The 144179-nt window shown below is 39.6% G+C and overlaps 1 long non-coding RNA gene across 1 annotated transcript; it reads right to left on the bottom strand.

Moving 5' to 3' along the window:
• Positions 1–45448: 45448 nt before the first annotated feature.
• Positions 45449–140823, bottom strand: LOC134297884 (uncharacterized). Its single transcript, XR_010004788.1, has 3 exons — positions 140770–140823; positions 93046–93121; positions 45449–45799 (listed from the first exon to the last, which is right to left on the bottom strand). It is a non-coding gene; the product is annotated as an uncharacterized LOC134297884 (long non-coding RNA).
• Positions 140824–144179: the final 3356 nt, after the last annotated feature.

Below are 144179 nucleotides of genomic sequence, written 5' to 3'. Positions count from 1 at the left end.
TATTCTCAAAGTGGGAGAAATTGAAAGATGGTAGTGGAATTAAATAAGTATATTAACATTGCCACACATGTACACCTCACAAAGAAAGAATATCAGAACCAACCCCAGTAACTTCACAGATGGGCTGATGTGTGTTTTTTAGGCTGTATGGCCATGTTCCAGTAATATTCTCTCCTAATGCTTCACTTGCATCTGTGACTGGCATCTTCAGAGGTTCTGTTGGCAGTGAGGCAAGTGGAGTGTATATATATCTGTGGAATGTCCAGGATGGGAGAGAGAGCTCGTGTCTGTTTAAAGCAAGTGTGAATGTTGCAATTAGCAAGCTTGAATTAGCATTTGAGTAGCCATGAAGTTTGCAATGTCAATCAGTAAGGGTATCTGCATTAGAGGTAGCCTGGTCTTTGTTGCCTGGACACATCCTTTGTTTGGGAGGTGTTAACTAGCCCTTGACTGCTTGTTGTCTGGAGTTCTTCTGTTTCTGAGTGGCGTTCAACTGGAACATGGCCATATAGCCCAAAAAACTCATAGCAACCCAGTAATTCACACAGAAATCTTAATTTTTTCCACCACATTTTTCAAAAGAAATTCTGAAGAGCAAACTTCAGATCTTAAGAATATAAAAAGGCCTTTGTATCAAACCAAAGGTTCAACTTACCCAACGTTATGTACCACCTTGATCATCCAGAAGCATCCTTACACTGCTGCACCCCAACTGCTAGTAAATTAGATGTACACCAATTTTATTCCAGGTGAAATTTTGTAACAAGCTAAGCTTATGCAGAAGAATTCCTTTTATTGTTCTCATTCAACCTTTATTGCATTTCCTTGAAATATTTTGAAGTATTTTCAGAAAAACATTTTTTCACTTTCAATAATATTTAAGTGGAAACTTTAATTTTTACCACAGTCTCAGAATAGCAAATGTGGTTACAATATAATTAGCCAATCTATTTTATATTCGTTCTTTTACATAAAAGATGCAGTCAAGATGTGTAGCATAACTTGAAAATAGAAATTATAATATCCTTTAGGCGTACTGCTGTATTTTGGAATGAAGATATGGATTTGGAATAGTTAAATTATTTCCACTTCACGGTTTGGTTTAGCTCGCCATCAGCTCAGTTCAAAATCATCCATCTTTAATTGTTAAAGTCACTAGTTTCTTTCCTCTGCCTCTTTTTTAAAAATCACTTTGTGAAAGAAGAGGTAATAGTGAAGTGAGTACACTATACAATCAGTTCTCAAATTTCAAGTGCTCTCAATGGTATCATATAAATTTCCCTGCATTTGTGGAAAGCTTCACTGCGCTGCCCAGAATACTGGAATTAATTTTCCCCAGGATTTTTTGGCCAGCAATAACCCTATCAAGCCCAGAATATCTTGCGATTGCAATGGCTTTTGAGTATACTGTCTGTAAACTTCAACAGCATATCTGGAAAAATTAGGAATGCAAAAATAGGGCATCTGCTCTTGGAGTTCCTCCCCTCCCAAAATAAGTGAGAAGAATGGTTAAAAATGGGAAAGAATGTTAGGACTTGGATTGGTTATTTCACGCTGTCAAAGGAAAGTCTGGAATTCTTCCACAACTGCTTGCTAAAATGTGCTGAAAGTGTAGAATCATTTTGATACAAAATGGACAGCAGCTTTCATCCATCTTCAATATCCTTCGCAACTTTGACCTTTTCAGTATTCAGTATTTGACCGATAGCCATCCTTTTGATTTCTCTGATTAGAATAGCCTTGTTAAAATGGAACACATGAAGGCTAGTCCAACCAATTAAATTAGAGAATACTAAAAAGGTCATAGAAAAGAAGGGATATGAAATCTACACTGTAATGATGGCTATCTGCTCCAACACCCCTACAAAAACGGAATGCCTAACAATATGGAAACTTTTTTAATGTAACATAAATGGTGCTGTAAATGGAATGCCATATAAACAGTATATTCTTAGATCCAATATTTTAATCAGGTAAGAAATAGCATATGCCTAATTCAGTCCCATTAAAATCATAGTACATAATTATACAATTCCTCTCTAGAAGATGCAGCATGGAAGGTATTAGCAAATGTCACTCAAAGACACCCTGACATTTTACCTCAATATCTTGAGTCACGTCAGAAAAAGATGTTAATAAAGTTTTGGCAATTCATTAGATTGTCATTATAAGATGTGGTCTTCCTGTAATTAGATATCAACAGGGGACCCTCAAGAACACACCACTAAACTTCATATTTCAAGGATATTCTCAGCAGGATATGCTTTTAATTCAACCGATATAGTGCATTTATATGTGTAACATCATTCCATCCTTGCATTATTATCCTAGACTATGATATAGGATAATGTGCATTCTATATTCAGCTTGTCATTCAAAAAGATGCACTGCTTCCCAGACAACAATTCTATGGATGTAATTCTTTGGAGAACCAATGATTGCAGATGTTGATACAAGATGAAGCTCTTCATGTCCACATTGCAGGCAGGGATGAGTATCTTGTAATTCTACCTGAAATTTTATATATGTGTACAATATTCAGTTTTCAAACTCTCATGGTTATTCCAAGGCTCAATATGAATGCTTCTACTAAAAAGCCATACTAGATTTAGATGGCACTTACTTCCACAAATTATCTAATAATGCACATGTCATGGGACTTTTTAAGCATGACATAGCTCATAGTCTCAACATGTCATAATCCTACCCTTCTGATAATCAAAGCAAATATTTTATTTGGAGTTTCAGGAGGCCCCCTGGAAACCCCCCCTTTTTTGTTACATTTTCAAATAAGAAAATGTACTTTATAAATAACAAATAATGGAAACAAATATAAATTTACATTCACATGGAACGATAAAAAAGAAAGATTAACTTTAAAATGGTAGAAGCACAAAGTTGTGGCAAAGAAGCACATCTGAGGCAACAAATTATATGTTGGCCAGTGTAACAGCAGGGCAAAACCTGCACATTCACATGGAAATGGAGCAATAAAAAGGGAAGATCAACTTTGAAATGGTAAAAGCACAAAGTTGTGGCAAGGTAGCACAAAGCACAAAGTGAAGAGACAGAAGCATCATTTTCTTCATACTGTACTTATTCCAGCCTCCCTCCCTCTCTTGCTCTCTCTCCCCCTCTCTCTTCATGAAGCCAAACATACCAGGAAAAAAACTAACCAAAGTTCCTCAAAGCGGACAAGAGCAAAGTGGACAGCAATCTCCCAAAGTGGACAAGAACACAAGGCACAGAGGCTGCTCCCTTGAAGCCCTAAAACCCTGTATTCTTGTGCTAATGCCTCCTCTGACACTAGCTCTTAACTCAAAATACTGCCTTTATGTCAAAGCAAAACTCGGGCTGAATGAAATCTCTTAACTCAAAATGTTCTTAAATAGAAGTTTCACTGTATTTATATTAAGGTCATGCTGTTTTAATTTACTTTTCATATGTTTTTAACTGTGGTGAGACACACTGAGTGCCACATTTGGGAAACAAACACGATATAAATAAATATAACAACAGCAACAACAAAAATAACAACAACAAAGTTATGCCACATTTGGACTCTTATTTATCATGAAATACATGGATATTTTTTTTTTGAAAAGGAAGCTTGTAGATTATTATATATACTGAATGGGGAAAAGAATATCAGTACAGAGTACCTAAATGATATTTCTTTAAGCATTCTAGCAACATTGAAGAAGGATTTGGCACACAATTTTTCACTAAGGCCATGTATATACATTAGGCTTGAGCGATCCATGAAAAAATTGATTCTAAACTCATTTCAAAAGTAGGGGGCGCCAGCGTTTCGTTTCTGATGTCATTTCCGAATTTTGCCCCCCAAAAAATTCGAAATTAACGAAAATTTGTTAGTTTCAAAAGTAATTCGTTAATGGCGGACGCGCATGCGCAGTGGCCAAAAAAAACAGCACGAGGGGAGATTTTACAGGACTCTCCTGCCCTCATTTTTTGAGTGATCTTCTTCAAACTTGGTACAGTGGTAGAACACATTTAACACTGATAGCTCACCAAAATTTGGAATGTTTCCCTTATCCTCTGATCTTTGGAGAATTTTCATAGCTTTTATAATAAACCATTTTTTAATAATTGCAGAAATCTGTTCCTGGTTTGAAAGTCTTATTTCCTGTTAAATTGAGTTGTCTTTACTGTGAAAGTCATTGTTCTACTTCAGAAACTTTGTTTTTGTGGCTGAAACTTTGTTAAATTGGTGTGTGTGTGATATATACTGTATATATATATATATATATATATATATATATATATATATATAGTCCCTGCATATGTGTGTGTGTGTGTGTGTGTGTGTGTGTGTGTGTATATATAGGTAAAGGTAAAGGTATCCCTTGACGTTAAGTTCAGTCATGTCTGACTCTGGGGGTTGGTGCTCATCTCCATTTCTAAGCCCAAGAGCCAGTGTTGTCCATAGACACCTCCAAGGTCATGTGGCCGGCATGACTACATGGAGTGCCATTACCTTCCCACCAGAGCGGTACCTATTGATCTACTCACATTGGCATGTTTTCAAGCTGCTAGGTTGGCAGAAGCTGGAGCTAACAGCGGGCACTCACTCTGCTCCCGGGATTTGAACCTGGGACCTTTCGGTCTGCAAGTTCAGCAGCTCAGTGCTTTAACACACTTCGCCATCGGGGCTCATGTATATATAATATACATACACATACACACAATGTGGAGAATATGTGGAAAGGTAGATAGATAAGTTGGGAGCCACAGCGAAGGCACCTTCCTGGGAGCTAGGGCTAATAATAATAATAATAATAATAATAATAATAAGAATAAGAATAAGAATAAGAATAATAATAATAAATCCCTTACAATATCCAAGATGGCTCACTGCTACAGAATCTTGGGAGCTTTAGTTTGGTATGGTACCATTATTGGCAGAGAAAGCTAAGCTGTAGGAGTTGAAATCCAATCATTTATCCTCCCTATAGAATCAATTTTATATGCATTTTTAGCTACAGAAAAGCTAAAATCAGGACAGTAAAAGAACAACACCTAGAAAATGGGAATTCCAGACAGGAAACAATCAGGGCCAGCTAATACCTCCCAACAAAGGATTCCCCCAGGTAGGAAGCAGCCAGGCTTTGAAGCTGCAAGGCTATTCAATGCTAATCAAGGTGACCAATTGCAACATTCACACTTGCCTCCCACAGACAAGAGTTCTTTCTCCCACCCTGGACCTTCCACAGATATAAACCCCACTTGCCTAGCTTCGCACAGACGTCAAAACCTCTGAGTATGTCTGCCACAGATGTGGGTGAAACGTCAGGAGAGAATGCTTCTGGCACATGGCCATAGAGCCCGGAAAACTCATAGCAACCCAGCCAGTAGGCTGTTGCTGAACAACCTATGAACTTTTAGCATTAAAGGAAAAAATGCCCAAGATTTTATCACTTAATACTGTTGGCATGTCTGGAGAAGAAGAATAGAATGCTTCTATACCAGGCAAGGGCAAACTTTGCCCATGTCTGGAGTTAGGAATTGTAGGAGTTGAAATCCAAAACAATTTGACAGAAAACTGGGAGTTGTAGTTTGGCATGGTACTGGCTCTCTTCTGCAGGGAAGGCTAGGGACTTTGTAAAACTACAGCTCACATGACATGGCACTGAATCTGTTGCAATTGAGCTGGTGCCAGAATCCTTTCCGGGAGATCTCCTCAGTGGAGATATCTCTTAAAGGGATATCCTCTGGCTCTAAGGATTCCGTTTAGGAAGGCAAGCCTGGTTTTGGTATTCCCCTATAGCCTGGCTGAAGAAGCAAAACCAAACGGCGGCTCCAAGGCAGGGCGAGGCAGGGCGAGGAGAAGGCCAAGCGCAGGCAGGCATGTCTCTTCTCTCTTCTCTTCGCTCCCTCCCTGCTTCGCGGAAGGCTTCTACTGAGCCGGTGTGGTCCCCGCGGGGGGGGGGGGGGGGCATCTCAATGGCATTTTTAAAATGCTAGCAGATCGATGGCCATGCCTCTCCCTCCCTCCATCTTCCGCTCTGATTGGCTGAGAGGCATGCCAACATGGCTTCTCCTCTCAGAGGGGCTACAGCTACATCCGAAGACATCAGAAACAAACGAAAAAAAGGTACTTTTATTATTCAAATTCGTAATATTTGTAAGGCAGTGAGCAGATGGTTCAATATCAATTCAAAAGTAATTATGAAATGAATTTTAAATGAATTTAACGAACTAACGAAAAATTTGCTCAAGCCTACTATACATACTCGTAAATGCAGGGCCATGCCAGAGCAGAAATGCTTGGGATTAGCCCTGGAAGTGACTATTCACACTCTTCTGAACACGCTGCAATGGCACATTGTAGTCTACATGGTCCATCTTAGCCAAATACCATGTCAGCCTCACTAAACTGTTACCTCACCATTCATGTCACCGTGATTAGATTCAGGATTGTTTTCTGGACTGAGCCAATGCAAAATGTTCACATTAAATTGTTATTGTTGTTGTTCCTATCATTATTATTATTTACTTTTTTATACTCCACCTTTCTCCCCATGGGGACTCGAGGTGGCTAACAATTGCATTAAAAGCAATGGAACTCAAAAGTGATGAACTTTGGATGGATTGTGACCATAATACTTAAATTCACAACTATTTCATGAATTAATATTTCAAGCATGTCTCAACAATACCTAACCAGATTTGGTGTTAACACCATATAAAACTTTGACATTTACTCCTTGAAAAGGTTTGTTTCCCCCTCCCTTCTCCCTACATGATTCACACAGTCCTCAAAATAGTAAAGTACTTATATTTTAGCTACATTATACATGCCTACAGCTGACAGGCAGAGCAGCAGCTATTTTAGACCAAGAATATATTGGCAATATTAGAAACAGATAAGAAGAGGCCAGCTGAGTGACAAGTGCTGTCAGCAAGTGACACGTCTTTCCTATGGACAGAAAATGAATAATAAAAAGCTAAAACCTTTGGATACTATGGAGCATGGCCAACCATAATCCTAACCTCCACAAAAGCTGGAAACAACTTATTTCCTTGCAGTGTTATTCAGAAACAAAACCTGTATGAAATAATTATTTCAAGGTAGCTGCTACTTGGAGAAATGCGAGACCAGTGTACTACACTTGTTCAATTTGGTCAGGTGTCAATAGTTTTGTATGTGCTACAAAATATAAATATAGCCATCTGAAATGAGCAATTAAACTGCTGTGGATCTTGAAAGGCAGGTATTTTCCTGATGGCACTTGTCACCAGTTGCAAACAAGCAACACATAATTACACTGTTAAATTGGTATGAACTACAGTCTGCACATTGTGTAAAGAGGCAAGAATGATTTACTGCTGCCACTGAAAACTTTGCAAAACACATGGGAGGGGGAACAGGGACCAATATAGGATTCTAATGCATTTTAACTGTTTCTGTTGATGCCGTTCAAATATTCAGCATACCGTACATAAACAGTTACGAGATAATGATATATTTTGAAATATATTATAAGACAATATTCCAAACAAGCTGGCAAAATGAAAATTTGTATCATTCATCTTCAGGGAGTAACTAGCAAATCCAAAAATACACATCATATTGAGGGGGAACAGGCTTGTTTTCTGCTACTCCAGAGACAAAGACACAAAGAAATGGATTCAAATTACAGGAAAAGATATTCCACTGAAACATCAAAGAACTCCCTGATGGAAAGAACTATTGAACAGTGGACTATGTTGCCTCAGTTTATGTTGGAGTCTCCTTCTCTGGCTGAATGGCCATCTGTTGGGAGTGCTTTGATTGTGTATTTCTGCGTAGCAGAGAGTTGGACTGGGTAGACCTTGTGGCCTCTTATGCCCCTGTTCTCTGCAATACAAGATCAGGACACAGTGAGTATGAAAAGGCTCAACTGGTATATAACCATTCTTTATTTGGAAGTGCATCAAGATGACCTTGAAGTGTATTCTAAAGTGAACCATAAGTGAATAGACTTTGTCTGATAAATCCTATAGCTTGTTGAAGCTAGATATTTTAAAATATCCATAACTAAAGCATCTTTGGTGTATTATGCTGTTTATAATGTACAATTTTCTGGGGAAAATTCATGTGTATATCATTGGAAACAAAAATGTTTGAGATCTTTTTCTTTCACTGAGAATTGGTTTGCCAAAGGTCACACATTTTTCCATGTTCAGCATGGGGATAGTAAGAATCCTTAAAATATTCAAACTGAAACAAGCAATTTCCTCCATCCAGGTCCTAAATTAAACAATATTAGTCCTGATTTGTATTTTTTTTTATTTTCCCCCAAGAGGTTCCCTATCTTTAACACTTACAAAACAAGTGTTATATTTTTCCATGCTGTAACAGTGACCCTGTCCACATTTGGCCAGGACAGAGGGACAAGCATTTCATTTCACTTTAATTTTGAAGGAATAAAATTTGAAATATGTTTTCCTATTTGGAAGAGATAAAACTTTAGGCAGAAATTGAATTATAAAATTTAAATGACTCAATGTTATCCCACTGTAATTACATTCAGAGTGTCTATTTAGCTTCATTTCCAGTGTAAGAATGAATTAAAATACGTGAAAATTGGTACCACATTTGTAACTGAGAATTTCTACCTGGATTAGAGATAGAAATAAAGGTAGTGGGTACATTCTTAAAAACTAGCTGACAACCTATTCATGGCATACAACTGCACAATGATGGTGTATTGCTGTCTTTTTTTGGTCATGGCAGAGGGTGGAATTCAGCACTACTCTTGTGCAATGATTGTACCACCAAAACATCACCCTGCTCTTGTGTCTCCCATATAGCCATTTAGTGGACAGTGAAGAACAAGGCACAACAAGGGAACATCTAGCTATGTACAGGATGATTTCATTACTGGGATTTCTGGAGGAACACCAGCAGTCCTGATGGATGAGAGTCAGTGTGGTATAGTGGTTTGGGCACCACAATTTTGAAGACGGAGATTCAAATGCCTAAGCTACCATGGAAATCTCCTGGGTGCTCTGATTGTTTTATTCTTGCATGGCAGCAAATTGGAAAAGATGGCCCTGTGGTCTCTTCCAACCCTATGATTCTATGACCTTGTCACCTCTTAGCCCCAGAAAATCCTTTGATAGGTTTGCCTTAGGGTCACCATAAGTTGGAAGTGATTTGAAAGCACACAACAATAACAAATATTTATTATTTATTTACAGTATTTATATTCCGCCCTTCTCACCCCGAAGGGGACTCAGGGCGGATTACAATGAACACATATATGGCAAACATTCAATGCCAACAGACAAACAACATATATAGACAGACACAGAGGCATTTAACATTTTTTCCAGCTTCACAATTCCGGCCACAGGGGGAGCTGTTGCTTCACTGTCCAGTAGTGGCTGTACTTCCTCATTCCTTTCCTCGTGTTTTGCTGGCAGTTTTATGGTGTTGTAAATTAGCCTCCCGCATAAAGCGTCCCTAAATTTCCCTAATTGACAGATGCAACTGTCTTTCGGGGCTGCATAGGTCAACAGCAAGCTGGGGCTATTAATGGTCGGAGGCTTAACCCGACCCGGGCTTCGAACTCATGACCTCTCGGTCAGTAGTGATTTATAGCAGCTGGTTACTAGCCAGCTGTGCCACAGCCCGGCCCTAGGAACATTGTCTGTATCACCCATTCCTCCCAAAAGAGAAGAGTGAATCCTGAGAGAGGAAATGTGGCATAATGCTACCTAAGCAAACATTTTCCTCATCATCATCATCACTATCATTTTTAAGTGTTTTTAACTGATACTATGTGTCATATTTTAATTTGCTGTTACTCCCTGCCTCGATCCATAAGAAGATGTGGTTAAGCACTAAATATTATCAGTAGCAGAAATAGCATTGTTATCATCACCATCGTCATCACCAACATCCCAGATGTCTTTTCAACTATTTTACCATTTTTAAAATAAGTCTTAATCATGACATTTCCTTGCACCCAGTTGTGGTTAATTTTCTAAAAAGGACAAACATTTTAAAGGACAAAGTATTTTCAGTTTGACATTCTGAGCATGTGCTATGCTGAATGAACAAAAAGGGGGGGAGAGTTAACATAATTAAAATGGTTATAAACATGCCTACTATTTCTGTTTACCAAGCCAAAATTTAATTATCAGAAACATACTGTAGTGTATGTTGTCTTTGCAAATATACGAGCCCAGCATTGTAAATTGCTTGTTTCCAAGCTGTGTATGCATAGTTATATGCCCATCTGTAAACATTTTATTTAATTGATTTTTCAAGTCTTTAGACTCTGCTTCTGAGACTTCTAAAATGTAGTTAATTAAAATCTGCAGACTTAGAAACAATTACCTTGTGCCCTCTTCTTAATATTTTTTCCAGTAGCAAGGTATTTTCGAGTGGCATTGTGACAATTAAGGCAATTATAAGTAAGTGCAGAGTAATGGGGATCTGAGGTACAAAGGTTACTGTTTATCTTAGAGAAAGTGTTTAATAATGTACAAATTAGCTTAGACTGGAATGAAGGGCATTTAGGCCAAAGATGGCTGCGAGGCACCAGCAAAACTGAATAGAATACAGAATGTGAAAATAGGTTGTGACCCTTGAAATAAACAGGAGTGTTTTTAAATATTACCAACCCACAATCCAGAAAGATCAAGATAAAGCTCAAGTATAAAAATTCCAAACCTGGATATTTCAGAGTGGATGGTTTCACTAATAATGATGCCAAATACAATGTAAAATGAAGCTTTAAAATATCTACTTTGCCAATGCATGCTAGTCTGTTCTGGCTTTCCCAAATGAACCCTGGAAATAGTAATTTCTGTTATACTTTCTCCCAGACTGGTGGCCCATCCACATTGCCGAATTCTAGTAGTTCAACTACCATGATTCTATCCTGTAGAATCCTGGGATTAGTAGTTTGTCATGGTACCAGAACTCTATAACTGAGGGCCCTTCCAGACAGGGCAGAAACCTGGGGAGAAGCAGGTTATTTTAATCCACTTCCTTCCAGGTTTCTGTCCTTACCTCCAAATCAAACCCCAGGTTTTTCCTTAAGGAGTGGCTAGATGCCATCCTGGGTTGACCAAGGCTTGACCAGAGATAGCATTCAGCAACCCCAGCCCCTCATTTCCCCCCTCCAAAAAAAGACTTACTGGAGGTGCCTGCCAGCATTGTAGGAATTGGGAGGGGGAGGATGTATTTCCCTCTCCCCTCACCTCTTAAAACATCATTTCTGTGTCAGGAGTGCTCTGCCAGCAGGGTCCTCTGATAAGTTTTTTTGGGGGAATAGGAGGTTACAGGGGAGGGGTATGCACTCTCCCACTCCTTCAGTCTCCTAAGTCAGTCCCCACAGGCACAGAACTTGCAAAGATCCGGACATTAACTTAAGGTCCAGGTCTTTCCAGGTGTCAAATTAATGCAAAGTAAACTGGGAAATCCCAATTTACTCTGCATTAATCTGGGTTTACCTATCAAGGGTTATCGGGCAACTATCTCACAAAACTACAAATTCTAGACTCCCATAGCATTGAACCATGATAGTTAATGGGGTTCAAGCTGCTAGAATTTTGCAGCATGGCTACAGCATGGGAGCCAAGATGATTTTAAAAAAAAAACATAAGGAAATCAATAATCTAAATATCTTTCCTTATAAAAAGCATTCAGAAATGGCAATCCCCTGACCTGGATTAAAATAGGAACTCTTGAAAATGACCACCATATTTTATTCCCTTCCACCTGCCCAAACATTACTCTTAAAGTAACAGTCATGATTTATTTAAATTTGCCATCTGCCCCAAAACATTTATCTAAAACAGATATAGTGGGTCTATCTACTGCAATTTGGATCCCAGAGTCCCCATGAATATCAAAATCTGTGAATACTTATTATATACAATGTGCAGTAAATTGATATGTTTTCATAGTCCCCTGGTTACTGTGCCTGTTCCTTTCTTTGAGCACCTAAACAATATTTCTGAATGTTCCGCTAAATTTTTACGTTGGGTAATAATAGCAATTTGGGAACTGAAGGGAAAATTCATTTGGTAGGACAGAATTCTCATTTGGGGGACCATGCTCTAATTTCAACCCACCCTCATTGTTATACCCCTGGAATAGACCCCTATCTACACCATATGGGAAGGTTGTAACTGGAAAGATAGTGTTGGGATAGTGAGGGTAAGACTAATATTCAACATGGGGTTCCTTTCTATTTTCAAGTTGTATAGGAGCAGATTGAATGCCTGGATGTATCCTTTCTTCTAACATTGTGCTTCCAGTCTAGTGCCTTGGATCTGTGAATGTGTAGTTTGAATTGCTTGATGGAATGCATGGTATGAAAACTAAAAGGAAAAGATAAAGAAAGTTTCAAGAAGTGACAATTTCTTTTCAGCAGCACCCAGGACACAATAGAGACAGATCAGTAGCTGGGATACCACTTATACAGGGGATGATACAAAGGAAAGAGACACTTTCTTTAAGGAGAAAAAAAAATCAATATTTTTCTGTGCATGAAACTAGTCAGGAGGCATCTGACTATAAAAGAATAATAAAATAAGGAACTGTACATCACCTGATCAATAAAGTACTGAAACAGAAAAGAAAAGGGAGAAAAGAGAAAGAAAGCCAAGGTGAAAATATGAAGCTAGGCCAAAAAGAAAAGCCTAACCCAAAACCATTGATAGCCAGGCAGGGAACCTTTTTATTATTATTATTTAATAATTGTATTCTTAGTGCAAGAAAAAAGCAGGCAAGGCGGCTAACATTTTAAAAATTTTAAAAGTTAATTCATTCTGTCCATACATGAGTCTCATGTTGCCAAAACACTATAACGTACACATGAAAGCAAGGCATGGTTTAAAGCAGAGTTTTCAAAAATGTGTGTTGTGGCATGTTAGTATGTCAGCAGCAGTGGTTGTGTGTGTTGTGCGAACATAACAAGAAATCTCTGAGTCTATGTGAAATAAGTAATAAATCACATAGTTTTAAATATAAATGAAAAGTTTTCATGAGATAAGCTTTGTCCCCATACATTTTGTTATTACATTTTCTGTCTGCGTCTGTATCTCTTATAAGGGGTTGGTTTAACCTCCAGTTTGCTAGGAAAACTAAACTACTGTGTCACAAAATGATGCATCTCTAAAACATACCTAACCAACATGAAATGCCTGGAAATTCTGTCTTAAATGAACATCAAGACTAGAAGACATGCAATCTTATCTTTCTTAAGCCAGCAATTCATTAGTGGGTGAATGGGAGGACAGCCCAATAAGCATTGATCTTGCTCAAGGACATTGTCTTCCTCTGAGTTTGAAGAAGTGCTACTTGCTGAATGTCACCCAATGAGTTTTGATGGAATTTGAACCATTTGCTCTCAGAGGAATTTGAGCTATTTGCTATTAGAGTCTTAGGCTAACAACCACACCAACTCATCAGCACTTCTCACTGCCATATTTGTTGAAGGCCCCACTGGTATTATTCATCTAAAGAGACTATGGGTTGCTTTTATTATTCTAAGCTACAAACACTACTTAGTTGGCAACTACAGACCTTGGTTGGCACTAAATAAAAGGGTTAGCTAATTGGAGCTTGGAGTGTTACAATATAATGGACTCTAATTCGTTCCTACAGTGTTTATTTATTTATTTGTTGTATTTTTATCCCACTTTGTCTTAGAGCAGCTTCCAAACTGACAATAATTCATTGCTGCATAAATACAAACCAAATACATAGTGGAAGTCATTTGTTGGTATTATCTGTTCACAGCTTCTTGTTCTGTTACCTATTATATTTTTCATTAGTTTTGGTCATAAAATTTCAAAATTGTATCTTAAAGGTCATCTAATAATGCCTGTAAACACTTTAAAGTGTTTGGGTCTGGAGAACAAGCCCTATGAAGAGAGGCTTAAAGAGCTGGGCATGTTTAGCCTGCAGAAGAGAAGGCTGAGAGGAGACATGATAGCCATGTACAAATACGTGAGGGGAAGTCATAGGGAGGAGGGAGCAAGCTTATTTTCTGCTGCTCTGCAGACTAGGACGCGGAACAATGGCTTCAAACTACAGGAAAGGAGATTCCACCTGAACCTCAGGAAGAACTTCCTCGCTGTGAGGGCTGTTTGGCAGTGGAACTCTCTCTCCCAGACTGTGGTGGAGGCTCCTTCTTTGGAAGCTTTTAAACAGAGGCTGGATGGCCATCTGTCGGGGGTGCTTTGAATGCAATTTCCTGCTTCTTAGCGGGGGGTTGGACTAGATGGCCCATGAGGTCTCTTCCAACTCTACTATTCTATGATTCTATGATAAAGGTAACTATAAAAGTAACTATTTTTTCTTCATTTCTGAATAAAAATATTGTAAGAAAAGTAACTTTGAAGAAGAAAGTCAAGAATATTATTGCTGTATTTACTCCAATCCAATGTGCCATCAAATCTAATGTGCACCTCCATTTTTAAAACCCTGAAACAAAACAAAAAATGTATTCGTGGCTGAATGTGATGCGCACCAGCAAAAAAGTGCACTTTTTGTAATTTGGCCAAAAAAAGATGCCCATTACAGTTGCTGCTGCTTAGAATTCCTTTTTTTAAATAACAAAAGTATTAGAACTGTAAAGATTCTCACAATGGAAAAGAAAAACCTGGGGCACATCTATGATGTAGAATGAATCCATTTTAACTGCCCTGGCTCAATGCTATGGGGTCATAAAGGCTGTAGTTTACAACTTGAGTTTTCTCTGCCTAAGAATGCTGATGACTCACCAAACTACAAATCCCAGAGTCGCACATAGCACTGAGCCATGGCAATTAAATTAGAGATGACGTCCTTCAAGTAGGAGCTTGAGGTGCTCTTGAAGCAGCTTCCCCAATTGTTTTGGTTCAACATTAAGATTACAGTATTACCAAAATCTAATGTACACTTTAATTTTGGCAAGGTAATTTAGCCAAAAATGCTGGGCATTAGAATCAAGTGAATAGAACAGAACAAAATACTATTGTTCATGTTTTTACATTTCTTTGGGAGTCTAACTTTGTTATAGTCATTCCCAAGAAAAGGTGGTATGTTGTAGGTAACTACAGTAAATTACTTGTAACCCATGGCTTCCAAACTCTGGGAGATGCCTTTTCATGCCTGCCTTTTGAAACCAAGATGAACTGTAAAATCTAATGTATTCATAGAAGCCTTAGATAAATGAAGACTACAGAGTACGCTGTTATCAAGATAACCCCATGAGCTAAAAATTCATTTATATCTGCATTTGACTAGAGAGAACAAGAAGACATTCATCCCAAAATAGAATCTCATAAAGACAGCTGTGAAGCAAAGGGAGAGTTAGGACTGGGTCAGTAGGTGCAGAGAGAAAAATAGATTTGGAAGCCGTCAGCATAAATATAGCATTGAAGCCTCCAAGCAAGAAGAATAGTGCCCTAAAGAGAAATAGAAATACAAAAAAATACTGCTCAGGCCCAAATGATCCCTGTGCCATTTTCTGGTCAAAATGGGACACAAGAGAAGCATAAAAGGAAATATTGCACAGTTCAAATTACAATCTGGTGTAACACCAGGTAAAATATGATAACAATATTTCACAAAAGGGGAGCTTCTTTTGTTCAGCAGCATTCAGCAAACTAAATTTTAAAAATATATGCAATTGGTGTTTTTGTAATGAATTTTATCATTTCTAATACTTTTTTTGAATTTTATATTTTTAAATGGGCAAGAAAAAACCCAGAAATACCATCCAATGTTCTGAAAGAGCACAATTTATGATACAATTATGGTACAGATAGAAATACATCAATCTGTTGATTTCATTTTCTATAATACTGACATTTTCATCTAGAAATTTGCTCACACCAAATGTGTTTTAAAAAAAGAAAGAAAGAAAGAAACTCTATTCTTGGACAATTTCAACAGAAATGAAAGTTTAAATATTGGATCACAATTCTGGGTTTATTGGTTGATAAATAGCACGTTCCCAACACTGTGAGGGTGCTGTCATTGGGTTTGCTCGTGGGAGGTAGTAGTCGCCCATGTGCACACAAATGAAAAAGAAGTTTCCTTCAATTCAAAACATCTACTTTAGCTATGACTAATATTAGAGTTACTATTTTACCTGACTTTATCAAGAGGCACTGAAGTCTAAATATTCACACAGCAACAAATCTTGCCAGGAAAACCCCCTTAGTTGGAAATGACTCAAATATATTCTACTACAACAACAACAAACAATAAGGCAATGCATTAATTGAAGAATGATAAACTCTCCCTATCTATCAAATCTGTCTTAAATTCTTTTTTTTTTCACAGGTTTTAATGTTTTCACATAATAGTTTCACTTCCATACTATTACATTTCTTTTTAAAGTCAAATATTTATACATGATGCTTCTAAAAAACTGCAAACCACAGTCTTAATTGCATGTTCTACTGGTAGTATGAGATGGTAGATGAATATGGAAAAATATATTATGGTTTCTATTCCTGCATGGGTGTACATTTGGTTGTGCAACTTTGTCATTTAACACAAGATTAATGTTTAACTCATGATTTATGCTTCATGACCCTAATGTATGATGTGGACATAGCATTAGTGAATTGTTAGCAGGGAGGGGGTGAAAATAGTACTAGAAGAGTAACTACATAAAATAAAAACTTGCCAGCTAACTACAGAACTAATATAAAAGGTGAGTGCTGTCAGTGTCTGCCTTTGCTATTGAAAGCCTGGTTGCAAGTTGGTGTGCTTAATGGAAGGTTGCCGAATCTCTGTGATAAAAAACTTCATAAAGTTTCGGTTACAAATTCCACTTGAGTGGCAACTGAATACTGGAAGATCTTGAAACAGTGGAGATAACTCTCCTAAACGACAACAACAAACCAATCATCCAGGAATCAATATCTCAGGTTCTTGAAGCACCTGCAGTTAAAAGAAACCTTTCATAACCACTGCAAACTCCATTTCAGTTGTCATCAATATCATAAGGCCCAAGAGTATTTCCAACAAAGCTTCCCATAAAGCTGCAGTCAGTCCCTCCCTTAACCTTTTTTAGTTATTTCTGAAGAAGAATTGGGGAGGATGTGGATCTTCAAAAGGATATTTTTCTCTCACCACTTTCAATCACTTGAGGATTTTTCTCTTATATCCAATGCCATCCCTAGTGTTAAAAGGTTCATTTGATTCCACAATTGGCAAAGAGAAAAATAGCCTTAACAATTTTTCTTGTGGTTCTCTCTGTGTTGTTGTGGTTGTTGTTGTTGTTGTTGTTGTTATATTTATTTTGATTTCACTCCTGCTTTTCCCTTCATTCAAGACTCAAAGCAGGTGACAAAAAATAACAAAAATATATCACTTCCACCAGATGTGTGTTCCTTATAGCCATCCCTCATTAGCAATCTGGTTGCAGTTTTTTGGACCAGTTGAATTTTCCATGCATTCTTCAAAGACAGTCTCACATAGACTATATACAATGATGTGTTTAACAACATTAATCACATCATTGCAGAATTCTGAACCACAGGGCTGTCATTTCTCATGCCTAAATCTCCAAACAGAATTGAAATAGTAATTTTCCTTACTGCCTTGTGAGATAATTCTGTGGTATCTTTGAATTTGCATAACTTCAGGAACAAGCAAAAAGGCCTAAATTTGAACTAGGAACATTGATGAAGTTTTCCAAGCTTAGATTTAAAAAAATCTAGGTTACAGCTACATGGCAGAATTAATGCCTTTTGATGCCACTTTTACTGCAATGGCTTAACTGCATGGAAACATGGGAGTTGTAGGTTTACAAGGTCTTTAGTCTTTGCAGAAGAGTCCTGGTACCTCACTAAACCTCCACTGGAAGCCTTAAATGGTGAAGCCTAGAGCAAGGCGGGGAATTTGGGCTCCCGCATCAATAGAGACAGTTTGGGCCAATGGGAAGAAGCTGCCTTGAAGCCTCTTTCCCATGTCCTGTGACAAGAGGCAGCAGAACTCCATATAAGCATGGCTGTTCCTTGTGCCTGCCAGTTTCCTTTAGTGCGAAGCTGGTAGCAGGATCAGCTGTTGCCTGAGGTAGCAGGGTTACTTGAGGAACATTTAGCCTGATTTGGATTTCCCTCCCTTTTAATCTTTTGGCTATGTTTACCTTCTTCCCTACTCTGAGACCTTTTCTTTCCCCATGTCCTTTTAATTTTGTTCCACTACCTGAAATAATGCGGATGGAGTGGCAGGTTAATAAGGTAGGAGGGGGCCCTTTCTCTCCCTCCACTTGTCATCTGCTGAACTTGGTGTGTTTTTTTTTTAGTTGGCTGAGGTTTCTTTGCCAACTTCACCTCATTTGGCTGTTCAAGTGGGGCAGGTCAGGTCTGTTTGCGAGCCTCTGTAGGCCTCATTTAGACCTTGTTGAAAAGTAGCAGACCACTTGTTCAAACTTTAAGCCTTTGCCCCAATATTCTTGGACGCCTCCATTTGGTTTCAGGCCTCATGTTCAGATTTTTGGTCCATGCCAGTGTTTTGAAGGTATCCATTTGCTTTTAGACATCATGATCAGGGTTTAAGCCTTTTCCAGTATATGACCGTCCGGTCAAGCAAGCCATCAAGTGGGCTGGGATTTTTACTGTATAAAAATAGTTACACATTTCAAATTGTTTATGCTTGTACATTTTGGCATCCTTTGCTGTACATTGCATCCTTTCTGCAGACCCTAAATAAAGCCTCTGTCATTTTTCTTTACCCTGGTGGGTCTCTTTCTATTCTGAAAACATTGGTGGTTAGTGTAGCTCACCAGGCAGGACCCTCCCTAATTGAGCGGTCCATCACTTTTAAATTTCAACTTCAGTGGTAACTGGGTTATACCTGGCCCTCTGACATGACTCATGCTTAGTTTGCTGCCTAGGGGTGCAATTTAAATATGTCAATAACTGGCCCTTTGTTTAAATAGCAATAATTGGCTTTACACAGTGTAAAGATAACCATGACTTTTAAAAAAATGTTGCTATACATCAGCAGTCTCCTTAATGCTCATCTAAACATTCTTTTCATACAGCCTAAATTATACAGGCTATACTGCCCTTTTACCTCGCCTTTAGTGACATATAAATTGGAATCCAATCAGGTTTATCTCACATAGTATAAGGCTAATCATGAGCTAAAATCTTGCCAGCCTTGAGCAGGATACATTTAATTGAACTCTATGAGAAGAATGGGTTAATTTTTTATGATTTGAAGAGGGGATTTGAATCCATGATTGGCTTGGTGGAGGGAAGTGACTAGGTGAATGGCTGTCACTTTCTGTGGCATGTTAAAATCTTAAAGTAGATTTGGTAAGCACCATGACACCCCCTTTGTGGAGGAAGGGTGAGTTTCTGGAACAACTTCTCTGGTTTCTGGGACTTGAGTTGCTGGGTCTAGAATTGGGATTTCTCACTCATGAAAGGTTATGTGGTTTGGGAGGGAGGACCCCCAAGACAGTCTTCCGTTACATGGCCCGGGTGAGTAACCATGATTACTCTCAGGGTTTGGTACTGGCTCAAGGGTGGTCTATGGAGGTAGTCCCAGGGTTGGCACATTGCCTTGACTGTACCCATCAGGTGTATTTAACCCCTTCTTATCCACAGGTTTAAGCAATTAAATAATTAAATAAATAGGGGGGAAACTGCCCCTTTATACTATACTAGCTGTGCCCGGCCACGCGTTGCTGTGACGAAGTATGGTGGTATGGGAAATAAAGTACTGTATCGTGATATTTTGGTGCTAAATTCATAAATACAGTAATTACTACATAGCATTACTGCGTATTGAACTACTTTTTCTGCCAAATTTGTTGTCTAACATGATGTTTTGGTGCTTCATTTGTAAAATCATAACCTAATTTGATGTTTAATAGGCTTTTTCTTAATGCTTCCTTATTATCCAACATATTCGCTTATCCAACGTTCTGCCGGCCCGTTTATGTTGGATAAGTGAGACTCTACTGTATTGTCCTCAATACAGTGGTAGTTAAGATACATTGGTGGTAGTTAAGATAAAGGGTCCCCTGGGCTGAGTGGGTTGCTAGGAGACCAAGTGAGCGGAGCATAGCCTTCTAACTGGCAGCAATTGGATAAAAACAATTATTCCTCTCCCTCTAATTAGGACTTTATTTTTCTTTTTGTTGTATCAACCTAGAGGCATGGATGAGGGGTTGTGCTGTCAATTTTCGAGGTTGTGGGGTGTTTACTTTTGTTGTTTTGTCCACTGCCGTGATGCCATCACTCTTTTATATATATAGATTGTTTGTTTGGTCTCTTTATTTCTTGATGGGGGGCAGCTACAACTTTCAGAATTCCCAAGTATTTAACCATGGCAGTTAAAGTGATGTCAAAGTGCATTAATTCTTCAGTGTAGATGCACTGGAATAATGATAAAAGCCTGTGCTAATGGAAGCAGGATTTCTCAAACTCTGCTCCTCCTCGTGTTTTATACTTCAGCTCCCAGAAATCCCAGCCACTTTACCAGCTGTTAAGAATTGTGGGAGCTGAAGTCCAAAACATCTGGAGGAGCAGAGTTTGAGAAACACTAATCTATAGAATCAGGATGCTATTTATGGCACAAAGCCACTATCCCATTGTAGTCAGACAATCATTGATAGTGGAAACATCCTAAGATGAACACCCTTGTCATCATACCTCACTGTGTTCACAGAACTCTATCAGTTTAGTGGTCTGTAGTCCCAGTCATTCTTACATAGTCTCACATCACCACCCTTCCACACTTCACTTGCTCTGTAATTTTAAAAATATAAAAAGTAAATTTTCAATTTCATCTGAGGTTATCTAAGGAAGAATCCTGTCCCCTGATATCATTTCAGTGCTGGCATGTCAGCACAGAAGAAGAACAGGCTCTTTGCACCAGGTAAGTAATGGGAATATGACACAATCTCTGGCAATTGATGGGTTTTCCCATTAATAATGTGGGACAGTTTTATCACAGTAAGAAAGCAGACTGGCAATGGGATGCACACAGCATCATGCAATAGGGACCATCACTAAATTCCTGCTTCAATGCAAGTTTACCACCTTCATGTGAAAAGTCTTTAGTCATGTTCAGCCTATGCTTAATATTGATTTCTTTAACTTCAAGGGAGCAGCTGCATTCCAAATAATATTTATACACATAACATTTAATGTATTCCTTTTCAATGATGACATACCCATGTGCTAATTCCCTGGAATTAAAAGAATGTTCTCTTAAGAAGTATCCATCTGGAAATGATTTTCCACTGTCAGATATGTGACTAAAGACAAGCTATGGCACACAATTTTTAGGCAGTGCCAACAGGAGCTCTAAATGAAGAGTCTATGTTCCCATGCCTGAAGGCTTCCTTCAGGGCTTCAATTGAGTGCTCATCTAACAAGGGAAGAATGTCATTGTCACAGTAATGATGAAGTGATTAGTGAAGGCCTATAGAGAAAAGCATGAGGCGGCGACTGCCGAAAAGTTCACAGCCTTGACCAACTAAAGTAGGTACTATATTCCTGTTACAGATGCATTAAAGTGAAAAATAATATAACCTTCATCAGTGAAAATAATCAAACTGTGTGTCCACTAAAAAGTTAAAATGACAACCAGACTCTGTTCAACAATCAGGCAAAATAGACACTAGGGTATATAGCTTTTTTATCATTCTGTGACAATTTCAACCATTCTTGTCACTTTTAAAATACACTGAAACATTCTGTTTTAATGTGTTGCTACAGATATGATGTTAAATTGCAGTTTGGGTCAAATAAAAGAGAGGTATCAAGTTGTCATCAAGGTTGTGGACTCCATAGGGAGCAGCACCTCATAAATCCCACTTGTAATTAATGGGTGTTTGGGGGGGGGGGGGGTTGGGGGGGGAGAGACTTTGAGTCTGTCATTATAATTCACAGCTGTGTGAACAAAGAACCTCTGAAGCAGTCCTGGGTTTAAGCAGTAGCTAAGGAAGTCCAGAACCGAGTGCCCAAAGATGGCAAGCGCACATGGGATTTCTCACAATTAAATCTCCAGTACATACAGATTCTATCCCATTGATAATGAAAATGTTCTGTGTCCAGATAAGGTTTAAGTATGTACAGAATCTGACCTGTTGAGGTAGTAAGTATGTTCAAGAAGTTTAGGTTGGCACAAGTTCCATTCCAAGTTGCTGTAAAGAATTCCTTTGATGGTGCACTTCTTTTCCCAGCAGCTGTTTGACTCAAAATCATTAGTTCCAGTTTTGATATTGTTGGTCCTTTCTCTACAATTTTACATTCCTCCTTGGACCTCATCAGACAAAGGGTTCCACCCATTTCTACCCACTTTAAATACATCTTAAAGATTGAGTCCTACGGAGCCCATCAAATGACACAGGAGTGCTTCTGCCCATTGCCCATGGGACTCCGTGTTTTTAAAAAAGTGTTTTACAAAGTGTGCCTTGTTTACTTTAGTGTAAGGGGCTTGAGCGCAAAGGATTCCCAGGGTAAAAGTGGTGTCTCAAGAACAGTGCCTTGTTTCTCCTCTAGTGTATGCGGATTGAGGGCAAGTGATCCCAGGGAAAGTAATGTCTCAAAAAGGATGCCTGTTTTTTTTAAAAAAGTGTGCTGGTACCCTTGAAATTGGAGGAGACATCGCCTGCCTGTGTGATGGGAATTAAGTGGATAGTTGAGCTAGACGAGAGAGGAGATGTTCCTGTGTGATGGGGTTGAATAAATTCTCCCTCTTCTTTAAAGAGAAAACCACATGAAATGCCACCCAAAGAAGATGATTCCACTTGTCTCCTGTTCCCCCACTTTGTGGGATGAAGTCTATATTCTCAGTTCTTTTCCTTCTGATTCCATCTCATCTTGGCATTACTGTACTTACCTTTAAAAAGTGCAGTTCCTTGCCTTTGCCCATCCCATCCTACATTCCTAAAAAAAAAAAACTCTATTTGAGTTGGTATAGCAGCTCTCTGTACTGTGTCCATGAATGCCACCAATAATTGTTGCTGCTGTAGCCAGCATCTCCTCCACATATGCAGCTGCAGTGTGATGCATGATAGCAAGGCAAACTGTGTCTCCATTCTATACAATTCTACAGGAAACCATGGCCTAAATCCTACAATTAGTGTGGAAGCCATTGCCTCATTACTCAACATTTGATTGTTTCTTCACCCAATTTGCTTGTGAATCTAGGATGTGACCTCAGACATCAAAAGACCATGTCATTTCAGCTGCAATACTGAATCCATAGTTTTAATCCTGTTTTGGAAAGTGCTCACCACCTTCAACATTTCACTGATGAAAATCAGGACCCACATAGCTAAGTAACATCACAGCTTTTCAAGATGTCAGAAATTATGAATGGAAAAGAACAGCAATGCTAGTCAAGGTTTCAACAGTTTGCTTTTGCCTAGAGCCAAAATCTCCCTCCCCCACTGAATTAATGAAATTCAAACTACATTTTGCATTTTGCTCTCAGTTTACAGACATTTAAGTAAACCCAGAACTAAAGGGGAAAATGAAAGGGGAAGAAATTAGGACATTTTAAATGCAGTCAATAAAGGGATGTCATGATTAATCGGAATGGTCCTTACCAAATTAGGATAGTATGAATGCTTGCAGCCTATATTGTGTCAGACACACACCATGGCAAACTAGTTAGTATGCAAGAAGATACAATTAATTCATCTTTTAAGACAAGCTTCACTAGTTGCCTCTGTACTCAGAATGAGCAAGGCTCCATGCAAGCCATATAGCTAACTGTTAGGGATCCACTTAAACTTTCTGTTTTCACTTCGTACTATAGGCTGTAAACACAAACTGGGATGAGGAGGGCTTAGGCAAATGTTGGTCATAAGTACCTCTCTGTGTTCAGGTTTATAGGTAACAAGTCAAACACTTTTGCACTAAAACACTTTAAATATTATAAACAGCAATCAATACCTAACTTTCACTTATATAAAAATGGATTCAAAATTTCTGACTTCCATACATCACAATACCAATATAGGATTACATGCTGAATACTTGCTGTAATGTGGCAAAATTAGATATATCTCCAAGGCAAGATGTAAGTCATTTTTCAAATGTGTCTCTCTCTGCTATCTTCTTTAAACTCAATTGATATGGAAATAAATAACTCCTATTAAATACTGAGCTTTCGTATTGGTAGCTTGAAAGCAAATCTAGCAAGTCATAAAAATTTCATCTTTTTGAATGTTGGCATTAGATCAAGCATTAACTGTCCTATTCAGAAGCAATAGATCAAGGAATGTGTTTATCATGTAAAAAAGGTGCACCAAGTACATTTAAATGACATTCATGCTGTTTTTTGAATTGGACAGTCTCCCTGTAGAATAATTTGATATGAAATGAACTTGAAATATTGAGAAGGAAGTAAATACAAATCTTAGCACAGTACACACAAAAAGAATAGGTGCTACAATTCTTCAAAACAGTTTAAGTCCCATTAGCCAATCCACAATGTCAGGGGCAAAAAGGGAAATTTCTTTAAAAAGTAAATATTACTATCAATATTTGTTTTGTGAAAGAATGCTAGAATTTGTATCCACATGCATGTAGCATTATATTCAAAATCCATTACAGATTGTCAGTCTAAGAAGTTTTAATTACAATGTGGAAATTGGAAAATGCCCTCTGCATGAATCTACCCAAGGGAGTTGGTTGTAGTGCCCACAAAAAGTGAAGCTTGGTACAAAGATCTCACAATAGCAGCTACTACCGGGCATTGTGCTACCCTCAGTAAAGCCAGCTCACGGAAATGGCTAAGTCATTTTAAACATACTTTTCAAACTGCCCAATATCTAAAGACAGAAATGCCCAGTCACCTCGGGGGGGGGGGGGGTATTTATCAGAACTAGACTTGAACAGCTGGACACAATGGTCAGACATGGAAGGTTTAACCAAGTCCCATATAATGAACGATTTTGTATCTGTGAAGCAGCCGAGGTAGAAGATATCACACATGTATTGTTTAGCTGTAACTTGTATGAGAAAAAAAGAAACCAATACCTCGGACCATATATTACACAAAAGACACACTGGGATCCTTATATAAAAGCCACGTTTTTATTGGCTGGCCAGAATGCTAAAATAACATACGGGGGATCAGGCTATAGTGAGCAGCTTCGTAGCTGGAAGTACTGCTCTTTTGAATCACCCAGCCCTTGTTTTGCTGGTACAAGGAATACAACATTCAGGTTCATTCCTACACATCAGAGAGTAACCCATATTTCCATGTTCAGGCAAGCTATAACATAATAAAAGGAAATGCCCTGTCAGGGTTCCCATTTGAGGCTCTGGGCGCCTTAAAGCTCTGTTTCATACTTGATTAGATTGTAGTTTAAAAATAAGTTCAAGATTCCAATTTATTCCAATACAAACTCATGAGTGCTACGCAAACAGCAGTTAAAGAGAGAATGGTTAGAAACAAGAGTGCTGTGGTAATATGATAATCTTGAGAAAAGAACAAGTCAGCATGAGAGCAATCTAGAAGAATAAAAATGTGATTGTGGACAGGACTGCTTGGCCTTTCTAGTATACCATAGAGGAAAACTAAGATAAAAAATAAATTTGAATATAAAAACTATCTGCAGGGAGTAAAAGAACTAGAATAGCTAAGTTGTCAAAAGGTCAAATCCTACAATGCAAACCTAAAAGAAAACATTCAGCAGCAAATTCTAATGCCCACGTGTGCAAAAATAGCTCATAGCTATTATTGCTATTGAGAAGGGAAGTAGTTTAGGGGGTCTCATAATAATTTCAAAGGCAATTATGTAAGTATAATGGACATATAATGGACACCAATAGAGAAAAGAGAAAAAAGACCCTTGAGTATAGTAAATCACAAGAAGATTCTGAGTCATCGGTATATGATGTTGGTTCAAAGAAGACCAAAAAAACACAACAACAACCCCATTTATAAATTCCTAACAGGAATGCTACAAAATAAAGCTTCAAATATTACTATTTTCAGTGCAGGTTATATATATCCAAAGAATAAGCAAAAAGGAAGAGCAATCCCAATGCCTATGGGATCAAAGAAATTATTAATTATAGTATGAAAACATCTGTGTAAGGGTGCTTCCAGACTAGGTTTAAACCCACGACAAAGTGATTGAGCAGGTAGGCTGGACCCAAACCATTTAGGGATTTAAAGGTGATAACTAGCACCTTGAATTGCGACCTGAAACTTATCAGCAGCCAGTGGAGCTGTTTTAATAGGGGGTTGCGCACTCCCTATAATTCACTCCAATTAACAATCTGGCTGCCAACCACTGTACTAATTGAAGTTTCCAGGCCATCTTCAAAGACATCCCCACATAGAGTGCATTTCAGTAATCCAATCTGGAGATAACTAAGGCATGGACCACCATGGCCAAGTCAGACTTCTCGAGGTATGGTCACAGCTAGCGCACAGGCTTTAACTGTGCAAAGGCCCTTCCAGCCACCACCAACACCTGATCTTCAAGTGTCCGCACTGAGTCCAGGAGGACCCCCAAACTGTGGACCTGTGTCCTCAGGGGGAGTGTAACCCCATCAAGCACAGATTGCCACCCAATACAGATTGCTACCCAATACTCCAATCGGCCATACGATTGACCAGGAGGACCTCTATCTTGTCTAGATTTAGTTTCAGTTTGTTAGCCCTCATCCAGTCAATCACAGTGGCCAGGCACTGGTCCAGGATCCTAATTCCTTGGAATTGGGAGGAAAGGAGTAGCAGAGTTGAGTGTAATTTCCCAGCTTCACCTTCCTTCCAGGAAGGAAAAGAATCACTGCAAAGCAGTGCCCCCAATACCCATTCCAGAGAGCCGTCCCAGAAGAATACCATGATCAATTGTATTGAAAGCTGCTGAGATGTCCAGGAGAACCACCATGAACACACTCCTGCTGTCAAGCTCTCTGCAACGGTCGTCCACAAAAGGCGACCAAAGCCATCTCCATACCGTGACCAGGCCTGAAACCAGGCAGCAGTGGATCAAGATAATCAGTCTCAACCAGGAATCCCTGGAGCTGAGAGGCGACCACCCGCTCTAGAACCTTGCCCAAACAAGGGAGATTAGAGATTGGCCGGTAATTATTCAATACCGAAGGATCCAGGAACACCTTTTTCAGGATCGGTTTACTATTGCCTGTTTTAGGTTAGATTGAAAATGTCCCTGATCCAGCGAGGCATTTATAATTCTTGCCAGCTAATTCATCAGTCCCCCACTATCAAGTTTTATTAGCCAAGAAGGACAAGGATCGAGAGCATGCATAGTCACCCTCACCACTCCAAGGATCCTGTCGACGTCACCAGGTTGAACAATTTGAAATGAATCCATTAAAACCGGACAAGCAGGTGCCTCAGTTACCTCCCCTGGTACTGCTCTAAAACTGGCATCTAAGTCACTCCAAAACAATGATTTTTGGAAGCAGATTGACATCCCATAGGCAATAATTACAAGCAGCTAGCTCCCCATGAAAGGCTTGAAAGACAGGGAGCAGAGTTTATTGGAGGTTTGGTGGTGAATACCTTATAAAAGTCAGAAGTGGTCAGTCACTTGACCTAAATGCCTCATATTGAATGACACAACCTCCAAACATATCATGTTCTGTACAACTGGTCTGGTAAACATTTTCTAGATGTTTAGTAGTAATGGAGAAAGTAGTTCAGCACACCTGAAAGAATGACAGACACTGAAATCATTGATCTTCTGTCATCATCTGTATTTTGAAACGCTCTTGATAGAGAACTAGAAATGAACAAGAGTGAGGGAAGAAACAGAAAGAAAGTGTAAAAATTGCAGAGCGTTACAAGGCATGACCCACAAATATCTATCTAGTTAATGCAGGAGAGAATCGATACCTTTAGTTTTAGTACTGAAATGAATGGCTTGGTTGTTTACAGAAAAGCAGTAGTAAGAGGTAATTTAACCTTTAGAAGCCAACATGATATGGTGAATGGAATATTGTTCTCTGGCGCCCAGTCTGGAATGTTTGATGAATCATGAAGTCCATTTGCTTACGTATGGCTGGGTATTTTCTGTATGGCCCTTCTTTGAAGCAGATTAACGTGTCCACTTCAGGTAGCAGATGCTGGTGGTAGTAAAGATAACACATTGGCAGAATCTCTTGAGTTCACTGACCAAAGTCCCATCTTGAAAGACTATGTGTGCTATACAAGATATTATGTGCATCTAGGCTTGTTGGCAACCATTGGGCATTATAGAAAATGCCCAAAGATCTATATTGAAATAAGATTTTACTGCATCTCAGTCAGTTTCTGTACACAATAGGGGAGCCTTATGTGGTTGTTCTTCATAGTCATAAAAACATATTCCCCTATCATATCAATGCTAAATCTTGCAACCTGAAACCTTACCAGAAAGAAGATTCAGTTGCCAGTCTATCTTCCCTTCTCTTCCTCAACCCCTCCCTCAATCAAATACATTTCCATTGAAAAAAGGCTTCCCTGCACATGCATTACTAGGCAATGTAAATGGTGAATAAGAGGGGTTGAGGGAGAGAAGGGAAGATAGGCTGGCAACTGAATGTCATGCAAGATGATGGTTTTGCACCTTATTTGCTTTTTCTGAGAATGAGCCCTGAATTCATTGATAGACATAGGGAGAAAAAATGTCAGAAAGTGGCCATAAGGTCTAAATGGGGTAGAGCAATGTTTGCTTGATTTGGAAAATGAGGCTACCAAGCTATCTTCCACCTTGTACTGTGTCATTAAATAAGCTGCCAAGTTCAATCTGCTATCAAACTACTGTTGTGAACCTTAAATAGTTTTTAAAAATCTCCTTCAAATTTCTATACAAGTATATCTAAGATTGCAACTTTCATTTCTATCCACAGCCAGAATGAACTATAAGTGCATATTACTCAATTATTTAATATCCATATATTTTGAAAGGAATATTGTTGCCCCATCATATTTTCCCTGACAATTTTCCAACCTTTTCCTGACATTGCAATGTTTATCCTTCAATGCTCTGAATAGACTCCTGGCTTCTCCCTCTATGATTCATTGGTGCTTGATTTTGTATTATCAGTGAGTCTACCATTTGTGTGATTTTGACCCACTTAATAGTTCTGATCATAAATTTTCAACCTAAAGCTCATATCTCCTACAGTGTTTCACAAACTTTTTCTTCCTTCAGTTGCAGTAGCATATCTGAAATGTTTGGGTCATATTATGTAAGGATCAGAAAGTTTAGATTAAAAACAGGATTGACTAGCCAACTGTTTTCAGACTCTTGGTTCTATGATACAGATACTAAATATCAGCAAGTTTCAGTGGAGAGCAGGCAATAAATGTCAAATAACAAAGGTTCATGAACTTGCATGTAAGTTAGCTCAGACCTGGAGACTGTTACATGTGACCATCATTAAGATGATAAACAGGAAATCACACATGGAATTCAATTTACCTTTTGGGTCACTGCATCTTAAAAAATGACATTGTGGAGACAGAGATGGTTGTCGTTGTCTTACATAATACTAGTACCCTGAGATATCCAATGCACCTGAATGAAGAGAGTTTCCAAGCACACCAAAAGAAATATTTCTCCATTAACCAGGAAATTTGCTATCACTTAATGAGATTATAGTGATTAACATTATTGGCTTTAAAAGGAGATTAAATAAATTCATGAATTTAGAGCAACAGTAGGAACCATTTTGTTCTCCAAACACTAGTGGGCTGCAATTCCCAGATACTCTAGCCCCACTGGAACTGGTGGGACATACCTATAGTTGCAATTAAGTAAGATCTAGAAGGCTCTTTTATTCTTCTAGTAGTTGTGTGAGTTTCGTGACATTTCCTGCTTATGGTGACCCAATGGCATATCTATTGTGTGGCTTTCTTGGCAAGAATTGTTCCCTGGGCAGGTGTTCTTGCTTTCTTCTGAAAATAACTCCAGAATAGAACTATAAGGAACATTCACATTTTGACATCCTTGGTGACAAAGAATATATAGGCAGCCCCCAAGTTACAAACAAGTTAGGTCTGTAAGTTTATTCTGTAGGTAAATCAGAACACGTACATTTTTTAAGTGTAACTCCAGCCATGTGTGTGTGTATGGATGTATATGTGTGTGTGTGTGTGTGTGTATATATTCAATATCTTTATCTATATCTATTTATATCTATATCTATAATGAAAATGAATGTTTGTATGTATGCAGGAGTGTGGCGGGCGGTGCGGTGGGCAGTGCGGCGCTGTATTTTTCTCACTGGGGCTCCGCCTTCCAGAGAGCCCACAAATGATGGACCTGGACCCAACTTGGCACACAGAACTCCCAGGAGCAACAGAACATACTGAAAGGGTTTGTGGGGTGATTGACCCACCTGGGTGGGAGTTGTAGTTCACCATGCACTCAGAGAGCACTCTGAACCCAACCAGTCATGGATCTGTACCAAACTTGCCACAAAGTACCCTGATGATCAACAGAACATACTTGAGGGGGGGGGGGGGGTTGGGGGGGAGCTGAGCCACCTGAGTGTTCACCCTGCATTCAGAGAGCCCCTGAACCCCACCAATGACGGACATGGATCAAACTTGGCACACAGACCCAACATGACTAACTTTGAATACTGGCAAGTTTTGGTGGTGATTGACCTTGGAATCTGGAAGTTATATATCACATGCATCCAGATAGCACTGAACCCAAATGAAGACGAATCTGGACTAAACATGGCACACAGACCCAACGTGGCCAACTCTGAATATTGGTGGGGTTTGGGGTGATTGAACCATGATTTTTGGGAATTGTAGTTCATCCACATCCTTATGCATTTTCTAATGGGAACATTCATAAAAAACAAAAAGAGAATTTGACTTTTTCCTTAAAAATAGTGTTACAAATTACCAAACAGATATTACCTAATATCCACAAACAAATAATGCCTTTTTCAAATAACCCAGACATTGTCGGGTACCCAAGCTAGTATATAACAAAAGTGAATGTTTGTATATATGTGACAGTGCAATGGTGTATTTTTCTGGTAGGGACTCTGACTTCCACCAACCCCTGCAATCCCCATGAATGATAAAATTGAACCAACCTTTGCACACCTTTGGAATTGACCTTGATTTTCAGGAATTGTAGTTCACCTGCATCCTAGGGAACTGTGACTCCCACTGATAATGGACTGGGACCAACCTTGGCACAGGGAACTCTCATGACCAACTGAGCATACTGGAGGTGTTTGGGGGAGGGGGAATTGACCTTGCTTTATGGGAGTTGTTGCTGTGTGAATATTTAGACTCTCCAGTGCCTCCTGATAAAAACAGGTAAAAGGGTAACTCTAATGTTAGTCACAGCTAAAGTAGATGTTTTGAATTGAATGGAACTTCTTTTTCATTTGTGTGGGCATGGGTGAATACTACCACCTGTCAGCAAACCTAATGATGACACATATACAGTGTTGGGATAAAGAAAGGCCAAAACTTGTTTATTGATTACAAATGAGAAACAGGGTTGGCTACCATGCATGGGGCCTGGATCAGGGATCAGGCTGCCTGCTGTTGACTGATACCACTTAACCATGGTGGAAGTGCTTCTGATACCGATTTGCACAATATCGGGACACCATTACTGACGCACCCTTGGTAAACCACCAGACACTCCCCCTCTTCCATGGTGGGGGAGAATAAGCAAGCCAGATCCAGGACCCAAGCCACACACACACACCTGCAAGATGTGACAAAGGAACAAAGCTCTAATAAAACCATTGAATGGTTAAACACATGTGAAGGGTGGGTGGAATGGGACATCTGAAGGCACGCTGCCAGCGAATGGCTTTAGACAGCCTTAAATAGGCTGATGGCTGATCAAGCGGTGGCCAGCCTCAGCAAATCAGGGGGCAGGGTGGGGCCTGCAGTCAATTGGTCAGCCAGCCATGCAATGGGAAATGTTCCCACTGTGCAGGGGGCATCTGGGAAGGAGAAGCCCCCTGTAGGCATAATGGCAAAGTGGGAGGACACCTACTGCCACAACATCTTCACCTGGTAAGTTGGACAAAGCATTACTTATGTAAGCACCATTGACTTAACCTCAGTCGGTAGTCCCAACTAGATGCTTTGAAATGATAGATTTTTTTTAATGTTGTCTCATTTAATTCCAGATCAGTTTACTCTGTTTGGGATTAATATTGGATGCAGTCCAAAGTAGGGAGCTAAAGTACAAGTGTAACCAATAGAATTAGGTACAACATCAACTTTGGTTTAAAAGACCAACAAAATGATGCAAAGCAAACAGTTCATTTTTTTGTGAACAAAATCTGATGTATGCCATATGAATTTTTTTCCAGTCAATCAGCTTTTTCTTTACACAAGTTAAAAAAACAAATGCCTTTTTATTGAATTCTATTATAAAATATATCAACTATTCTTGATGTCGTATATTAAAAATCGTGTGACAATGAAATATAATATAATATATTGTTATATATAATTTAATACAAGACAACTCAGTATTAATATAGTTATACAATATTTTACTGTCTTCTACAGACATAATTTAATCTAAAATATATTTTTCCAATTCCTTTAGAATGTTTAATTCAACGAAAAATACTTTATTTTTCTGTCTCCAGTCTCTATCTCTTTTTCAGAAATGCCACATAAGGGACTCTATCAAAGTCATTTCCAACTATAGTAGACTCACCAAAACAAGAGAGAATTGTTACTTACCATTTATATAAGCTTCATTGATTTATAGAATTAGAAAAATTGGAGGTAGAGGGTGTGATTGCATTATCCATAGTTTTCTGGCTATAGATTTAACTTCTTCCCAGTTCTTTTTAGAACTACAATTGGAACAGGTGTACTAATTGTTTGAAGTACTGATTGTTTGCAGTACTTGATCCCTTCCCTCAAGATGAACCTTGACTCCCCCTTTCTTTATGCTGATTGATGTCCTTGTTTCTGACTTATGGCAAACCCAAAGCAAATCTATCATGGGGATTTCTTGGCAAGATTTGTTCAGAGGGGGCTTGCATTTGTCTTTCTCTGAAGTTGAAAGACTGTGGCTTGCCCAAGGTCACCCAGTGGAGATCCAAACTCTTGTCTCCAAAGTCATAGTCCAACATCCAAATCCACACCTGCTGTAAGGACAAGATATGTATCACTTGAATTACAGCAAGAAAGTTTAAGATAAAACCTAAAGGAGGAATTAACACTCTGATGAAGTGGGCAAAAGTTCATGAAGACTTTTGGAGAGACTTTAATAGAATCTATAGACATATATACATACTGTAGTGTTGCGGTTTATTTTTGCTTGCCAAGTTTTACTTGAAAAGCAAAGGTCTCTGATGGTGGAAGAAGATACATACATACTGCTCAAGGCTTGCCATTATCAGTTGGAACTATTCAAGCTCTACAATGCCAACTCCTTAACACAAGATGCTAAGCAAGACTTATCACATCACTTCATTGGATCAAGAGATTAAAAGTCAAGCATCTGAAATGATTGCTTCACTAAAATTGAATTAGCATTTGAGTCTCACAGGGCTGGAGATGATCTCTGGGATTAGGGGATGACATATGGAGACTTAAAACTCTAGGTGGCTGGTTCAAATCCAAACTCAATTCATCATGACTGTACAAAGCAACTATTCCTTGATGACGTTTAAGCAGCTTATGTGAAAAATAATTGGTCGTCTCATGCAGCTCCTAGTGGCCAAGTGCCTGGAAGCAGGAAACTAAGAGCGCAACTGGCAGGGATTTTATCTCTACTGGTATGCCTGGCTCAGCGTAAGGAGAAAATAGGTCACTGAGTTACAAAAAACAAAAACAGCTTTGTGCCCCAAACATGGCATGGAATCCAAAATGCTTTCAGGGAGATGTATTATGTGAATTGAAGACTCACATAATAGGCCTCCCTGGAAGGGTTTTGCCTTCCACACTATGTCTGAACATGAAACTGATTTTGGGACATGAAGCTGCTACAGAAACCTAGTTCATTTTTTTTTTAAAAAAAGGATAAAAAAGACTTGGGTCAAAAATACAGGTTTCCAGTAAGAAACAATTGTGAAGGTGAGAAAAAAAATATGTGACCCATACTGATTATCATAAAGATTTTCACATGGTCACAGAAAATTTGACATCTGCATGAAATCATCAATAGAAGTTATGTGGAAATGTGTGTGTGGTGTCAATGATATTATGGCACCAGACACAATTTCTCTAGCTCCATAATTTTCCAGAAAGACAGCAGAGTCCCTAAACAGGTGCCTATGACCAGTGATGGAACAGAAGTCAGTGGTGCTTGTGGTCAACAGGAAAGCTAATGTTAAGTAGTTGTGACCAGTCTATATAAGATGCATTTCTATTTGAGGAACAGCTTCACATAGCAGTTGTGCTGTTTAAGTCAGCCTTTTACTATGGTGGCAATTATGATTAAGAATGTTTGGAACTATTAATTGGAAGTTGTTTGGAAGCTAGTATGGACATAGCATGTTAACATATCAGGCTTGACAGTCCAGTTCAAAGCGTTGGTCTAAATGGCTTCACAAGAAGCCATTTAAAAGGTCTTCTTTGCAATGTTGATGTCTACTCAGTACCAGAAGAGAAAGACAGACCAGGAACTTCTTGGTGCTCACCTAAACCTGCAAAACATTCATCACAGCTGGGCTGTCAGAGGGAGCAGACGCGTCCAAGGGAGCTCCACAGTAGTGGGATCTCTAAGCAGACTTGGATGCCTCTCCTTCTGTTTATTTTCTTTATTTTCTTTCTAACAGGTCGGCCTTGACTGAACATACCCTCTCGCCATAAATTAGCAAGTTGATAAGCTTTGCTGTTAACATGAGGAGAAAGAAATGCCCGAGAGAAGCAGAAAACACTGCTTCCCCCTCAGCTCCTACAGCAAAACTAAAGAGGATTGCTGACTTCTGTTCAAACCGTTTTTCTGTTCTTGCAGATAGAGAAATAGGGGAAAATGGGGGTTGGAAGTCCCCAGTTTTAAGACTTTGCATCTAACTGCAACTAGACGCAGAGCCTTTTCAGTAGTGGCGCCATCTCTCTGGAACACCTTGCCACCTGAAGTTCGTGCCTTGCGGGACTTGTTGGCCTTCCACAGGGCATGTAAGACACACCTGTTTCGACAGGCTTTTGAGTTCTGTTGTTGATGTTTTAAAAGGTGCTTTTAGGATGTTTTTAAGATGTTTTTTAAGATGTTTTTTAAAGATGTTTTTAAGATGTTTTTTAAATTGTTGATTTTAGCCGGTTCTTGTAAGCCGCTCTGAGTCCTAGTGGAGTGGCGGCATATAAGTTTGAAAAATAAATAAATAAATAAATAAATAAAAACATACACACACACACACACACACCACCTGCATTCACTTTGAATGGAAGGCTAGCCATTTCCATGACACACAGTAACTTTTACTGAATTTCACATTTGTTGTTGTGATTTACATTAAAGTTACTTTGAACTATTTTGATTCAAAATTGGAGGATATTTTATAATTGTTGTTTTGGCATCTAATGATTGCCAATGATAATGAGAATGATAAGGCCCCCTTAGGGGATTAAAAGGGATACAAATGTATGAAATAAATAAATAAATAATATTTTGGATTTTGCTGGATAGTTTGGAGTTTCCTGGGGCTTTTGGGCAGCTTGGACAATAGGATTAGGTCCAATCTGACCTGATCCACTGCCCAGACTTCCATTTCCTTCCAATACCTTCCATTCTTATTTCCTTCCATTCATCAGTACATGTCTGTATTGCTACCATTGCTGTTCCTAGCCAGCCATGGAGCTCCATGTGAGCTTTTGCCTGAAACAGACAACTCTGTTGACATCAGAATGAGATACCTGTGCAACCAGCAAAGAGGGAATGATCCCTCCCTGTTTTTCTGGGTCATGGAAGTTCCACATTCTGATGTCAACAGGAGTATCCTCACAACCAAAAAGAGAGAGTGAAGATTGCTCTCTTTCTCTCCCCCCCCCCCCCCCACTCCTTCTTACTGGTCACATCCCATTCTTTTATCAGCAGAGGCAGCCCCGACAACCAGGAGCTTTTGTGCACCTCTGTAGGAACATAGGAGCAGCAATGGTGACACAGAGGAGGCTGTCCCAACAGAGTGGACAGTGGCTTAAGATTTAGCACGAGTGTGCCTGGTCCAGGGCTCCTGCAGGACATATTTCCACTAGGCTAATGTCTAGGGTAGGGTAGATGAGCCCTTGCTTTTTGTAGTCAGACTCTGGAACTCCTTATCTTGGACTCTAAAGATTAAATGAAGCCTCTGGCTCCTTTCCTGCTGTTGTCTCAGTTAAATTATATTATCCTTCTGGACTTGTGGTTGCAGATCAATTTAAAAATAGATTGTAAAAATACAGGTCCTCAAGGCAGTTATTTTTCTCTTGTTTTGTTAACTGCTAATTTTTGATATTGTTTTAATTATTAAATTGCAAATCTGATGATGGCAATGATGACAATGATAATGTATTTAATTGGCAAAACCTTGGGTGTCCTGAACTCTGGAACAGAAAGGCATGATAAATACTTGGACAAATATTTGTGCAAATATAAGTCAATACAAATTAGAAGGTGATTACAAATTATATATACACAATTGCAAATCAGCTTTGGGAGGGCACTAATCCTTACTAAAGCTGGTCTTATTTCATTTCATTGAAGGTGTTCACCTGATCAGACAATTTTAAAAAACTAAATGGAAGAAGAGTAAGTGAAATTGTTTCCATGCAGAAGTGTACTATAGCAGCTGGATTTCCTTTTGTTTGCTTTTATTCTCTTCTCTCCTTTCCTCCTTAAAGACTTTTAAAGTTCTGGTTACAACTGTCATTCTTACTCCCCAAAGGCAGTCTTGGAAGGGGAAAAAGGGTACTATTGCTGGCCACAGCTCTATTGCTACAATCAATATACTGCCAAAGCCATCAATTATAATGAACACTGGGGGTGGGAGAGTTATTTTTCATCCATAGGGGAATATCACTCTCTTTTGGGTGTTGAAAACAAAGACTTTCAAGTAGAGAAAGACTTTCAAGTTTTCAAGTAGAGAAAATTGCAGCCAATGTATTATAGAAGTTAGTTCACCTGCTTGAATTGGGGGATGTCATCAACATTCAAATGGCTCCAATCTCCAAAGAAGCAGAAATAGATACAAAAAGCATAATTTTCCTGCAAGGGATCTTGGGATTAGATGTATCCAGTGAAAATCTAAAGACTAAAAAGCCAAATAAAGTGCTTTTGTTTATCTATTGCATTCCAGTATTTTTGCTGATTATATTGGTTGGCATCTTGTTTAGCATTTACAAGGTTGGAAGATGGATTCATAATATTGCAATTGCTAGGTAATTCATCTTTATGCTTGAGAAATATTGAATATGATTCCCCAAATCCTAGATTTGCATATTGGCAGTACCTCAACTGAAGTAATTCCAAAGTGCTGGAGATCAGGGTGCAGGGAGAAAATGTCTTCACTGTTCTCTTAGATCCATAATGTCTTGGAATTGTGAAGAATATTGTTAAATTGAGCAATAGTAAAAAGTAGGGTTCTTTTCTAAGCATGCACATTAGAGAAATTTGTAGTTAAAAGTTTAAGATAGTAGAATGTTAGGATGGACAGATTAGGTCCATTTCTGGTCAGAAATTTGATGTAATTTTCCTGTGGGTTGTCCTAACTTATAAGTGACCAACATGCTTGAGCACTGCCATGTTAATTTGCTGTTTCTGTCTGTCACCTACCGGGACTGCTTGTGAGTTTTTGTACAAAATGTAAATAAAGAAGAAAAAGCCATTATTTGCTGAACTGATAAACAGAGACTGGGCTGATTAATTACTGTGTGCTCCTAAACAAAGGTTTACTGAATCACAGAGCAAAGGGGGGAACTTGGAGAGAGATTTATGGATGCCTCCATTTCTTACCAAAATATCAACAGGGGCAAGCTATCTTGGCAGGAAACCAATTGGTGCCTCTAGCTGCCTGTTCTCAAGGCACCTCACAACCAGGAGAGAATGGAAATCTGATGATCAGGAGAGGTATTGGAGCCAAAATATTTGAGAAAACGTTGAAGGAGCTGAGAAAGTTCACCTTTGTGAAAACTGGGTAGTGATATGAACACTTTTTAAATATCTCAAGGGCTGTCACAGAAAAAAATAAAGGTATTCTCTACTGCCTCAGAAGGTAGGACCAGGTGTAATGATTTGAAGTCGCATAATAATAAATTTCAATTGCATCAGAAGGAATGTCTTGGTAATAAGCACAGTTTAGAAATAGAACCAATTGCCTAGAGAGGTGGCGTGGTCTCCCTTTTTGGACATCGTCAAAAGTAGGTTGCCCAGCTACTTGTTGGATACAGTTTAATTGGAGATCCTGCCCTGAGCACAAGGTGGACTCAATGGCCCATGCGACCACTTCCAACTTTATGATTCCACACAATGGCTGGAATTTTGGTAGGAAGTTATTAATACATAAACACAATAGTTAAAATGTCACACAGTGACTTCCAGCCACTATTGCTTGCAAAGGAGTTGACTATAATGTCCTCCTTCCCTTCCAGGACCAATCCTTGTTGAGGCAGGCAGAAACAGGACCTTAAGAAATAACAGCTCAATTTATCAGTAGCTGGCTAATGTTACAACAAATTATGAAAAAAAGAGGAGAAACTGGTATATCATTTCACTGACCTTGCAATATCTCTCTGTGTAAGCAGTGAGACTGCAGGTCAAATTCTTGCCTGATTTTCAGAGTTTAAAGCTGTCTGTCATCAAACAGAAGTCTAATACAATATTTTCCATGCCTGAAGTTCTAGATCAGTCCATATCCCCTTTGAACCACAGATCTGATTCAGATCTGATCCCCATCAGTATGAATCTATTCATTTTGGTTCACAATTTAGAATTTGGCTGTATCAGTTCCATGCCTTTAATATATAAGATTTGTGCATGAATATTTTGGTGGAGAAAATCCATGGAATCTGTCACTAGAAGTGTCTCTGTTAAAACATTAACACGAATGCTTAACTTTTGAAGATGTTAGCATGTCATTACTTGTCTCATAAATTGTTCATCTGGATATTTGCAGAAGGTACATTTGAAAGCTGCTGCAGAGCAACTATCAGGATTCATGAATAAGATATAACCTATTTTATATTTTATAAGCTATAAGCATGCTTTCTATAGCAATGAGGAAAAGAGAAGATTGGATTCTGCAATTGTTCACAGAACATTCTTGCTTGTATAAGGTCAGTTCTACACATGATACTTAGAAAACTTGAAACATTGTGTTGCTGTAGTAAACGAGCTCTAGGAGACCTATTGAATTATCCATTTAAAATTATGAGGAAGGCAAAGCAATTTTTGAAATATCAATATTTTAATCCTGTGTTATTACTGAACAGTGTCCATCGCCAAAACACATACAACTGGAAACACCATAACTCACAGCAATGTCTTTTTCGCACCAAGTCCTCTGAGTGCTTAAATGAAAGGTTTATCTTTGTGGGAATTTGAGTTCTGAGAATTAGTCTTGTCATTTTCTTTCTCAAGTTTGTAGCTCTAAATTAATCACTCATAAAAAGGGAGCTAAAGCAGCTGTGCGCAATATGACTCAGAAAGAGCTATAATACTTTCTTCTCATCTTTGCTCTTTTTATTGTCCCTTCTTGAGTAAGTGGTCTCTGCACCACATCTGACCTTTCATCACTATCCTTGCAGTTTTCTGTTCTTCTATCGGTTACAATCCCTTATATTGGCTGCAATTTAACATCTCTCCATGGACTATATGACAAGCATATCTCCTTCTATCTCCATCACATGCACAGATAGCCTGTCAACTGCTGGAGCATGTCCCATAGGAATTTACTGATTGGGAAAGGGCAAAAATAAGAACAAAAAAATCCCAGCTAACGTTCAGCAGCTGGGAATGCAAAGAAAACATTATCATTGGGATCTTCTGAAGATCTTTCAAAAATTTAGATTCTTTCTGCTTCTTCTTTCGACAAGATACTGTCCCTCCTTCCACAATGACCTTTAAAAATACACAAGTGTAATGGGAGCTTACACTTGCCTATATCAGCAAATGTATTTTCAACTAATGTGTTACTGTTTGTGACTATATGTTTCTTTATATCCATCTGCCTAGTACATTCACACAAATACTATCATTGTACTGTAAGGTAACATGTATGAGTTTAGGGTACCAGTAACCGCTGGGAGAGGAAAAACTAGATTTTTTCTTATAATGGTTAGATTTTATAGACCCCGTGGACCTCTTCACACTAGACATAGTACTGTTACTGTGCATAAAACTTGCTTTCTTCAAATGTGCTAAGAAATTGATTGGTAATTTGTAGCCCAAAGGGAGTATATCATCATACATTGAAATACTGAGGTGACCTCCTTGCTTAGACCATGGAGCACTGGTGATTGGTGGACTACAATTCCCATAACTTCTCACCAATGGCTTTTCTGGCTTTCTAGAATTACTGCCCAACAACATCTAGCATCTAGTTAGCCACAGATTTCCCACTCTGTGCTAAAATTTCATTGGAACTCATTTTCCAAGAGGATGAGCTGTTATCAGCCTGCTATACCTGTTCCACAAACAAGCACTTATCTAAAATGAGCATAAACCACAGTAAGTAAGCTTGGATTATTTGATATAAGAAATCGAGTGCTCTTATAGGATGTTACAGGAGATACAAAGATGATAGTAAAACTTTTCCAGATATTTGGTGTTATTAAGAAGGTAAATTAAATTGAGATAGTGACCAGTACTTCATCAGATGGCCCTGCTCCAATGGACAGACAGTAAATCCAACTTGCTTCTCAGGTCACAGTTTGGACATCACCGACCTTGAATTTCCCCTGATTTTTTTTCCAGAAGTGAAATTCCAGTTTCCTTAAAAAAAAACGGGTCGTCCTAAAGGTCTTTCCATACATCACAAGAATGTGTGATAATGTGCAAATACTGATTGTTTTATGCTCATGAATTAGTCAATCATTCTAGTACAACCTCTTTACCTTGAAAGTAAGTGTTCTTTTATCTATATAAAGGTATAAATTTTATGCTCACTTTTATCTCCCTTTTTAAAGCTAATCTATATGATTTTGATGCCTCATAGTCATAAACTTATTAATTTTTCAAGAAGATATTAAACAGCCCAGCTTGTTGCTTGCTCATTTTTCACCTCTCACAAATATAAGCCATAGGAATGTAAGTCACTTAAGTAGAAAATTCCCAGCTGTCCCATAGCTAAAGACACTGAGTAACTAATGAGTTTAATAACAGAGTATTTATGTAGGTCCAGAAAGTAAGGTGAAAGCCATTTTCATCCTATAAAGTCTTTCACTCTTTTCATGCTGAATTTTGGACTGACGTTACACAAATCAATTTTCTCTACCAGACTTCCTCTTGACCCTTCTGCCCATATGCCTAGTGTTCACTTGAAATCTGCTCCAAGGGACCTTCAAACTCTTGAAGATAGGCTTTCAAAGTAAAGATTAAATCTCCTTCACTATCCAATGCCATGTTGCAGAGTGCAACTTATTAGCTGCAACATGCAGTTAATATGAATGGAGTTTAATAAAGAAGTAAAGGGGAGGAAAAGGTCCTGTGTCCCAAACCCTACCTTTTGTTTTTCCCTTCTCCTGTAACTATAGTAGCACCGTAACAATCCTTCAAACAACCAATCAATTACTCAAATAAATGTAAAACACATAAAACATAAAGCACCTAAAATGGTACTACACCATACTTTTGCTTCTGTCCTGATGTGTACATGATAGTGTGCTCTGTAACAATATAACTACTTTTAACATTGACAGTAACTTCATTTGAATGAAGACCGCTAAATTGACAAGGAAACTGAAATCACTGTTTAATGGGAATAAAGAGTTGGCTTTTGGGGGTGAGTGGAGTCTGTTGGATGACCCGATTAACAAACATCTGGCTTTGAAGAGATGAGGACAATAGCCATTGAAGATGCTTAGACACAAATAGTACCTGACTTTTACTTATTGTCTTCAGTTCCTCTTTTCTTAAAGAAAGAGAATTTACCCATTCTTAACAGACTCTCGTGTGTGCGCTGAACCACTTCATTAGTGCTAACCTTTTCCCAATTTGCTTTAAAGGCATACTTGAAAGCTAGAAAAACTTCAGATGATATTTAAACAAGATAAATTGAGCTCTTTCCAAGTTTTATGATACATACCAAGGATGGAAACCATAAACATGAGACTGAATATTTTAATTGTCATGCCTAAAAATTGAACAATTGGTAGTCGTGCTTTTGTGTTTTGGGACAGCAGCTTGACTTACAACTGATTATTATTATTATTAATTATTATTAATTTGGTGAATCAAATGAAGCTTATGCTAGAAGCACAGAAGCAAGCCAGATAAAGTTTTTCTTGACAGTTAACAACTGTAATGATTGACAAGAGTGTCCCTTGTTGAGATGGCATACTGAATTGACTGTGGTTGCCAGTGGTATCACATTAACTGAACTGGGTTCTGAAGGAGATGAATTTGTTTTCTTTTGATTTGATCTGATGTCCAGTACAGAAGAATGCATCTGTCAGGGCATTCCCAATCATTTTATCTCCATAACTTCAGTTGCATGGAGTTCTGTATGTCATGGTGGTCTCAGAAATGTAGAAATGGGACGCAACAAATTTAGACAACTCAGAAAGAAAGGACAGATTGAACATGAACATAATCTCTGACTGTTCTCAGGTTATGGGAAATTTCCAGTTGGCTTCCTTTCTGATGTTTTTCCAATGGCAAATGAAGGTCTTTTTTCTTTAAAGAAACATTTGGCTTATATTGTAATAAGCATATATAACTTTAAATTTTGCATGTAGGTTTTTTAATTTTATTATGCCTTTTAGTATACTTAATGCTGTTTTTAAATCGCATTTTGTAAAACAGAAATTTAGTTTGGTCAAAAGGGGTTGCAAATGGAATTTGCAAGATATTAATGTAAACAATAAAAAGATAAAGTTCAGTTCATAGGAAGAATCCTCTAGCAATAGAGCTTAGATGTATCGTAAAGGAATACAGGAACAGGGCAACACTGAGCATCTTTGCATCCTCCCAATCTGGATTTGGGCCTGAAAGTTGAAATAACTATGTGGGTACGTTCGTTGCATGTAAGTTCTAAAGAAGATATTTTGATATTATTACTGTTGAGATTATTTGTCTATTAAGAAATTACTCTTAGCCTTCGATTTCCATGGTTTGTGGAACATGAGCTAAAATGGGATAAATCTGGTCCTAAACAAGCAGATGTTTAATCATACATAGACATGGGTGGGGGAGTTTAATGTGGTGCAGACTATGCAGCCACTTTTTTATTTTGTGTATTCTTCAACATAGAGAAGAATTAGATTTGATATATCTAATAGAAGATTTTTTACTTTAACATCAGCTAATGATTAGGTTCCCTACTGGAGCTAACTTTTTGCAAAGTCTTCATCACGCAACAATATCCTGCTGTGACACTTATGATCAGGTTTTCAAAAAGTGTGGCCTCAGCTGGATGTGCTGCCCTATTTTTAAGAACTGGTTACTTATTCTGATGCATTAATTGGAGTTGAGGTATTCGAAATATTTGCATACACACAGTGTGTGTGAGAGAGAGATTCCAAAAGCCCTCCTGATCCAAGTGTGAATAACAAGACTTTGAATTATTTCAGAATTGTGACTTATATAAGGATAGATATGACAATGTTTTCTGCTTTCTTTTGGGGCAAATAATAGTTCAGTTTTAATTAATTATCCTGTTATAACCTGGGATGGTGATGGCTACTGGTATGCTGTATTATTGTTTGCAAATGTTTTCTTCCCTGAAGCTGTGTAGTTGCTATTGTGCATTGCATTCAGACAGCATAAATTCTTCTTTTAATATCACACTGTTATCAATTTATTGTAAAACAGAGGATATGAAGCCAATAAGAATTCCTGGCAGAGCCTAACTGGTTAGATCAGAGTTTCCCAAACTCTGCTCCTCCAGATGTTTTGGACTTCAGCCCCCCCCCCCCCAAAAAAAAATTCCTAACAGCTGGTAAACCAGCTGGGATTTCTGGGAGCTGGTCCATAACAACTGGAAGAATAGAGTTTGAGAAACACTGGGTTAGATGAATGGGCTGCTTGTACAGTTCCATACTTCCTCATATTCATTAATTCTTTCAAAGAAAATCTTCGAAATCCCCCTCCTCCTCCTCCTTGGATCCAGATTATACTACATACATACTGCACAGATACTGTTTAAAAAAACACATAGCATCAGTTAAAAGAACCATCAATCCAAGCATTAAAGCTCATCATTTAAATATCATCTGGGTAAACATTTTGGAAGAGATCAGTCAGTAATTCTGATTTGAACTCAGGTAAAGTATTCAGCTAATGAATCTCTTCCAGCAACTCATTCTACAATCTAAGGGCCCTTCAGCAGTGGAATTCTCTGTCTCTGTCTCAGAGTGTGCTGGAGGCTCCTTCTTTGGAGGCTTTTAAGCAGAGGCTGGATGTTCATCTGTTGGGAGTGCTTTCAATGAAATTTTGCTGCTTCTTGTCAGAGGGTTGGACTGGATGGCCCATGAGGTCTCTTCCAACTCTATGATTCTATAGATATATCCTAAAATGTGGAAGAAACCAGGATAAAGGGAGTGGGGTGGATAAATGACATTTCACAAAAATGTGAGCTGATTCAGATAAACAGCTGAAAAACACATGTTAAAAAGGTGCACTTAAAAGCCAATTCCATCCAAGAAATGCACATATTCTCATGATTCTATATCCCTGCAGTCAAGGACAACATGTGCTTTAGTTTGTATACCCTGGTGTGTACTCCTCCAGAACATGTGTGCATTTTAAAATCCTGAAACAGCTAATCTGGGTTGTAAACAATTTGAGCCACTGACACACAGGTGGCTAAATAGAAGCACAAATGGAAAGCAATTACAATGAGAACTTTCTGGAACCATTCATTTGTTCTGATCTTTATGAAATTAAACAGGGCTTGAATTTACAGTAGGGAGAGGAGAGATAATAAGATATCTGCTTTTGTGTATATATATCCACATGAGCACAAATGAACCATCCCTATGAAGCATCTCAGAGATTAAGCTTGTCCAGAGATTAAGCTTGTCCTGTTCTCAGTCCCACCTCCTTTGCAGATACGACTGCTGGGAAAAAGAGATAGGGACTCCCTCCCCAGTGACATTAGATCAGCCCTCTCCCCCCTAGCCTTTAGAAGAAAGGCAAAAACTTGGCTGTGGGATCACGCTTTTAGTGAATAGGACAGTGCAATGACATGATTTAATTGAATTATTTCAAAGATGAAAGGCATTTTGTCCTTGTGTGAGAGAAAGCCTGGAATAAAAAAATTATATATATACACACACACCTGATATATTATTCTGCATCTCTACTGTAGATTTTGTTGGGTTTCCTTTTTGAACTTTTTCAAAATGGAAAATTACTGCACACATTTAGGTATTTTAGGGAACATTCAGCTTCCAAGGAAGGAGTTTCTACCACACTGCTGAATAGCTCTTACAGTCAGGGGATCCTGATTGTCACACCCCTAGGCTGCATAGACACCTTGAAGACCACTCTGGAGCCCAGAATATAAGCAATCAAGCTGTTTATTGGAGATTATAAGTAAACACAAGCAAATAAAGTTCAAAGTCAATAGAGTGGAAAAACACAAAGCAAAAACTTACCTGTCCTTAAACAAAAGTCCAAGAAAGTCACTCAAGGCCATGAATCAAAGTCTTGCATGGGGCCAAAGTCTGGCTCCAGCTCAGGCTGAGCTACAACACTGATCTTTGTGTGAAACAGCGAAAGAATTCTAACTTCTGCAAAAAATAATAATAAATAAAAGACATGAGACATGTTGAACTCACACCTATATATCTTGCTCCTAAGATGCCAGCCCATTCAACTGAACTCATTCATAAAATGCCACCCCATTCATCTTAAATGTAATATAATACTTTTTTGTTTCTTCTTATATTGCAACACACTAAGATAACCTATCCTTTGCAATTTAATGTTGTACTAATTCAAACTAATCTCAGCACAAAGTAGTTGGTATTTCTTGTGCATGCACGTTCTGCATGATGAAACATCCACTATATTTCTGCATGCTCAAATGGTGATTGCTATAAATAGAGTAGATGTGACAATTGATCAGAATGATTGTTTTGTAATCTGTAGGTTGAATATTATACAATATTACTCACACTGATTGAAATCATTCAGTAGGTTGCATAGCATAAATGCAGAATTAAATGTTAATTGTGTTGCACAACCCTTGTGTTGAAAGGCAATGCTATACTAGAGCATGTAAAATGGAGTCAGAATCTGAATGCATCTAACAGCATTGCATGTGAACAGAATCAGTCTTAAACATGCTACTGGATTTCTTGTCTCCCACCTTCCTTTTAACTAACATAGTAATTTCTTTGAAAGCAAGCTTCATTTGTTAAACTCCAGTTTTGTGATCTTACACTTAATATCAATGTGATGCATACTATGAAAATGTTTGATTGCTTCTGTAAAGAAATATTGCACATGCATGAGATGCTGACAAGATTATGACCAATATCTTCAATATGCTCTTTAGCGATATCCATGTGCAACCCACTCCAATACTTCTGAAAGGCATACTAATGGATGACATAGATAACAAGAGACCACAGGGACCATCCAGTCCAACCTCATGCCATGCAGAAATACACAATTAATGGCCTTCCTGTTTAAAGAGAATATTCTCTTCCAGAGAATAGACTCCACCATATTCCAAGGCAACATGTTCCACTGTTGAACAGATCTTAACATTAAATTGTTCAGGTGGAATTTCCTTCTTGAATTGTGGTGCCCAGAAGTGGATAGTGTATTCCACATGAATCATACTATTACTTTCCTCGATCTAGATACGATGCTCCTATTATTCCAACCTAGAATCCATTACTTGAGTGATACATGAATTTACAGTGGCAAACTCCATTTTGGATTTGTCCCAACTATTCATTTGGGCTAGATTATTGATTCCTCTTTCTGTTTTTTACCTGAAAGCTACAATTTGTCCAAAGTGTTGTTCGTTACTTTGGCTCTTATATAGAAGTGAGGGACAAATATACAAAGCAAGTGTATTAAAACTTATGTGGAGACGTTGCAACAGAGTTTAGTATTTGATTTTTGCTTCCTTGGTAAACATTACCCCTGTGTGATGAATGAACAAAAATGTTTTAATACTAATTACAAAAGTAGGGGGTGCAGAGAATAGTTTCTAAAGTGTTTCTAAAATATCGTAAGTGTCCATTTCATTACTATAACGAAGTTAACAAATTCTTTGTTACTTTTCATTAAGTAACCCACCTTTATTCTGCCAGGCAGTAAAAGCACAGTCAAACCACCCCAACAGATGCCCATCTAGCCTTTGAAATAATTATAACAACAACAACAACAACAACAACAGGAAACCTACTAGGTAAACTTTGGAGTTACCGCCTCTCAACTTTGCCTACCTCACAGGGTTGATTCAACTCCCAACAATCCCATTCTTATTTCAAAATTCCTTTAGAGCAGTGTTTCTCAACCTGGGGTCCCCATATGTTTTTGGCCTTCAACTCCCAGAAATCCTAGCAGCTGGTAATCTGGCTGGGATTTCTGGGAGTTGTAGGCCAAAAACATCTGGGGACCCCAGGTTGAGAACCACTGCTTTAGAGAATGAACACAGAGGAAGAGCAGGAGACAGCACAAGGCGGCACGCAGAATTCTGGGAAATGAAGTTTGGGAAGGCGAGGACTCCTGTGGAAGAGAATTCAAAAGGCTCTGCCCTAAAGTGCACTTCCCAGAATTCTGCTTGCTTTCCACATTAAAGTGCTTGGGTTTTCCCTCTGTAAGTTGGAGAAGTTCATTTTAAAATGGAGGGGATGCATTGCCTCCAGATCAGTCATGCCAGAGAATTCAAAAGACCCTGCCCAAAACTGCATTTCCCAGAAATTTGCTCACTTCCTGTGTTAAAGCCTCATGTCAGTGTGGTCTCTGCCTGTTTCTTCTTTCTTCCTTGGCCAGGCACCCCCCTTCCCTCCTCCATCCCTCTGGGAAATGAAGTTTGGGAAGGTGAGGACCCCTGGGGCAGAGAATTTAAAAGACCCTGCCCTAAATTGCATTTCCCAGAAACTGCTTGCTTCTCACATTAAAGCCTCAATGTGAGTGTGGTCTCTGCCTCTCTCTCTGGGCCAGCCATGTGCAGAGGGACTTCTACCTTGCCTGGCAATTTAGCCAGGCATTCCTCATTCCCTTACCGCCCACTTTGGGGGAAAAGCAGAGCTTCTTCCTCCACTCCAGCCTCACCATCCTCCTCAGGGCTCTTTTGGAGAACTAAACCCAGCCCTTCTGGGGGAGAAGCAGCACCCACAATGGGGACCTGGAGCAATTTATAAGAGTTACAAATTAATCTGAAAGTCATGAGTCTGTTTTGAATCTTAAGTTATTTGCATGGGCACTCCACCCGTTTCATAATATCAAGTCGTATGTACAATTCTAAATGAAAAATGAATTACAAATGAAGTTTTGCACATCCCTAGTAAACATAAAGCTACAAGGAACTATTTCGTGGTAATTTTATGAGCTTTAGATTTAAGCAGTAAAACTAATTTACGTAAAGGACCATTATGCTCTGTTATGCCATTTTAAATATTTATGCAGCTAAAGGTTTCCCTTTCTGCCTCACTAAACAGCATTTCCTATCTTTAGTGCCATCCAGCCATCTCTCCTGGCTGCCGGCCTATTTTATTACAATTATTTTGTATTTATGTTACCTGAGGTGTTGTCATAAAGCTTGTCCAGTTAAACAGTAAAAGCCTTCAAATTGTTTTATGTGAACAAGAGTGAATTTTATATGTGCAAAGTGGAATGTGTGGTTGGGATTGCCATCTTATTCTGCAGTTGTTTAAATAGCTTGGTTTGTCTAACCACAAACTTTGAGCAAAAATGTTTCTGGTGTTTGAAATGACTAGGGGTGTCAAATGGCATACATTTAGGTGAGGTTCTATTTAGCCTATATAGGACATATTGATGCACACACTTATTTTGGGGGTAAATTCAGCATATTAGAAAAGTATTCCCACAGGGGCTCCCCCAGCCACCACTGGAGGCCACTCAAACTGTGCCCCTTGTCATCCTCCTCTCCTCCTCTCTTCCAGAACTTCCTGTCACTGTAGATGATGTAAACACAAGCCATGGATAACAGGTAGATCCCATGTAGTGGTCAGAGACTGCTATTAAATATGAAGGCTGGGTAGGATGGCAGCACCCTGTGTCTTTAGGCTTCTCAAGCTCTGGAAACATGGGGTGGCAGTGGGACAGTTTGGGATCCAGCCTGACTGTCCCCACTAGCCCTAAATTAGAGGGAAGTGTCACGACCCAGGCGGCAGAGGCACCAATAACCATACACAGAGGCCAGAATCTAACTAATATCTTTATTGAAGGAATATATAAAGTTAATAAAAACAAGTATAGAAAATAGTCCAGAATTAGACCCTTCAGGAAAGGTCAGAATTAGTCCAAAAAAGCAATGTCCAATAAGAAATATTAAGGTCCAAAGTTGTAATCCAATAACCGAAACACTCACTTTGCCAAGCAAAGTGAGGGGAGATGACAAGGTCCTTAGTCCATAAAACTTGAGCGTGGCTAGGAAATAACTTGATACTTGAAACAAGGCTTGAACGTGGAACAAGGTAACTAAGAACAAGAACAAGAACAAGGTCCGTGGAATAACTTGGTAAAATCCGTGAAACAAGGCAAGGATTAGTCCTGGGAAACAAGGCAAGGTCCGTAGGTAAACAAAGGCTGGGAAGCAAGGCGAAGGCTGGATAGCAAGGCAAGGCTTGAGCTGAAGCGAGGCTTGAATCGGAGCGCGCTGTCCAGACACAACTCGCTCCGTAGGCTGACGAATTGACTCCGCGAAGTTGCTACGCGGGCAAAACACCTATATAGAGTCCAACTTTCTCACCAAAGCGGTTCTCTGGGAATCAGAAACGAAAGCTAAACTCTGAGACCAGATGTTAAACTCCTTAAAGATTCTCACGAGAACCAATGTTAATTGGCAACATTCTTAGCTGCTATCCTCGCACTCCTGCGCGAAGCTGAATCCAAACTTCTCTGTTGTTTACAAAACTCCCGGCGCAAGAACACGGGAGAAGTAGGCTCTGGGGTTGTTTGACATACTTCTGGGGCACAACTTTCTTGCAGGTGCAAGGTTTCCAGATCTGCCTGGGAAAGATCTGGCTGAGAGGAATCCAGTTCAGACTGGGAAGGTAAAAAACCCAAGTTTTCATCTTCATCAGGGATTACAATGTCCTGAGCAGGACTACAAGGCCCATGGTTCATCACACTATCCCCCTCCTCAGGGCCCCTCCCAAACTGGGGTCCTCTCCCCGAGGCGCGAGGTCGCGGTTTGGTGGGATAGGTCAGATGGAAGCGACGGGTTAGATCAGGAGCATGGACTGTGGAGGCGTCTTCCCAAGAGCGTTCCTCAGGCCCAAAACCCACCCAGTCAATGAGATATTGTAGGCGGCGGCGATGAAAGCGAGAATCCAAAATGTCCTCAACCTCGAACTCCTCCTCCCCATTCATCAAAACAGGAGGGGGGGCCGGTTGGTCTGTATCAGGACGCACACCATCCGCCGGAAGGAGCAGGGAACGGTGAAACACTGGGTGAATGCGCATTGAACGCGGAAGTTGGAGTTTGAAAGTCACGGGGTTTAATTGCGCCACCACTGGATAGGGGCCAATGAAGCGGGCATCTAACTTCCGGCATGGGCGGTGGGAGGGCAGAAAGCGAGTGGACAGGAAAACCCGATCTCCTACCTTGATTTCGGGGCCCGGCTGGCGGTGTTTGTCAGCGTGGCGTTTATAGTCCTCCTTGGCTTGGTCCAGTTGCTGGAGCAAAAGTTGTTGCACCGCTGTGAGTTCCTGCAGCCAATCCTCTGCTGCGGGAACTTCTGAAGTTTCAATGACAGGGGGAAAGAAACGTGGATGGAAACCGTAGTTTGCAAAGAACGGCGTTTCTTTTGTAGAAGCTTGAACTCCATTATTGTAGGCAAACTCAGACAGTGGTAACAGAGAAGCCCAATTGTCCTGTTGGTAGTTTACATAACAGCGAAGATACTGCTCCAAAGTGGCATTGGTGCGCTCCGTTTGCCCATCTGTTTGGGGATGATGAGCTGAAGATAAGCGAGAGTCTATGCCCAGTAGTTTTTGTAGTGCCTTCCAAAAACGAGAGGTGAATTGAGATCCACGGTCTGTGATTAAACTCTTGGGCAATCCATGTAGTCTGAAAACATGCTGAAGAAATAGATCCGCAGTTTCTTTGGCCGTGGGGAGGCCTTCGCAGGGAATGAAATGGGCTAACTTGGTGAATAGGTCCACCACCACTAAGATCGTGGTGAATCCACAGGAAGGTGGTAGGTCAGTGATGAAATCCGCGGAAATTATTTCCCATGGGCGAGATGGGGTAGGAAGGGGGTGCAAAAGCCCTGAGGGCTTCTCCCTTCGTATCTTGGAGCGCTGGCATACTGGGCAGGTGTTGACATATTTTTCCACATCCTTGCGGATCTTGGGCCACCAAAAATCTCTTAGGATCAAATGCATGGTTTTAAATAGTCCGAAGTGTCCTGCTGGTTTGCAGTCATGACACAGACGAAGCGCTTTTTCCCTGCCCGGTCCGGGTGGGATATAAACATGATTTCTATAGCAGAGCAGCCCATCTTTAAGCGAAAAGGGAAAATGCAGACCTTGGCGAAGTTGGTCCTGCGCCCAGGCATCTGCTTGCTGACTAGCCCTGATTTCTTGAGCACAGATGGGTCCTGGAGTAGGGGAAGTTGAACCAATGGGACTGGATTTGGTGTTCCCCACTGTGAGCGTGGCAAAGTTCTCAGGTTGTAGCAGTTGGGATTCAAAGGTCTCCTTGCGTCCTGCAGCGTATTCCGGTTTACGTGACAGGGCGTCTGCTTGCTTGGTTTGAGCTGGGGTCACATAATGAATCTGGAAGTTGAAACGTTCAAAGAATAAAGCCCAACGTTGCTGCCTCTGATTTAGTTTGCGGGCAGTTCTTAGATGTTCTAGATTACGATGATCAGTGTGGACTTCAATGGGGAATTTGGCCCCTTCTAGCCAATGTCTCCAAGTTTCAAAGGCTGCCTTTATGGCCAGTAGTTCTTTTTCCCAAATGGTGTAATTCCTCTCTGGTGTGGTTAGTTGACGAGAATAAAAGGCACAGGGGTGGAGGTGATCTCCCACCGGTTGTAAGAGTACAGCCCCAATTGCCACATCAGAGGCGTCCGCTTGCACCACAAAAGGGGTTCCAGGATTTGGGTGCTGTAGAATTGGCTGGGAGGTGAATAGTTTCTTCAGTTGCTGGAACCCTTTCTCTGCTTGATCAGTCCAGCGGAAAGGCTGCTTTCCACGGATGCAGCTAGTGATGGGGTCGGACCAGCGGGCAAAATCTGGAATGAACTTGCGGTAGTAGTTCGCGAACCCCAAGAAACGCTGCACCTCTTTCTTGTTAGTTGGCGCCCGCCATTCCAATACTGCTGAAACTTTGGCTGGATCCATGGAAAGCCCTAGAGGCGAGATGCGGTAGCCAAGGAAATCTACCTCTTGTAGATCAAAAGCGCATTTTTCTAGCTTGGCATAAAGTCCATGATCCCGCAGTCGTTGCAACACCATTTTGACGTGGTTCTCATGTTCTGATTGTGATCTGGAAAACACCAAAAAATCGTCCAGGTAGATTATCAAGAATCTGTCTAGATAGTCCTGAAAAATATCGTTGACAAAATGCTGGAACGTTGCGGGAGCTCCGCATAAACCGAAATTCATAACTCGGGACTCGAATAATCCGAATTTAGTCTGGAAGGCGGTCTTCCACTCGTCCCCTTCTCTGATGCGAACTAGATTATAAGCCCCCCGAAGATCCAGCTTGGTGTAGACCTTGGCTCCTCGAAGTCGGTCCAGTAGATCCGAGATTAAGGGCAGGGGATAGCTGTTCCGCTTGGTGATATTGTTCAATGCTCTGTAGTCCACCACCAAGCGTAATTCCCCTGACTTCTTCTTCACAAACATCACTGGGGAGGCGGCTGGGGATTGAGAGGGTCTGATGAACCCCTTGCGAAGGTTTGTCTCTAAGAATTCCCTGAGAGCTTCTTGCTCTGGTTCAGTCAGGGAGTAGAGATGCCCTCGCGGGATCGGGGCCCCCTCCACCAAGTCAATGGCACAGTCATAAGGTCTATGTGGGGGTAATTTTTCGGCTTCTTTCTCATTGAATACATCCCAATACTCGGAGTACTTCTTTGGCAAGGTGATGATGGGCTCGGAGTCTGTGGCATGGCATACCTTGGCTACGAGGCAATGGTTTTGGCAGTACGGTGAAGCAAACTGCAGTTCTCTGTTGGACCAGGAGATGTTAGGGTCGTGGAGTGTCAGCCATGGAATTCCCAAAATCACAGGGAAATGGGGAACCTCGGTAACAAAGAAGGAAATCTCTTCCATATGTTCCCTTATCCACATCCTGGTGGGTTCCGACCACTGGCTTACGGGGCCCGTCTTGAGGGGACGGCCGTCTATGGCTTGCACCACACGGGCATTCTTGAAATCATGATATTGTAATCCCAGAGAGTCGGCATACTCTCTATCGATGAAATTGTTGGTAGCTCCAGAGTCTATCATGGCGTGGATCATGACGGGTCCCCTTTTTGCTGACCATAATGTGACCACGAGAAGGAACAGGACCCCGGTTGGCGGCTCTTGGATGGATTTTTTGACCGGGTTGGCGAGCCTCTCTACACCCGGTCGTTGGCTTCCCCCGCCGGCTGTGTGCCAGTCGGCTCAGACGCCTTCGACTCCGTGGAGGACGCCGCCGCAAGACGGGCGGCAGGCTTCCCTTTGGCTGGGCACTCTCTGGCGAAGTGGCCCCCGTTCCCGCAGTACCAGCAGAGGTTCAAGCGTTGACGACGGGCCTTCTCGGCGGCATCTAGTCTGGGACGCACATTGCCCAACTGCATCGGCACCTCCTCGCCTCCTCTGGGGTATGGGGTTGGCGGCGGGGGTCTCCACACCGGACGTGGCTGAACACTGGCGGGAGCGGGGGGTTTTGCCCCGGCTCTACCGCCCTGGCCTCGAACCCATTGTTTCCTGTTGGCAATCATGACTTCAGCCCGTAAACATTGATCAATGAGTGCCTCGAGGGTCTGGGGAGGATCCACCTTGGAGATTTCTTCCAGCATTTCAATGTTGAGACCCTCCCGAAATTGTCCTCTGAGGGCTACATCGTTCCAGCCGGTGTTGTGGGCCAGCACGCGGAACTCGGCTATGTACTGAGACATGGGTCTGTCTCCTTGAAGGAGGCGCCGGAGTTTGTGACCGGCTGCCTCCAAATTGTCCTCGATTCCCCAGGTCTCCTTAAGGTGATCCAAGAAGCGTTGTGCTGAACTTAGGTGGGGGGAGGCTTGATCAAACAGGGCCGTCGCCCAGCTAGCCGCTGGTCCGTCTAGAAGACTGTAGACCCACGCCACCTTGATGTCTTCTTGGGGAAACTCGGCATCACGGGCCTCTAGATAAGCTTGACATTGGCGGCGGAAAACATGAACCTTAGCAGCTTCTCCAGAAAACTTGGTAGGCAACGCCATGGCCGGGAGGCGAACTCCGCGCTCCCTCAACCCTTTTATTTCTCCATCCTGCGCGTTGAGTCTGTCACGGATGCGGTCCACTTCGTCCTTGCTGATGGTGTAGCTGAGCGGCTGTCCAGCCGGCGCGGCTCCGGTAGACATCCTGGCCTCGGTTAGTTGGTGCTTATGGGTGGCGGAGTCAAACTGTCACGACCCAGGCGGCAGAGGCACCAATAACCATACACAGAGGCCAGAATCTAACTAATATCTTTATTGAAGGAATATATAAAGTTAATAAAAACAAGTATAGAAAATAGTCCAGAATTAGACCCTTCAGGAAAGGTCAGAATTAGTCCAAAAAAGCAATGTCCAATAAGAAATATTAAGGTCCAAAGTTGTAATCCAATAACCGAAACACTCACTTTGCCAAGCAAAGTGAGGGGAGATGACAAGGTCCTTAGTCCATAAAACTTGAGCGTGGCTAGGAAATAACTTGATACTTGAAACAAGGCTTGAACGTGGAACAAGGTAACTAAGAACAAGAACAAGAACAAGGTCCGTGGAATAACTTGGTAAAATCCGTGAAACAAGGCAAGGATTAGTCCTGGGAAACAAGGCAAGGTCCGTAGGTAAACAAAGGCTGGGAAGCAAGGCGAAGGCTGGATAGCAAGGCAAGGCTTGAGCTGAAGCGAGGCTTGAATCGGAGCGCGCTGTCCAGACACAACTCGCTCCGTAGGCTGACGAATTGACTCCGCGAAGTTGCTACGCGGGCAAAACACCTATATAGAGTCCAACTTTCTCACCAAAGCGGTTCTCTGGGAATCAGAAACGAAAGCTAAACTCTGAGACCAGATGTTAAACTCCTTAAAGATTCTCACGAGAACCAATGTTAATTGGCAACATTCTTAGCTGCTATCCTCGCACTCCTGCGCGAAGCTGAATCCAAACTTCTCTGTTGTTTACAAAACTCCCGGCGCAAGAACACGGGAGAAGTAGGCTCTGGGGTTGTTTGACATACTTCTGGGGCACAACTTTCTTGCAGGTGCAAGGTTTCCAGATCTGCCTGGGAAAGATCTGGCTGAGAGGAATCCAGTTCAGACTGGGAAGGTAAAAAACCCAAGTTTTCATCTTCATCAGGGATTACAATGTCCTGAGCAGGACTACAAGGCCCATGGTTCATCACAGGAAGCCTGAATTCAGAGGTAGAAGTTGGACTTTCCCCCAATTAAGTGGTCAGTGTAGATGGAGCCATAAATATCATGATGCACCAGGAGGTGTTGGGGGAGGAGGAGCAATCCCCCCCCCACTTCCTGGTACATCATTGATATGTTCTAGGAAAGCTTTGTGGGGGTGAGGTGTTGGCAAAGGGGTGGGCACCATCTTGCATCTTTGGGCTCCACAAGCCCAAAAGGTGTGAGATGGGTGGGTGGACGGATGCTACCCATGTGTCTGTCCGCACAGGGCCCATAGTCCATCAGAACCTAGCCTTTCAGAAAGGCCTGAATCTAATGGGCTATCTTAATTCAGAACAAAGCAGGGTTTTCTTACTTTGTCTTGAATTAATTCACTTTTACTGGAGGCGTTGTTTGGACATCTCTGGTAAAAGCACGAGAGCTCTCACATTTTGGGCTCTGTCTGGATGGGCCCACAACTTCTTCCAACTTGACCCCTCCCGTCTATCCTAATAACTTCCATTTTTAAATGTAAGAGTAAATTCTGGAGAATATTCACCATCTTGCTGACATGAAAGCCACACCACTAATGTTCAGGTTACCAAAAAAGGACTCTGCCTTTTGTGTTTTTATTGTTTGGTAGAGAAGTAAAAAAAAAAAGAAACAAAGAAAGAAAAAAAGGAGTTGCCACTGCTAGAGTAAATATTTGCTCTCACACACAAATCCTTCCCAGAAACAGCTAGTTAGTTTTGGCTGATTCGATAACTATTCAGCAATATTATATAATCTTTTTACTGCCTTCAATACATTTCAGCAGACCACTTTCCCTTGGCTCTAGTTTGTTTCTCTTTATTGGAACATTTGAAATGAAGTGGTGAGATTTGAAGACCTTGTCATATGCAGTTTTTGTTCCCTGGCTGATGTATAAAATACATATTAGAAAATCCTGTGGCTATATTCATGACTACAATTTTGTATGAGCCTATTTGTTCTGTTGAAGAACACCTGCGAAGCTGCAGTCTCAATCTAATCCTTCCACAAGATTCAGCTCAACGACTTTCTCATTGGTTACTTACTACAACCTCAAAGTATAATACTTTGTTAGTCTTCCTAGGGTTTAATTAATATGAGGATGGGAGGATTGCTCCAAATATAGTGCCAACTGTAAATAGATTAAAAAGATCATCTCTTGATAGTATTACAGGACTTGCATTATTAGCTAAAACATTTCCTTCTCACACACTATTTTTGTATAAGAAAAGTGCTGGCATTACTTCAGCCATTTTTCCCATGTTTTCTACGAACATTTATACTTGTGTATCTAGCTATAAGCATATATTATGAATGGAATAGGTAAATCTCCAAATTTTGGATTTCAGCTTCCACAGTTCACTTACCATCCAGGCAGGAACTGATGAAAACTGAAGTCCAAAATGTCTGGTGATCTATCTTCAGTCTGGCCCTTGTTTATACAGTAGAGTCTTGCTTATCCAACCTTCGCTTATCCAATGTTCTGGATTATCCAACGAAATCTGCCTCCCACCTGAATCCACAGCTGTTTCTCTAGTCAGAAAGGACTGAACTTTTTACGGATTTAACTTCCAACAATGTTGTTACTGTAAGTTCATTTTATGCAATTCTATTTTTTATAGTCAATTTTTAGTAGTCAATGTTTTTGTAGTCAATGTTTTCAATCCAATGCGATGTTTTGGTGCTAAATTCGTAAATACAGTAATTACTATATAATGTTACCGTGTATTGAACTGCTCTTTCTGTCAATTTGTTGTAAATTTTTGTTTATCCAACGTTCCACTGGCAAGTTTATGTTGGATAAACGAGACTCTACTGTAGATATATTTGCCATGATGCTTTCTTTATAATTACCATCAATAGTTCCACTTTATTGAAAAAAATAGTTAAAAACTAACTAATTAGTTTAAAAAATTGCCTCCTTCCTCGCAAAATGGGTTGACTTATCCATGGCTCAATGTAAGTATGGTACCTTAATTCTTAGTCTGTCTTGGGAAAACCTAAAGGAAGCACTACCCTGCTCCCTTCAACTACAGCACCACTTCTGGCCCTTTGGAATGTCCATGTAACAAAAGGGAAGCTGCCAGGGATGACAGACCCCCTGAGGTGATGCTGCAGCTTTCTTCTCTCTGCAGCATGACCCTTGTTATTCCCATGGGTCATATCAAAAGCCATAATCTTGGGCCAAAACCTGTCCTTGACTTATACATGGGGTTGACTTATACATATTTAGGGAAAAATGACAAAAACCCATAGCAGAAAATTCACATAAATACAAGCATAGAATCACACACACACATTTATGGACAAAAATGTATCCACATGGTGTATCCAGTAAAATTGTACAAATGTTCATGCAGAAGGCTTAAAAAATAAAAATCACATATTGATGTGAAAAAGATATTTATGAACATAAATGAAACTTATACTAATCAGAAGAGAGTAAGTCCTTTATCATTACTGATTAATCCTCCCTAGTTCAACAGTAGTAAAAATAGTATGATGTGCTAGACTGACAACCTCATCACATTAGTGTTTTTGTGGCTTCCTTTTCCTTTTCTGAAGGTGGTCTGCTGAGCAACATTAAACAATGCTGACTTAGCCATGCCCCATTCCTCCTGAAGTAGAGGGGAAGTATTGCGAGATGCTTCCTCTGCTGTGACCGAAAGGAAAATGTGTTTTGGGTAGCTCCGATGGAGCTACCTGAATTTTTTCCCCTTTCCTCAATTTGATGGGGACAAGGACAGAGCATCAACACGTTTTGTCCCATCCCCACTATGTGATGTGATGGGGGAAGAAGGGAGGGCGTGCAGGATACCACAAGGTGTCTTATGTGCCTGCCATTTTGCCAACGACTGCCGTTGAAACAGCATGGCTCCGGGGGCCACATGAAGAGGTTGTAGGACTCTGAGGGACTAAGGTTGGAATCCCCCTTCAGCAAAAAAACAACAAAAACAAAACAAAACTAGTTAGTGATTTTGAGCAAGTCACACTTTCTAATTTTCAGAGAAAAGGAATGACAAATTTCTTCTGCAAATCTTATCAAGAAAACCCTTAGAGGTGTCGTAGTTCTGAAAAAAAATGAAGGCAACAGCATATTCACAGTAAGCCCCCCAAACCACAATGGAGTATAGTGTGTAAATAATCTCTGGTTCTTTTCTGCCATTTCATGTTTCTCTCCCTCACCCCATACCCCAATTTCTTTCCCAATATGCCCCCCAAATTATACATGATTTAGGCTGAACTGCACTTAGAGGGTGAGGCTGTCACATCTTGTTGAACCAAATGCAGACAGATTTGGTCAGTCTCTAAAGGTCATAAAATAATTGCTACTCTTGTTATAGCTCTTTTACATTGCCAAAACTGTGCCAAGTGGATTTAATACAAAAACTCTAGAGACTTTCTCTCCATATATTTCAAATTTTCTTCCTAGACTAAGTGGGTTAAAAACACCATGGTGAACTGAAACATAGGAAACAATGTTCTTTTGATCTCTGTGTGTCGCTGTTACTAATTGGCTGCTTCTATTTTTTTAGGAAAAAGAAGGGCCAATTATTATTTTTTATGGCTATCACTCATCACAATCTATGCAAGTTAATAAGATTCCCACTTACAGAGTAAACCGCCCATTCCCTGGCTATTCATTTAACACGTCTGATCATTGATTGTGTATCCAGTTTTATTTGAAGCTTGGTTATCCCATGCAGTGGAGAAAAACTCTTTGAGAGTTTTATTTTTCATTTGAAACAATTGTTTGAGGTTAATATTGAATGAGATCATATCTAGGCTGTATTTAATAGGAGAACCTTCAATGTTTAGGAAATAGAAGGTTATTCATATGGATTGGCAAAGTGTATGCTTCTTAACACAAAATCAAAACCTAATAGAGATCTTGCGTTTTTTACAATAGGCCGGAGGCAGGCTGAATGCAACAAAATTAAATTGGTGGACAGTAGATTTTGCCATTTCGATCAAACTTTGGAAAAGTGGGAGGGGATTAACCATGAATTTATAAATGCCTTAAACATAATGGTTACTGGCATGATAAGAGACTTTTAGCTTAGGATTCCTGTAGGTGATGATTTCCTAAAGCAGTTGTACACAATGAACACATTTTTGGGTCTCCATCCTAGAGTATACACACACACACACACACACACACACACACACGGACACACACAAGAGAGTCAAAACTGGCATCATTCTTCCTCCTTCTCTCTTGAAAAGAGGACTAGAAATTGGAATAATCAAATGCATATCTCTTAGACCTAGTCCAGACCCTCTTCACAAGGTCAACAATGTCAAGACAAGCTGGAGTGCAAAAAGAAACAACACCCCTTGCAAAGTGCTACATTGGAAATGTCATACTGAAGTCAAGCACCTCTAATCTTGCAGCAACAGGGAGAGTACTTGTTTCAGAAAGCTATCCGTCATGTGCTGACAGATTAGTTCAATTTCTGACATGCTCTGGCCTTAAGAGGTACATTTTGTGATCTTCTACCTTCAGCTTTCTGACTACCTGTTCTCACTGAGTGACTTTGGAGTAGGTGAGGCCTACTGTGGCCTCCCCATAGTTTTGGTGAACATTCTTGACTACACAGGTATGATTTAGACTGGCTGAGTCTTCTGTGACTGTCTCACACTACCAGACTCTGACTTCTCTCATATGTGCTTCACCTAGACACATAACAGGCTGCCATCAAAACCAGGTGAGCCTGCTAGTGAAAGATATGGTCCTCCAAGATGATTGGCCATATCAAAGTCAAGCCCTAGACTAGGATTTGAATGCAGACTGGCCAAATTCTCAAGAAAGCCACTGCTCAGCTTCAACTGCAGTCCCATTAAGGAGGAATAATATCTCACTACCTACCTCACAAGAATGTAATGAAGATTAATGAGATGGTTGTTAAATCCTTTGCAGATGTAAAGTGATAACTATTATTAGAGATGCATGTTTCCAATTCACTTTGCAATCCATAGCAAAGCCAACTTACTTGGAGACAAGGCCTGAGTTTATGAAGAGTAAATTGTCTGTAATTGGCTTTCGAAATGTGAGTATAACAGCTGGCAATTATTCTCTTTAATGGCTATTAAGAGGTGTTAATTAGTTGCTCTAGACCACTGATAGTAAAGAATTTATTCAAGTTATCCAAATACCTATATAACACTAATGAACTCAGCACTAAAGTTGTGTTACAAATAATATAAATACATGCATGTTCCATTGAGTGCATCAGTCACTAGTGTTATTAATCTAATAAATTTGTTTTCTCTTTCTTTCTCTCTCTTACACACACACACACACACGTATTTTGTCTATCGTCCATCTTCTGATATGTGTGTGTGTGTGTGTGTGTGTGTGTGTGTGTGTGTGTGTATATATATATATATATATATATATATATATATATATATATATATATCTCAAAATGGGTGAGAACATTGTAGTGTTCATCTAAAGGTTATATATTTATAAAAGTGCATTGAACATCTATTTGTTACCGAATATCTGCTGGAAGGCCGGCTGTGTTGCCTCTAGTTTCATTTGTGTTCATAAATACTTTGCCTCCTTTTTTCACATCAATATGTGATTTTTATTTTTCAAACACACACACACACACACATATATAATCTTGTCTTCCCAGAAAGAATGAAGAAAATATAGTAAAAATTCAAAACTCTGGAGTAATTCTGCCTTTTATCTTTCATAACATTTTTGATCAGTTTTGAAATAAATGGGGAAAAGTATGTTATTCTTTTTTGTGGATTAGTTCAACATGGAGTTTAATAAAGAAATTGCATTTCTCCTCTGGAACCATGGGCATATTTTAATATCAATTTAACTTGTGGTTTATTAAATTGTTTAATATGCTTTTTGTCTGTTTAAAATATCTTTTACTGTTTTGAATTTTAAAATTGTTTAGAATTATTTTAATTGTACAGCATCCTGTCATTCTATGATATTATTTTGCTCCATGTATCTACATCAAGCAAGCTACAGTATTCATTGGCTTAATGTAACATGATAAATGCCATCTTACATCACTTCAAGGACCTCATCACATTAGAGTTTGGATCCACTGTAAATCCACTTTAGGGAGGAGCATTTAAACATCTCAGCCAGACAAGTCTGATGCTTCACCAAACTACAAACCCCAGAATTTTGCAGGAGGCAGAAACCGGATTTAAAGTGCATCCATGCTCTGCTGCGATGAGGCAGTATAGATATACTGCCAGAAAATACTAACAGTTCAAAGGAATATCAGATGTTATACCAAATAAATGAGAGTTTACAGGAAGGAAGGAATGAAATTGTCATCAAAGTGATTAGCCATTCAGGGTGAATGGGAATCTTAAATCCCATCTCTCCACCCCACACTTCTCCAAAGCAACTTGGATGATGAAATTCTCAGTTTCCTATTGGGGTTAAACAATTACACAGGTCCACCTTCTCAACTAGGCTAAGAAAATCCTATATATGCAACACTGGTGGTCTATGAAGTTCATCTTTGGAGTATGGAAAAGCTATGGAGAAGTCACATTATTCATTGGCATTCCACTAAACATGTTCAGGTTGTCAAAACTGCATCATGATATGTAAAGAAACAGACCAAATTGAAGAAACATTTTCCTATCAAACATCTACAAACTGCTAGTTATGAAATAGCATCTAGATTGCTCTATTTTTAGATCTTCAGCTGATTTCCATTTGATTATTATAATCCTTTGAGCTGGGCGGGCTGATTTGCAAAACCTTGATACAGCAGGAAGTTGATGTGATAACATAACCTTGTGTTGCCATCACAAAAATAATACATGCAAAAATAATAAGGGATTTGGGTATATGCTTGTTAATGACATTTGAGCCAATGGTGTCTTCCATCTATTTTACTCTCTCTGAAATACCATGTAATGGGAAGTGAATAAGCCATTATTACTAACCATTTAGCAGTCACAGGAAGAAGCTTACTTTTTTATAACAAAGATAAAAATCATACTGCATTTATCACAAAACATTTTGTTGTTTTACTGTGGTAAATAAATATCTATAATGGCATCAGAACTGGTTATCTGATCTCCATTCTTCTAGCATGGCTTTTGTTAAGAAAGCAGCTCTGTAAAAAAAAATATTTAAGAGTTTTTTAAATAGATAATTTTAATGCTTCTCACATATTCTGGATTTATTGTCAAATTACCTATTCTATGTATAAGAATGCTAGAAGTGATTTACTAAAGTTTTGAGTGTATCTGGATATAATACACAAACTGATAAATTGAAGTGGAAAAGAAAACAGGAATGAAGTACACACTTTAGTAAACTATTACTAAATATTTTTGCATTGTACAATGGGTAGTAACATGGCCAGCTTTAAAAAAAAATAACATGCATACAATCTCATCAAATTTATGTGTTTAAGCACATTGGAAGATAATCAAGGATTAATCAAGTACAATTCCTATTTAATTTTCTCTAAGTAAAAATAGCAGTACAATGAATTAAGACCTATGTACTACAATAACAAGATGTGTCCATCCACATAGGTTTTGTAAAAACTGATAATATTTTACCAATAAATTCTCAAATCTTACCTTCCAATTCTGCCAATAGTACTTTTCAACTACGCCTCCACCATATTAGCTACAGAAGTCTTACTGCTCCTCACACCATCCATGCCACTCATTTTAATGTATAGAACTATAAAGGAGTATGTCAAAATGGCTGTCCTACATAAAACATATCTTCTTAAAAACAGACTGCTTCTACATAGTCAATTAATTCAGGTCAGGATGTGAAATTTAAATAATCCTACACAGGCATCCCAAGAACCATCTGAAAACTGGGACAGTGGCTACGAAGATCCACTGAGTGCAAATCAAGATGATCCCTGGATTTTTTTCCCTACCTCCTTTGGCAAGAACTCCTTGGTGCTTGACTGCAGCAAGGCAAAGTAAGAGACAACAATTGAGTATTCTCATGAGAATGTTGTGGTTTCCTTTACAGAAGGAAAATGTTTGTTTACCTTCACGTTGACCTGTGTATCTGGGTTTTTTCTCTGACAGCATTAGCCCTGTCTATATTATTATTATTTTATTATGACACAGCAAACAAGATAGATATGCTGGATTTCGTTGGAGAATCAAACCCAAACGAAGTCTATACTGGCTCGGTCGTCGCCCAGGATAAAAAGGACCTGCTGATGCTGCTGATTCTGGACATCCATCGACAAGTGGGCTACGGAATCATCAAAACCCAAATGAACAGTCACAGAAGCGGCAGAAATATACAATGCCAGAAAACCTCACAATTATTATTATTATTATTATTATTATTATTATTATTATTATGGTTATTATTATGGTTATTCAAATCCCAATTTTTCTCTCCACAAAGAAGACTCAAAGCGGCTACATAATTGCTCCATATTTGGCATTCGGCTTCCTGCTGTGCAGTGATTATACTCTGATCAGCTTCATCAGATTTTATGGCTTGGTTCATAATTTCTGGTGATTTTTTTTATCACACTGTTTCTGAATGGATTTGTGTTGGAGCTCACGTGGGGGGGGGGGACATTTTCTAGAAATTTCAACCTCAAATTGGCTTCAAGTTGAATTTGAGTGCCTATTTAGAAGGGCCCACAGTCTTCATACTACTTTGAGCAGCATATGAAGAAGATTCTTCAAGTGAGGATGTTCTTTAAAATAAGCATTCAATCATACTACTGTCTAAGAATGAATATTAAAAAGCTTGAAAAAATGTTCCTCAGCTGTCAAATGTTCTCAGAAAATTCTCCATACGTTTTTCTCTATTTCACCTCCTCTGAGTCTTTTTAATGTGATACAATGTTGTTATTGAAAAATATTGTTGCAGTCCTAATAATTCTCTTCATGTTAGTAAAGTCATTAAGATATGAGTGCTACTACACAGCAGGGTCAACTCATGCTATGCTATTTCCATACCATCTTGTTTGCATAAAAAATGCCCCCCCCCCCCAATATCCTAAACATGCTGAATTTCATCTGTGCAATAAACATTCCCCTGCCCACATTCTGCTAATCTTTTTTATCATCCCAATTTCTATCTTCCACTCACAGCTGGTTCCTTCATTCACCTTCCAATAGAAGTGTTTTATCTCCAAAGATACATCATGAGAGATCTTCACCTTTGTCAGCCATCTCAGTAACCTTTCAATTAGATTCCATAAAAGAGAATGATTTGTGCACAGAAAATGTTTAATTCATAGTTGGAAACTGACCCAGCTGAAACCTCAACCGATAATTTACAGTGCTTTTTATAAGGAAAAAAAGTTATAGCTTAGATTTACAAAATAGCGGGTTTCACATAGAGTAGCCAACACCAAATCATTTTCCTTCCACAATCTACTCACATCTTAAATTGTCTGTAATTTAACCAAGTAAAGCTGTGTTGGTAAACATGGGCCTAATATAGCATCATTAAAAGTATCTAAAGAATGGTGATATGAAGAAAAGCATAAAGAACTGTCTGTAGCATAAAATGATGCAATAAAAGCAGTCACCATAAATACTTGTTATCTTTGATGCTCAAGAGCATAAATAACCAAATGCTACTCTAGACAACCTGGGAATGCAAACTAGCGAAGGCATGATTAGAGACAAGCATAGGGAGCATTTAACTTTCAAATAAATTCTATGTTTTCAATGCTATCTCTAATGTGAAAATCATATTCATATTATTTTCCCTTTAATACATACTAAATTACCTGTTGAAGAGTAGAAACTATAACTCAATGTGAGAAGACAGACTTTATATCTATGATGAAAGTATTACTTTCAAAGGTTGCATTCTTGTGATACAGGTTGTGCATTCCTTATGCAGAATTCCAAAATCTAAAATTGAAATCTGAAATTGTGCACATGGGTGGCTGAGATAGTGAAATCTTTGCTTTATGATGGTTCAACATACAAACACTTTGTTGCATTCCCAAAATTATTTAAAATATTGTATTAAACTACTTTCAGACTATATGTATAAAATGTTTAAGACACATAAATGTGCTGTTTGTTTAGACTTGGGTCCCATCTCCAAAATATCTAATTATGTACATTTATCCATACATGGTGAAGTCGAAGGTGACCCCCCCCCCAAAAAAAAACCATAGTAACTTATAGTTTTGCTAAGGACAAGGACATCAGGCTGGATAATAAGGGTTATCCAGCCTTGGTCAATTTGCAAAGGCACTAACAACAACAACAACAACAACAACAAGGACCCTTCCCATGTTAGAAAGTGTGTACATTTAATTGAGGCTTTATGTCCTATATTTCATATATTTATAGCAGAAGGTAACAAATTTATTACTGGAAACCATGTCACAAAAGTTATTTGTCTTTTTCCATCTGAATTAGCCAAACAAACATTATGCTTTATAATCTTTCCCTTACCATTCATTTCCCCCTCCTGCATGAACCCCTTTGTATCCCTTGCACCATCTCCCAAGTTCTAGGGGAACCCCAAAAGCCCTTGCGTCTGTCTCCCAACATATGGGGATGCTGGGTCTCGTGTTCCTGCCCCAGAGTGAATCCCATGTGTGTCTCCTATCAATTTTATCATTTTTAGTATTTTTCTTATTATTTTTCTGATATTGTGCCCCTTATAATGGAAGCACTATGACCCTGATGTGAACTTTTGTCCAGCACACCATCCTGACCTGAGCACTACCAGGATGCCTCAGGCCATGTATTACAATTATGGATTGCCATGATTACCCTCTGAAAAACAGACAATGAACTTCCTTCTCAGACCTCAGAGGGCAATGCCAGGCCATCTGAGAAAGAGGAAACCTTTGGACATTCTAATCATTCACTAAAAAGGACTTGCTCCCTCAAGCCAGAGTTGACCAAACAAAGCCATCTCCTCCTAGGACTCTGAATCATTTTAATCCCATCAAGATTTACGTTGCTGCTGCTCTTTTAACAATAGGACTTATTAGCTTATCTGTCCGAACGTGTCTCCCGCTACGACCCATCTCGAAGCTTAAGATCATCAGATGAGTCCTGCTCACGGTCCCGTCAGCCTCACAGGTGCGGCTGGTGGGGACAAGAGACAGGGCCTTTTCAGTAGTGGCTCCCCGCCTATGGAACGCCCTCCCCAGTGAAGTTAGGCAGGCTCCCTCCCTCCTATCCTTCCGTAGGAAGGTTAAAACTTGGTTGTGGGGCCAGGCTTTCGAATAATAATTGGCAGCATTAATTATTATCATGTACGCTGGAACTCAATCGACAGACCCAGTTTTTTTGAATGCCTTCATGTGTTTTATGAATGCTGATGTAAGTTAATAATAATTTTAACTGATTTATATTGCACTGTATAATTTTTATATATGTGTTTTTTGTAAGCTGCCCTGAGTCCTCTGTTGGGTGAGAAAGGCGGGATATAAATATTGTAATAAATAAATAAATAATAAGGACTGGCATGCATGTATCAGACTCTCATTCAAGAGACTTGATTATTTCAATCAATGAATCTATAGCCAGGTCCGGCTTGCAGAGCCAAAAGGCTTTTGCCAGATCGCTTGACAAAAGGACCTAAAATTGGGTCAACTCATTAATCCTACCATCAACATATGTTCGACTTGGTGAGTTATATTCTGGAAATTATTGGCTTCTTTTCTCACTAGGCTTAACCCACAGCTTGGATCTCACTATCCAATGCTGCTCTAAATTGCTCTTTAACGTGGGTGGGTACTTTATAATCTAAAGAAAATCCAAAATCCAAAACTTTTTTCATCCCAAGCATTTTGGATAAGAGATATTCAACCTGTAATAGCATTCCACCTTTTCCTTCATCAGTAAAGGCAATAGAGCTCTATGAGCCTTGGCTAATTTCTCAATAAACAAAAAGCTACATTTTAGGCTTCATCAACACTTCCATATTATGCAGTTAAATGCAGTTAGATTGCATTATATGGCAGTGTAGATAGGTGTTAGATTTGGAAATAGCATTATATAGGATCCCTGCTTGAGTAAAAGTATGCAATCTTCCCAGACCTCGAAGCCAGATATCTTATAAGAAATGCATTTAAAGACAGAAAGAATCTCTCTAGAAAGATGAAGAAAACATATCTAATCTAGTGATTTCTTTCTGTTAGTATTCCAGTTCAGGAAGCTGAGCTGTAAATGAAACTTAAAGTCAAACACCAATAATCATATTAATTTTCCAAGACATTTATTAGTTAGCAGAAAGGCATGCTGAGCTTAATAAAATCAAGAAAGCATAAAAATGTGATATTTCTTGAATGTTAGTATTATTCACTGTATTTTCCTCACTGTATATGTTGATTATATAGTTATTAATCCCATTTTGCCTAAGATTTCAAATAAGGTTGGGAAAAGTAGCATTTAATTGTTTTCTTACACATGCCTTCTTATTTGGATTACCTTCTGACTGTTATGAAAGATTCCCATAGTTTGAGAGTGAGTTTTCTCTACAATGCCATATACTGACTAAACTCTGTAGAGATCTGATCCAGGCTACTTGAAGGACTTATCATCCAATAAGAATCTACCTGGGTTATAAAATATTTAGGGAAGGAATTTTTTCTCTGTCCTGTCACCTTCCCAGGCATATTTCTCAGAAGCTGCTCCCAGAAGGTTCTTTCCTTCCAGATGCCAGGATGGCCCCATCCTTGCCCTCCTTCTATTTGCATGTAATAATCTTTCTCTACTGTCAAGCTTTTACAAACTGAATAACGTTGTACACTGTAGTATATCATCTTTTTATACATTGTAATATTGTAACAGCTTAACGTTTTAACTTTATACATTGTTTATTTGCTTTTTAAATGTTATAGTATGCATTTACTAATGCTCTTGTACAGTCTTTAATTTGTATTATTTTAAATATGTTGTTAGCTGCCTTGAGTCCCATTATTGAGAGAAAGGTGGGATATAAATGAATAAAACAAATGGATAATAATACTTTAGCACAAGAAACTGCATTTCTTCTACAAGAATTAATAATTCTGTGTACAAATATTGGTCAAAATTCAGATAAGTTCTTAGTTAGCTACTAGAACTTCCTGCTCCAGTCCTGACATTCTAGGGAGCAGCTGCTGCCAGTAACAAGAATCTGTTCTCCTGCCAATCAAGATGCAGCAGACTGACATTTAGGACCTTAGTCCACTGTAGGATCCAGAGTTGTCATCCCACTACATTTAGTGTTTATAGCATATTGTATTCAGATGCTAAAAGTCCTCATGCTTTCACACTTGTCTGTTCCTTCCCAGCCATCACTCTCTCATCAGTTTCATCTGGCCATGTCTCCTTGTTGATTCAAAAAGATGGGCCAGAATCGAGATAACAATAAATGGTTGGAAGCATTGCCTGTGTGTGAAGAGTAGAGTAGACCACAAGGTTTTAAAAGAAATTAAAGGGGGTCTAATGATCTTCTCCATGGAATGATGGGAAAAAATGCAAAATAAATTTCCAATAAATAAGATAGATATACTCCCAATAGGGATATTAGATAATAAAAATGAACAGGTATTTGGCAAAGTGAAAAAAAATTAAAGAAAAGTGGAATGAAGTTGATTAGTTACCTCTTAAACCCAGATGGGGAAATTAAAGATTAGGATATGATAAAAGACACGTGTGGGCAAAGCAATTGGCTGTAATTGAATGGTTTGAAACAAAGGATTATAGAGTGGAGGAGAAAGAAAAGTCTAGAAACAGATTTTGATCAGATATTAAAATGAAAATTAGAGAAGGAAAAAAGGCTTGATGGGTTTCATTAATAAGAAAATAGTTGAAAAACAATATAAACTGAAACAAACACTAGTTGAGATATGAAAAGAGGATTTAAACAGCAATGAGCCAGGCAGTGAGCACTGGATTATTTCAATTTAAAAAATTAAACATTTTAGGACCAGAGAAATGCAACACAAAATATTGACCAAATGGTACAGAACTTCGCTTAAATTAGCCCATATAACTACATCATTGTCAAAATTATGTTGGCACAAAGGAGGCAGAAATAGCTCTTTTATGCATATGTGGTGGGACTGTGGCAAGATACTGAATAAAAAGAGCTAATAAAAAGGAATTTTTAATTAAGAAAATTAAGGGCAAGAACAGCATTAACAAATAGGCAGATATCATAAAACATGGTAGAAGCAGCCCATCAGCCTTGGTCTGGAAAGAGCAGGACATTTTTATTTGAATATTTAGCAGACTGTATGCTTCAGAGTAATATTTTTGAAAGGAAGTTGAAATACACAGCAGGCTATTGTAAGAAGAATTGGGATTCAAAATGGGGAACTCTGATAGCTAGAGAAAAAGGAAAAAAGAAAATAAAGACCTAAATCACACTCTCTTCACAATTGATCAATTCAGATAATATTGAATGGAAGATATAACTGTTCCCAGTGAGCGGTGGGCAAAGGGTGATGGAAAGAAAAGCAAGATACAGTGGTATAGCCATGTCATGAGAACAGAACCAACATCAGTAGTACAAACAGCACTACATTTGGAGATTGCAGGACCACATGGAAGGCCATATGGATGGACAAAGTAAAGATGGATGGACACCATCAACAAAAATATGCGTTCTGCCAACCTGAGATGCCCTAAAAACAAAGGCCTGTGGAAATGACAATCACAATGCTAACCCCTGCATTAGGAAAATAGCTTAGAAGGAAAGAAGATATTGACTGAAAATGTAAGTGGAACTTCATTATTGCAATTTCTATTACTCTACTAGTGCCTACAATTAATAAAAATTAATTTCCTCCTCCCAAGAGACATGTGAAGGACGTTGAAACATCAGTATTGTCTCTTGATTGACAAGAGAACAGACCGGCATTGCTTGCAGTACTGGAAGACTTTTACAATCCCTGCACCAGTGGTTCTCGACCTGTGTCCCCCCAGGTGTTTTAGCTTACAACTCCCAGAAATCCCAGTCAGTTTACCAGCTGTTAAGATTTCTGGGAGTTGAAGGCCAAAACATCTGAGGACACACCAGTTGAGAACCACTGTCCTACACAATTGAATATATATCATGAGTTTGAATGAGTTATGTATATCTAATTCTAAGTTTTGTCTTTAAAATAACCAAATGCAAAATGTTGCACAAGGTAAGTCCTGAACTGTAAAGATTCTTTTTAGTTCATGATTTTTCATACTGAGGCTTCATAATAGTCAGAAAACACACTTTTGATCATTTAAAATATTTTCAAATAGTATTTCCATCGTATTATTTTTTATTATTTTATGATTATTTTATTATGTACCCTGTTTTATCTCTTCTGAAGGAGACTCAAAGCGGCTTACAATTAAAAGTATGACCACATAATTTAAAGTATACAAATATGTAAACATTAAAACAGAATTAAACATGACAGTTAAAATCCATTAAAACATATTCAAAGCTAAAAACCAGAGCACCCCTTCTTCTTTAAAAGACTATCTAAATAAGAATATTTTAGTCTGTTGGTGGCAGGACAACAGGGAGGGGGCCATTCTGGCTTCCCTGGGCAGGAACTTTCAGAGTCTAGGGGCAGCTACCGAGAAAGACCTCTCTCTTGTTCTCAAAAAATGAGCTTGAGATGGAGGTGGGATCAAGAGAAGGACCTTTCCTGAAGATTTCAGGGCCCAGACAGGTTCGTACAAGAGGATACAGTCAACCAACTAGCCTGGACCTGAAGTTTATTTTATTTTATAATAGATCATTGGAAGTTGGGGGTTTTTTGTATGTAATTACAGAACACAAAGTGAAAGGATGTGATTTCTGAGAAGATCTGTGCACTCAAACAGAACTGCCAATTTTAAATAGTAGCATGGTTCTACTGTTGGACCAGGATTTTGTAGGCTTGGGTTTGAAACCCACTGGATAGCCTTAGATAGGTCAAATTCTCTCAGCTTCAGAGAAAGGCAATACAAACTTCTTCTGAACAAATCGTGCCAAGAAAATCTTGTGACAGGTTGGCTTTAGGGTCAATGTAAGCAACTTGAAGGCACACACAACTTTCTGATTTCTTGAAATATCACAGCAGTAATAGCATGAGATTGGAGAAAAGGTAGTTGTTAATATTTGATTTGGACATCACAAGGAATTTAGTGCATATTCTTGTCAAATATATTTCATCTCACTGTGCCAAATTGGCTTTTGGAACTGCCCCCAAAAACATATTGCACTAACTTCAATTGCAATGGCAATGTAACAGTCTTGGAAGCCATATTCTAGTTTGAGTTCTGGTCCTTAATGTGAGAAAGTACAGCTTATGATTTGTTCAAAATATATAAAAAAAATTGCCTTTAAAATCACCTCTTTTTAAAATAAATATTATCTTCTTTTTCTTTCTTTCTCTCTTCTTTTATGCAATCTGTCATTGGATGTAAGTCTCACTTTACTTCTACACATCACGTTTGCCCTTGTTGAAACCTACACAGTCACTGCTGTATCTTTTTTCAAGGTGAAGGGAGCAAAATTAGAGACAGTATTACCATTAATGGTGTGACATTGCTTAGCACAAGGTCACTGAATGAATAATATTTCAGCATTTTTGCTACCCTATTTCACAGTTCCCAGACAGCCAATTTCTTCCTTTTTAATCTGTCTTTCCAGATAATTTGAATTAAACCAATTAAGATCTAGACAAAGACAAGCCTAGTCTGCGTAATTTGTATCTAGATGCATATTTAAACTGTCCACAGTTATCGGAGGGGCACTGAAGTGTCCCTTATTATATGGATTGTAAACAGCTCCAGGGTTGGATCTGAGGACTGATTTTTAGAATGAGTCTGAAGGAGCTCAAACCTGGGGAGTACTTAGAATTTGATGCAGTTTAACTTTTGATAAGAGCAAATTTCTGTTTCATTGACTTTCCAAGTGTCTATATATTTTTGCATAGCAGGAATCTCTTTAACCTAATACTATGGGGGATAGTATATGAACAAACTGGGTCAGTTAGAATATAAGTGTCTGTCTCTCTTTTCAAGTCACCAGGACAATAACAAAGACAGGAATAAGGGATGCAGTGGTGTAAAAGGGAGTAGAGCTGTAGCCCAGCCAACAAACAGAATAGGCCTGAAATGGAAAAACATCTATTTTTTTCATTCAAAAAGTACATCCTATCAAATCCTGGAAACTGGGCATAAACAAAGAAGCTTTGACAGCCTTACAGAGCCTCTCAGAAAGCCTGAAGCTAAACCATACCCGCAGGGCTTTACAAGTTGTCAAAATCATGTAACGATGACCATAATATGTTAGACCAGTGGTTCTCAACCTCTGGGTCCCCAGATGTTTTGGTCTTCAACTCCCAGAAATCCTAACAGCTGTTAAACTGGCTGGGATTTCTTGGAGTTGTAGGCCAAAACACCTTGGAACCCACAGGTTGAGAACCACTGTGTTAGACAATCAAGAATATTGCATTTCATGCACCTATGCTGAATCTTTCTGATATAGTCATTTTTTGAATTTGAAAAACATGCTTGGTAGTAGGCTTGGGCCCAAATCAGTTTAAACAAAAATGATTTCTAATATTCGGTGGTCTGTTTCGTATAATCTCCAAAAACAGAACGGACAGGAGGGGAACAAAAAGCTGACCAAAATGGATTAAGAGAGCTGGATTTTATTGGCTACTGGAGAGGAAGGAGTTAAATCTGCAATATACCTGAGGCAAGGGTCTGCGTGGGGCTCCTGGAGCATCTCCCTCCCCAGCATCAGTGTCCGTCTATTTCTTTTTGGAAAGTTTCCTAGGCTTCTCCTCCAAAAAGGGCCCCACTGGGAACTCACTTTTCCAGCAGCACTTGCATGGGGCGGGCATTGAAAAGTCTCTGTGTTCCTCTTGGAGAATGATGGGAGTTGAAGTTTTCTCTCTGTGTGTGTTTCTCAGCCAATAAAAAGCCTGGTTGTGTCCATGCTCTGATTGGCTGAGGATGGACACAACTGGTGACTACAATTCCTAGAACCCTCTCTTGGGGTTTGTCTTACTTTAAAAAATGTTATGGTAAAAAATTAAAATAATTCTAAAAAATCAGTAAATTGGTGAATTGTTTTGAAACTTGGCAGGCCTGCAGTTGTAAATAGGGTCTAAAACTGAGGTAGGTTTCATGCAGATAGGCCTTAAATGACTGATGATTGAGCCTTTAAAGTTTCTCATTGTAGCCAATCAGCTGAATCTTTGCCGAATGAAAATGGCAACACCCCTCCTGATTCGAGTAACTTCCCAGTAAACAGAATGAGTGGTTAGCCAAAAATGGACCCCAAAATGGCATGCCTTTTGGCTGAATTGCACACCTCTTCTTGACAGTACAACAAGCTACATGCAGAAAATGTTTGAGTGAATTCATGTAAATATTTGGGCAACTTTGTACATTTGAGTCTTGTTCTCCTACGGAGGCAGAACTGTTTTAATTATAAATAGCTTGCTTTCTGTGAAGTTCAAAACAGTGCTCAGATCTTGGCAAGTTGTCTGTTGTCTCCGGTGTTATTTGATTTGGCTTGGCAGTCATTAGATATTGCAATCAAACAAAATTAAAACAGTGTTGCCTCAAATGCTAAGCTGAAAACAGTGAATGTATGCTGAATGATGTCAAGCTTAAAGCTACACAGACTGATCAAGAGTCACTTCAATTAGTGTGACCATTTTGAGAGAATTCAACCTATCAACTTAATTGTACTAATAGCCTTAGTTTCTGCCAATCATTGTGTTTGTTCTTCTGTTGTGTGCACTACATTTTTACAGTATTCCATTGGGAATGCTGCATTGAAGTTCAATTGGTCATCCAGAACAGAAAGGAAAAAGGAAAGAGAAAAGTGATGTGGCCCAAATACAGCTAGCAGCACAGTATTCACTATGTTTACTCAAAAATTAGTGTATTCAATGGGACTTAGAGTGCATCTAATCTGTAGGACTAATGCAGTTTGACACCACAAGAACTACTATTGCTCAATGTTATGGGATCCTGGGAGTTGTAGTTTGGTGAGGCACCAGCACTCTTTAACAAAGAAGCTAAAACCCTTGTAAAACTACTGGAATCCTGCTGATTGTTTTGCATGCATTAAATCTCCAGTGGAAGCCACTTGACATTTTTGTCCAACATTGACCATCCATATTCAGCTCAAAATTGTAGAACTGGGGATGTGCATACATTGCCATAGATGCCTACTGCAGATTGTTTATAAATGTGTAACTCAGTATGGAGAGAGGCATACTGTACAAATCCAGTGTAGTAATTTGACCAGTTTATATTGTGAACCAGAACGGGTTCTCTATATTTTCACAATACAGAGATAAAGATGATGAAGATGGTAACACAAGTTGAGTTTATTCATTTATATCCAACTTTTCCTCGTATATTGTTGAAAACCTTACCAAATCATATAAATAAAACATGAAAATGTTACTGTTAAAATATTATTAAATTATCCAGAGAATTCAAACTAGTTAAAAGAAATCCATTCTAAATATTATGATCCATTATGATCTGAGGAGCAGCACACTGTTGAAAGCTCAAAGAGTCAATTTCTAAAAACTTCCCAGAAGAAGTTTTTCCCATCTACTACTCTCAATATCAGTAGGACTGGAAATGAACTTGAAGAAAACGAAATGAATGAAAACTGAGCAATGTGTCCAGGACCGCATCATTATAAATGGAGATGAAATCGAGGAAGTTATTGAATATGTATATCTTGGACAACAAGTACAGTCAAATAATTTGGCAAATGGCAAATGGGCAAGAAGACGCAAGGCTGCTTGAATGGCTTTTAATTGAAATTGGCAGTGCTAATGATAAGCTGCCAATAAAGGTCAAAGCAGATATCTTCAACACTACAGTTTTACCAGTGATGTTATACGCATCTGCAACATGGGCAACAACAAAGTTAGAGGAGGAAAAATTGGTGGTGACTCAGAGAGCAATGGAAAGAAGGATGTGTGGCATGACAATAAGAGATAAAGCTGCATCAACATGGGCAAACCTCATATTTGATGAGAGAAACCAATGGTTAAGCTATTCAACCAGAAATGGAAAAGAAAAGCACAGGATTGTATATTTTGCCATATGGTAGATTCGTGTGAAGCCAAAAGGAGTGGATTGATGACAAATCAGATAGGATAGAATAGGATAATTGAGGGGCAGCAGTTTGGAGAAGCAAGTCTAGCCTCCCTATTTTGGAAGACTTTTTTTATATATCTAATTTTTATTAAACAAGAAAGATAATATACAGTACATAAAAAGTGGGGGAACAATATAAAATATAGGAAAGTAGGAAAGAAGAAAAAAGAAGCAAGAAAACATAAATGAAGAAAAAACAACAAAAACCGTTATGTTACATAAAAGTGGGGGAACAATAAATGTATAGGAAAGTATGAAATACAATAATAGAGAAATTAAAAAAGGAGGGGAGGGGGTGTTCGATGACTTCCGCTCTTACTCCAGTTTGGAAGACTTTTAAAGTCTGCAAATGGCCACAGAGAAAGTCTTCTCCCTTGATCTTACCAATCATGTCTGGGAATGTGGTAAGACTGATAAAAAACACAGAGATGGAGACCTTCCTGGCTTCCACAAAACATGCCTAGGAAGATGATAGGACTGAGAAAAGCCCCTTTCCTGATAATCTAAGGACTTGATCACATAAAGGAGGCAAAGTGTCATTGAAGCTGCTAATATGCATTCTCTCTATGGTTAACTTGATCCCCACTGCTGATAGGCAAAACCCATCAATAGCTACCAATGCGGCAACATTCCCATCACCTATCTTGCACCAGTACTGAAATCACATCAGGTGGGAGGATTTTCCTCCTCTCCTACTCACTCCTAATTCCCTTGTAATTCTCAAAGTATTTATATAACACTATATTTGCCATTTTTTTAAAAAAAATCATTGCTGGATCTGTGGAATTACTTAAGAAGTAGTAGTAATAGTAGAAGTTGTAGTAAGCATAATGATAACAGCAACAGCAACAACAACAGCAACAACATGGAGCAGTGGAAGAGAAGGAAGGAGGGCTTACAAGGATATGTGGAAGTTTGACCATAGGACCATAATAGAAGTGTAAAACAACTAGAAGGGATGTCCAAAGAACATTTAACTCAGCTAAGATTTTAAAGAGACGTGCACAAGAAATGGAAAAGGGGGAAAATCACCAAAGAGGAATTCAACAAATAACAAAAATAGATAGGGAAAGGGTTTGTAAGGCTAATGCAGAAAATGAACTCAGGTTTGCCAGAGAGATTAAAACCAATAAAAAGGGATTATTTGGTTATTTCAGTAGAAAAAGGAAGAAAAAGGAAACGGTAGGGCCTCTGCAAGGAGAAGGCGGTGAAATGCTAACAGGGGATAGGGAAAATGCACAGCTGCTCAACACCTTCTTTCTGTTCAACATCTTTATTAATGACTTGGATGAAGGTTTAGCGGGGCATGCTTATCAAGTTTGCAGATGACACCAAATTAGGAGGGCTCCCTAATACTCCAGAGGACAGGATCAAAATTCAAAATGACCATAACAGATTAGAGACCTCGGCCAAAACTAACAAAATGAATTTCAGCAAGGACAAATGTAAGATATTCCACTTAGGCAAAAAAATGAAATGCAAATATACAGGATTGATGATGCCTGGATTGACAACTATCCATGTGAGAAAGATCTTGGAGTCTTAGTGGACAATAAATTGAACATAAGCCAACAGTGTGATGCAGCAGCTAGCCAATGGAATTTTAGGCTGCATCAAAAGGAGTATAGTGTGAAGATCAAAGGAAGTCATGGTGCCTTTGTATTCTGCTTTGGTTAGACCTCACCTGGAATACTGTGTGCAATTCTGGGCACCACAGCTTAAAAGAGATATTGACAAGCTGGAAGGTGTCCAGGGGAGGGTGATTAAAATAATTAATGGTCTGGAGACCATGCCCTATGAAGAGAGTCTTCAAGAGCTGGGTATGTTTAGCCTGCAGAAGAGAAGACTGAGAGAAGACATGATAGTCATGTATAAATATGTGAAAGGGTGTCATGCTTCCCTTGAAACAAGGACTAGGAGCAATGGGTTCAAATTACAGGAAAGGAGATTCCACCTGAACATTAGGAAGAACTTCTTTACCTTATGAGCTGTTCAACAGTGGAGCTCTCTGCCTCGGAGTGTGGTAGAAGCTCCTTCAGGTAAGATAATGAGGGTGTTCATACCAGTATGTACCCACTCTCACTGATCATGTGACTGCCATGGAATAGCAACTTTGTGTGATGAAGTCCTTAAAGCTTATGTAGACTTATACTGGATGATATGGTGCTTTGGATATCCTGGACCAGAGCTAAATATTGTTTTTTCACTTCATGGCATTGTGCTCAGAATACAGATTTACAGCAATCAGATTCTTGACATTAAGAAGTTATGTATTAGAAAATCATTAAATGCTATTTTTTTCAACTTTATTTGACATCTTTAGGCAAAATAGGATTAATAACTATACAATCACATATATAGTGAGAAAAATACAGTGAATAAGACCAAAGCTCAATAAATATCACATTGTAATGCTTTCTTGGTTTTATTAAGCTCAGCATGCCTTTCTCCTAGCCAATAAATGTCTTGGAAAATTAATACAATTATTGGTGTCTGAATTTAACTTTCATTTGCAGCTCAGCTTTCTGAGCTGGAATACTAACATCAAGAGATCTCTGGACTGTGGTTAAGTGTATTTCGTGCCATTAAACACTGGCCTTGATTTTATCTGACATTTAATTCTGTGCGGGCACTAAGGGCTCTATAACTCACATGATAAGTACAACAGTAAATATCCGAAGAGAGGAGATTGCTGTGATTCACTGTGAAATGATATTGTATTCTACAAGGGACAAACACAGATTGCCAAAACAGTGGGATCCATGACCAAGCTGTTTGATGACAAAATTATTCTGGAAAGTTTACCTTCAAAAACAAGCTCATTAACCTAGTCATGCCTGTGTAGCATTTACCTTGTATCTAGGGGTGCGTCTGCAGTTTGTCACCACCTTAATTGCCATGGCTCAATGCTATCTGTCTCAATAGCCATCTGTCGGGGGTGCTTTGAATGCGATTTCCTGCTTCTTAGCAGGGGGTTGGACTGGATGGCCCATGTGGTCTCTTCCAACTCTACTATTCTATGATTCTATGATTCTATGGAAATCAGGTATTTGTGCTTTGGTGAGGCACTATCACTCTTTGGCAGAAAATGCCCTGTAAAACTATAACTCCCGTGATTCCATAGCATTGAGCTGCAACACGTAAGGTGGTGTCAAACTTCATTAATTCTGTTTTGAGCTGTTCTATAGGAGCTACCTTTTGGGACAAAGTGATTGAATAAATAAATCTGTTTTTCAAAAGTTCATTGATATTCAGTGACACACATGGTTTTAAAGAAATATTTATCTGTTTCTTGGAAATTAACAAATCAAAGTAGGTTTTCCATAACCCCTTGACTGATACTTCATTATTATTGGAAGGATAGTTTTTCTCCACCTCTGATCCAATGATTAGAACATCTAATAATGCTTGTAAAATTTGAGGAGTGATATATAGAAAAAAAAATTACAGTGAATGTAATGATTTTCCCTTTTTTGTGTTTTTATTCTTCTGTTTCGTTATATTTGAACATTATTGTATGTAACTGAGATTCCTTTCACTGACCTTCCATAGGCAAACAAAGACATTTATGTTCTGACAGGCTTTTAAGCATTATCTCTGTCAAATCTGGAAGAGAATAGGAGCAGCAGTGAGAAAATGTCTATATATTTAAATCTAGATGAAGATTTTCAAAGGAAATTTAGACTAGTGAATGTAACTGTTCTACCAAATCTGTAATTGCATCTCTTTACATGTATCAAACCAACAAAATACATCAATGTGCCAAACCAACAAAATGCCCAGACAAAGTAATATCAATCGTGTTAATAAAATTCAGAATTTCCCGACTCAGTTCTACTATTGTTAATAATGTATTTTTTCAACTCTAAAATTATTATGTTCACAGAAAAATCTGGCAAATGACATTGAGTGGCTGGATGAATTTATTTTGAATTTAAAAGACACATTATTTAAGCCAATATTTCGTGCTAAGTCATCTGTGCTAAGAAAATATATTTTCTACATGCACAGTTAGAAATATGCTAATCCAGTGTATTCAAAATCAGTGTCAAAGGCATGCTACATTATTCTAGTCTGGTAGATAAAAGACTCATCATATAAACTTTGTAGTCCGATGTAAGGGAGATATAATTGAACACTGTCCCACAAACTTAATTAAACTAAAACTTGCTAGAGGAAAAACCATTGCAGAAGAAAAAAAATCTATCAACTCAGTTATACAAAGAGGTAATTTGCTTTCTGACAGGACCAGTTGCATATTGGAAGCAATCAAATGCAACCACAAACTCACACTTGAAAGAAATTTGTTTAAAAAATCAATTTCCCCTAAGGCTGAAATGTAAAGCAGACATCATATAAGGCTGCTATTCCTCTTTAAGGCACTATGTTTTGGGGAAGGGGAGACCAGGGCACTTTTAATGATCGTTATTTTTACTTAGTATTTTTAAAATTAATTATCTTAATATACTTATATAAACTAGTTTTATGTACATTTCTGAAAACTGACCAAAATTCTTCAAATCCAGCAGAAGCTTAATGACTGATTGACTTGGTCATGATGAACACTGTATGTAGATTACTGTTTCCTGTACTTGCAGGAAAGGAGTACTTAACTTGTACCTTACATTTATCCCAGTTGGCATTCATTTTCCAGTCCTTCTCCTTTGTTTTTAGTAACTTTGACCTACAGCTGTCCTATACTTTAACAATATTGGACAATGCTGAAACCTCCTGTTTTGTTTTGTTTTGTTTGCTAATTGTATCATGAATGACTGGTGCACTAGTATCCTTATTTAATAAGTCGTCCCTCACTGTTTACATTTTCTTTGGGAACTTTGAACTCAGACCAATGCTAAACCATCTTGAATTATTTAAAAGGTCTACTGTCATGAGGATTATCTCCTGAAAGTACCACCAACTGGAGATTAGATTCCTTTAGGGGAAATCTATCATAGGCAGAATCAGAGTTGGCAATGGATGGTGCCAAGCTCACCATATATTCTCTTTCTCATAGATACATATCTGTCTAACCAGGGTGACAGTCCTCTTATGTTAAAAGTGCTGCTGTTGAATGCCAGGTCAGTAAATGGAAAAACAGCAGCCATCCAGAACTTGATTCTGGATGAGCATGCTGGCCTGGTATGTATCACAGAGACCTGGTTGGATAAGACGGGGGGTGGGGGTGGGGTTAATCTCTCTCAGCTTTGCCTACCAGGATTCTCTGTGCAGCAGCAGGTGAGGCCTGGGGGGCAGGGAGGTGGAGTTGCAGAGGTCTATCATGATTCCATCCTCCTGACCAGGTTCCCCACCCCACAGACAACATTGTTTGAATGTATTTACCTAAAGGTGGGTAACCACGACAGAATACGGATCTTCTTGCTGTACCACACACCCTGCTGCTCAACAGTTTCCCTTCCTGAGCTAGCTGGGGTGATCTCAGGGTTCATGTTGGAGTCTCAGCGGCTAATAGTGCTAAGAGACTTCAACATCCATGCTGAGACTGCCCTGGTTCAGAACTTCATGGCCTCCATGACAACCATGGGTCTGTCCCAAGTGATGCCTTGCCCTACCCATGCACACTTTGGACCTTATTTTCTGTGCAGGATGGGATGATGGCGATTGTGGTATGGAGGAACTTGTCATAGTTCCATCACCGATCACTACCTGATCAGGTTTCAACTTGCTGGAACTTCAAACCTCCGCAGGGGTAGGGGACTGTATAAGATGGTCTGCCCCAGGAGGCTTATGAATCCAGATGGATTTCTGACAGTTCTTGGAGATTTTCTTGTAGCCTTGGCAGGTGATTCTGTCAAAGCTCTAGCTGATCTCTAGAATGAAGAAATGGCTATGGTGGTGGACACCATTGCTCTTGAACGTCCCCTCTCATGGAGTAGAGCCGAACCAGCTCCTTGGTTTTCCATGGAGTTGGTAGTGATGAATCAAGTGAGATGGACACTAGAATGATGTTGGCAGAGAACTCAAAGCGAATCTGACTGAGCACAAGCTAGAGAGTATTTGAAAGCCTACTCCACAGCAATGAAAGCAGCAGAGAAATCATTCCTTGCTGCTACCATTGCATTTGCAAGGAATTGTCCAGTTGTTCTGTTTCAAGTGATCAGAGGGCTATTATATACTGGTCCTCAAGGAGAAATCACTGACAATTCAGCAGCCAGCTGTAAAGAATTTGCAAAGCATTTTGCAATTAAAGTCATTCAGATCCATTCCAATTTGGATGCTATTATTGATACAGTTCCACTAGATGTAACTTTGACCCCTGCTTGTCCATTGTTGATGGATACCTTTCAATTTGTGCAGCCTGAGCATGTGGACAGGATATATGGAGAGGTGAGAGCTACTAGATGTATTCTAGATCCTTGCCCTTCCTGGCTGATCAAACAGGCCAGAGAGGGAATGACAGTGGATGAAGGTGGTGGTCAATGCCTCCTTGGAACAAGGCAAAGTTCCAACTTGCCTAAATGAGGCAGCTATGAGACCCACATTAAAAAGCCATCCCTGAAGCCCTCTCTAATGGACAATTATTGGCCAGTGTCCAACCTTCCCTTTTCTGAGCAAGGTTTTGAGGCATGTGGTGGCCTCCAGACTCCAGGGAGTTGTGGATTAAGGGTTTTAAGATCAGTTCAGGGTGTTCTGTGGTTTTTAATCCTGGGGGTACTATGGGTGGGATTGGAGGGAATATGAGTTTAAAATATAATGTTAATATATCTACTGTATTTTAATTTTGGTTTACAATACTGCTATTATTTAATTGCTTTTTACTTTTGTATTGCACCTTTTAAACGTACGTAATGTGGAGTGTTAGAGTCCCCATAGGGAGAAAGGTATAAATAAAGATAATAAATAAACATATAAATAAATATCAGTGTAGACATTCATGGCTAGGTGTCCACACACACATACACACACACACACACACACACATCCATATATTCAGAAGCCTACCTTCTACTAGAATTGCACAGAAGTCTTCTACAGACTATGTCAACATTGTGTAGAATCATTTGAAAAGAATCTAGCTGCCTATGATGGATTGACCACCACATCACCCTGTCACTTGATCATCCTTCTGATTTATGTCATGTTACTGCAGCTGTCCAGCCACTGAGCTCTTCTAAATACATGTCTGCTTCTCCACTTGCCTGGCAATGCAATTGCTTTTAAACATTTTTTAAACATTTTAAATGTGTTTTATCTCTCCACAAATGGATGAACACCAAAGGTCTTTATCAAGACCATTGCTAACAATTATGTTATTTATTATGCAATGCTTTTGACATGAAATAAAAAAAACTTGCCTGGCTGCATTGCTTATCTATTTCAGTCTTCCTGCCCTTTGCATGACAAAATGAAAGCAAGAGATGTAGCTGGCTTACCCAGATGCTCAGAGGCTGGCCATGGAGAACAGCACCAAGAAAATACTACAAATGGCATAGCACCACTCAGCATGCCACAGCCTCCAAACACCTGCATATTATTACTTGCAGGTCACTCTTCCACCCCACTCTTAATTGTCTCTCTTTCCCAGAAGAACATGTTAGAGACTAGAGTATGAATAGGACTGGTTTTACTTGTCTATTAAATCACACCTTTGACTATCTTGGCAGTTTTGTGAAATGTGGCAGATAGTAGGATATAGCTCCACCAGCATAATTGAATTGGCAAGGCAGAAGCTGAACAACAACCAAACCTATGCCCACACAGTCTGGCAAAGAAAGAAAGAAACACTGTCTATCTGTCAATCTATCACCTATCCAGCTATCATTTTACTTAGAATATTCATCTGTAATCTCACATAAAAAGAAAGGAAATTCAGAAAAATGGCAGATGCAGGATGAAAGTATGGTAAAGCAAACAAACAGGAAGTCTGCAAACATGCAAACTAGCAATTAGTGAACAGAGGCATGAAAAGGTTGCTAACAAACACAAGCTGAAAGCATTTGATAAAGCATTTGATAAAGCACATATTACTTACTCTAGATTTGAGACAAATAGACACACACAAGTGTTCAAATGGCAAGTAATGCACGATGCCCAAAGAACAGGGAAAACTGCAGAAAGAGATCAGGGCTATAAGACAGATACAAACATTTCTCTAACTGTGTATAGTTCAGTTATTCATCTTAAAACATAGATGACTGGCCTTTTCTACTTTTCTTTCTAGGTAGCATTCTCCCAAAGTCCTGCTACATTCATAGCATCGTGTATCAGAAAATCTACACAAGTTATCCCTTCCTGTATGAGTCCCAATAGAATTTATACTTCTTACAATTTTTTGCAGGGAACACAAAGAGGATGGGCATCCCTATGTAATGATCTGACCATGAGGACAGGTTTATTATTATTAAATCATGTACACAAAACACTCCAGGCTACAAAGCCACAGATTTTTAAGCTGAATGATCTGTGTGGAGTCTGGCACACTCTGGTGCAGCTTTATTAAGGAAAGCTTGAAACCAATCTCACTGGATGTAGCTAGTAAGCTGCACTTTTGTGCCTCCAGCTACTTGATTAGTGCTCACAATCATAGTGTTGAGAGCCCAAGCGAATATGATTTGCTCTTGTTGTATTTCAACTGAAGGTTCAATTTGCTCCCACAAAGGTATGTCTGGCCTCTAGAAATTGTACCCCCTGCCGTTTTGTATTTTTCATGCATAATGCACCTCTGACTACAGTGGAAATTGGATCAGGTGGGTTTTTTTAAAAAAAACCCTGTAATACACGAAAATGACCCCAAAAGTAATGTAATACATTTTGCAAAACTTACTTCTTAGCAGAAACATACCAAGCCACCTGAAAGTAATTTGGAAAGTCAGCAAACATGGTTATCTACCCATTCTTTGATATCATTTTATATTTTTACATTCTTTTCATTTCTGCAAATGCTGCAGCCAATTTGTCCCAAGTTAAGTGAGATTTTCTACTGTTCCATTGAAGATAGCAATGAGAGAACATAGGAGGAATTGGAAAGTGTAGGGAGCCCTTCAAGGCTCATATTCTTATCCAAACCATCATAGCATTTAGAAGAGCCATTTTTAATGAAAAGGATTATACTTCATCTTTGCTTCAACTTTTATATTACCTGTATTTATAATGGCTAATGGTATTAATGAAAGTGCATGTTTAGCTATGTTCTTATCATTAAGATTGCTGTTAGAAAATTCTGCATGTACAGAAGTTCCTATCTTATGACCAGTTCTCAGCAGTAGAGTGAATATTCAAGGTATCAGGGTCATCTTAATACTATCCTGCTTTCCAGCTTGACTAAATGTCAGTACCTGGCATATTGGGGCATTTACCAGACTCCATGTGAAGTCCATCAGAGGTTTTTCCTTGCCTGACATCCAAGAATCCAACACCACTTGACTATCTATGTTACTCCAATTCAGTTCTCCCTGGCCCATTACATTATGGCTAATATCAATGGAAGATACAGAGAGAGGGGTGCAATACTACCTTAGTCTAAAATCAGGAGTGTTTTCAATCAAATATCCTAAATTCATCAAACTTCTGTGATTGAATGTTCAGCTACATGAAGAAACACATATTAGCCAATGACTGGGGGAGTACATGAAGAAGGGATGTACAAATAGTTACAAATGTTCTCATCTGTCCTAACTTGCCCTCTGGAATTTAAAACAGAGGACTTCTATTTATTTATTTATTTATTTGCCATGTTTATATTCCGCCTTTCTCTACCCCTGGGGGAACTCAAGGCGGCTTACAAACAGCACTATATAATAGTGCCTAAAATATAAAACACTAGCTGTGCCCGGCCACGCATTGCTGTGGCGAAGTATGGTGGTATGGAAAATAAAGTATTGAGGAATTGGTGGTAGTTAAGGTAAAGGGTATAGGTTTTCACCTGACATTAAGTCCAGTTGTGTCTGACTCTGGGGGTTGGTGGTCATCTCCATTTTTAAGCCGAAGAGCTGGTGTTGTCAGTAGACTCCTCCAAGGTTATGTGGCATGACTGCATGGAGCACCGTTATCTTCCCGCCGAAGCAGAACCTATTCATCTACTCTCATTTGCATGTTTTTGAACTTAGGGTTGGCAGAAGCTGGGGCTAACAGTGGGGGCTCTCTCCACTCCCGCTATTCAAACCTGTGACCTTTTGGTCCAGAAGTTTAGCAGCTCAGCGCCATCAGGGGATGTTATTTCCTAAAGATTGTGAATATACAATATTTCTGATTTTTTTTTGTCTGTTGGAGGTAAGTATGAATGCTGCAATTAGGCAAAATGATTAGCATGTAATGACCTTCGAGGTTTAAAGCCTGGCTGCTTCCTCCCTGAGTGAATTTTTTGTTGGGAGGTGTTAGGTGGCCCTGATTGTTTCCTGTCTGGAATTCCCTTTTCAGAGTGGTGTTCTTTGCGATATTTTATGTGCTTCTACTGTCTGTGGCCCTCAGAAAACAGAGGATTTGCCAGACTTTGGTGATGGGAATACTTTGTTGGGAGGTGTTAGCTGGCCCTGATTGTTTCCTGTGTGGAATTCCCCTATTTTCAAAGTGTTGTTCTTTATTTAGTGTTCTGATTTTAGAGATTGTATTGTTCTGTTTTATTATACCACAGTAATTTTTATATATTCTGATTTTAGTGCTTTTGAATACTTGGAGCCATATTGTATTCATTTTCACGGTTGACTGCAACACAATAATAATAATAATAATAATGATAGTAATGATAGTAATAATAATGACTTTGGTAATACACAGTGCTTCACTCCCTTCTCAGCTTCCTTTCTGGAAGAATCCTTTCTTGGGAGGTGTTAGCTGGCCCTGATTGTTTCCTTTGTGGAATTCCCAATTTCCCTGCTTTCAGAGTGTTGCTCTTTATTTACTATCCTGGTTTTAGAGATTATATTGTTTTGTATTATTGTACCACAGTAATTATTTCATATTACAGTAGAATCTCACTTATCCAACATTCGCTTATCCAATGTTCTGGATTATCCAACACAGTCTGCCTTTTAGTAGTCAATGTTTTTGTAGTCAGTGTTTTAAATTCATTGTGATATTTTGGTGGTAAATTTGTAAATACATAATTACTATATAGCATTACTGCGCATGGAACTACTTTTTCTGTCTAATTTGTTGTACAACATGATATTTTGGTGGTTAATTTGTATAATGATTACTAATTTGATGTTTAATCAGCTTTTCCTGAATCCCTTCTTATTATCCAACATATTCACTTATCCAATGTTCTGCCAGCCTGTTTATGTTGGATAAGTGAGACTGTACTGTATATTTATAATCTTATATTATCTGCTTAGAACTGGATTATGTGAGGCCCCTTCTACACAGCTGTATAAAATGCACACTGAAGTGGATTATATGGCACTGTGGAGTCAAGATAATCCAGTTCAAAGCAGATAATATAAGATTATAAATGGGTTATATAGCTGTGTGGAAGGGCCTTGAGTCTACACTGCCATATAACCCAGTTAAAATCTGATAACCTGTATTTTATAGGCAGTGTGGAAGAGGCCTAAGTGAGGCCTAACTCTGCCTGTCTCTGGGGTGAGTGGGTTGCTAGGAGACCAAGTGGGCGGAGCTTAGCCTTCTAACTGGCAGCAATTGCATAAAAACAATTATTCTTCTCCCTCTAATTAGGACTTTATTTTTCTTTTCTTTTTGTTGTATGAATGTAGAGGCGTGGGTGAGGGGTTGTGCTGTCAATTTTCGAGGTTGTGGGGTGTTTAGTTTTGTTGTTTTGTCAGTTGCCGGGATTCCATCAATCTTTTATAGATAGATAGATAGATAGATAGATAGATAGATAGATGGATAGATGAAATAAGATTAAATTAAAATTGAACATACATAAAACATAGTTAAAATACAATCCAATTTTGAGACATGTCATCCAAAGGCATGGTCTAAGGCCTTTCCATAATCAATTTCATGATTTTCAGCAAATTTATTGCACTGTACTATTTCTCAAAGGCCTGTTCCCAAAGCCAAGTTTTAACTCACTTTCTGAAGGCCAGGAGGGAGGGGGCTGATCTAATATCACTTGGGAGGGAGTTCCACAACTGAGGGGCCACCACTGAGAAGGTGCTATCTCTCGTCCCCACCAGTTGCACTTGCGAAGGAGGTGAGACCGAGAGCAGGGCCTCCCCATATGTGATGTCTCATGGGCCTTGTAGTCCCGTTCCTAGTACTATTGTGGCAGATGAGGAGGAAAACATGGGATTTCCACCGGTTCAGCCAGAATCGGAGCCCCTGCACCTGCAGGATGTTTGCCCTCAAGAAGTCAGCCAAACAAGCCTTGGGCAGAATTCTCCCCTGTTTTCTCGTAGGGACAATTATAATAGAGATAGAGGAACTAGGGAGGCGAATCGCCGGAGCGCCAAAATCGCAGCCAAACAATTAGCTGATTAGGTTTGCTTCCCTTGGGAAATTCTAAGGAGTCATGCATCTGGACAGAGTTGAGTTTCATTTCTAGTTCTCCAGGGAAAGTGTTCTTCTGGCGGGAAACGAGACCCTATTTAGGTGTTTTGCCGCGAAGGAAATCTTGCGGAGTCAACTCGTCAGCTTGAGGAGTGAGATTGTGTGTGGACTACGCAACTCCAGTTCCTTGTTTCCAGGATTAAGTTCCAAGCCTGCCTTGTTCCCCGGACCTCGCCACGGACCTTGTTCTTGTTTCTTATTGCCTCGTATCAAGCCTTGTTTAGCCAAGAATCTAGTTTGTTTCCAAGCCTTGTTGTCAAGTTTCAATGGACTAAAAGACCTTGTCATTCCCCACACTTTGCTTGGCAAAGTGTGTGTTTCGGTTATTGGATTATAACTTTGGACCTTAATATCACATATTGGACATTATTTTCCTGGACTATATTTGACCTTTCCTGAAAGGTCTATTTCTGAACTTTATTCTTCACTTGTTTTTATTGACTTTATATTTTCCTTTAATAAAGATATTAGATAGAATCCGGCCTCTGCGCATGGTTATTGGTGCTCCGTAGCCTGGGTCCTGACACCATATGATCTTAGACTCTGAGGTAGTTCATAAGGGGAGATATGTTTGGACAGGTAGACTGGGCCGGAATCATTTAGGGCTTTGTAGCCTAAAGCCAGCACTTTGAATTGTGCTCAGTACTAGACTGGCAGCCAGTGAAGCTGACGTAACAGGGGGATGGTATGCTCCCTGTATTGGGTTGTAAGCAGTTCCTGGATCCAAAATAACAGCTCCTTGTCTGTATTCAATAAACTGGTAGCTGAACTGGCTGAGGGGTTTGCTCCTCAACAGGACTTTAGGAATACCCACATCCTTTGACATCTGGAAAAGAGAAAAGAAACAGTGTCATAGGAGTCAACATCTGTTAAACTAATCAACTCCAACTAATCAAGCACCTGGTGCCCTACTGGATCACCCATTTGGGAATCCTGATGGGTTCTATGTATTTCCAGCTGACAAATTATTTTGGAACAAAGCACCATTTTCCTGCTTCACTCTGAAATCATTTCTCTTTATGTGGGGGTGTCATTTGGATGCCCCACAGGAAAATGCAGGAAAATGCAAAACTTTAGGTTTTGCCTTAATGAGCCTTCAGTTTTCCCCTCCAGATGTGCCCTGGATGTACAGGTATTTCTTGGGACTCTTGAGTTCTGGACAGACAACATTTAACATCTCTTTCTGTTGCCATTTGCATTTTGTTATTTGGACTACTGGCTTCATGTAATGACTTCTGGACCAGCTTAGACTTAGCCCCTGCACCTCTCTTCATCTTCCATTAAGCTCCTTACTTGAACTAGTACAAAATCTATCTACAGCTTTTTCCCACATCATCATCATCATCATCATTATTATTATTATTATTATTATTATTATTATTATTAATTATTATTATTATTTATATATTTTTGCCTCGCCACCATCTCCCTGAAGGGACTCGGGGTGGCTTATAAGTGGGACCAAGCATACAACAAAATTTACCAACTAAAACACAGTTAAAAACATAATAACACCTAACAGTCTAATGAATACAATTAAAAACAGCAAGGTTTAAAAATATCGTTAAAAGTGTATGAAACCAATCTCAACAACCAGTAACCAGGAATATGGTGGGCATGATCAGACTAGAGTGGGTAGGGCATAGACTTGTGCAACTTGATAACATGGATCTCTGGGTACTTGTTTCTTATAGGTGTAGGGGGATCATCTTTAATGAGGATGAATGCTTTCAACCCACAGATATGTGCTGATTCATACTAGCACACATCTAAACAGGGACTGCAACAGCGGATCTCTCTCATGGGAGCCCCCAGTCCCTCTTTCATAAAATGTATCCCTTCTATCACTACAGTTTGTTCCCTTTCTATAGACTTCATAACATTCTTATTTCCCTGTCGTGTCTCCCCCCCCCCCCATCCATACCCATTTATTAAAATACATTTATCCTGAGCCTGCCATGAGGGTCATCGCTCTTTGATGACCTCCTGGCTGAATGTCATAAGCCCTCAAGGAAGATTAATCCATAGACAAATGGAGTCATCAAAAATTACCAACTATTCTTGTTTAATCACAAGCACATTCGCTGATCCCGAGATGCACACATGTTCAGAGATTAACAGTAAACAATGTGACTACCTTCTCAATAGAATGTATCCAATCTGATTTATTTTAAACACTTTATATCCCTTATGTTCTTCCTCTACTTCTTGCTATCAAATATGTTTTGTTTTATTTCTGGGAACATTAAAGAAAGACAAGTGGCAGTAGCTTCTTCACCTCTACGTGCCTCTGGCCAGAGGCGGTAACTTCCAGGAATGTCATGCTGTGCCCCTCAGCAGTGGACACAGCCTAGGCAGACCATCCACCCATTATGGATATACACCTCCATCTGATAAGCCTCCTGTTTGCCATCTGGAACCGTTCCAGGTGTGATTCTGCTATCAGTGGACAAGGCTCAGAACAAAGGAACACTGATCACTCTAAAACACCTATGACATTTCTAAGATATTTCCTTTATCGGATTCATAAATCATCACACATTGTTGCTGGCATCCTGTACTCTGTATCTGCATAATCCTATCATCCCCATAACCAGACATCCCCATAACCAGATATTCCAACTTAAGCCCTTCAAATATGGACTGTGTTTCCTGGGGATTATCTCCACAGAGGAAGACACCCCCAGTCAGCTGATTGGCCACCCCAGGACTTCTCCGCCTGGTAGGAGGGGGATCCCACAGCCGCGTGACCAGAGTCTGCATCAACCAGAAAGAAAGCTGGCTTAGTCCCACCTCCTGACCAATCAGAAGCAGGGGCACGACTGGCAGCCTCTGTGCTCAACCAAACACCAACTGGAGTGGGGAAATTAAACAGAGATAATCTTAGTAAATGGGTTTTTACTGTATAAAAATGTTTGCAACAACAATATGGTTATGCTTGTACGTTTTGGCATTCTTTGCTATACATTGCATCCTTTCTGCAGATTGAAATTAAAGCCTTTGTCCTTGTCTTCAGTGCTGGTGAGTCTTGCCTCATCCAGGAACATTGGTGGTTAGGTAGGCTCACTAGGCATGGACTCTCAATACCCTCAGTCCTTAGATCTCTAAATTTCAACTTCACTTTAACACAACAAAAGCCCCTGTTAAAAAAAATCACCCATTAGGATATTTTTGTCACATTTGAGGACTTTTTTAATATGAAAAAAACGCAAACTCAAAGGCTAAATATACTCAAACCCAAACTTTCTAATCTGCCCATGAAATTTACCCTGACAATAGTTTTTCAATTTGTAAATTCAGGAAAAAAATAGCAGTTCCTGAGACTTCGATATGCACTGTTACTGGAGATGAAGCTCAATGCCACAAGGCATTTAAGTTAAAGCTGTGCACTAAAATAATGAAAACCTCTTCAGAGCATGTACAGAGTGAATTCCCTTCCTATTATTTCCCTATATACAGACCCCATGTCTCTCATATTAATGTTTCAGCCACTGGCCATTCCTCCATAATACTGTGACCACAGTTTTCATATCAGTTCCTGCTATGCCAAATTTGCTTCTTTATTTGCATAAAATTTTATTTCAGGTCTTTCCACTGCCTATGCTCCACTCATTGTCTACTAGAGCAAATAATAATTTCCTCTTCATATCCTGCCCATTTGTTCACAAATCCCCCTTCCTTCAGTTCATAGCTTTCTTCAATTTCATGAATTTCTGCTCACTTTGGTTGGCATTTCTGCTGTTATTATGACCAGCACCCACACCCAGCCCACAGCTATGATCCAGGACTGTGATGTGTTCAACATTCAGTGAACCTTTTGCTATTACCATCAATGTCATTCTCTAAAGCAATGAATTACCTTTTGCCCTGGTTTCCTTCTTGTCTCATATAAATTTCTAGCTTGACTTGCTCAACAAGGCAATAAAAGTTTCAAACCATACTTCTTCGGGTTTGGTTTCTCAATCACATTTCCCTGCCTATATCATTTTTCATAAAAATTTCTCTGTGCTATATCATTCTGGTTTCTTTTGCTTGGCATTTATAGTTCTTTCTTCTTCAAACTCTTCTCTGTTTCTCTTTTGTGTGTGTGTTACTAATTAAAATATCTACCACATGACCTTTTATGTGTATAGACTTTGTCTAACTAATCCTCTTTCTTTTGATTTATTGCTCTTCCCTCCTTTATTTTAACCTTGTTTGAGATCATAAATAATATTTCCCCCCCTTTTATCCCCCGCATAATTCATAACACCATCTGGTCATAGAGGAATGTATAGAAACACCAGCAAAGAACATCTTTCTGATTGAAGAATGTTTTATTAGCAGCAATCGCCACATACATCATTTGAGACTAATTTACTTAGGTGAAATCACTTCATTTAGCTTTCCTCTAGTGAATCACTGAATATAAGATTTACCTGGTGAGGTCACCTAGATGCATCTCACTTACTATTTACTCCTGAAAGCTACATAAAAGTGGTTCCTGACTGCCTTTGGCTTTTTATTGCAAATGGTTTACTTAGGACTTTATTTTATGGAGGTGAAAACACACACAGAGGCAGGGCCTTTGGTGATGGGCCCTATCAGGCAATGTCATCTGATACCTGTTGCTTATCTGCTACCTCCCCAGTCAATAGCCCCTGGTCATGCCACGGCCTCAGGATTTACCTGGTTCAATGAGGTCCAAGGGCTTCTGTGGCAACATGTTGATGATCTCAGTAGATGGGACTGTCCTCTCCTCATGCTGAAAAAAATTAAAAATTATTAAACCCTACATATAATTCATGGAAAAAGCATATTTCAAAAAGAAAAGGGCAGAGTGGCGTAGCAGGAGTGTGACCTTGCACTGCCAAGGCATTATAGTTATGCAATGCCTAGAATCATAGAATAGTAGAGTTGGAAGAGACCTCATGGGCCATCTAGTCCAATCCCCTGCCAAGAAGCAGGAAATCTCATTCAAAGCACCCCCGACATATGGCCATCCAGCCTCTGCTTAAAAGCCTCCAAGGAAGGAGCCTCCACCACAGTCCGGGGCAGAGAGTTCCACTGCCGAACAACCCTCACAGTGAGGAAGTTCTTCCTGATGTTCAGGTGGAATCTCCTTTCCTGTAGTTTGAAGCCATTGTTCTGTGTCCTAGTCTGCAGGGCAACAGAAAACAAGCTTGCACCCTCCTCCCTATGCCTTCCCCTCACATATTTGTACATGGCTATTATGTCTCCTCTCAGCCTTCTCTTTTGCAGGCTAAACATGCCCAGCTCTTTAAGCCGTTCCTCATAGGGCTTGTTCTTCAGACCCTTAATCATTTTAGTCGCTCTCCTCTGGACACTTTCCAGCTTGTCAACATCTCCCTTCAACTGCGGTGCCCAAAATTGGACACAGCATTCCAGGTGTGGTCTGACCAAGGCAGAATAGAGGGGGAGCATGACTTCCCTGGATCTAGACGCTATACCCCTATTGATGCAGGCCAGAATCCCGTTGGCTTTTTTAGTTGCCGCATCACATTGTTTGCTCAAGTTTAACTTGTTGTCCACGAGGACTCCAATGTCTTTTTCGCACATACTGCTGTCAAGCCAGGTGTCCCCCATTCTGTATCTTTGCATTCCATTTTTTCTGCCAAAATGAAGTATCTTGCATTTGTCCCTGTTGAACTTCATTTTGTTAGTTTCAGCCCATCTCTCTAGTATGTCAAGATCGTTTTGAATTCTGCTCCTGTCTTCTGGAGTGTTAGCTATCCCTCCCAGTTTGGTGTCGTCTGCAAATTTGATGATCGTGCCTTCTAACCCTTCGTCTAAGTCGTTAATAAATCTGTTGAACAGAACCGGGCCCAGGACGGAGCCCTGTGGCACTCCACTTGTCACTTCTTTCCATGATGAAGACGACACATTGGTGAGCACCCTTTGTGTTCGTTCGCTTAGCCAATTACAGATCCACCTAACCGTAGTTTTGTCTAGCCTACATTTTACTAGTTTGTTTGCCAGAAGGTCGTGGGAGACTGCAATTCAAAGACGATGGTGGTAATGCTGGTAACTATCCAAGGTCATGATAATGCCGATTGTAAAGCACTTGTCAGGTCTATATAGAGACACAGTTTTTCAAATAGAAACACAACTATCTTTCATATTCATCGACAATGTATATTGAACTCTTGTCTGTTACTCACCTTTTCCTTCATTCATTGAACTTCAGGCCTATGTTTTCCAACATTGAAAAGGTTAATGGAAAGATGTTTCACTTTGAACTTTCACTGAAGTTCAGAAAACTAGGGAATGTACTTGGTGCCATAGATACAATTGTACAAAGAAAGACCATTCATACACATTCTGTAGTGACATGTATTTCAACTGAGTCCAACAATCCTACACAGTGGTGTCACTGGGGGTGTGTGGGATGTATGACACCATCTGAGGAGATGACACCAAAATGCCTGGCTATTACATTTTTGCAATGTTTCAGCAGCAATTTCTTATTTTTATGCCTGTTGTTAGAGATAGCTACATAAACATTTTTGTAAAATCAGCTTACATGTACTGCAGCAATATACCTACAAGACTAAAATTCTATCATAATTTACTTTTTGAGCCATCTAATATGCATGCATTGTGACCACAAGTACATGTGGTTATTTGAGTGGCTGCTGGTTTGTTTTTTTTGTTTTTGTTTTTTACAGCTGCCGATTTTGTCAATTTTTCTGGTATCTTAACTACAATATTGTGGATGGTCTTTTATGGGAGGGTAACACCAAATCCTAGGGATGTCACTGATCAGTGATCCAGGATCATTTCATTGGCATTTCCCTTTCTGGTTTTATTTAAGACCCTTTATTTTCTTTTAAATAGAATGAGAATTGTTGGGCAAGTACATGGAAAAAAAAACATTTAGGCACAGTAGCAAGTCACAGGGATAATATTCTCTTGTATTCATTTAAACCTAGACATCCAGCAGAGGAAAAGTCTAATAACTTCATTGCTGAAAATGAATGCCATCCATCACTAAGAGCTGGTTTGCCTTCTTTCCATTTTAGATAAGGTTTTTCTCACCATTCTTGACATCCTAATGTAAGCAGTGAGTCTACACACAGCTTCTATCCATTATATATCACTTTGCAGTCTATTTCTCTGAACTTTGAAACATTAGCTTTTCAATTATATTATTTTACTATGACTCCTAGAATCCTCCATCCAGCACTGCCCATAACCAAGGCTCAGAAAATATTGCTAAGCCATTTCTAAGAGTTTTCCAAGCTGTGGTATTACTGACAAGATTCTTGTAAGAAGAGATTGCATCTTCATCATAGCAACCCTGCAGGATTCAGAAAGATGTGTTCATCTGTTTAGGATTGTCAAAGTGAAAACTAGAGTGGATTCTGTATTATTAACAGTTGTGTGGAAGTGGGAATTTCAGCCTGTGTTGTTTGTTACCTGGTTGTATGACAAGCAACAGTCAATGAAATTGTCTCCTCTACAAAACCATTAAAGGTGAAAGAGCAGTTTCCAGTTTTCAATCTGGCACCTCATCTAGATTTTCAAAACAAAGCTCACAACCTGTTATGAATCTGCTGTTAAATGATTCACAGGAGATTATGAAGTTTCAGAGTCTTCATTGTGGAGATACCTTGAAATACACGTAATACTTACAACATTCTATTCCCGCAGAGAAAACAACTTATTAGTAAACAATGAGCATTTTCCACTGAGAAAATGATTTCTTTCCTACTGAGAGCATACCTTACAAACAGAATGCAAACTCTGAATTGGTCTTGCTTTTATAGTCCTAATCATTTCACATTTGAGCGATAAGAACCATTGTCTAAGATGCATAAGGATACTCAAATGTACAGAGAATTAGAAATCCATTTCAGGAACATCAACATAGGTATAGTTTCATCTGTCTGACAAATAGGACTCTTTTAAATTCTTGGATATCTCCAGTGTAATCTGAATTGAATTGGCATTTTTATTTTGAGCAACTGAATAGCAAATTGCAGCTCATGTGCAAATCTAATATATGCACCACAGGAAATATTTCCATTATGGAGCATCTCAATTTCTACTTATTTTTGCTGAGGTACACTTAAGAGCTAAAACCATTTAAACATTATGTAGACAGATTCCATGAAATAGCACAGATGTCTGATGCAAAGAAAGATAACGTATTATAATTGCATATCTTAAGAACAAACCCAGCTGTGCAAGAACCCTTATGTCCACACGTATGATCATGACATTTAGGATGCTAAAAATGGTTTTCGGTCATGAATACAGCTGACAAACTACTCAACTGCCTTGGACCTTGAAGTAGAATGACTGAATCCATATCCACTGCCTATGTGCCAGTCTGTGACTAGGGGCTTCCAAATTTCATAGTCCTGGTCCTATCGCCACTCACTAATTGCCATGGGGCTAATTGTTGGCTTTGTTTTAAGTTTTACTGCTCGGTTTAATGTTTTATCTGATTTGTGCTGTCGTGTCTGGGCATGGCCCCATGTAAACCGCCCCGAGTCCCTCCAGGGAGATGGGGCGGGATATAAGAATAAAATTATTATTATTATTATTATTATTATTATTATTATTATTATTATTATTATTATTATATTATTATTTCTTTGAAAACGCTTGTGTGTGAATTTGATTTATGTGTGGAGTCCAAATAAGTCCAAATAAGGTGTCTTGAAGGCTGACTTTCAATAGAAAGAAGTGTTCTGCCATATACAAAATCCTGAACCTGAATCAAGTCAACCACCTTCTCACTTTTTGCATGATAGAATTTAGCTGCAAATGTAAAAATCCAGGCTGAGAGGAGCCATATCCCAGTGCTTAAAACTAGATGGAAAAATGAGACACAACATTGCAGTCCAGCCAAAGCATGTAGCATTTTCGAAGGAACAATTTGGCAGCAAGATACATGAAAGAACACCCCCTCGGCTATGAGACTGTCTGAAATCTGGGGTCCTCAGGAAATACTCTACTGCATGTCCATGGAGCTAGGTGATTTCTCTGTAGCAGAACTCTGACTGGAAGTTCCTCCCAAAAGAAGACAAGTTAGCTCCATCCCTTTTGAGTTTCTGGTAGACAGCTATATTGTTTCAAAGGGCCCTTGCTTTTCAAAATTAGGGAGTGGCTGCTTTGACTTGTTTTAACTAAGGTTTTGAATTAGTTTTTAAGGAGTATTCTTAGGCATATTTTAAAATGTTTTTATTCATGTATTTTGTTATTAAAATGCTTTTTTTATTTATTCTGTATTGCCTCAGGAACTCTTGGAGACTGAGAGAAGAAAGATACATGTTTTCATACCCTCCAACTTTTCACAGATGAAAATTGGGATGGACACATGAGGTCACGGGCCTATCGATATGAGCCATGTACTTATCAATGCTTATACAGAATGGAGTATTCTAGATAAGAACAGTCCACACAGCCGGCACAGGGGCTAGTGGGATCCCACACTGTGTGAACCAAGCCAACTTGGTGACTAGATGGAGTCTGTATAGTCCAGCAGCACCAAACCTGGTTCAGCACTGCCATCCTTACCTTCCCTCTCTCTTCTTCTCAGCTTAGTAGCAACCAACAGGTCTAAAATTGTTGGTGTTCATCGTTTGTCACATCCACTGATACTCCCTCCTTTCTTCCTTCCCTTCTCTAATTGTTCTGTTTCTCTGGCCAATATCAGTAAGTAGATACAATGAGTAATAACCACCAGCAATGTCATCCTTGGCAGTCACAGCTAAGCCAAGGAAAAGAAGGGGAAGGTAAGTGCCATTCTCTGTTTCTAGGTGACTCAGGTCTGGGTTAAACAGGATGGACCAGTAGGAACTGGTCCAGCCGTTCACACTACAACAAAGTGTGGGATAGCTCCAGATCAGCTCCAGAGCATCCTGCAACTTTTTAAAAATGTAGGACAAGGTCATGTTAAGCAGCCTTATCCTGTGTTAGAACAAATGGGTTCGATGCATCATGTGGACACCATGAAGTTTATTCACACTGCCCTGAACCATTTGGACTGCGTAGAAGTCCCCAAATGTCATTGAAATGTCAAAATTGCAAAAGTATTACTATTTTTCTTAGAGCCATTCCCTCCTTGTCCCAAGTTAGTAATGTCACCCTAGTAGAAGTAACTAAACATTACCTTTATATCACCAAAGGAACTAAATTATCCCTTATAACCATCATAATATACTGTAGTTCTGCCTTTATTATTGCAAAAAGAAATTAATGACAACTTCCAAACTCTGGGGAAAACAAAAAAAAAAGGATTGTATGTAATAGTCTCCCACCCCTATTAATGTTTCCATGCTGATAAAGTGAAGAAATGTGGCTTTTCTAGGCTAAAATAGTAAAAAAAAGAAAAGAAAAAAAAGAAAAGAAGATAATGACCTGGTAAGGTCTTTTTGCAGTTCTGCAAATCAAATCTGTAACACTAAAGTTAGCAGCAACAGACTTTCAGAGGGTTACTTAGCATAGGGGTTCCTGGTTACCTAGTATCTGAATATATTTCTGGCTATTATTTTGGAATGGTCCTCTGCAGTAATAAACCAAGCAGTTGCACTAAGATTCTCTCCACTTACTTCTATAATGTTTTATAAGCAAACCATTTTCTATGACCATGCCAGGAGAGCTTTTTCTAAAGCTTAACCTAAATCTACTGAAAAATACTCAACAATCCTCCATAATCCATTCTCAAGGTGAACCAGACCTCCGTGGTTACAATTTGGCCTTTGACTTTTCTGCATATAATCTGCGTCCTAGGCAGTTTATCATCTGAGCAACTCTCCTACAAAGAAAAAAAAAGCCTGTCTTTGTTTCACACTCATCATAGCTCAATACTATAGCCCAGCTTGGGGGGAAAAGTAATCTAACCACAGTCCCTATGCACCAGATGTGCTGGGCAGCAAACTAAAATAGGTCAGTAGCTGTGAACCAAGAGTTAGCAATGAGGAGAAATAAAAACATATGGCAGGATTGGATAGCAAGCCAGAAGTGAGCCCTAAAGAGCTACTGAAATCAGAGGACACACATAAAAAACAATGTTATCTTATGTTACATTGTTATATTAAGTTATGTGATATTATGGACTTTCCAATTGATTCCAATTTATGTCAATCCTATCAAAGGGCCTTTTTGACATGATTTAGAGAAAGAGGAGCTCTGCCACTGCCTTCCTCTTAGGCAAAAAGAACGAGGCTTGCTCAATGTCACCCAGTAGGTTTCAATGCTCAAGAAGGAGTAAAACTTTGGGTTTCCAGACTTTTAATCCAACAATCAAACTACTACAACATGTTGACTCCCAAAAAAGAAGTCCAGAATTCCAAACAAGATTCAGGACCAAACAGTAGCAATATAAGACATTCCAGAGTTGAAAGATATATTCTACCCCAAAGGATCCAGGTGTTTACTGAAAAGTTGTACTGTTCAATTCACCATCTGAGGTAGTTCCTATATAGAAGACAGCTTTATATGCTGGTGATGCTGAGATTCAGCTACCCACCAAAGGCGTGGGCTGAGTTCCCATCACTTTGAGAATCAGATTAACACACAAACTTGGTTTGAAGGCAACAGGAACAGAGGTTTATTATTTTCACGTCTGAAAGTATGTCTGATACAGAGTCAGTACTCAAAAGGATCAGACATGTCAACAAATGACTGGAACTATTTACCACATGTGGTGGAATTTCCCAAATGCTAAAGAATTCTGGATAAAGATTCACAGACACATTGAAAACTATCCTAAAACACAAGATTCAATTAAAACCAGACTTCTTCCTATTGGGATTGTGGGACTGTCAAGTATTGAAACATCAAGAAAGAATTTTTTTCTATATGACAACAGCAGCAAGAATTGAATATGCAAAACTATGAAACATCAAAATATATCAACACCAGAAGATTGGATTACAAAAGTTTTTGAAGTGGCCAAAATTGACAAATTAACTCTAGCATTACAACAAACAAATACACAGAAACTCCAAAAAGAATGGAAATCCTTTATTTAATTCATAGGATTGATGGACTAAAATAACACAAATGGTATAAAGATGCATTGTGTACTATTGGCATATTCTATATTTAAAAGAGTCTAGGGACCTTAGATAATTGACCTAATAGTACTTTCTAATTTGAACAGAGATGTTTGTAAACCTTGCTATTTAGATATTTTAGAAGGACAAACAGATATACAAATATATAACTTTTTGAAGTGTTAAAAATAGAAAAAGTGAATAATATATGACAATGTAATATAGTGAATTATCATGTATATAATACTAATTTACTAACAAAGGGAATTGATTTTCATGGATTTATATGGCAATAATTAAAGCAATGATTAAAACTAGAATAAGAATATATAAGATATATAGATATATAGATATGAGAATATATAAGTCTTGATATCGGATGACAAGAAAATGTATCTGCTTTGCTACAGAGGACATTCGGAATTTTTAAAACTTTAGATGATATGTGCAATAATACTTGTGTGGAAGATATGGATGTAATAACAAACATTTGTTTGTCTCCCCAATCCTCTTCCTCTTCTTCGGTGATATAGGAGATATTTTGGGTTGTAAAAGGTTTTCCCCTGACGTTAAGTCCAGTCGTGACCGACTCTGGGGGTTGGTGCTCATCTCCATTTCCAAGCCGAAGAGCCGGCGTTGTCTGCAAACACCTCCAAGGTCATGTGGCTGGCATGACTGCATGGAGCACCGTTACCTTCCCGCCGGAGCGGTACCTATTTATCTACTCACATTTACATGTTTTCGAACTGCTAGGTTGGCAGGAGCTGGGGCTAACAGCGGGCGCTCATTTCTCTCCCAGGATTTGAACCTGGGACCTTTTGGTCTGCAAGTTCAACAGCTCAGCGCTTTAACACACTGTGCCACCACCAGGGGCCCAAGAGATATTTATATAACTCTAATTTATTAATCAGAAATATACAGCCCCCACCCTCTTCTCTATGAATAATACTATGTGTTTTTTGTTTTTATTTATTTTTTAAATGTACAATAATAAAAACTATTTTTAATGGGATAGGACATAAGGAATGCAGTACTATACAAGAAATTGTATTTTTTTTGACAGCCATTCGAAATACCCGCATCCTCCCTTGATTGGTCCGAAAACAGGCCTGGCTTCAGTCCGGGCTCCTGTTGGCTGGGGATTCCTTCTGATGTTAGAGGTGGTCAGGGTTTCCTGAGTAGCAGGAAAAATGAACAGCTATCATTTGTGGGTTTGAAGTTGGAGCTGTTTGCAATGTTCACCCTGAAAGGGGGCAGACAGGTGAAGTGTGTTTGAAGCAATATGCAAAGCAGTCCATTATGGGATTGTCAAATTCAGTTTACGCAAAGGGTGAGCTACAGAGAACACAATGGGATTACTGGTAAACATCAAAAGTTCAATAAAAAGTTCACAAAGTTGATCTGTGTGCTGGCAGAGACTCATCTCCAGATCCCCTTGGAAAGTGGGGACATTAGGCATTTGTACTCTGAGCTAAATGTATAAATGAAACCAAGCTAACAAGCTCTGTGAACATTGTGAACAAAAAAAAGATAAAAAGACACTCTTGATTGGCCACCCCCTCTTCTTGCTTAAGCATTCCTCTGTGTCACAAAAATATATATGGCTTAATTCCCATTTGCAAAATGAAGTGGTAAGTAAGCTAGGTTTTTAGCATAAAAAGTAATTCAATTAGATGGCTCATCACCCGAATTGTAGAATTGTTCACTCAGGGGCCATTTTTCATTTACCACCACTACCAAATTTCATGATTTGAGAGTCAGTGTCATTACTATGCTATCTTTAATGCATTTAATCTTTATCACACCACTTCCCAATGCTTAATCACCCATGCAAAGAAGTAAAAGTAGCAAAAAATTCATAATATAGGCATTTATATGTGTTTACTTTTTTTTAGAAATATAGTCTCCAAAATGAGAACTAAACTAAATTAAATGCATGTATGATTATGCTGTTACTATTAATGAGTAAATATACATAGTTTCAATTTTCTAGAAAATATCTTCCTCCGATATATACAATTAAAAATCTAAAACATCAAATAATACCCAAGAACAGAGACTGTTCACTGTTCCAGTAACCATCACTTTTCTTTGCATTCAGCTTCTTTGGACAGTTACTAAACCCTAGACCTCAAGTGGAGTCTACTCTGCCAAAATTAAATCTGGACCCTTTTTTAAAAAAACAGCCTGGGGTCTCAGTAAGTCAATAGGTGACTCGAAGGCACATATAAAGAAACTGACAGGCAGTGTTCAGAGTGCTGATTCATGCTGCCACCTGCTGCCAGGTAATCCCAGCAGGATCCTTCATCAACAGATAGGGCTCCTCAAAATTTTTTTTGCTTAGGGTCTTAATTTGATGTGGTCTTTATTTTTCAAGTTTAGGTCTTATCTAATACAACCAAAAATGCCATTGGGAATAAGTAAAATATGCAATTTCTCCACACAACTGCAGGTGTGCAGTTGAGTAGGAAAAAGACTCTTTAAAAACCTCCAAAAATGCTGAATTCACCATGCTCCAAATCAACCCCTTCTACTTACCGTTTTAAACACTGGAAGAAAAATAGGAGGAAGAAGATTTTGGGCAACCTTAACATCAGCTGTAATAGCAAGGTGTGTGTATGTGGGGGGGGGGGGGAGTCCAACCTCTCTTCCTTTCCTTCAGATTTGTGTTGTATAGTGGATGCTGCCTTTCAAAACAGTTTTTCTCTTTAAGCCCAGCAAGAGGCACCTTCATAGTCATCAACTTGTTGAACTGGATAAGGGCAAACAAATTGAAATTGAATCCAAGACAGAGGTATTCCTGGTCAGTCGCAAGGCCGAACAGGGCATAGAGTTACAGCCTGTGTTGGATGTGGTTACACTCCCCCTGAAGACACAGGTTTGCAGCTTGGGAATTATCCTGTATTTATCACGGACCCTGGAGCCGCAGGTCTCAGCAGTGACCAGGGGAGCTTTTGCAAAATTAAAACTTGTGCACCAGTTGCCCCCGTATCTTGGGAAGTCTGACTTGGCCACGGTGGTCCATGCTCTTGTAACATCCCTCATAGATTACTGCAATGCACTCTACATGGGGTTGCCATTGAAGACTGTTCGGAAGCTTCAATTGGTCCAACGTGAGGCAGCCAGGCTGCTCACCAGAGTGGCATACAGGGATCACACAATTCCCCTGTTGCATCAGCTCCACTGGCTGCCAGTTTGCTACCAAACACAATTCAAAGTGCTGGCTTTAGCCTATAAAGCCCTAAACAGTTCCAGCCCAGCTTACTGTCTAAATGTATCTCCCACTATGAGCCATTTCAGAGATTTAAGATTGTCTGGGGGGGCCCTGCTCTCGGTCCTGCCTGCTTTGCAAGCGCAGCTGTCAGGGACGAGAGACAGGGTCTTCTCAGGGGTGGCCCATTGGCTGTGGAACTCTCTCCCTAACAATACTAGATTGACCCCTCCTTCTAGCCTTCAGAAGAAAAGTAAAATCTTGGCTCTGGGATCAGGTTTTTGGTGATCAGTACATTGCAATAATTGATTTGGAATATATAGAATGCTCTCACTTGTCTGTAAGACTGCAATCTCCTTTCTGCTTGGGGTTTTGCTTCCTTAAAGCTGTTTCTACTTTCTACTCTGAAGAAGAAGAAAAGCTAAAAGAGTGAAATCCCCCAAATGCACATGCACCCCACCCACCATCCCTCAGGTCCCCAACTCCCAGTCAGTCCCACTAAATAAAAAGAATCAGGAAAATAAAGGTAGACCACAAAGATTCAACTGTGATGCCAAATAGGGGAGGAGGAGCCAAGATCGGTTCTAGCTTGTTTTCGTGTCAGGTGAGTTTTCGTACTGGGAAAGCCCTTACCGGAAGTAAGACTCCCAAAGTACTGCAGGAAATGGAGGAAATGGAAGAAACAAAATCTGTGCACAACCCTAATAAATCATTCATCAGTAGAACAGGAAAGATTTTTTTAAATACCATTGGAGTTGCCATCACAAAAGTGGCATGTTTTCCTTACTTCTCTAAGGTATGAAAAATTTACATTTATTACTGTTGGCCTTCCTTTTTGATGCATCACAACTAAGTATGCTAAAAAAGTAATCTATGTACAGTGAAATTTTCCTGTTGGGATAAAAGAAGGGGTGCAGAAATGTGAATTGTGGTTTTGGGAACATTTCTTATTTCCTTGCTATGAAAAGTTTACTCCACCATTCTAACTGTTGGCTTGCACATAGCATTTTCCACATGCCAGAGCATTGTGCAAGTGGGGAATAATTTTGGATCCAAATTTAAATTTAAATCTGTCAGATTTTAACCTAAATCTGTCAGCCTTAACTGTATATAACTAATCCATATAATCATAGAATCATAGAATCATAGAATCATAGAATAGTAGAGTTGGAAGAGACCTCAAGGGCCATCTAGTCCAACCCCCCGCTAAGAAGCAGGAAATCGCATTCAAAGCACCCCCGACAGATGGCCATCCAGCCTCTGCTTAAAAGCCTCCAAAGAAGGAGCCTCCACCACGGCCCGGGGGAGAGAGTTCCACTGCCGAACAGCCCTCACAGTGAGGAAGTTCTTCCTGATGTTCAGGTGGAATCTCCTTTCCTGTAGTTTGAAGCCATTGTTCCGTGTCCTAGTCTGCAGGGCAGCAGAAAATAAGCTTGCTCCCTCCTCCCTATGACTTCCCCTCACATATTTGTACATGGCTATCATGTCTCCTCTCAGCCTTCTCTTCTGCAGGCTAAACATGCCCAGCTCTTTAAGCCTCTCCTCATAGGGCTTGTTCTCCAGACCCTTAATCATTTTAGTTGCCCTCCTCTGGACGCTTTCCAGCTTGTCAGCATCTCCCTTCATCTGCGGTGCCCAAAACTGGACACAGTATTCCAGGTGTGGTCTGACCAAGGCAGAATAGAGGGGGAGCATGACTTCCCTGGATCTAGACGTTATTCCCCTATTGATGCAGGCCAAAATCCCATTGGCTTTTTTAGCTGCCGCATCACATTGTAGGCTCATGTTTAACTTGTTGTCCACGAGGACTCCAAGATCTTTTTCGCACACACTGCTGTCAAGCCAGGCGTCCCCCATTCTGTATCTTTGATTTCCATTTTTTCTGCCGAGGTGAAGTATCTTGCATTTGTCCCTGTTGAACTTCATTTTGTTAGTTTCGGCCCATCTCTCTAGTCTGTCAAGATCGTTTTGAATTCTGCTCCTGTCTTCTGGAGTGTTAGCTATCCCTCCGAGTTTGGTGTCATCTGCAAACTTGATGATCGTGCCTTCTAACCCTTCGTCTAAGTCGTTAATAAAGATGTTGAACAGAACCGGGCCCAGGACGGAGCCCTGCGGCACTCCACTTGTCACTTCTTTCCATGATGAAGACGACGCATTGGTGAGCACCCTTTGGGTTCGTTCGCTTAGCCAATTACAGATCCACCTAACCGTAGTTTTGTCTAGCCCACATTTTACTAGTTTGTTTGCCAGAAGGTCGTGGGGGACTTTGTCGAAGGCCTTACTGAAATCTAGATATGCTACATCCACGGCATTCCCTGTATCGACCCAACTCGTAACTCTATCGAAAAAAGAGATCAGATTAGTCTGGCATGACTTGTTTTTGGTAAATCCGTGTTGACTATTAGCAATGACCGCATTTGTTTCTAAGTGTTTGCAGACCACTTCCTTAATGATCTTTTCCAGAATCTTGCCTGGTATTGATGTGAGGCTGACCGGACGGTAATTGTTTGGGTCGTTCTTTTTTCCCTTCTTGAAGATAGGGACCACATTCGCCCTCCTCCAATCTGCTGGGACTTCTCCTGTTCTCCAAGAACTCTCGAAGATGATTGCCAGTGGTTCTGAAATAACTTCCGCTAGTTCCTTCAATACTCTTGGATGTAGCTGATCTGGCCCTGGGGACTTGAATTCGTTTAGAGCGGCCAGGTGTTCCTGGACAACTTGTTTCCCTATTTGGGGTTGGATTTCCCCCAATCCTTCGTCCATTCCATGTTGCTGAGGTTGAAGATGGCTTTCTTTTTGTGAGAAGACCGAGGCAAAGAAGGCATTAAGCAGTTCTGCCTTTTCCCTATCCCCTGTCACCATCACCCCATCTACTCCTTGCAGTGGCCCTATCGCCTCCTTTTTCTTCCTTTTTCTACCAACATAAGCAAAAAAACCTTTTTTGTTGTTTTTTATGTCCCTGGCAAGCCTGAGCTCATTTTGCGCTTTAGCCTTGCGAACCTTTTCCCTACAGGAGTTGGCTATACGTTTGAATTCTTCTTTGGTGATTTCTCCCCTTTTCCACTTCTTGTGCATGTCACTTTTGAGCTTTAGCTCAGTTAGAAGTTCTTTGGACATCCATTCTGGCTTCTTTGCACTTGTCTTATTTTTCTTCTTTGTTGGCACTGTTTGCATTTGCGCCTTGAGTATTTCACTTTTGAAAAATTCCCATCCATCCTTAACTCCCTTGTTTTTTAATATCGGCGTCCATGGAATGCCGCTCAGTAATTCCTTCATTTTTTGGAAGTCAGCTCTCTTAAAGTCCAGAATGCGTGTTTGACTTGTCTTAGTTTCAGCATTCCTTTGTATTGCAAACTGCAGGAGCACATGGTCACTTGCCCCTAAGGATCCAACCACTTCAACTGTATTGATCAGGTCTTCCACATTTGTTAAGATTAGATCAAGAGTTGCTGATCCCCTTGTTGCCTCTTCTACCTTCTGGACCATAAAATTATCTGCAAGGCAAGTGAGGAATTTGTTGGACTTTGTACTCTTGGCTGAGTTTGTTTTCCAGCAGATATCGGGATAATTGAAATCGCCCATGACTACTATATCTCTTCTTTGTGCCTGTTTGGTCAGCTGTTGACAGAAGGCTTCATCAAGTCCTTCATCCTGACTCGGAGGTCTGTAGTAGACACCCACGACAAGATCTTTTTGAGTCCCGGTTCCCTTGATTCTTATCCAGATGCTTTCAAGCTGGTTTCCCGGATTACAGTCTTGCATTTCTTCTGCAACGTAACTGTTTTTGACATATAAAGCTACTCCCCCTCCTCTCCCCTTTGTTCTATTTATGTGAAAGAGGTTATAGCCCTCAATGGTTAAATTCCAGTGATGGGAGTCATCCCACCAGGTTTCAGTGATGCCTATGACATCGTATGTGTGGTGCTGTGCTAGGAGTCGGAGTTCGTCTTGCTTATTTCCCATGCTCTGAGCATTAGTGTAAAGACATGTAAGCCCCTGTGACCTCCCCTCGAACTGTTTATTTGGGATTATTGTGCTCTCTGTACTTGGTCCTTGCTGTGTTTGTGCAGCCCTCCGTTTAGCCTTACGGCGGTTCCCTGTGGTCGTGGGTAATATAGTGTTCGCCAGGCTGTTGTTCCCCTCCCCCAGTGGATTTAGTTTAAAGTGCGCCTGATGAGGTTTGTGAGTCTGTGTGCAAAAAGATGTTTTCCTACTTGTGTGAGATGCACCCCATCGCTTGCCAGTAGTCCATCCTCTTGGAAGAGTAGACCATGGTCAAGGAAGCCAAAATGCTCCTCTTGACACCATTTTCTGAGCCAGTTATTGACCTGTACTATTTTTCCGGCCCTTGTAGAGCCATGTCCTACAACGGGGAGGAGGGATGAAAAGATCACATGTACATTATACAGTTTTAGCTTTGTTCCCAGAGCTCGAAAATCATTTGTGATCTTTTGAAAAGTATGCCTAGCGGTGTCATTGGTACCTACATGAATCAACATAAGGTGGGGAGGGTGATGGGGCTTTAGGAGCCTGCTGAGCCTCTGAGTGATATGGTGTATTTTTGCCCCCGGGAGGCAGCATGTTTCTCGAGCCATCCCATCCGGTCTGGAAATGATGGCTTCCGTTCCTCTAAGGAGGGAGTCACCTACTACCAAGACCTGTTTCCTTTGAGGATTGACAGGGTCCCTTTTGTGCAAGACAGTGTGTATGTCCCCTGAAGAGTGTTCCTGTTGAAGTGAATCATGTAGGTGTAAAGTGTTGTCCTCCTCCTCAACATCCCCAGTGCATTCATCAATGACAATCCATTGAGATACATCCGAGAGCCCATTACTCTCCCAAGGATGTTCCTGTTGCTCCTGGTCTATGATTGGGGATGGAGCATTTGCATGATTACATAAGTGTGACTGTGGTGATGCACTGTCCCCTGCGCATTGATCCAGGGTGGTCCACTGAGTGGTATCTAAGAAACTGTGGTCCTCCACAAGATGTGTTTCCTGATTGTATGTTAATGATGTAAGAATTTCAAATCTGTTGTGTAAATGCAGCTGAGCAGAGGAGTTCTGCGGAGGCTGCCTGGTCCTGCGTCTCCTTCTATGGGTGACCTCCTTCCAAGCCTGAGGGTTGTCTACCTTTGAGTTGATCTCCCCATAAGGTTCCTGATCATGGTCTTGGTGGTGTTGGTGTGATGCAGGCTGCTGATCTACAGCAGCGTGTTGTGCAGTGTCCAAGAAGAGCTCGAGTGCCTGAATGTCCTTAAGGGTCTTAATACGGTGCTCGAGCTGTTGGATCCTCTGCTCCATCAGAGTCATCTGTTTGCATTTGGAGCAGATGTAGTTGTCTAGTTTTTGTGTGAAAAAGCGGAACATGCCACAGCTGGTGCATGTGATGGGAATGTTTTGCTTTTGTTGCATCTCTTGGTGAGCGTGGTGGCCAAGTGGGATCTTTGTACAGTTAAGTAATATGCACGCACTTTATGTGCAGACTGCAACAAACCACGTCTTTGTGTATTTGTTTATGTTGCTTTGTTTCCTGTATGTACTGCAAAGGATAGTTAGTAAAGGTGCCTTTTTGGCAAATAAAGCTTTCCCAGAAACTCAATTAACAGGGGACAATGCCTGCTGTCAATCAACTTAAGTACCTGGCTCTCTTTCAACACAACAGTCACACAACAGTTAGACTTTGACCACAGGAGCCAAGCCCAAACTCAGTTTAAAATCTTAGCCAAATCTTAGCCAAATCCTACCTGAAGCCAGGGAGCAAAAATGTCCTCCTGCTTCCTCTGCTTCTGCGAGAACCAACCTTGTTTAGTCCATATAACACCTTGTTTAGTCCATTTTAAGACTACTGCAACAGATGGTCTTCATCATGCCTAAGGTAATGCCTCCCTGCTTACTTAACTTTTGACCTGAATAACAGGCCCATGTTTTTGTTTTGTTTGCTTAATTGGGTTCCCCAATTTTGAAGGTGATCACAGGTGGATGCTAAATATTGTGGTGAGAGAGGACTCTAGAATCTGAGCAAACCTACACAAATGATTGAAACAACACCAGATTGTATTCTAGATCATAGAAAAGCCCACAGAGTTCAAAGGAGTAAAAGAGTGAGAGTTTTAAATATTTAGATTTCCGTCTGAGTTAGTTTTGACCCCATCTTTATGTGGCGAAAACTTCTGAAGTTTCTCCAGCTTTCTAAGGTTGCCAAGGCTCTGAGTTTCTAAGGTTTCCTCTTCAAACATTAATAACTTAAAATTGACAAGAGGGAATATATATGAGCCATCTCCCATTTCGGTGCTACAACACGGTGTATTAGCTTTGAATATGAAGTTCTGAAATGGCTTTTTTCATTCAATTTGGTATGCTATTAGGAAACCTCTCCACCAGGGATTTGCTTCTTGAATGTTTTTATGAATTGTAGCTCTGCTGTGCTTTACTTTATCTGCCTTCCAGATAATCCACCAGTGTGTTCTTGTTTGCACTGTTTCATCACAGGTCTTTAAAGTGCTCTTCATTATCCATTCTTTCTTGTATGGCATCTTTTATTGCTTCTTGAGATGGAACAGATCTGAGGAAGGTCCATACAGTTTTCAAAATAAATAACTCAGACATTTCTTTACATGCTAAAACTTTTACATAATGTCACCAAACAAAGCTGGCACCAGCCTCCTGCAGCATGTAGACAGACTTTAAAAATTCCAGGCATTCCTGTGCCAAAATAATCAGGATTAGTATGTAAATAAACAAACCTAATTTTAAAAGGGATTTTCTGCTAGGCTATAAAGTACAGGGCATAACTGAAGTTTGAAGTTGAATGAAGTATTAAGTTTACCTGCAACTGAAAGTTTTGACAATTGTTTCCATTAAGTGATTATTTTTGAGCTACACTTGCCTAGTTTTAAAATGGCATTTCTTCTTTCTGCAGAGAAGAATATTTCATACTGCCTTATCTTTCATACATTCTCCCATAGTTGCTTATGTGCATTTTCCTAAGCTGGAGTTTATGGGAAGTTCATTCAGGAATTGGGTCATAATCAGTGTGCTGTTACCAAGAAATTCCATAGCCTCCGTTCAAAATTCAGGCATGGAAACCCATCAAATGACCTTGATAGCACATCAGTCAGAAAGCCAGGATAGTGTAGTGATCTGAGCACTGGACTAGAACTCTAGAGATCCCACTTAGGGCACATCTATACTGACCCTTAAATTGGGTCAGATCTGGTGTGCTGGATGTCAGATCAGGCCTGAGAAGAGTTCACACAAGGACTCCCCCTGCCCTATTATAAATGACAGAGCTCAGCAAACAATACAGGCCATAGGTAGATGTAGGCTATTTTGAGTTGATTGGACTTACTAAAATCAATCAACATACAGTTGAATCTTTAATTCGGATTTTTTTTGCCGACATCACAATGGATATAGTTATCACTGTGTATATTATATCTTTTGATTCTCTTTCTAGTATACTATAATCTATAATACAAACCTTCTCATCTTATGTTTGTGGGACTTAACATCAGTTTTGAATCAGGGTCTTCTGAATGGTCCCACAACTCCCAGTCATGTTCTTGGTAAGCAGCTATAGGTGGTTACTGGGCTGTGTTCCACCTGCTGAGTCACAAGACATCTCTAAACTCAAAATTCACTTTAATTTCACTTTTGATATGTCAATATTACCAAAACCTTAGGGATTTTCCTATTTTTTTCTTCACGTCATTTTCTTCGTTAGCCTGATATACTTCCAATTCAGGTCAGCTGAGCAAGACACTGGGGCTTGCTCAACTATGCCGCACCATTCCTCATTAACATATATCAAACAGTATATCTGGGAAAGCCTAAGCAATTAGCTAACCAGTGCTTTCCCTCCCAGGCTTTGACTCGAAGCTTCCTACAGGCAAGGCAAAAAGTGGTGCCACTGAGGCATTAATGATCTTGTATGCTTTTAATTTATTTCAGTCACATGTCCCAAAGTCTCTGCTGCATCTACTGATTTAGTTCCCCAACCTATGCAGAAGACATTGGGCAATTTTACAAAAAAGCCATTGATTTTTTTAGACCATTCAATTAAAAAAACTTTAAAGTTTACTGATGAAAACAAGTCTAGAAGACAGTGCATTTTGAAGTTCCCAGGTTTAATCTTCAACGTCTCCCATCAGAAGAATCAGATGGCATAAAACACATTTCTGACTGAGACACTGGATAGTTGTTGCCAGTTAGAGGGACCTAGATGAATAACTAGTTTCCATGATTTAAGACTGCCTCTTATGTTCCTGAAATCTAAATATGGAGAAATTGCTGACATTCTTTTGGCAAGTTACACCTGAATACCTACTTTTTAAAAACTTTGCAGGAGAATGTATTCAGTATATAATTCCACAAAGTCCTGACCTTTGTACACAACAACAGCAGGGAATGCTGGTTTGTTCTGGGAGTGTACCTAGGTACATTTCAGATGCCCTTTAGCATCAAAGAAAGAAGGGGCAGCCTAACAGTGGGCACAGATATAGAAATAATGTTTGAATATGTATACATTACATAATACATACATTTTTAAAAGGCCGCAACCTATCACAATCCTATAATGTGTAATAATGTTATTGAGACACAGACTCAAACATACATGCCAGCAATGCTTTTAATTTGAGATTTTGTGCTATCTGGTATACTGCAGTGTTTTTTTAAATGTTTCCTGCCTTTATTATTATTATTTTTTACATTATTTTTTTCCTGCCCTTTTTCCTTAGTTCAGTAAATCTGACTGAGTATTCAATGAAACTCACAGTACACTTCATTATTGGCGTTTCCATTACTGCAGATCCTTCCCATTATGATTTATCTTCAACAAGTCGGAATATTTAAAAGTTTCAAGATTTCTTTGCCCGCTCAGAAGAGCATGATAGAGTGGTGTCAGAGAACCTAACTGGAAGATACTGGTCAAATTTTGTATAGACTTGGTGCCTCCCATCTGATCTGAAATATAACGAATAAAACATTCTAGACGATAATATTTCTGATACATAATGTCCAAGATTATTTTCCCATAACATCCAATATGAAACATTTTAAGACTGTATTCCTATATTGCTCACCACAATATAATAGTTCCATATGTGAAACTAGGTCAAATCACTTACCACCCCCAAGACCTACTGTAGAGATTCTGAAGTCTCTCACCTATGGTCCTTCTCTGCTAAGAGTAGAGTATGGAAATCACAAATGCATCTGGTTATGTTACTGTAGCCAGATATGAAGCCATTAGATGGTCTATCCCTGGGGTTCTCTTGCATCTGGTTACAAGGGTTAGGCTTCTGAGATGTCCCTCCCTGAACTTACAATGTTTGACATGGCTTGAGTGGATTCAATGGCTCTACAAAAAGTCCAGGGGCTGCCTTTGGTCATTGTGGAAGGAAGAAGGGAAAACCAACCTCCATAAAGCAAATATAAATTCCTGGTGGAAGAGATGTTTGACAGTGAATTATGCTGCTATAGAGAGTAGTGGGGTCTTCATCTCTGGAGGTTTTAAAATAGAGGCTGAATGGACATCTATCAGAAGTGCTTTGTTTGGGCATTCCTGCATGGCAAAGTGGTGGGCTAGATGGCCCTTGTAGTTTCTTACAATTCTATTCTATCATTGTGGCATTCAGTGAGAACTTATGCTTGTTTCATGAAACAGAGGTGTTAGAAAGAGGCATAGATGAGAAATGGAAAGAATCTCCAAAGTAATACACAACCAAGTGGCTAATGATGAGTTCAGGAGACCTAAAATACACAATGAACTTAAGCTTGCAAGATAAGATAAAAATAATCAAATGTCTTTTTAAAGCTCTGTTTGGAGTGACAAGAAGAACTTGGAAGTTATATGTCTGCTGCATGAAAAAGATGGAGTACTTCTAATGTGTGACAGGGAAAAGGTAGAAGAAGCTCAACACCTATATTTCCTCTCTTTTGTCCCTAAAGGCAAACATTAATCAGCCTGTTGAAAATACGAATAAATAATGCAATGCAGAATCTGTAACACCGCCCCCCCCCCCCCCCCCGGCCACAAAGGAATAATGCAGATGTGTGTGTATGTGCACATGCCACCAATTTACCTATCAGCTTATGACAATTTCAGGAATTTCGTAGGGTATTTAGGCAGAGAATACTTAGAGGTGGTTTTGTTAGTTCCTTCCTCTGAAATATAGCCAGTAGCACCTGGCATTCATTACTGGTCTACAATTCAAGTACTGACCCTGCTTAGCTTTGAGATCAGACAGAATCTAGTGCCTTTAGGCATCTTGCAGGAGTGTGTAGCTACTTTTAATGTATTCAGGTCTCTTGGGCAGATTAGCTGCATCCAAGTGTATAAAAGGAAACAGTAGGTGACTGTGCTCTCACTTCCTCTGTCTATTATCTTTGAGAATTCTTGGAGAAGAAGTGAGCTCCCTGAAGACTGGAGGTGGGAAAATGTCTCTTTCTTCAAAATATGATTCTGTTGAAAATATGAACAGCAGTTGTAGAGTAGTCCTTGAAAAGATCTCCTTTAATTTGCATGTATACACAATACTAGATTTATGCCATCATATAACCTCTACCAGGTTGATCACACTGATCAGAAAAACTCTCAAATAATTTTTGTTGTTTATTTGTTCAGTCGCTTCCGACTCTTCGTGACCTCATGGACCAGCCCACGTCAGAGCTTCCTGTTGGCCGTCGCTGTCCCCAGTTCCTTCAAGTTCAAGCCAGTCACTTCAAGGATATCATCCATCCATCTTGTCCTTGGTCGGCCCCTCTTCCTTTTTCCTTCCATTTTCCCCAGCATCATGATCTTTTCCAAGCTTTCCTGTCTTCCCATTATGTGGCCAAAGTACTTCATCTTTGCCTCTAATATCCTTCACTCCAGTGAGCAGCTGGGCATTATTTCCTGGAGGATGGACTGGTTGGATCTCCTTGTGGTCCAAGACACTTTCCAGCAAACAAGAACTCCAAGAAGTCTCCCTTATCTTCAGTAGATCCCTTTCCTGCCTCCTGTCTATTCCTTCCTCTCCAAAATAAACTTGTATTCTTCAGGAAAGGGAACGGAAATTGACAGGAAGGCTGAATAGGAATTTGAGCTTATTTTTAAACATTGAAAAACATTCCCTGAAGGGTTTCATAGCATTTTGTAGTTGCACCTGGATAGACGTATAAGGCAGGTACCTTAATGCTTGCCTATCCTATTCAAAAATAGTGGCTCGAAGCAGATCAAGAGATTTTCCACCCAATTCTCTATCATAAAGACAAAGAGCCTTGTCCTAATGTTGCATCATCATCTTGAAACAAAGAGAATGTAGGCATGTTTCTTTCTTTTTCTCTGAAAGTTTGTAGGTTAAAGTAAAAGGAGGGTGACCAAAATTGCCAACCCCTATTTTGCTCCTGGTTATTATTTAGCTTCATGTACAAAATTGTTGACATACCCTTGTTTAACTTTGCATCTTAAAAACAAGGTAGAAAAGCAAGAAAGGGATATTTCTGCACTACTGTAATTTCTACCAGTAGATATGAATGTGTTGTGAGGTACATTCTTGCAAAACCAGTAGATAACCAACAGATAAAATGCACTCTACCAACTACCTATTGTACTGCATATCAAGGATGGCAAAACTAAGAGTGGTGTCCAGCAGAAGTCAAGATGGCTGGCAGGCCATGTCTGGCTTGGTGAGTTGTTACTGCTGTACAAGTCTCTTAAATCTTCCATGCCCTGAAGCTGGTAATTCCTCCCCTCTAGTATGTTAAATAGGGGGGAAAGAAGCTACACTGGACTGCAACTTAGAAATACAATGATTCATTTCAGGTTGGCAGCTCAGATGGACTCTAAGCTGTTTGTTTGATGGATGATGTCCCAGTCTGAGCGGACAGGGGAGCTGCAGAGGTGACAGTAGCATGCCCTTAACTCATGTTTGTTTGATGAACCAGAAGAACCTCTGCTGTCTGGAATGAATAAAGTTCACTATGGAGTATCTTAGAGCTGGTGTTGCATCTCACTTGCCACAACAACTCAGTCAAAATCAGTGACATTACATTTGGGTATTAAGGAATATTTTTAAAAGAAAAAAGTTTCAGTACTTAGAAGTTTCTTCATAGTTTTTATTAATGGTAAGAATAATTGTTTACCTTTTGAGCTCAAAGACTTTCTTTATAAATGGGATAAAAATAAGTTATAACAAAGAATGTGCTAAGGACAGGCTCAGCAAAACCTATGTCCAAAGTTATAAACTTTTGAAAATTAATTGCACTGTGATTGACACCATGCTCTCTACAGCTGAACCAGAGAAGAGTTATGCTGTCCACCTTGAGCCAGAAAATTGAGTGATAAAATTTTACTTTATTTACAATCACTTTTTGAGACTGCAGTAAAGAAAAGCAGCTGCAAACCTAGACAACAGACACATTTTTATTTGTGTTGTTGAAGGCTTTCATGGCTGGAATCACTGGGTTGCTGTGAGGTTTTCAGGCTGTATGGCCATCCATGTGGCAAGTATTCAGAGGTCTGTTGGAAAGACAGAACTCTGAACATTTCTGAGGATGCTTGCTAGAGATGCAGGCGAAACATCAGGAGAGAATGCTACTGTAACATGCCCATTCAGCCTGAAAAACTCACAGCAACCCAGGATTTTTATTTGTTGTGGGTGAAGATTTTGGAAAAACAACTTTAAAAACCTTTTAAAATATACACATTTCTTCATAAATCAAGACAGATAGAATGTGAGGTTTAAAAATATTATGAGCATTGAGAAAGAAAATGTATGTGGCAGAGAGAAAATAAAAGACCAAAACATAAATAGGCAGAAAACTATTTTAACTTTACTACTTTCAGTTCCAGGCCTAGTCACACTTATGCTGGATCTACACTGCCCTATAGCCCAAGATCTGATCCCAGATTATCTTCTTATCTCAGATTATCTGGCAGGGTAGATTCATATAATCCAGTTCAAAGCAGAGAATCTTGGATCAGATCCTGGGATATAAGGCAGTGTAGATCCAGCCCTACACAGAGAGTTGCTATTCCATCTTTGTTAAATGTAGGAGACGTTATTCACATACCTCCTAAGTCACTTCTAGCTTTGTCCCAGCAGTAGTAAACTTTTAACAGGAAATCTTTAATTGCCTTTGAATAATTTCTCCTCCTGTTTCTTTGTTGCTTTTCACAACGGATATAGCACTTTAGTCAGCAAGAATAACGTAATTTTCCTCCCTGTAGTTTCCAGCATTAGTCTTTGTCAAAAACTTGAATGGAAACTATAATTATTTGGGATAGTATCTTGTCAGTGCCACTTTGTTTTATTTTGCTGAATACGATAAGGTTGAGTTTCCCTTGAAAGCTTCCAGAGATAATACGTCATTTGCAGTCCACAGTTTGATCTTTAAAAATTCAATGTCTATAGAACAAATAAGTAGAACACTTTTAAAGCAAATAAAGGGATGAGTTAAGACTAGAGTTGTCAAGGCTTCACTAACCCAGGCCTTGAGATCAAGACTTTAGGTATAGGGCAAAGGGAGAGAACCATGGTGATATTACATGAATAACATTACAAGGGATAGCCCTTCATATTATCATAAAGCATGACATAACAAACATAACTATCAACCATTGTTGCACAGGCTAAGCTATTCAGATCAGAAACATCATGTCTAACAAATGTGGAATACATACAAATAGAAAATGATTGCACTTATACTTTGCAAGATAGCACTTTTGCCCAGAGATTCCTTCTTCTCCCTGAGGGCTGGAAAAGAAGGTCTAGACATTGAGGCTCAAATCAGATTCTGAGATCTGGAATCCCTAACTGCTATATGTTGAAGCCCCATGCTATTATTGAAGTATGTTCAATCCACATGTAAACAAAGAGGGCAGGCTGTCTCTACATTCACTTCTGCCACTCTCCTGACATTGAGAGGGTTGAATCTGAATATAAAAACTTCTTCAGTATGTAGGCATCTGGGGTTTTTTGGGTGTGTGGGTGGTTTTTTTAGCAGATAAGAGTCCATGTATGTGAAATATTGATGCATGGGGGAAATTCTCCTACTCAAGTTCATCATGTTCTACGTGATCATATTGAAGATGAGGGAGATGGGGCTGACATGTTCTCCTCTTTGCATGTTTTGAGAACATGTTTAGATAACAGAATAGAGCATCTAAACCAGAAGCAACTGAAATTAGAGGAACTTAAGTTTTGTCATAATTAACTTAAGGCATTGATTTATATGGGTTCACACTACAAGGCAGGCAAATCAGCATTACAACTGGACCATTAGCTTTGGTGATGGTCCCCATTACATAATGCCATATGCATCCTATTACTCCCCTAAACATTAAACAACTCTCCCATCCCTACTTATTGATGGGTAAAACTATCCAATAGCTTCCCATCTTGCTACATTTCTACTAACTACCTTAGTGCAATGGATCACTTCTGCTTTTGTGCCAGGATGTCATCAGTAAAGTGACAGCAGAGGACGGTTCTTCTTCTGTAATTCTGGCCTTGAATGCAGGATAATTATAAATAACATAGGCCCATATGCACTGACCACATAATGCAGTTTCAAGCTGCATTATAATGCAGTTTCAAGATGCATTATATAGCATTGCAGATAGGTCCATCATCCTCAGTCTACATTGGAGCCTTAAGGCAAGGGCATAAGGGAAAGATATATATTGAACCCATTGTGGTTGTAATCCATGTTGGCTTTTCATACCTGCAGTTTGCAATACCAGAAAAAAAATCACCTTTTTCAATTCATCCTTTATTTTTCTTATTAATGTAAATTGTAGGCACAAGACTTTCAATTGTGAGAGCCAGTCAGAAGCACAATGGAGAATAATAGTTTCACCCTGCAATTTCATTCTAGGATCCCAGACACAGGAACCCTTAAGGACTCTTTGTTAGAAACTGAGGACAAAAAAAGAAAAACCTCTGTTTGCCACCTCAAGTGGTACAGCACAAACAATGGTGTATCCGTTTTGGAGAAATTGGCTTAGAAAAAATCAGGAGGTATCAAGAAAAGGAGGTCTGTAAAATATTTTTTATTTTTAAAATCCTGTTAATTTTTCATTATTACATTTACTGCATTTTATTATTTATTCATTAAAAATCTTGTTCCTATTTTATTATTATATCATTTGGTTGCATGATTCCCATTTATTTTCATTTCCTGTTGCTTTCAGTAGAAGTCCCAGCTGCTCTGCTGCAGCTGTGACGTCTGTATTTTCTTTCCAATTGGCACAAAGGTTCCAAGCATTCATCTCCTCAAAGGGATCAGGACAGCCAAGTTTTAGACAGAGATAAAGGGATGGGTCCCAATTTTATAGGCAATTTCAGCTACAATTCTATTCTCATTTCACTCATTGAACTCAGTAGTTGAATCCAAGTTTTGTCAATGATAGAGGAGATCCATTGAGATCAACACAACTCTTCCAAAAGTAAGAGCTTCTCTTCTATAACTTGAACAAATCAAACAGGTATATCAGGGGGCTTGTCTACACTGGCAAATAACCTTGTTCTCACTGTGAATAGGCTGCTGATTGTCCCCATGGTGCACAGTGACTTTTTTGTTTGTTTTCTTGCTTTAAACTGACTTTGGTTTGCTTTGGGGAACAGTTGGGGAATGCTCCAGAGTTTGCTGGAAACTTTGGATTATGCTGGGGCTTTAGAGCAGTCTGGGCAGTGAGATGTGCTCTTATTTGGTTTGATCTGTTATCCAGATGAACACCTGCATGTTTTCCTCATGTTTGCCTGGCCTGGCATGGGGGTGGGGTAAGGGGGTGGAGGGTTGGAGATACAGCCTCGTTGATAGGACCCTCATCCTGCTCACTGCCAGCTGGGGAGTCAGAGGGAGACACAGGAGGAAAACAACTTCTGTTAGTCCCCCCCCCCCCTTCAGATTCCAAGATTTTATCCTCCTGCGTTAACTCTATAGGCAGATCTAGCCCAGCCTTCACCAAAGAAACACGAACTGGCAGCTGGGACTGCAGTCCTAGTGGTACTAGCATCATCACCACTTCCACCAGCTAAATGTTTTAAATATTGTATTATTCTATTTTTGCACTACAATTAAAATTTGTGCAGTGTGCATAGAAATACGTTCATGTTTTGTTTTCAAACTGTAGGCCACCCCCCCCCCCCCCAAACAATCTGAGAGACTATGAACTGGCCCTCTGCTTAAAAGGTTTGAGGACCCCTGTATTAGACACTGTTCGAATGCACAACTGAGATATTAAACCAATATATAGTTTGGTACACCAAAGATGTGAATGATTAATCTGTCAATCAATCTATAGAATAATGATAACAAAGATGGTAATTACTATTAAAATATTATGTTTCTCTATAAATTAAAATTAAATACACCTTTATGGATCATAGCATTTGGGATGAGTAATTAATTTTGCATAAACTATCTTTCTCAAGTTTTAGTGCTAGGAAAAGAATATTTTTTGCATTAAATTTCATGGATTCAAAATAATCTGTGCTCCTTTCAGAAGGTCAGTGAATATAACATATCAAAATCTGGTTTGCCCTTGGGATTTTTTGTTGTTATCAAATGCCAGTTTTTCTTGTTCAAAAAGAAAAAAAAATAGAGGTGGGGGAAGCATATGTTAAGTGAACGAATCCTCTCCCTCTCTATATATATTGCTATTAAAGGTAGAGGGCCATAGCTGCCTTAACCAATCAGAGTAAAAAAATATCCTTTCACATGCACAGAATGTGTTTTCCCCCTTGTTTCTTCAATGAATGAGTCAGAAAGAATAACGTTGGTGGCTGCAGAAAGGTTTTTAAGTTTCAAGTCTCCCATCAGAGCTTTAGCCCCACAAGGCAATGCTCTGTTCCAAATGTCATGAACGGCCATCAAACCAAACAACTGATAGTCAGAAACCATATTTATAGTTACAAGTCTGATTAGAAAGATAAACAGCAGATATAGCAGAGAAGGATTTTATCTTATGTTTATATAAAACATTTTTCACCCAAAATGACTCCTAGAGCAGTGCCTACTCTCCATTGGAGATATAAAAGATGCAGCATAGCTTACACATCAGATACATGTGTTTGCACAGGAAGGAACAGGTGGAAGATAGACCATTTTACACTTTCTAGACTGTCCTTTTTCTGTTCAACTTATACTCACCTTCTTTCTGACCTTGCCGGATGTTCTCCAGTTTCTGATGCCAGGAAGTTATCCATATATAGCACACTTACACTGATAATTTATATGCTTTTAAAAGAATGGCTAATGCTCCTTTAAGTGGTGTGGCTCCCACTGAAATAAGTGTTAATAAAGGGTGCCTTAACACAGCTTCATTGAAAAGATGTTGGGGGCAAATGATCCCAGAAAGGGTTGTTTCTTAAGTTTGATGCCTTAACCCAGATCTTATTGAAGAATATAAGGAGAAAAGATTCCAGAAACGGTGGTTTCTTAAGTTTGATGCCTTAACCCGGGTCTTATTCAAGGATATGAGGATAAACGATCCCAGAAAAGTGTTTTATTGAGATAGATGGCCTAAAAATGATGGAAAGGGGGGCCTCGGAAATTCCCCCACTGCTGAAAATTAGCCAGATCTTCCCCGGAGCTAAAATTAATATTTTGGCAACCAAATCAAAAAAATGGATTGGAGGGCCACTGAAATTCATACACCAAAAATAGCAATGGGAGCCAGAAGGCATCCTAGAACAGCAGAGGTATGTGATGGGAAAACAAAGATTTTCCAATATAAACTTGTTGTTGCCTTCATCAAAATAAGTTGTAATTGTAGAGAATGTGCCCTTTTTATAAGGAACTCAAGAATATTTTGCATAGTGACGTGAGTGTAGTGCCACATCATTTATGAAGGACTTTGCCCTTAACATTGGCAGAAATATCACCAACTTCATTGCCCTCATGGTTGAAGGATCTTCAGGAGTGGAGGCCCCATTAAGCCCATTTCTGAGTATTGATGCAAGTCAAATCCTGGTTGAAGATATAGTATTATATTAATGTTCTAAAATAAAAAATAATAAAGGTATATATTAATTTGTTTTAATAAATATAATAAATTTATAAAATAAATATACTGAATACACCTTTTCACATGTTTTCACTTCAAGTGATGTTCTTCATCAAGTACTAACTAAACACTTACATTTCTATCATGTTAACTATTTTTTTAAAAAAATTTCATTCCAGGAACTCAAGAAGAGGAAGGTAATCCTTGTGCCAAGCAAAAAAATATGTCTTTCATCAAAGTTTCATCTGCTGGTGAAGATTACATACAGCAAACATGTGGAACTCCACCTGCATTAACAGGGTAGAGTCCAGTCACATTTGGTGATAACGGGCTACTGGCAGAGAAAGGTAATGTTTTTTAGCCAATTGTAGGTACATGGAGCTATAAAACATTTTAAAATAACTGTACGTGTAATGAAATGCCATTTAAGAGTTCAGTAAATGTCCAATGGTAACCTGTAATACCACTTTAAAGAAATATTTATAACTTATATTGAATAACTACAGTTATCCATGTAATTAAAAGCAATGAATACTCTAATGTTGATTGTGCTTCACTTTCATTCCAATTGAATACATTTGAGTTATTTGTTACTGTAATCTCCTTGTGGATTTTGCAGAAGACCCTTCTGCAGAGGAATGTTGTCTCCTGGAACATGCCTAAGGCAAATAAGGGCAAGAACTAATTTTGGGGGCTGGTGTGGTGAAAACATTACATGATCCGTTATGGAGCACACCTCCTAAGAAGCAAGAATTTCTAGGGACAAGTAGAACAACTACTATAAACAAATTATTTAAAGAGCAGATAGGGATCATGTTCTGATGTTACAACTTGAAAATGAGTGTAGGGAGGCAGCATCCTTCAAGAATGCTTTTAATTTCTTTATAGGGATAGCTAATAGAGTCTATCAAAGTTATTCAAAAGATGGTAACAGTACAGAAGCTCAGTTCTATCAAATGTCCTTTGAAGAACCAATTTCCTGAATTATTGTGTTTCAGATATTAGTAGAAGTCTTGTTGCCTCAACAAGCAGTACCAATACCATATACAACATAGGAAATCCCTGCTTAGGGGCCAAAAGAAACACAAATGTCCAAAAAAAAAAGGGATCCGCTCAACCAAAGGTTTTGACATTTTTGCCAAATGAAGGAGACTCAAGTACTAACTCTAATGCTGTGTTAGGAAAGTGTCAAAGGAAATGTACAAAAATGTTTACCCCTTGAATGCAGACTGTTTCCTGTATCTATTTTTATTTCTGAAATTTACCACCCTCAGCTTATAATGGACTCAATGTTTTCCCAGGTTTTTTGTGGTAAAATTAGGTGCCTCAGCTTATATTCGGGTTGGCTTATACTCGAGTATATAAGGTAATAATTTCTTACTCCTCAATGAGAGAATTTCTCCCTTGTAAATTTGAGCATTGCAGTGATTGTGAAAAGGGTCCCTAGAAAATGGTAGAATGAGCTCATTAGGCTGCTCTTCGTCTGAGCAAAGAACTTCCCCTCTACTTTCACAGATGTTGTGAAGACACATGAAAACACAATTGCTGAAAGGCAGCTTCACCTGGACTTGAGCCAGCCAAATGTCCTTTCAACAACATTTCTAGCCCTGTTCAAAGACAGATTAAATGCCTGTTTTCTTTCATTTAAGTTTCCCACATAGGGCTTCATAAGTCATTTTCTAAGAGGGTAGGCCCCATCTCCTAGTAGAAGAGGTGGCACCTGCACACCATGAAGCATAACTTGGAGGATTGCCTGGTACGAATGCACCCTCTTTCATTGTATGATACAATGTAGAGTATCGGAAAATGTGTGCATCATGGCTTCTCCCTGAATAACCTAATTCAATGTCTATAAAACACCCCATGTGATCCGTGGTTCCCTATAATACAAAGGAGAAGGTGTTATTTCTGTTTAGGAACTTGTAAGCTCTCCGGACTGCAGGGGGAGGGGGAGGGAAGAGACTGGAATATGAGTCCCAACCACAGTGCCCACACAATGAGGGAAACCCATCTCCTTGAATCCATCCATGATCTGGAGAAAAAGGGGAAAAAAATATTACAAGGTGATCCAGGACATAGATCAGCATTAGTGAGCGCAGAGAGTGAGTGGGCACAATCCTATGTGGAGATATGAATATCTGTCAGACTTGTTCTAAATGAGTCTCTCATTTTGTCACAAGCATTCATGTTCCATTCCCATATCTGGATCAGATTGTGAGAGTCTTTCCCTGTCCTACATGTTCTTTTTGGTATGTATTTTCTGAAATGTATGCATTTGTGCATATATTTGTATATGGCATATGGATTTTTCCATTTAATGTAAGCATGTGTTATGTGAATGTTTCAAATCTACCATAACATTTAGTCATAATATTGTGTGTGTGTGTGTGTGTGTGTGTGTGTACACACACACACACACACACACCAAATTTGTGTATTTTTCCAGCTCCAAAGCCTATTGCAAGAGGTGTATATATGCCGACTTCAGGGTCAAGGTACACTCCATTCCATTGACAATCCTGGGAGAAATGAAAAAGAATTAAAAAGGAAATGTATTTCTTTCCTGACCCTAGTCATTTCTCTGTTTCTCAGGCACCCAGCTTTCATGAACTCAGCTACTAAAAGAGTTACAACATAGCCTACAAATGTCCCTGTTTGGCTTAAACAATCTTGAGGAATTCTCTGCTGTCCCTTTTTCTAAACTGCTGTTACAATGCCCCAAATTCTCGCTTTCCTCCTTTCCTTCTTTGTCCTTGGATTGCTCCAATTGCTGTAAACTGAGTTCAATTCAACAGGGGGGAAAGGAGGGGGAAGAATCATGTCCTTCCTCTAGGCTCACGCAAAAGTAAACTGCTACAGCCTCTTTTACCTTCTGTTTTTATGGTATTAATATTTTGCTATCTTGACAAATATCTGATGTTGCTTGGTCACATGTGTCTTTCTTTTCATCTGTGAAATGTTGGATATCATGCTGCAACCAATCGTAATAACTTTCACATATTGTCATTTGTACTAAGGCCAATGTTGGAATGGAGATAAATTACCACTAGCACTGGCCAGATTTAAAAGAGAGTTAGACAGTGAAATAGCATGTTAGACAAAGCCAAATGTTAATTTAATTAGTCCAGCTCTCACTATGTACCTTCAGCATTCTAAAGCAAACACACAAATAACTGATTTCTTTCAACTGCTTAAGCACCAACAGAATCTTTAATCTGCCAACTAGGAAAGGATTATCCTTTTTGGAGTGATGAATCAGAAACAAGACCAGCTTCACACATGCATTTATGAGCTTTTTGCTCTCTACGTGGTGCTCCCCGCTATGCAGAGAGGCACTGCTTTGAAAGATGATATCACAGCTGGATGCTTCTTTAGGAAGATGTGTCCATATTAACAGGACACACTATGAAAAGAAGACTGGCAGATAGATGATTCTAAAAATGCACATGCAAAATGAAAATAACCTACATCGATACTACAGAACAGGGCATTAAAAAAAGAGGCATAGAATTAACTTCCCTCCCCACGTGCAGCTGGAGGCGGAAGTGCTTTGCCACCTCTGCCGAAGAAGAGACTAAAGAAAATAGCTCCAGCCAGAGCTATTTTCTAGGGGCGGGGCTGCAGGAGCAGCAACCACCCCTGGAGCTCATTCTGAGCGGCAAGCTAACCCACCCTCTTGCCCAGTGACAATATAATTAATTTGTTGCCTTCGGGGTCAGGTAGGAATCCCCCTCCCCTATATTTTAGGAGGCTTTTTCACCTATCCTACACTGTTCAAAGAGAGTGTTTTGGGAAGTTGCGGTTTTAAATAGGGCACATGAAGAAAATAGTATGGTATTTACATTTTGGTGTATGTAAATGTAAAGCACCCCCTAAGGCAACTAAGGCACCCCCTTTGTGTGTAGGCCAGTAATGGAAACCCTCACCTGTGGTTCAAATAACTGAGGTGAGGGTAAATGGAAATGGCATAGGAATGGGGAGAATCTGGCCTCAATATCCTTGGGGAAGAATTCTCCATTATTTTTCCCTTAATGGTTGCCCAGGATTATTTCAGCCAGGGATCCTGGTGTTTCTCCCAAATTAGCTGAGGAGTAGGTCTGGGATGGCCACTGCCTCAGCTTTATCCACACCAAGTTCATGCTGTCCTTTAGAATTATCTACAAATCACAAAGTTTAATTTGGTAACAGTAATAAAAGCTACTCATAGTTTAATCCGTATTTGTTGTGTGGTCTCGACATTTTGAAGATTTGATGGCAAACATTGAACTCAAGAGGAATGTTTGCTGACCAACCCATGGAATAATGATGCAATAAATATATATTAGCCTTTTCCTATGCCAGATTTCATAATTATTTCTTTCCTATAGGATAAAATTATAGTCTTGCAGGAAAAGAGGAAATGTGACACTTTGAAATCTCTAATGGAAATGGATATGTGTATCAGAACATCTCAGGTCTTATCTACACTGCCATATAATGCAGTTTGGATTTATTCAGTCTACCTTTAAAACCAAACCAAATTATTTTGGACATCTCAAACTGTTATCATTTAGATTTCAAACTTATTTGAATTTCCAGTCCTTAGCTCAAATTACTTACCAAAGTACCAAGTAACTTATCTTAAGACAAACTGTGTTTATAAAGGCAACAGTAAAGTGGACCTTCAAGTGTTATATATTTCAGATTAATAGAAGGTAATTACTCTGACATGATTCATCCCAGAAATTGCTATTTTATGACCTGTGTGATGCACATAGTCTTCAAAGGCAATAATTTACATGACAAGTAAGTCTAGTGATTATATATTGTACACCTAGATGGATATTTTCCAGCTGTCATAACGAATTTCACTGAATGTTGAAACCTTTACTCTGTGTCTGGGAATCAAAGGTGTATTACACAAAAGGTGTGCAACTAATCTATAAAATTGTTTTTTAATCAACTACAGATTTTGAAGAGGGCTGTTTAGAACACAAGCAATGTATGTGCTTGTTAACCCATTTCTCCAGTGGCAATTTGCTTTTTCCAGTTATCCCCCATCCGTGTTTTACAAGTTCCAAAACCCTATCAAATAATAATAATAATGATTTATTTGTAGCCCGCGCTATCTCCCCATCATCAAATATTCAAATCAAATATTCATGCAACTGGATATCCATAGGACAAGAGGAACAAAGAAGGTACAATATGAATATATGAAAAACAGAGGAAGGGTATTTACTAGAGTAGGGCCCAAATCCTGTTTCATCTGTTTCCTTTTTGGTTTTGTACTGTTTTGTCCATTTGGGTTGCACAGAATTGGGAACAAAAGAAACAGTGAAACAAAATGCAGAGGTAGCCATTTGATCAGCTGGTTTTCAGTGCTTGACTGTAGGCCCTGGCTTGCAGGGCTTTCAGCCAAGTGCCAGGTGCTTGATATTTGTAGGCCCTGCAGCCAGGCCGACAAGCATCGAGCACTCAATGTCTCATAGGCTCAGGTTGCAGGGCCTGCAGGCGAGCACCAAACACTCAATGCTCATTGGCCCAGTTTGCAAGACCTACGAGCATCGAGCACTTAGCGCTTGCCTGTAAGCCCTGCAAGCCAGGCCTACAACTAAGTGCCAAAAATCAGCTGACCAAAAAGTGACAAATGTCTGTGAAAGGAAGGAATAAAAATCCTGGTTGATAGCCTATTCAGTATTTACAATGTTGTAAGATAGACTTATGCACTTAGACATTTTCTATTCATGCAAGTGCCCCCAATATCCAAGCAACCACACCAACTAAAGAAGTTCTGTGGCACTGGCAAATTCAGCAGTAAAGGATGGTGAGTCTTTCTTCCAGATAGTTGCTGTCCTATGAATAGTTGGGACAAGTCCGCACAGCAGTGTCATTTCACTCATTGTTGCACCATGGTGCTAGTGGGAGGGAGCTGGATTCACTAACCTTCAGTGCCCATTCATTAGCATTACAAAACTCATTTGGTGGGGGACTCTGCCTGGCTTTTAAGATGCGTTGGAGGTGGTCAGATTGAGGAAAAGATGGTAACTATGTCATTATACCTACATCTCCTATGCAGGATCTTGCCCCCCCCCCCCCCCCCGTTTAACTATTTCATTCCGAATGATTGGAAAAATTGTGCTCTTGAGAATTAGACTCTAATAAATCCATAAATCTGGGGAATAAATGATTCCACTTACCCCAATTGAACTGATTCTTTTTCTGTACCAAGCAAGTCCCTCAGAGATGAATGAGCATCTTGTAGTTAGAAAATGCTAAATCTGGATGAGTTGAAATACTGTTGTACAATGCTATGTAGCAAATTGATGTGTTTTCATTACTCTATATAACTAAATCCCATTGTTTGCTAAATAGGATTTAGGCTACTGTTTACATTACAGGATTTGGGGACGGTACACCTGGGTGTTGCATGCTTGAGATTAGCCTTTAAAGGCCATACACCTTCCTGTGTGCAACTTTTGTTTGCTGTAATTACTGTACATAAGTATGCCAGCACAATTAGCTAAATTCCCAGGACTTCACAAGCAACAACTTTCAAAGCATTGCCAGCTTTTATTTTTAAACAAAAAAATGTCCTGTTGCTAATTTTAGTAACTATTGTTAGCTTTGCCCTTGTCAATGTTTCTGGGACAGCTTGAGGAAAGTCATAAGTGTATTCAAGGCTTTGGGAAGCTACAAACTAAACAATGTGACAAATGCAAAGAGCACCCTTTGTTGTTATGGAAATCACTTGTACAAGAAGAATTATAATGTAAAAGAAGTAATTAAAGATGTAAAGAGCTCATTGGTTAACATATGCAAACATTTTCCCAGGCCTAGCGGACAATCTCAAAAACTCACATTGACTGAATTGTAGAAGCCAATCCAAAAGAAAATAGGATGTGCCACAAGTGGAATGCCACAGGTGTCAAATCACTTGTACAAGTAAGACCTTATCTCTTTTATGCAGCAACAGAATTTTGACACTGCTCTAACTTTCTTTGCTGCATCCTATTTCTTGCTCAGTGAAGTTCTCCCTCCCTCCTGTCTTTCCAAAAGAGAACAAAAACATGGTTATGGGATCAGGCATTTGAGCATGAGTGGCAGCAGAATCGCGATATGAATATATGACTCACTGACAGACCCCCACCTGGACATGAAAAGTGCCTTAAATGTTTATTTAAATGTATAATTATGTAGATTTTAATGTATATTTTAATTTTTATTTAATTTTTAATTTTGATGGATTTTTAAATCTGATGTAAACTGTTTTCTGATGTATATGTTTATATTGTAAGCCGCCCTGAGTCCCCTGATGGGTGAGAAGGGTGGGGTAGAAGTGATGTAATAAATAAATAAATAAATTGGTGAAAGGAAATTTAAGGGAACTTCATTGGTCTAAAGTTCAGAAAAGTGGATTTCAGCTCACTAGGAAATTCTCCACACCTCCTAGGATTGCATGGGATATAGACAGGATAGTCAAAGTGGTCCAAACTTGCCTCACAACTTCTGAGGATGCCTGCCATAGATGTGGGAAAAACGTCAGGAGAGAATACTTTTGGAACATGGCCACACAGCCCGAAAGACATACAACAACCCGGCCATGAAAGTCTTCCACAACACATGGTCCAAACTTGCCAAACTTGCCAAAATTGGGTAGTGTAGGTACTGGGTATGTGCGCTTGATTAAAACATGTTTCAAAAGTCATTACAAAAGGGGGAGGGTGCTGGCATTTTGTTTCTAAAGAATACTTAGTGGGAATTTTCTTACTATAATGAGAGTAGCAAAATTTCATTACTATTTCGCTATAGTAATTGCACATAAATTACTATAATTGGGGAACTTCAGGGGCTCCTTTCTCCCTCATTTTTAAAGCTATTGAGGTGAAACTTGCTACAATGGTAGAACCCATTTACCACTGTCAGTTCGCCAAATTTCAGACCATTTCACTTATCCACTGACTTTTGGGTAATTTTTAAAGTTTTTATAAACAACATTTTAATAATTAAGAAAATATGTTCCTAGTTTGAAAATGTTCTTTCCTATTTAATTGTTCAGTCCTTACATCAAAAGTAGTTGTTCTACTCTGGAAACTACTTTTGTGGCACAGACTACATTACATTGGTGGAGACTCAACAAAGCAAAATGTGCTATAGCATGATGTCCCTCCCACAAAGACAATGTTTTGCGGTTTAATAAGCTTTCCCCATGTTTTTAGGATAGAACCAATTAGGAACTGACATTTATAAACCAGGAACAAAAATCACAGTAAATAAGTACACCATCAAAGCACCCCTGACAGATGGCCATCTAGCCTCTAAACTGATTAATATGCTTCTCCTATTGAATTGGAAGGAGCCCCCAGATGGCGTAGTGGACTAAGTGACTTGAAGGTTGGGTTGCTGACCTGAAAGCTGCCAGGTTCGAATCCCACCTGGGGAGAGTGTGGATGAGCTCCCTCTATCAGCTCCAGCTCCATGCGGGGACATGAGAGAAGCCTCCCACAAGGATGGTAAAAACATCAAAAAACATCTGGGCGTCCCCTGGGCAAAGTCCTTGCAGACGGCCAATTCTCTCACTCCAGAAGCAACTCCGGTTGCTCCTGACACGAAAAAAAAAATCGAATTGGAAGCCCCCCCAAGGGCCATCTACCCAAACCCCTTCTTTCAAGCAGAAGAGCACCATCCAAACTCTCCTGACAGAGGGACATCCAGCCTCTAAACCACTGATTCTGCAATACAGTTCCTTATGTTTCGGTGACCCCCAACCATAAAATTATTTTCGTTGCTACTTCTTTAGTGTAATTTTACTACTGTTATGAATCGTAATGTAAGTATCTGATATGCAGGATGTATTTTCATTCACTGGGAATTTGGCACAAATTTTGGAGAGAGCTCTGTGGACACAAACAATGATGGATCTGGACCAAACTTGGCACAAATAATCAATATGCCCAAATGTGAACACTGGTGGATTTTGGGGGGGGGGGGGGGGGACCTTGGCATTTTGGAGTTGTAGTTGCTGGGATTTATAGCTCATGTACAATCAAAGAGCACTCTGAACTCCACTAACAATAGAATTGGGCCAAACTTCCCACACAGAACCCCCATGACCAACAGAAAATACTAGAGGCATTTGAGAGGAATTGACACCTACATCCAGAGAGCACTGTGAATCCAAACAATGATGGATCTGGACCAAACTTGGCACAAATAATCAATATGCCCAAATGTGAACACTGGTGGAGTTTGGGGGGGGGGGGGGGGGGGACCTTGACATTTTGGAGTTGTAGTTGCTGGGATTTATAGCTCATGTACAATCAAAGAGCACTCTGAACTCCACTAACAATAGAATTGGGCCAAACTTCCCACACAGAACCCCCATGACCAACAGAAAATACTAGAGGCATTTGAGAGGAATTGACACCTACATCCAGAGAGCACTGTGAATCCAAACAATGATGCATCTGGACCAAATTTGGCACAAATACCCGATACGCCAAAATTTGAATACTGGTGGGTTGGAGTGGGGTTGATTTTGTTATTTGGGAGAAGGACAGGTGGAGAGATCTTCAGCCTTCTCTGCCAAAGCGGTTCCTAAGACCATCATAAATATGTGTTTTCTGATGGTCTTTGGTGACCCCTCTCACACCCACTCATGACTCCCTCAGGGATCCTGACTCCCAGGTTGAGAAACACAGCTCTAAACTAATTAATATGCTTTCCCTATTGAGTTGGAGGGGTCCCCCAAGGGTAATCTAATCCAACCCCCTTCTTCCAGGCAGAAGGACACCATCCAAACTCTCCTGAAAGATGGCCACCCAGCCTCTAAACATTAATATGCTTTTCCTATTGAGTTAGAATGGATCCCTATGGGGTTATCCATTTAGGGATTTGTTCCCAGCCAAACACAGAGATTTACTTTTTAGTCAGTCCTCCTCTTTGCAGATTCAACAATTCATTGGGACTCTGGCTGGCTGATGTTAGGGAGGGACACATTTCTCTCTGCCCTAGCCAGATTGGAGCTTTCTGATGCTGATGCATTCTGGGAAATGTAGTATAGGGCAGAGCCTTTTGAATTCTCTGGCATAGGGCACCTCCATTCCCAAACTAGATTTCCCAGGGTTCTGCGCTTTTCCCAATAAATTCTGTTCCATTTTTCCTGCTCTTAATGGCAAGAAGCCATTAATCTACAGAGGAATGAGAGCTTTTGCTTTGCTATGCTATGCTTGCCATGAAAATGAAGATCAAGCTGACTTTGGGAGGGAGCCTTCTGAGATTTACAAAATGCAAATGAAAAGGTATTAGGTAAGTTTAGATTGTAAAGTTTTTTGGTGTGGGCCACACAAACGTGTCAGATATCACTTTGGATGTACAAAACTTCCGAATTTCCTTCCAACTTACAAAACTCCCAAAAATTATGCACATGTCTAGTAGGTACTCTTGTAGCGGAAACCAGACTTCCCCTCTTCTCGGCTTGTGTGTCTGTGCGGACGCAGTGGAAGTAGGAGACAGACAACTGGAGGTTTTTTCCAAAGAAAGCAGTTTACTAAAAGTTTCCTGCAGCTGCAGAGGTTCATCCCACGCACAACTAGATGCTGAAAAGGGAGAACCCCGCAGACAGGGTCGAGTGTCTATTTATACAATTCAGTGGGTTCAGTTTACGACCGCCCACATATCAAACCATTGGTGCATATTTGTGGTGCAGTATTACATTTCATTACTTTCGTTTCTCTCAAAACACATGATTTCAGGGAAACCATGTGTTAACCCATCGGCTGTGTTCCTGGCCTGCTCGTACCTCCTTATATGGCCATTTCCTCCTACCCCTTCATTCCTGCCTTATTCCCCCATTTTTTTTTTTATTTTTTTTGCGAAGCGTGTATACAAAAGCTGAAGCAAACTAAATGAGCAGACTTATGGGTCCCTCCAATCCCTTCTAGCTTGCAGCCAAGCTATCTTTTCAGTGGAAAATGAGCGCAGAATAGCATTTGTACATAGTTTCATCACCAGAGGTAAACAACACATGAGGATTAAAAATATTAATCAGGTTTTAGAAAGGACATAGTCCACAGTAGAATTCTGATCTAGCCCAGTCATTTGGCTTCTTCCGATGATGGATTTGTTGCTATGGCCAGAGGTGGCCATTCACATACATGTCCAACTTTCAGGTCTTTTCAGTCTTTGGCATAAAGTCAAACTGGGGATGTGTTTCCTCTTCCTTGATCAAAGGAATAATGTTCAGTTAATTTGAAGAAAGTCTCTTTGTCCAATCAAGTCTCTAGTCTCTAAGAATTGTCTCTGTGTAAAGAAAAAGTCTGTAAAGAAAATCTCCATCTCTTACAGGGCTTTAGCTGTCATACTTAGTATACCCAGCGTGTGGGTGGGGTAGACTTAAACTGTTTTGGATTCCAAAACAGGCCTTCCAGTAATAATGCCTTATGGATCTCCATTTTTGGAAAACAGGCCTCTCAGTAACAATGCCTTATGGATCTCCAATTTAGGAACAGGAGTCCAAAAAAAAAAAAAAAAGCTGAAAAAGAAAGCAGGAAGACAGTGAGAGAGAATGGGGGAGGGGGAACGGATTACCCATCTGTCGATCATCCTGTTCGGCATCACTTTTGTCTCAGCCAATCTTGTTGAAATCCCTTGTCTCTCCACGGGTGGGGCAGGTAGGCCACTATTCAGCTCCCAAACGACCCCTCCATGGCCTCTTGAGAAATGATTCCTCCATGGGCCTTCTTTCGCGATCTGCAGTAATCCTTTTTACTCTGGTCCTGCTGCAATGGTTAACTTATTTTATTCTTTGTCACATTGTCTCCGTGCTATATCCTCCTTTTGGCTTAAAAAGCAAGGTTGTTAGATGGCATATGAAAAAGTCCCTCATTGTCTCTCAAATCCGTCAAAAATCCGAATTATTTGCAATGTCCCATTACAAAAGGTCCTATCCAGGAGAGTTGGGTCAAAATAGAAAATTGTATGTTGTTGAGTTGGTCAGCCCTTACAGCCTCCAGCCTGATGCCACACTCCATCACAGCCTTAGCACTCAGCAACACCTATAGGCCCTCCCAGGCCTCTCAATAAACATGTCTCATAGACTTCTGGGTTTATCCCATACAGGAGTTCAGGACCTGTAGCAAAAAACAATGAGAGGGAAAAGAAGGGGAGGGAAATACTCATCCTTCCAGGCTGTATGGCTCTTGAAGCACTCTCTCTAGTCGTTTCGCCCACATCCAAGGCAGGCCTCCTCAGAGGCTGTGCCTTTGACAACACACTCATCTGTCTTGAAATCCAACAAAATCTTTCTTCTCCGCATCTTTTTCTTTTCCTTTCCGCAAACGATTTAACAATCGTGTATCCACTTGCTGCAATGCAATCTTCCACTCCAGTCCTGCTGCAGTGTTAAACTTACTCAATTCCCCTTTTACACCGACTCGTTGAACAGCTCAAAATTTGTTAGTAACACACGTTGAAAAGCCTCCTGCCGCTTCTCAAATCTGGCAAAATCCAGGCTGGGGGCGATGGAAAAAATGCCCCTATTTGCATGATCTAATGTCCCGTTTACAAAAGTCCTAGTCCTTCCTTTCCGTAACCTTTAGAAAGAGTTGGGCCAAAATCACAAAGTCCAGAATCCAAATCTCACAAAATTATTATGAAGCAACATGAGACGTAGCCAATTATATCATGTCTTTGGTTCTCAAAAGGATAACTTTTTATCACTTGGGCACTAGCTCCCTTTTTGAATAAAATGACAATCAAAAATTTAAAAATCAATGTCAGTTCTTAATCCTTCTGTGTCAGGAATATGGGGTCAATTTTTTTTCAAAAACAAATATATATATATATTTTTTCTTGCACTGCCAACTTGTGACAGTTTTCCATACAAAGTCTCTACAACCAATAACTCCTCTCCTTGTATTCCAAAGTGCTGCAAAAAAAAAAGAACCTCCAACATTTCCCTATAACCTGTAAGGGGTTTAAAGTCTGTAGCACCATGTTCTCTAAAAACACTGAAGCATTGTTCTTTCAAACAAGGATTTTTTTTTTTTCAAGCCTAAGACCATTTTTTTTTTCCAAAAAAAAATATCTACAGCTTCCGAATTGCTTCTGAACAAATCTACTAACATTGTTTATAACTCTTTATGCATTTTGAATTCAACACATACATCTCATTCACACAAGGTCCACAGGAATTCTGATTAGTGGTTAGTTGTTTAGATAAAGTCACACACTCTATCTCAGCTCATGAAACATTCTCACCCAGTTGTCCCAAAATAAGTCCAAAAGCAAGGATTTAAAATCCAGGTGAAAGACAGAACCCCAATATAAATATATATACACACATTTACATCATCATTTTCTTTCTTTCTTTTTTTCATATTAAATTCACATTACATTTTTACAGCGGCTTTCATTGACCTTGGCTGTCCACTGGAATTCCATTATCTTTCTCTGGGCATTTCGCCTGAGTTTTAACAAGAATAACAGGGAGTTTTTACCTTGAACTGTTGCCAAGATTTTCCCACTATCTTTTTGGCATGAGGCCCAGGTGCAAAGGAAAACTTTTTAAGAAAACAGCCTTTGTTCCTCAGAAATAACAAGGAAAAAAACTTTCTGAGCCTCAACACCACTTTAACTCCCTCCCTTTTTCTCGCCTCTCTGCAGCTTGTCAGCAAAAGCAAACTAACACAGACCCTCTTCGAATCAGATTTTTTTTCAACCGTAATAAAACATTTCTAGATATTTGTGCTCAACATTTTTTGTGTAAATCTATAGACTCATTTTTCATTTTCACTTCAATATTACCACGAAACATGCAGAACTTGAAACTCATTATTCCCCACACATGACAAAGAAATCAAACAGTTTTTTTTTTTTTCCTTTCCCCGGGAGTTGCGACTCCTCATGAGCCCTGCACGACTTGGTCTTGGGGCACCCTCACAAGTCTTGTTCTCTGGGGAATTCCTTCTACGGCTCTACTTGCAACTGAGCCGAAATTGTCTAACATACACTGTAATGGGGTGGTGGATTTGAACCCACTGCCTCCCATCCTGCCTAATAGAGGGGACTGCCTTGGACTGGGCACCTGGACACTCAACGGTGTGTGTCAGGAATCACAAGACAGAACCCCTTTATACCTCCCTGGGAACCTTTGTGTCCCCCCCGGCGCTGTTCCCTTAGTGTCTCATTTTAACCACTATACTTGCCAGATTGCTGTAGACGTCGGACCAACCTTCGCCCCTGGACTTTTCCCTGGATCCTTTTCCCTGCCTGGTTTCTTTGGAACCTCGCTGTCGTTGCGGCTCCCACCGTCGGCCGGCGTTGGCATCAGAGGCAAGTACCGCAGCCGGTCTTACAATATTCAGGGGCCCCTTCTCGTCTCACGGTAGTTGCCTCTGGCCCCCACCGCCGAGTTGGGACCGTCCCGCCAACGGGATCCGTCTCCGATCTCCTGGTCCGTCTTATTGTGGAATCACGTCGGGGTCACCAGAAAATGTAGCGGAAACCAGACTTCCCCTCTTCTCGGCTTGTGTGTCTGTGCGGACGCAGTGGAAGTAGGAGACAGACAACTGGAGGTTTTTTCCAAAGAAAGCAGTTTACTAAAAGTTTCCTGCAGCTGCAGAGGTTCATCCCACGCACAACTAGATGCTGAAAAGGGAGAACCCCGCAGACAGGGTCGAGTGTCTATTTATACAATTCAGTGGGTTCAGTTTACGACCGCCCACATATCAAACCATTGGTGCATATTTGTGGTGCAGTATTACATTTCATTACTTTCGTTTCTCTCAAAACACATGATTTCAGGGAAACCATGTGTTAACCCATCGGCTGTGTTCCTGGCCTGCTCGTACCTCCTTATATGGCCATTTCCTCCTACCCCTTCATTCCTGCCTTACTCTGTCATAGTTGCTGACTGTCCCTATTTAGAAGGTTCATCCATATTACTAATGAAATTAATTTTGTTGACATTTTAAGTAAATATCTGGCATTTCCACTTTTCTCCATAAAGGATTAGGCCCTCAGGGCAGCAGCAATGTTTGCATTCTATTTTCTTTTAACATAGGGGTGACTCTTCCTCATTATACAATGGTTCCAGAATATACAGGGACTTACATTTTTTTTCAAAATCTTAATGCAGTGAAGCCATTCAACCTAACTGTCCATCTTTGACAAGGAAAGTTCCATGCCTTCACCCTGTGTTGCTGTGGTTTCTTACACACTAGATTTGTTTTTGTACATATTCAAAACTGTAGACCTAGTAATTGTGTAGTAATCATAGTGTAGTGATTGCAGTGATGCTCTTTAGTACAAGGTAATGCCAATTTCATAGAGAAATAGTCTATGCTAGTCTCCTTCTCTTAGGAAAGTGACACCAAATTTCAGCAGCACCATAATTTCAACAACAATGGCTGTAAACAGGGGTGGGAAGACACAAAACAATCGCTTAAGGGGTACACTGTCAAAGTCTCAGATTCAAAGTTGGCTCTAGACTTTCTAGACACTTTTGGCACAAATGGCCACAAACCATAATTTTACTGTGTTGAATACTCCTGCTGCCGAGAGGGGAATGTGTTCACTAAAGACCTCATTAGATGGCCGGTGGTGCTCCAGTTCATATAGGAGCATGGGGAATCTGGTGCCCCACACCTCACATTGCCAAGATCCAAGTGAGGATGATCACATGGGGGGAAGCATGAGTGCACATGGTGCACACGGCTTCCCCCCATAGATTGTATGGCAGCACGCTTTGTAGAGGAGCATAGTGAACCTGGCACCCCACATCCCGCATCACCCAGCTCCAGCTGAAGGTGATCAGATTGGGGAAGCGTGAATGCACAGCTTCCCCCCAATGGATTCCAATGGCAACATGGGAGCCCTGCCATGTTGCCTTGCCAGTGGCATGCATCGACTCCGCCTTCCTTCACTCAGGCAGCTGGCATGGCATCACATGATGGGAGCCGTCTGGTTCCATGGGTGTCCTGGGCTAAAATCAGTGCATGCCACTGATTTTAGCCCTTTGTGATGAGGTGGTTAGGCAATTATTACTTTTCCTTTATTGTTATTTTATTTATTTTTGTAAACATAGATTCATTTCATCTTTCTTGTGGTGTTTCACTCAATGAAAAAGCAGCAACGAGGTCTAGGCCAGAACAGCTGGAGTATGGCTGAGGTGATAGTAATGTTGTACATCTGCCAGTTGACCCACATTTTTCAGGCTAACCCCCATGGAGACCTATGTGCAGCACCATATGGCTTTGACTGCTGTGCAGCTGTTCCCTTCTTTGCATGCAGTCTGCCAAGATTAGCCACCTTCTTCCTGTTAATATAGATTTTACATTAAGTGTATTGGGATGGATGTGAGGAAACCCTTTCAAATGTTGTCTTGCAACAGATTGTGACAGTGAAATAATAATACTGAGGAGGAGGAGGAGGAGGAGGAGGAGGAGGAATGGCATTTCTGCCACTGCAAAAGAGGTAAAACCATATCAAATTAAGATATTTCTAGAGTAGTTTTCTCTAACTTTCAGGAATATCTTCTTTCCCCTTGACTCTTCAGCTCAGCCTACAGGCATTTATAGTAAACTCTGGACTGCATCCAGTTCCTGTTTGTAGCCTGCTCCATTATGCTCCCAAAAAGTTTGACCTAGCAGAGGCCCTCACTTGTAGAAAAGAAGGTGCTTTTTCTGCATCTTTGGGCACTTTTCTGCATCTTTGGGCACTTTTCATGGACCCTAAATGGTTACCCAGTTCCCCAAAGCAGATGTGTAGAGAATACAGAGGGAAATAAAATCGGAAATAACACCTCCCCATTTTTCTCTTAGTAGAATTGTCTGCCGAGTCAAAAGCCTTTTTGTGAATGAAAAAGCATAATTGGATTCAACTTATTTTTCAATACTCATAGAACAACTCTTGTTCTGAGCCTGGTTCTAAACCAGATTGAAGACAGTCACTCACGGTGTTTGGAAAATCTCAGGCCACATACCAAATGAGGGTCTTCCCAAACAACGGTAATATTTCAAAGTGTTAATACAGTCTTTGACATATTACTGTTGTTTGGGAAGACCCTCATTTGGTATGTGGCCTGAGATTTTCCAAACACTGAGAAAGAGGACTTGAATTGCACATTTTGGTGCCTCAAACATTAAATCTGTTTCTGGGTATATTTCACGTGCTGATTCAAATAATGGCACCAGTTTTCCCTATCAGCTCTAGTTTTTTGAGATACAAAACATATACATATCTTCATCTGCTTGTCCATAGAAAATTATGATAACTATATATATATATATAAACTAGAGCTGAATCAGCACCCCAAATAACCCCAGGAACAGGCTTAAAAACCAAAACATCAAGTTACTTACAAAATGTGAGATGTTGTACTCTTTGGAACTAACGTGAGCTTCAGTACCAGCCAGCCATGTCTAAAATAATAAAGTATCCATGAATGCATCCTCTATACACAATTAATGAAAAGAAGAGAGCTAAGGTGAATGGGTAATCTGATCACAGGCCAGCAGACACACATATTAGGCATGTCTTTGCTTGAGTCTTTCCCAGTTTCTAATATTCAAGTTTATTCTCTCTGATTTTTTGCAGCAGTTTATGACTCCAGGTAAAGTCTTTTATAAAAATTCATATGCATATTTCTAATATGCATATTCTTGTACACAAGTTTCTATTTATGAGAATATGAGACATTTGAAGCAAGAAAATGTTTTTATGATTAAAGTGAGTGCCCACCAATTATGACACTGGTTCAGGTAAATGTGGCACCATTGTCTTCTAGCTTTCAACTTCACATATCTTAGGATCAAAGTGTAGTCAAGCCCCTTCCAAGTACAGCACATTGGAAGAAAGAAAAAGTTTGAGCTTTCGGAACTAAAGTACTGACTGAATATCTTAGAAGAATTGTAAGAAAATATTTGATAACAAAACCACATAAATTATGGACATGACCCAGGTATGTTAATTAGATAGATAGACATGATGTAATGAAATGGGTTATTACTCTATTGCTCATATGAAGCTGTGGTGAATTTATCTGCTCTTATCTTCCCAAACTCTGTCTATTCAGATCTTAAAACTTGATCTAACTGACATTTTGTTTCATTAAACCTTTGAGGCCTCTTTCTGTTTTGGTAGCCATCCTATATTTAACAGATACCCTACTTAACCTTAAGAAATTACTTATAATCTAGAGGGTTTGGTTTGATGAGACAGCTGTATTTTTAAAAAAATCACATTTATCACCCTCATAATACACAGCTATAGCAATATGACTTTAATTGCCATGTCTCTATCCTATGGAATCTCCAGTTTAGGTAAGACTATTTCAATTATCAGCCAGGAAGTTCAAGTGCCTCAGTACGTTACAAACCCCAGAGTTACATAGGATGCTGCCAGCATGTCATTTAGGAACTCACGTGAACTTTCTGGCTGATAATTAATAATCTTACCTAAACTGGAGACTACAAACCCCAGAATTCCATAGATGTTTCTATATCATTTAAAGTGGAAATATAGTGAAATTATACATCTTGAAGGGGAGACACCAGTTGGCCATAGAAATGAGGAAGATGCTACTTGCTGCTTTTCAACATCTGCTTCTATGCAGACCTCCTGGTTTTTGCAAGACAGAGGCCCTGACTTGCTGACAAGCTCAGCTATCTGTCTGCTTGCCCACTGGAACTACAAACACAAGGCTCTTCTGTGGGCAGCCCTGCCCACAGTGGGTTGCCATCAAAGAAGTGCTCCTGCTCAGTCAAAAGGCAAATAATGGAATAGGGATTCAGCCTGTGGTATATGGGGGTCACATTCCTCCAGAAGATTCAGATTTGCAGTTTGGAGATACTTCTGGCTCTATTTTGAATATGAAGAGCCTGGTTTCTGCAGCAAACAGTGCTGCTGCATATTTAAAGCTTATGCACAAACTGCACCAATTACTTGATCTGATATAATGTAATTATTAGTCATGGACCCGATATTTGTCTCATTTGTTTATTCCGTGTTTCCATTTCATTTTGTCCATTCAGACAGCATGGAATGGGAAGGCCCCTCCCTGAATGACAATTAACTCTATATGAAAGCAGGTGGGAGCACGTACCAGCTCTAAGCCTGCTTTTCAGCATTATAGAGACGAGGGAGTGCACTGAGTTCTTTTCATTGGAGATCCTTGGCGTAAGGCTGTCTGCTTACCAGTTGCCGAGGCTTGCCCTCCACCGCTCAGCCACTGTGCGGGTCCAGAAAGGCCCTGGCAGTGGGCCTGCCAGGCCTTGCAGTCAATCACCAAATAAGGAGCGCTCCTTGCTCGGCGCTCGGTTGCAAGCCCTGGCAGCAGACACTTGTTTGGGTTTGGGTTCTCCGGATTCTCAAGATTTCACTTTCCTCCTTTAAAGAGAGATCTTATATTCAGGAGGGTGGCTGTGTTGCTTTCTTTAGGTGGAGAGGTCTCTCTGGTTTGCTTGGAACTGTTGTAAGTTTTGTTTTGAGACAAACATCCAGGAACATCCGAGGCAAAAGCAGGACTAGGGGGGGAGAAGGGGGGAAATATAATGTTCTTGAAAGTGGATCAATCAATAAATAAAAGAGTTTTGTTTGGAAAAGAGCTCAGGGTATATGTGTCGAGGGAGTTGTTCTTCCTTTGCCCCCAGCCTCTCATCCCCTTTCTTTCTTTCTTTCTTTCTTTCTTTCTTTCTTTCTTTCTTTCTTTCTTTCTCTCTCTTCCTCTTTTTTCTGTTCTTTGGCACCCCCCTCCTCATCTCTCACCACCTCTTTGCATGTCACTCTCTTATGGAAGATGGTTGAGTGTTTGCTGAGAAAACTGCAAGTTTGTTGTCAGATACCAGGCTGTGAGTGATAGGGGAAGAGGATAGACAAGCTTGGGATGGGAGGGAAGTGGGCATGGGGGTCTGCATACATTGACATGTACGCATGCGGGTGGGGATGCATCTTCACACTTGCCTGCACACTCACCATCCCCACATGCACCCAGGCCCCTAGGAATACACACACAGACAGACACATGGAAAAGGAGAGACACACTGACACACATGCACACACAGGCAGGACGAGACGATGCAAGCAAACATCGATCCACTGACCAACCTGATTTCAGGATTAAATTTACTCTGAGCCAATAGAAGGCAGTCAGTTTATTAAAGAAACAAGAGCTTTGCAGATCACCAGCACTTCTAGGGGTACACTACTTGATGCTCAGTTGTAGGTCCTGACAGCAGGTATTTGCGGTTTGGGCCTTCACAACACACTTGCAGTGCTGTAAGGGCCTGCAACCAAGCACCAGGTAAGCACAGTTGCTGCGGCAGTAGAGGGCAGGCCTCGGCAACCGGCATGCCACCAGCCCCATGCCAAGGATCTCAGATGAAGAGACATGAGCAGCAGTGATGCAAGGGAGGTTTCCCAATTGAAGGGGGAAACTGTAGCAGCCCTAATACTATGGGGAAGGGGAGCATTTGTATAGGGTCACCTGTCCATTGTGGAAAATGGGACAAAAATGTTCATTTTTTATGTGCGACAAAAAATCCCATTCGGAAAGGCGCCATTTTCAAAAGTAGTTCAAAAACTAAAATGGAGCCATACGAATAAAACAAACAGAAATGGATAGTGATCCTATACAAATGTACAAGACTAGTAATTAATTATATGTTATTGCAGGTATATCCAGCATCTCCAGGAATAGGTGAGGTTGAAACACTAGCTTAAACTGTACAAATGTACTTCTTATTGTTGAAACCTACTCATCCACTTAAGGGTTTCATTTCAAAGTACATGCAAAGCAATATCTTCAAAGAAATGTAACTCCATCCCTCAAATGTTGGTTCCTTCTTCCTGGACCATATGATTTAATTTTATAGATAGTGTAATATTATTTTTATTTTAATGTTTTGTATGTTTTATCTGTGTTTTACTTGTGTTTCTTTTTATTCTTTAACCTGACTTAAGTATCACTATTTTGCAAAAGGTTGGGATATAAATAAAGTGATTGATTGTTTGAATGGTTGTTTCCCCTTTAGTCTGACTAGAAGAATCACTGAGTTGTATGGATTAATGTCCCCCCCCCCCCAATTCAATCTATTAGTAAAATCAGACAGATTTGGAGGTAGAAATCTTCCATGGACTTGCCTAGTAACAAAAATACATTTGTATGCAATCAATATGGTGAATGTTATGGTAGCGTATTAGTCTGTGTAACTAAAGAAGTATCTACATTTTAAATGAATGCAGCTCACACCACTTTAATTGCCTTGTCTCAATGCTATGGAGCTATGGGAGTTGCAGTTTTACATGGTGTATGGCCTTCTCTGTGAATGTTCCTGTGTTCTGCCAAACTACAACTCCCAGAAAATCATATCACTGGGATATGGTAGTTAAAATTGTGTATTTCATGTCTGATATTTCACAGTGTATTCATGGTGGGGAAAAACCTTGTCCTGCTTTTCCCAGACCTGACGTACCCAATTGATACAGTTAAAAGCCATGGTGGAACTCCACATGAGTCATCTAAGAAACCTCACAGCGATTACAGGTTAATTATTCTTTTATGGTGGGAGGCCACCAATATCTGACTATCATGCATCCTATGAACAATGAGAAACAAATGTCCTGCTTGCTGACACATTGTGTTTTGCAGCCCTTGTCTCTAAGTCAAAGTTAGTAGACAGGGTAATATATCAATATATTTACCTAAATACCAGCAAGCCTAAAAGTATTTAGCAAGCTACAAAATTCACACTTGCTTCCCGTCCCTGTTGATAACTGCATTGCCATTCACACAGAGATAGGCAGGGTGCTAGCTTTAGTTTCTACTCTGACATGTGGTCCTGAACTGTCTTCCTGAGTGAAATCTTGATTTCCAATTTGACATCATTCATTGTTATGGTCCAAGTTATGAAGGACAGTAAATTGCTTGCCACACGTCTTGATCAAAGCAGTGTAACTAGCTGTTTGTCCTCTAAAAACATCAGTAGTCCCAATAAGAAGCATAGCGAGGAAGCAGCAATGGCTCATAAATATGAAATAATGGAATGTATACTTGCATGAAAAATAATCTTGTTAAAGAAACAAATTACATGCTGCCAACAGAATTTTGTCTGCCTTCAACTTTGCCAGTGCCATGGGCTTTTAGATCAACCCACTTTATATGTCGAGAGTATTTGGGCTTGCATAATTGGCCCCTGAAATAATCCCTTTGTTTCCAGTTTGATAGGATCACTTGTATCCAGCAACTGCTAGAAGATTAAGGTGATAATGAGATTGTACTTTCCCTATTCTTGTTAGTTTGTCAAGACAAATTGATATGCCATTTTTTTTTGTTCTTGCCATGAGAATGGATTAACACTGTGGCATTTTATGTTCCCAAGAAGCTATTTTAAAATATAGTTAGCAAACTAAAATAGACCCCACAGTCCCTGCAGTGTGCAAGTGGGATTCCCAGGTTTTTGTGAGGCTTTTATCCTTTCATCTATAAATGCTGAGTTATATTTATTCCTATAAGGATGAAATAGTAAGGGATTTTTTCCTTTAAAAAACTTCTGACTTTCTTATCAATGGCTGAAATATAGTTTGTCTACATACAGTCGGTTCTCCAT

This window comes from Anolis carolinensis, chromosome 3 (assembly GCF_035594765.1).
Source record: "Anolis carolinensis isolate JA03-04 chromosome 3, rAnoCar3.1.pri, whole genome shotgun sequence".
Classification (NCBI taxonomy): domain Eukaryota; kingdom Metazoa; phylum Chordata; class Lepidosauria; order Squamata; family Dactyloidae; genus Anolis; species Anolis carolinensis.
This window is presented reverse-complemented; position numbering and strand designations above follow the sequence as displayed.